Source organism: Poecilia mexicana, unplaced genomic scaffold (assembly GCF_051168715.1).
Source record: "Poecilia mexicana isolate PSO_F unplaced genomic scaffold, ASM5116871v1 scaffold_1, whole genome shotgun sequence".
Taxonomy (NCBI): domain Eukaryota; kingdom Metazoa; phylum Chordata; class Actinopteri; order Cyprinodontiformes; family Poeciliidae; genus Poecilia; species Poecilia mexicana.
The window spans coordinates 14,910,802-15,054,329 of record NW_028263370.1 but is presented as its reverse complement, the minus strand read 5'-3'; the positions used below and the strand labels follow the sequence as shown (position 1 = coordinate 15,054,329).

The window sequence follows — 143,528 nt, the reverse complement described above, 5'->3', positions numbered from 1 at the left end:
TGTTCTTGCTGATGAAAATACACTAACACATGTGATTCATACACACCCAACACACACTCTATATCATCTTTTCCTTTTTTTTTTTTAAGCGGGTAAATCTGCATGACCATCTTTATGTTTTGGATCTACGATATTTTACAGAGCTCTTCTCTACATACAGACTGCTTTTCTTCAATCAGTAAAAGATTGCATGTTTACTTTATTGTTTAGTTACAAGCAAAATAAAAAAAAGAGTTTGTAATCCCAATTTTAAAAAAATATAATAGAAAATATGGCCCAATGGCAAAAACGTTGGACATCAGAGTGATAGAGCAAAATAATTTGGTGGATAAATGTGACATGGAATAAAGACTGTACATTGATTTTCAAGGTTTTATCAATAAAAATCTGAAAATCTGTACACGCCACCCATGAATCAACACTTTGAAGAGCCTTTTAGCTGCTGGCTTTGCTATCCTTGCAGTTAGAGATGTTAAATGTTTGCCAGTTGTTCTTTGCAGAACGTGGACTTTGATTTTGAAGTCTTGCCACAAAGTATTGATCAGAGTTAGAGCAGAACTTTGACTAGGCCATTCTAACACATGATTATGCTTTGATCTGAACCATTTCAAAGCTGTGGTTGTATGTTTAGGGTCACTGCACTGCTAGAAGGTGAACCTCAACTCTAGTCTCAAGTGATATGCAGCCTCCACTAGGTTTTGTTCCAGGGCTGCACTACACTATAATTCTCCCCCCATAATGTTTAAAGGAGATGATTTGTTCAAGGTTTCACATGTAGACCAAGAACTTCAATGCTGAACTAAGAGCAAAAGCAAAAGGGGATGATTAAAACTCCAGTAGCTCTGATTTTTCAAGTTACCACTCTGAAAAAACCCCACACACATTAATTTTTTTTAGATACCAATTTGTGTCATTCTATCAAATAAAACCCCAATAAAATATATATAAAAAATTTGGTTGACATTTCAATAGGCGAGCATACTACAAAACACAACATGGCTTCATAGAATCTGACATCATGAAAGTTTCATGAGAGAGACAATGTCTCCAGAGCTCATCACACAGGTCCCAGAAAATGGCGGCAGAGTCACATGAGACGCATTTTTATTGGCAGCAATAGCCTAGGAGCTGGAATTTCCCAAGCATGAAGCACTGACCTCAAGTGTTGTCTTCGCACAGACCCTCAGAGGAAATGACATTTATGAATTACAGTGTTTTTCAGAAGTCAAGAATATACACAGCCAACCCGAAGCACGAGAAACGCTGTGGCGTTTACTGATTAATTCTTTTTTTTTTTTTAAGGCAGCTGGGCCAAGTATGTCAGTTCTGACTTACAAATTCAAAGTCTTTCTAATGAGTTCGTCATCTCTTGGAACAAATGCTGCCATTCAGTTGAAGCCAAAAGTGCCTATTGACATGGGAGTGAATACTTTCCAGCAATTATGCATCAGTTTAATGCAGAATGTGACCCAGCATGTGAATATTTGACCGCTGTGCATGCTTATCTGCATCTCTCTCCAACTCTCTTCCTCTCCCTTTCTTTGTATCAGCCTGTTTTTCCCTCTTGTCTCTCATCAGATTTCAGGAATTTCCCCCAGAGATCTGTGCAACTATTGAGGTCAACGCTAAAGGATGTTCTCACTTTTCCATTTGCCTCTGTACCTCCAGCACCTGATCAGAAAAAAACAAAACACCTCTATCAAAATGTTGTGGTGAAATGAATTGACCAATCGTAGAATAACTCCAAGTGAACCAGTATTTCTATCTCATGACAGAGCGTGCACCTGAGGCTGACTGTTTGACCCACTAGGATCCGTGACCTCCCATCCTGATCATGAGACTCTGTCTTCCCCATCGTCTCCCCACTCTCCCCCAGGAGCCAGGAAGCAGACTCTTGTGACACAGCAGTCTGCGGAGCCATGGAGAGGCCCATTAGTGCAGTCACATGGCAGGTTAGCACAGTTACTGATGCAACCATGTGAGCTCTATTTTCTAACAAGCAACAGCTGCCCCGAGGTTCATGATAGTTTCACTCGAGACGGGAAACTGTTGCTTGTGCACAAGCAGAGTCAACATTTGGACAACATGTCAGTCGCAGGTAAAATAGTCATAACTTGAAACTTTTTGATTTTACCACAGCAGAGCATTGTGTATAATGATGCATTCTATTTCTATGCCGGAATTTTTAGAAATTACCACTTTGAAATGCAACAAGACCATTTCCTGAAGCTTGCAACTCAGACTTCACAAAGTCAGATTTCTCCTCCAAGAAGGCCCAAGTTCAATAATCAACATGGCTGCACACATAAAACTCTGAAATTTGCAGGTTTAAGCCGTTTTACACACAGCTCAGACAGTGTGTACCACAATAAGCCAGCAGTAGGCAAAGAGCTGTACACCGTCTAATTATAAACATCTTCCTCTTGTGTTTGAAGCCTTAAAATGGGGAGAAATACACCAATACAAATTACAAATCTTATTGGTTTTGCAAAATGCAAAGAAGGAATTCTATTTGCCTCTAAGCTGATTTTTCCAAGTTCCCAATTTGGAATTATATGACTTGGAAATTTAACAGTTTTCAAGTCAGGTTCAAATTCCAAAAATATATATTCTGATTAGGCTTGTATGTCTTATCAAAACGTTTTGAAAATAACAGCCTCTAAGTATTTCTTTTTAAAGCCAGCATTTATGGATTAAAATTGTTTTTGTTCTGATGTCATATTCTAATCTTAAATGTCATGTTTCCAGTTACAAGCCAGGAATCATCATAATTAACAGACAACACCGGACTGTAGATCATCTATATATTTTCTTTGTGAATCGAGTTACTGAGTAAATTAACGTTTCAGTAATATCCAAACTTATTGAACATGACTTAGCTGAATTACAATTAGTAAATGACTGGTTTGCTGACTTGCAGATGCTATACTTATGTTCTCCTCAGAAGTCAGATTTCCCAAGTCCACAAATGAAACGCCCCGGCCAAATAGGATCTCTAACGTGAAAAGTCAGCGACTGTCGAACCACCCTGCTTACAACTTGGCTTCCTGACATATAAAATGCTGAGGAAGTTGCAGGGAAAAAAAAAAAAAAAAAACTATTGTGCTGCATAATATTTATGAACATGTCCCTTTTGTGTTTTAGCCTATAGTTTTGAGAGGAACGCGTGAACTCGCGCAATGTTTGTATGACGTCATCCAAGTACTTACTTCCGAGACAAATTGATCGCCTCGTTAAAACACCTGTCAGAGGGGTAAAAATGTCTGAGTGATACGCATCAAGTACAAAAGTATAAAAATCATAAATTTGTTTAAAATAAGCTATCTGCTAAATGTACAGGAGGCCTTTAATTTAAAAAAAGGTATAAATTAATGCAATATGGTCACTTTACACGGAATTATTTGAGTTTTGAAATATTGGAAATATTGGAAAATTTAAGACATAAAATACCTGTTTATGTCAAGGTAGTTTTGCCAAATGTGTAATTGCTAAAAAAACAAAAAAAAAAACAACAACAGACATTGTCATATGAAATTTAAAAATCCAGACTTCTCATATGAAAGATAATTTTGACTATAAATATTCTTTTTTTTTTTTTTTTTTCTTTTTTTTAACATCTGAAAGTGAGCTGATTACAAATCATGCGTCAAGCCATAAAGGCGTTTCAAGGCACTCCGGTTACTCAGCATTGATTATCACATATCAATCAATAATTTTGTTGACAATTTGCAAACATGATTTAGCTGCAAAGCTTTATAATGTTGTCGTCCTTGATAAAAATCTTTGATTTGGATTGTTTGTTCTTAAGTAATTCAAAATATTATATTGCAAAAATCAATATGAAATCTGAAATTAAAGTTGAGATTTTGTTTCAGCTTTATCCACTAAGCCCAACGCATCTCGTTATTACGCATTAAAAAAAATCGGACATTTTTAGAGCTTTTCTGTCACTATTTTCGGCACGACGAAAACACTTTGATTAATAATAATAATAAAAAAAAACTACTCAAGGGAAATTCAGAAGTGAAAATCTCTTGAAAGCAAGTTAATAAAATATCTAAAGTTCTTACGCAAATAATCAACTTAATAGTCATTTAAAAATATATGAATGCATTGATAATTGTTGAAGCAGTACTTAAATACATTTAAATCGAATCTTGAAATTCTAAATTATGAGCTTTGTTAAAGAGATTATTCGTTCATGACATTCTCTCAAATGAAACGGGTTCAAACTGACAGAGTCCCTGGAGGCGAATGGCGCATCCAGGAGCATGAACCAAACAGACCCCATCAAACCGCAGCCCTCAACAATCTGCAAACACACAGAAAAAAAAAACAACAACAACAAAACGAATATATACTAACCGTTTCCCGTAGAAACAACCTGAACGAAAATAAGCAAAACTAAAAGCACAACTCACTCCACAAGCCTGAGAGGCCTCACGCAGAATCTCTGTGCCGCTGAAATTTAGCCGGCGGGGTGCAGCAAGCAAGCAAGGTGTTTTTCCCCCCCACACACACTCCCACACCTCCCCTCCACCAGCATCTTCCTCAATCCCGAGCACCACCATCAGCACCTCCGAGGCCCAAATCCAGATGGGCGCACATTAGGAGCGGGAATAGTGTCGCAGCGGGAGAGGTCCTTGCGTCCCCGTCTGCCGCCGACTATTTTCTCTGTGTGCGCCACTTGTGTCTTGGACATAAGGGGAGAAAGACGCACACATCGCTCTCTGTTATCATTTTTTTTCCATGTTTGCAGCACAAAACTGCTTTTTGTTCCCCCCATTTTTTTCATTTACGAGGGTTAATGGATAGAGGCTTGGGCGTTTGATCACATGGCTACAATTCACCTGAGATGGAGACAAAGAGAGCAAAGAGAAGGAGCAGGGAGAGAGAGGGAGAAAACTGAGAGCCGGGCTACACATAAGAAGCAATCGGACACACAGGGGTCATTGTTGCTGTCGTTTGGTGACTCTCTGTGTGTGTGCGTGTCTATGCGTGTGTGTGTGTCTGTGTGCGTCTTTTATACGCTCATCAGACGGTGCTTCCCATCAGGCCACACTTTAACGGTTTAAACAGCGTGCAAAATGGGCCATCATATGCGGACACGCAGCAGCGAAGAGAACGGTGCAATTGCTGAACTTACAATGAGTCTTAAAATGAAAACATTACGGAACATACTATCCATATGTCAAAGTCAGATTTGTTTTTGTTTTTGCTTTGTTTTGTTTTTTAAACTTTTCTTGTTGCTGCTTCCACATCTTCATCCAAAAGGGAGATTGATCGAAATCTCCCTAGCAGAGGAGGGAACGTTTTTTCTTCTTTGTATTATAAAAAAAAATGCAGATGAACGTTTAAAAATCAACAACATAACAGAATGTCTAATATCAGTTTTTGACAGGCTTGATGTACTTAATGTACGGGACATTCTTCACAAATAGCGTCAAATTTAGGTGCTATAATCACTGTATCAAAACGGGTTTTATCAGAGTAAAGAGGAACCCAATCAGAAATCCACTGGACACTTTTCTGGATTACTGTTTGCAGAAACACACACACACACAAATAAATAAATAAATAAAAAAAATTACAAATAATAAAGTTCTCTCTTCTCTTTGCAGTTCACCATTATGCCCCACTTTCATTTGAATTCACTGCTCTCCAATAAACACATCGTTTACTGTTGGAATGTGAAACAGTGTGAAAAAGGTGATAATTTGGCAAGGTGCTGTAAAATTCATTGAGACTGCATAGAAGATGTAATGTAACTTTTGATGTTGTTTTCGAGTTTCAGTAATGAGCTGTTTACTGACTTAAAGTTCACCTGAAATTTAGAGTGGAGTTTTGCAGAGCAAAGTGCACCATTAACTATTTTATTTAGGGGCATCAGAGTGACTTTGTGGACTTACATTTGTGAATACATGTTTCCTTTCCCTTCACATTATGAAGTTTGTGGTTATGATTTGAAAAAATGTAAAAAAGAAAGTTTTTGATTCAATGAAAAGATGTTCAGTGAGGTCGAAGACCCACTTGTAAACAAAAAAGATGGTTTACACTATTTTTTTTAATCAGAATTTTAACGTTAAAGAGCAATCTAGAATGAGTTTACCTTGGGGATCATTTAAAAAAATACATTAAATACAAACTACATGACAGTTTTAGAAACAATAAAACAACCAAGAATTTAAACACTAATAATGGCGTGTCAGAGGCTTATAATGAACTTTATTTATCATTTGTTACGCATAAATAAAGTGTTGGGCGCCGCTCTGTTTTTGTTTCTCTAGATTTTATTTATGAGTATTGAATTAAACAAGGTTTTGTACAAATGAACGCCATACTATATGCACCAAACAAACAAACAAACAAAAAAAGGAGAAAGGAAGCGAATTTGGGTTTTCCACTCATTTCATCAAAATGTGTTTGACTTGTTTGTATTTTAGGGTTTTCAAATAAAGGGGTGTAGATATAAATGCAGGTCACACTTTTTAAATGTTTATTTGTAAAAGTAAATTGAAAACTGTGTAGCCTTTCTTGGGTTTTCCAAGTCAGTGTGTCAGACTTGGGGGACATTTTATTCAGAGATATCACTAACTGGACTAAATACAAATGCACATCAAACTTTTGTGATTTCTATTTGCTAACTGAAAATGGAAAGTGTATCCTTTGAGATTTCCAGATGCATGCGGGGAAATTTGGAAACTAATTTCGCGGTATCAAAATGTGTTTCACTGGATTTAAGGGAAAGAGTGAAGGTCGGCTCAAAATTTTTACAACCGTGTGGACTTCTTCAGCATTTCCTATAATCGATGTGGCAGATTTGGGAGCTATGTTCATTGTACCAAGTACTACAATTGGCCCACTACATTTTTCATTTCACGATTGATATATTTTTTTTTTTATGTTTTATTTTTTTCTGGAAATGACTGAGCCATAACTCTCCCCGCGATTGCTTATTTGTTTGAACCATGTTAACACGTCCAACAAAGATGGCCTTCTCCTGCCTCTAAATGGACGCACTGTACACTCATCTAAACTACTCCAAGGTAAAAAATCTCACCTCTCCTCTGCTGCAAATCCAACAGTGATGGGCACTGAGCTCTGATACGCGTTTCGGTCCACTTAGTCAACATCTACGTGGCTGAAGAACCAATCAGAGCGCAGCACTGTGCCCCGAGGGGCGGGGATTAGCCGTGTTCTGGAATGCTGTCTCTTTGGGAATGTTTTCCAGTTTCAATCACTTTTTTTTCCTCCCAGTCCTTCTCACAAGGCGCTCTTTAAGCTCCGCTGTTGCCACACAGAGCAGCCATTCATCGGCTCCGCAGTCAGCCACACACACCACCACTGGACATCTAAATTGGTAGGTTATGTAATTTTATAATGCAACATTTCGGACATAAATGATATCGATATTTATGTGTAACGTACAATAGTCATTTACACTGGAACGGATTTGGCATTAATTTGTATTTAGCATAAAATTGTATTAGACATTTTGGATTATCTTTGGAAATGTTACATTTCACCTGTTATAATTGCCTGAAGTAAACAGCAAGTTTTTGGTTCATAGAAATTTTAGCTTTTATAACATTTATTGTCAGATTTTTAATCGAGTTAAACTTTCCTCTCTTTTTTGTTTCATTTTAGCTGCTATTTAAAAAAAAAGTAAAACATAAAAAAGGACCGGACATCGAGAAAGGATATTTGGACTCATAATTATGACTTTTCCCAAGAAGAGTCAGAACTAATCATTAATTGGTGACACTATAAACTTTTTAACAGGTCAATATCTAGTAAAAGAGATTGTTTTTTTTATTTATTTAAAACATACTACTGCATTAAAAGTGCTTTGTCAGTGTAATAAGCAAACAAATAATAATAATAATATAAGAAGAAATATAGAAACTATGTCGGGAGAGGAGCACAGCCTGTCAGAGTCAGAGCTGAGTCCCGTGGGGTCAGACGACGGCCACTCGCTGTCACCGAGTCAGCCCGGAGCGCCACACGGCCCGGACTCCCCCCTGAGCGGCCCGCCGCAGCAGCTCACCGCGCTCTGCGTGGCGGATGCGGGCAGCGAGGACGGAGGCAGAGCGAGGGCCAAGTCGGAGGAGGAGGACGATCGCTTCCCGATCGGGATCAGGGAGGCGGTCAGTCAGGTTTTGGACGGATACGACTGGACGCTCGTGCCAATGCCGGTACGCGTGAACAACGGGAACAAGGCGAAGCCCCACGTGAAGAGGCCCATGAACGCGTTTATGGTGTGGGCGCAAGCCGCGAGGAGGAAGCTGGCAGACCAGTACCCCCACCTACACAACGCAGAGCTCAGCAAGACCCTGGGCAAGCTGTGGAGGTTCGTATGAGCGGAGGAGCAGGGCAAGCCCTGCATGTCATCCATGTCTTTCGGGATGTAATGCAAAGGGATGATGATGTGCTTACACTTGAGACGCTGCACGCGAGCTGCATTTCTTTTGAGTCACAAATAATAAAGAGGCATTCACATTTTGAGTTGTTTCATTTTACATTTGTAGAAGTTGTACTTAAGCGGTCTCAAGAAACGTATAGGATTTAATCTGTCCTCGTTTTTCTCGCCCCCAGACTGCTAAACGAGAGCGACAAGAGGCCATTCATCGAGGAGGCAGAGAGGCTGAGAAAACAGCACAAAAAGGACTACCCAGACTACAAGTACCAGCCCCGGAGACGCAAAAATGGCAAACTGACCCCAGCCAGTGAGTCCGACAGCCAGGGGGAAGGGGAGGCCAGCCACTCCCAGTCCCATTACAAGACCCTACACCTGGATCACAATGGTGGGGCTGGGTCTCCCCTGGGTGACCTGCACCACCACCACCACCACCACCATCACCATCATCCCACAGGTGTGTAGATCCTGTATCCTGGCGCACAAAGCCAAGATATGTATCAAAATTTAAAAAGATATATTTTAAAGCTAGTCCTCCCAAATTATGGACATTGATGGATATGTCTTTGATAACAATGTAGGGCCAAGTAAAAATATATAATTAAACTTTATAGCACATAAATCATGTTCTAATTTAGTCTCAACTTAAACCCTAACCATAAACCTTTAACCCTGACACAAGGTTTGTTTAGAAATATGATTCACCTCAATTATCTTTCATATGTATTTAGACCTTAATTGATGTCTTTATGTAGACTTCTCTTTACACTTCACTTTCAGATACATTTTCACTTTGCTTAGATGGAAGTCGCCTCAACCAAATGAACCCTCAATTCTTTCCAATTTCACGCACCTACACAAGCTATTGCTTAAAAAAAAACATATATTGCAAAAATACATGAAAACAACAACAAAGCCAAAGTTCACCTGACAATGCTGGTCTCTCTTCTTTGTATCTAGGTCAGGGTCACAGCCCACCCACACCCCCCACCACCCCAAAGACAGAGCTTCAGTCTGGGAAACTGTCAGATGCCAAAAGGGAGGGCGGAACAGGAGCGGGCGGAGGATCTGGGGGTTCCAGGAGCACCCTCGGAGTTGGAGCTGAGGGGGCGTCTGGTGGTCCTTCATCGTCGAGCACCAAACCCCACATTGACTTCGGCACCATGGATATTGGCGAGATCAGTCATGAGGTGATGTCCAACATCGAGCCGTTTGATGTCAACGAGTTCGACCAGTACCTCCCTCCAAATGGTCACCCACAGAGTGGCGCCGGGGCCCCCTCGGCCGGCTCCTCCGCCTCGTCCTACGCTTACGCCCTGGCTGCAGCCAGCGGGCACTCGGCTTGGCTTTCGAAACAGCAGCAGCAGCCTCAGGCCTCTCCTTCGTCCTCGGATCCATCGAAGGCCCCCATCAAAAGCGAGTCTGCGTCCGCTAGCCACTATGCAGAGGCTTCATCCTCCCCCTCCTCAGGTACCCACGTCACCTACACCCCGCTCAGCCTCCCCCACTATGGCTCCGCTTTCCCTTCGCTGGCCTCCAGGGCCCAGTTTGAGTACGGAGACCACCAAGCCCCCGGGGCATACTACGCCCACTCCAGCCAGGCCCCAGGGCTGTATTCAGCATTCTCCTACATGGGCCCTACACAGAGGCCTCTGTACACTACCATAGGAGACCCCTCCAGCGTGGCGCCCTCTCACAGCCCCACACACTGGGAGCAGCCTGTTTACACCACACTCACAAGACCTTGAGGCAGAGCAGCTGAGCAGTGGGAAATATGGGAAGTGTGTGAGTGAATCTCTTGTATCTGTCTGCAAACATGTGGGTGTATGAATTGTATGTGTGTATCTGTGCCATATTAGTGGTTTTTACCATGTTTTTTTCTGCTTTGTTTTGTTTCTTTTAGTCACCACGATAAAAAGTGTCCACATGAGCTAACACAAAACAGAGACTCATGCAGAATGAAATGCGAATCATGGGCCCACAGCCAATCAAAAACACATCAATGTTAACAAGCGTGTGCCATCCTATTTTATTTTTTACTTTGTCATGTACAGCACTTGTATATACGTTACAAGAAGTAGAGCGAGAGCTGGGATTGGACCAGTGTTGGATTAAAGATTGACTCTGATCACACTAGGAGGTGAAAGGCTTTTAGACTGACATAATCTAATTTTATTAACCAAACTAAACGATTATTTGGTGTTTTTGTGTTCATGCAAGTAGTACATTTATTTTCATCACTGGTGTAACTATCTTCACTGATCGGCACCACTGCTATGGAGAAAAAAAAAAAAGAAGAAGCACGTTCTGTTTCATTTCAGATGTAAGATTGTTTTTTCATGGCCAAAAATGGACAGCTGAAACTTTTGTTGTTGTTGTTTTTATTCTGTAGATAGCTCAGTCTATATTTCTTCCTTTGAATCTATTTTGCTGAACTAAATAAGTGTGTATAATGGGGAAAAAAATAGGAAAAAGACAGGGAAAGAGAGCTCTTAAAGATGTAGTATTTTAATGTGTGACTCCTTGGAGATTTACCTCAGTTCTGTTTGCTTTGTGGCGATCACCTGAATTCCTGAAGAAAACAACAAAAAAAAAACAAAAACAAACGTAAAACATTTTGTTGAGTTTTAAATGACCAACACTTTGATGATTTATCCACCACCTGCGTTAAGATCTAGAGGTCTTAACCAAATCTTTTGGGGTAACAGGCCAGCTCTGGGTATTACTTTAGGATTAGAATCACATGGACAAGGCTCTACATGTCGGCCAAAATTGTGCCTTCACCTTCAGTTTACACCTTTGCAGCCCTCTCCCGCTTTATCAACCTGAATAACGGTCATTACCACAAGTTTGCCTTTATTACTTGACTCAAATGTTTTATACTGACCCTTTTGGCATGTAGTTGTCTTTTTATTATGTGAGTAATAATGCGTTGTGTGTCACATCTTTGCTTCTTTCATTTTGTATAATTCTGGTTAGTTTTGTAAAGTGTTTGGTATACACTCACTCGAGTATTTTTGCTTCCTTACAAAAAAGCAATGTTGAAATATTATTGTCATCTATTAAATCGATTTATTTATAAAAAAAAAGAAAAAAAAAGAGCTGTGTGTGAGACTTATTCTGTGCAATAAGTATGTGAAGGGTGAAAAAGTAAATAAATAACATGGTGCTGACGCGTTAACTGTAACAACAACACAATCAGAGCCCCACCAACCTAAGCTGTTTACTGTGTTTGTGTGTGTGGTGTGAGGCTAAAATTGACTACTAATTCCCCACGTTTAATCGGCTGGGGACTGCGTGTCACTGAGGGGCACAAAGGGAGCCTTTCAGTCGCCAAGAGGGACGCAGAGAGAGAGAGAGAAGGAGGGAGTGTGCAAGGAGCCAGAGGCAAAGCCAATTTCAGCTCAGGAACCGGTGCACACTTGGACTTTTGTGCATGGCTTTTCCTCTCACGCTGGCCCGTCCTCTCCACCTGAGGCTCCCTCCCTGCTTCCATGTTCAGCTGCAGTTTAAACTCATTAGAAGGGCATCCAAAATTCAAATGTCAAGTTCACTGCTGGGACTATGTTTCAGAACACAGTCTTAGTAAGCACGGTTCTATACTTAAAAAGTTTTGGACGTAGAGTATAGAATTGCAGTTCTAAAATAATAATAGCACTTAAGCTTTTCCACAATTTGTGGTGCAACACAGCGTAGTGCAAAAAAAAAAATATATATATGAAAGGATACTGAAAGATGGTTTTCAAAGAAAATGTGAAAAGAGTTAAATTGATTTGATTTCAGTTCCCAACTATTTGTAGAAACTGCTGTTGTTGCAGTTATAGCTACAGCTTTTTGCAGAACGTATAGTTTAGCATATTTAAACTAGCATTCCCATCTTATCATATTTGAAAAAGAGCTCAGTTACATTGGATGGAGTGCATCTGTTTTAGAGACACAGATTTTCGATTGTATTTCTGTTTGGACTTTGATTAGACCATTCTAGCATGACATGCTAAAAGCTAAATTGTTCTACTGTACCTCTGGGTGTATGTTCAGGCTTGTCACGCTCCAAGAAAGATGACCCTTCAGAACAGTCTCATCATTTGCAGACTCTAACGGGTTTTCTTCCAGGATTGCCCTGCACTGATTTGTCTTCATTTTCTTTTCCTGTTTTTGTTTTTTAAAGCTTTTACTATTTTTCGTTTTCTTTGTATTGTATTGTATTTTGTTGTGTTGACAGGTTCCCACCTGAGCTGTGGCTTTCTGCAGTTCTTCCAGTCCCAACACCACCCCGGTCCCTTCAACTCATGCTCTCCTTGTCATTTTGAGCAAAAAGAGAAAATTCAAAATTGAGTAAAAATAATCTCTAAATTGTGTCATTTCCCATATAAAAAGAGAAGAGACAGCTTTAGAAAAATCAAAATCAAAATAAAGGTGGTCAATTTGAACAAACAAACAAACAGAAGCTCCCAAACCTTCCAAGTAAAAACGCAAATTACTTTAACCTGAAAAAATGTAAAATTTTTACAATTTTTTCTCAAGTTACCAAATAAATGTAACCAGTTACTATACTCACGGCTCGCTTCATGTTTGAAGAACGATGTTTTGAACCTAGGATGAGTGCGAGTCCACCTCCAGTCCAGGTGGTGGCAGTAATTTGCCCGAAAATTCAAAATAGGAGCGGCAAAGCTGCGGTGGAAGTGAAGAGGAGAGCAACACAGCCACCGTCTGAACAGGTCATGTTGCCTATTTTCTTTTTGACTTATTTTATCCACAAATATTGTATCCACAGTCCTCTTGGAAAACCTCGTTTTTGTCTCTACAGCATGTAGCACTGAGCTAACCTTAGAGTAATCCCTTCGTGGTAATATTTGAAACTGCAGTATGGCGTTCATCAGGTTTCATCAGATTTGAAAGCCATTGTAAACGTTTTCATTTAACGATTGGGTCCTTTCAGTCAGCAGCAATGGACCTGAAGCAGTTTGAAGCGGACAACTCTGGCAGCTTCAGGCTGGCCTCTCGGATTCCCGATGTGTGCAGGACGGAGGACTGCTGCCTGGGAGTGGATGAGGCAGGCAGAGGTCCTGTACTCGGTGCGTTATCATTTCATCATTTATCTGCTTATTTGTATTGGGACAAGGGTTAAGTATTAGCACATGTCTAACATAAAAGCATTCAAAACTAGAGACAGTTTAAAGTAACTGTCCCTAGTTGGACTTTTGGGTTAACAGGCATGTAGGATATTATTAATGGGTTAAAAATAGAAATATGAGACCGAGTAACACTGATTCGTGACATCCTCTGTACCTTGTAGTTTTCCTCTAAATTACTTAATTATGCACCAGGGTGTTAAGTTTCCGGGGGAAACAATAAATGCATAACTTAGTTAAACCATTTTCTTGTGAAATAGCATCCTTACCAACTACATGTGAAAGTGTATTGTCAGCAAACATCTAGAAACCTGCACCAAGACATAAGGAAAATATGGTTTTCTGTCTCTTATGACAAGGTATTGTTCATGGCTTACAAAATATGAATAAAGCCAGTCTGGACATATTTTGGAGAAATTGACATAAAATAACATCTGGATAGTATGGTATAAAGGTCTAGACACACTTTTTAAATTCAGAAACTACAGAATGAACTACTTCACTCTGATCCTAATTATATACAAGTATATAATTTCTTTGAATACTTACAATGTTCTTTTTCTGATTCAGGACCGATGGTTTATGGGATTTGTTTTTGTCCTGTTTCAAAAAAGGAGGAGCTGAAGGATCTGAAAGTAGCAGGTAATCCTCCTTTTTTCCCCTCGGAAGAATCGTCCTTGTTTAAACTGAGTTTATCTGCCATATTTTCTCAGACACACACACACACACACACATACACACTGTTCTTTAAAAAAAACTCAATCTGAAGCATTTCATCTTTTAATAACATGTTTCTCTGTCTTTGGTTAGATTCAAAGACGCTAAATGAGGCTGAAAGAGAGAATCTGTTCCAAAAACTGGATGAAGCACAAAGCTACGTAGGCTGGGCTTTGCAGATTCTTTCACCCAACATGATCTCCACCAGCATGTTGCAGAGGTAGGGCACATTGAGCTCCTCTATGTGCCAGCCTGTGATTGTAATTACCGTATACACACACACACACACACACACACACACAATAACATTGTTTTTAATTTTGGTTCAAGGACAAAATACAACCTGAATGCCCTGTCACATGATACAGCCATTGGTCTGATCCAGTACGCCTTGGACAGTGGAGTACAGCTTAAGGAGGTTTGTAAACCTTACACCAAACAGTTTCATTTCTTTAACCTAGTTCTGAATATCTGCAGAGCACCTGCAGCTTGATGCTTCATTATATGCCATTTCCCCTTTTCTGTTTTTCCCTTTTCGCTCCATATCACCTCCTCTCTGTGCTGTCCTGTATCTCCGATGCTTCTCAGGTGTTCGTGGACACAGTCGGACCAGCAGAGAAGTATGAGGAGAAGCTGTCCCAGCGGTTCCCTGGCATCCAGGTGACTGTGAGGCCTAAAGCCGACTCCCTCTTTCCTGTTGTCAGCGCGGCCAGCATCTGTGCAAAGGTCAGTCAGCCAACAGGCATTGCTGTTCATTTTTTGTTGATCATGTCTCGTCCTATTTCTAGAGTTTGTTTGACCTGATTTACATCCAGAACATTTCTGAAGATAATGCTGAAATCATCATGCTTCCTTTGAAATTTAAATCTCTCCCGGGTAGAAATGTTATTTTATATTTGTATAATACAAGTGTTGTCTAAATGATGAAACCTTTCCCAATCCATTTTAAGACATGCAATTTCCTTTGCTGCTTCATCACAGGGATGTTTTTATTGTTGCCTCACATTGACCTCCTTTTGAAGGTTTCGCTTTCGCTACTTTCCTCTTTTCCTTCTCGTCCGGCAGCTGCTTTACTGTTTTTTTATGTCTGTGCATGAAGATACTCCATGTTCACCAGCATCAATGTTTTTGTTGTTTGGTAAGATACAGGAAAAACTGCACTACTAATCACACACGGCAGGTCACTGTCACCCATTCCAGGCATGTTGCAAAGACCTGGTGGTGTAAATTTGAGTACAATTCCCTGACTAATGAATTCATGGGTTTCACTTTCAGAAATGATTGACAACAGTTATTGATCTCTCTGAGATTCTGAGCTGTACTTTTACAGTCATGTTTTCTTGCTTTATTTTCACAGTGAAAGTTCTGGTTGTGGTTTTCAGGTTGCCAGAGATCGCGTTGTGAAAGGCTGGAACTTTGCAGAAGACCTGGGGGAGATAGATGCAGATTATGGCTCAGGATATCCCAATGGTAACAGCATTCGACGTGTCGAAGTGCTTTCGCACATATTTTCACATATTCTCAGTGTGCTGCAGAGATTTAGAGATTTGTCTCTAAACCAAGGCCAAAGTAGGAAAACGATGTCAAATAATTTCTTCTGTTGCTAGACCCCAAAACTAAAGAGTGGCTGCTGAAGTACCTGGACCCTGTGTTTGGTTACCCTCAGTTTGTCAGATTCAGCTGGAGCACGGCTCAGACTCTCATGGACAGCAAGGCGGTGCCTGTACACTGGTGAGGAGCCCGAGGACTTTTTCCAGGCATAAAAAAAAATTGTTTGAAGACAAAAATAAATCTTAAACCTCAAATCCTTTGATTTACAGATCACACTTTAGGTCTGTGAAAATCCTTTGACATCAGGAGACAAGCTCTAACCACTTAATCAAAAAAAAACAAAAAACAAAACCCTCTTTAATCTGTGTACTTAGGGATGATGATGAAGAGGATGGGGAGAAGGCGGCGCAGCGGCAGAACAACCGTTCCATGTTGTCTTACTTCAGTGCATCAGCAGAAGGCGACAGAGCTCAGCAGACACACCGTTTCTTCTCGGAGAGGAGGCTGAAGAGTTTAAAGTCACTCTGAAGAGGCATCAGAACATGTGACTCATCCTGGACATTAGAGGCTCATTTGGAGAATATTCTCCTGCAGCACAAACCACTAAGATGTTCACAGAGTGTGAAAAGTCATCATTAGTTGATTTATTCGTGATCTAAACTGCAATCTTTGATATTATTTTTAGTAAATAAAATAATGTGTTAAACATGCTTTCTCCAGATTCTTGTTCAAAACGATTCACTGAGCACCTGGCCACAATATATTTTATGTAAAAACTTAGATTTGGAGCCCTGTAGTGGTTAAGTTTCAAGCAAAACACTGTTTACACCAACAAAAGATAATTACATAGCTCTTTTTTTTTTTAGCCAATCAGGTTACTCAAAGTGTGTTACATCACAATCTCATCTGTGTTCGCATTTACCCATCCAAACATATTCACTCATTCAGTATGTTTAGTGTGTGCCCAGGAGTCTATCATGGTCGTAGAGATCAAATGTTATGCATAACGTACATAATTCGACATTGAGTAACTTTAACTGTCTTAAATGGGTGGATGAACCAAATATCCAGGTTCATCCACCCATTTAATCAATGGATCAATTAAAAAGCAAACAAGTAAAAGATAAATACCAAGTGTTTTTCCTAACATGTTCCCTTTTAAGATTTTAATATGTCAAAAATTTAGCACTAAGAAAAAAAAATACTCTTGAATCAGTTATTAGCCCAAATGACCCATGGGTAGCATTTTGGACACTTCTGATTTAATAATATTATTGCAATTGAAATGTTGAACAAAAAAAAAAAAATCAGTGAAATATTTTCCTGCTACCATGTAGTTTCATTAAGGAGTAACAGAAATATAACCAGCCACCATTAGGGGGAGCTCTGTGCCCTGCTTTGTGAGGTTAAAATTTGCTGTTCTGTAGTTTGAGAACAGCTTTGATGAGAGTGTGATTCTACAAAACGATTAAAGTCACATATTAAAAGTCCACTCAAGAGGATTTTCTGTTAATAAAATCTATAAAGTCCACCTGAAAGTGTATAAGATTATTCAGATTCAAACAGACTAAAGATGTATTACATGCCATCTTTCTTTCTGTAGGCCACACATTCTAACATTTGCACCTTTCACCTTTCTGCACACTCTGAGCAGAGCCATCTTTTTTTTTTCTTTCTAGTTTTACATGTTGTTTTCATCAGCATGACAACAAATTTGAGGTAACATTTTGAAGAGGCTTCTTGATATTACTGCATTTTTTTTCCACCTTTCTGAAATCAGCACCAGTTCAACAAAACACACATTGGTGGAAGCCAGAGGAGTCTCAAAGTCGTCCACCAGGGGGTCTCACATCCTTCTGGTTCCTCAGACTATTCGTTAAGATGCCTCATGCTAAACATACAACCACACTTTATGGTACAAGGACACGAGAAAGCTGACCACAAGAGCCAGATAATATTGCTTTGCAAAGAACTCTTAACTCGTGGTAGCTATTGAAGGCATACATTCATCAGTCCAGGTGTTTTAGCTTCCATGAGGTTTTTGTCTCGACTCCTGGATCCTCTTCCCACAGTTCATAGCTAAGGTGGAGACAGCAAAAGAAGACAGGATCACAATCGAAGTCCCCACAAAGTGAGACGAGGCTCCTCTGGGTGCCGCTCGCATGGCTCTCCTGGGCAAGGCCTCTCTGTTGAAGGCTGCGCTGGCGTTCAGCGTCTGAGCTGCGGGATCCATGTTGACAGATTGCGGTTGGGTGGAAGAAAGCTGAAGTTGAGGCGAGGAGCTCAGGGCGTGCTGCAGCCTCACCAGGAAGAGTCTGGATCTCTGTGTACTCACCTGCCTGTTTCAGGTCTGAATAGCACACGTATAATCCGGCATCTACCTCAAACCGTTTTTGTGCATCCTTTTATAACCTTCTGAGGCTGCTCCTCTTATTATTTTAAGCCAGGCTTCCTGCAACGTCAATGGGATCGGAAATAGTTAACCCAATAGCCTACAGTGGGCTAAGCTGGTTATATATCTCAGCTTAGGAGTGAGTAATGTAATACTATTAGATCATCCTGCCATTGTTCCAAAGCAAATGGACTTTTTCTGAATGTTGACATTCGCAAACTTTCCACTTTTAATATAAATGAACAATTTTTTTAACCAAAGACTCTCAACTCCAGGTGCAACATTGCGGTCAGTGAGAGTCGAGAATCACTGAGTTGATTCTCGGCCCTGGGTGCCATGAAAACATAAAAAAAAAAAAAAAACAGGTGAAGGTCGAATTGAGGATGAAAATGTTTTGTTTTTAAATGTTGTCAAATAACATGAAAACTTTTAAATATTGACAGTGTGATTTTGGCAGTTTGTGCCCCCACTGAGATTTCAAATGCTAAATGTGGACAAATACCATCAAGCTACTCATTTCTGAATTAGCTACACTTGTCGCAGACGTTTAAGCTTTACTATTTATAGGGAATGACTGATGTGGTTTGACATCTGAGCACTTGTTAAAAGTTACTGAGTTACCAGCTAGGAATAAGCTTTCATCTACATCGCAGATAAGGTTCAGTTCAACTAAAACCACAAGTTTTCTTGTAGCATAATTGGAGCCCCAGAGTCACCCAGGTTACATGGGTTCAGGAAGGGTTTATTCTAATCCAGTAAACTGTTACAGATAGTTCCACTTTCTTTTTAAGACTCCCGTACGATGGGGCTAATGGGATTAAACTTGTTCTTTTCCAACACGGGCTTTTAATCAATGAACGAAATCCGGAATCAGAGTGGTTGCTCCAGACAAATAAGCTTTTTTTTTTTTTTTTTAATAAATAAACAACAACAACAAAACCATTTACATAAACAATCATGATGAGTAGTTGTATTTAAAATGATGAAAAAAGCTCATACAGTATTATTTTCTCTTAGAAGTAATATACGGAAAAGTGCATAGATAAATATACATACGCATACACTCACATATGCACATACAACCACAGACATTGCACTCAGAGAAGTACTGCGCATCAACAGAAAACTATCAACTCTATGGTAGGTGTGTTAATACACACACCTTTGAAAAGTAGCTTTGCAAATTAAACATTGAAGGACTTTGATTCATAACACAAAAGTTACACTGTTTTTTTTTATATCAGAAAAGAGATGATCAAATAGCGCCTAGTTCACCAGAGAACAGCAGAGTATTTCCAAAATACATCTGAAAATACTATTTTTGATAAACTATTTTTTACCAAAAATAGTTTGATTAAACAGTCTTTGCCATCTTAATAAAGGCATTGGATGCAAAGTGTTTTATAAAAGCCACTGTCTGCACGAGTGACCTTTTGAAGATTCTTCATTAAACTGCGGAGCGGGCCTCTCTGCATTTACATTGGCCTCATCCAGTCTAAAGATTTAATGACAATTCAGCACGTAACTCACCGCTTCAGTTTTAATTAATACTCATTACACAGTGATGAAGGGTTTGCTGAGTGTCGCATACGGTAGCATCCATGAAAGCTTGTAAACCGTTGATAAGCATTTTGAATGCAGCCATATTTCAAGGAGCCTTAATGTTTGAGGAGCCTGAATATTCTTCACCACAAATATTCTTCCTGGACCAGAGTTCAGGTCATCTTTAGTGGTATCCAATGCTTTTGTAGTGCAGTAACGTCAGTGGTAACTGCAGCAAAGTTTCTTCTTTCTGTCAGAACATTGGTTTTAGAGACGGTGAGCATCTGGTCTTAGTGGCACAAGAGCAGTGGGTGATTTTCCAAATCGTACCATTTCCTTACTATGAGCAGAGCCATTATAGCATTTGAGAAGCAATTAAATTTTTCAAAGAACCACATCTTCATTGCTATTTGTGTTACTTCTATGTCATCTGTATCACTTTTGATTGTGCAAAATTATTCATACCTATGGAATTTTCCCATAATTTATTACATTAAAAAACAAACTAGGATTTCATGGAAGAAGTGTGTGATCAGCAAATGATAGGAAAATTTTATATATGCTTGTTCTTTCCAAAATAGCTCAAGGGGCTCGAACACTTTTGGAAATAACTCTAAGCTCCACCTTTGCAACAGAGCTAACTGGATGCACTTTAATAAAACTAAATATTTTATTAAAAATATGCAGTTTAGATTAGCTTGAATATTTAAACTGAACAGTTCAAAACAACACTTGCTACTTTATTTTTTTTACAAATGAAACGTTAGTGAGGTTATCAACACGGGATTCAGTCATTGTGGATTGTATTGCTACTAAACCAGTGAAATAATGTCGATCTCAAGATGGCGCCAGAGGAAAACTAAACTGATTCAGGGAATGCCAAGTATTCAAATCCAATATCTGCATCATTGAGACATAAAATATAAATATTAGAATATTTCACAGTGCAAAAGAACCAGTGGGACGCCTGACAGATTGGATCATTCATATTTTAGACCTGTGATCTGGACGTCCCACTGATTTAAAACTTGTCTCTTTGAATACATTTAATGAAGTATATATTAAAAAGCCTTTAAAACATAGAATGTATTTTTTAAAAATTTCCTTCAGTTTTTCATAGGAATATGCTTTAAAAAGCAAATATCGCCAGAACCAAAGCCCCTCACCGGACTGGAAACTTTTTCGGAAGATGCTTTGACGGGTATCACATTGTCCTGTTCCAATTTCCATATGAAGCAAAACAAGCAGACACTGTGTAACCGTATATGCAGTTCTCTTTAACTTCCTCAAGTGTTGGGATGACTAACGCTCAAGACTGCTGAGCTTATGGTGTTTTATTTAGAAAAGCTTTTAGCACAGCTGCAGTCTGTGACCCACTTCCAGACAGACAGGGTTGGAAATGAGAAGGGGGAAGCTTACAGAGCCACCTCACGGGAGTGGATGTGCACAAAAAGCAAATGTTAAGGAGGCAAGAAAAAAAAAAAACTACTGCTATCTAGATAAACAGGAAAGAAGAAAATATGACAGACAGTAGAAAGTACAATCCTTCAAATATGTGTGTTGGGCACCACAGTGTTGGATTTTCAAACACTGGTTTCTGTGCACTATAGGTGGAAGACACGAGTATTAGAAATGCACTGTTTCACCTGTGCTTCACCTCATATTCAGATTACGTGCTAAGTGCAAACTGACATCAGCAGAAGATTAATATGGCATGAATGTGACAACTCTTACCAGCCCAGGTCGTTAAAGCTCCTACATGTAACCTTTCCATTTGGGTTTTATATTTTTGGCCGTTTCCTTTATATGTTTCAAACATTATCCAGTGTGTTTCTTTCATCATCACACTTCACTTATAGAACGCCTTGTATTCCATTTGTAAATCCATAATGCATGGTGATCATGTTATAATAATAATGATAATAATGTAACTTAATACAATGGACAAACTGTGGTCCACGTTGGTAAAGTGGCTGTTGTGCTCAGCGTATCTCCAAACGTGAGAACTGATGGTTGTCATCATGTGTGGCTTTGTACCTGCTAATTAGTTGTAGCGCCATCTGTTACATAAGTATACAGCATGTAACTGTTGGCAGATTCCAGTCTGTGTTAAAACTTAAATTACAATTTTAGCGCGAACGTTTCTGTAAAGCGACACATCCAGATCGTGTTCGTGTTTGAAAACAGCGAGAATCTGGCAGCAGGACTTGAATAGACTTTAATAATTTTGATTAGACTATACATATGCCGTGACCAAATTTGCTTTACAGAAGTTATCTACACAGAGATGAGTCATTTGTATAAGTGCAGCAGGAAATATGTGTATGCTAACTAGCAACAGTCACTGCTACCTCATTAGCAACAAAGCAGGCAGAAAATATCAAAGGGCATGTAATTCTCTTTTTTCCCTTTCACCATGTTCTGTTCATGCTGGTTGATCATGATAGGTTCATTTTTATATGTGAAGAAATGCATTTAAAAAAAAGCATGAGAAAAACGGAGCTTCAGATAACGGAGAATGTGATTATTTAAATAGTGAATTGTCTAGAGGAAAGAGGAAAGTCTGGAGACAGATCAGTAACTCGGAGGTCTAACAAAATAACAAAGTCACTTCAAGCCAATGCTACATACCAGTGCACATGTGGTGGTTGGATGGGAAGTCAAAATGCTGAATTCACAGAGCTCAAACACTGAGGAAAAAAACAAGCCACTGATCTAAATATTTGAAGAAAACATGGCAAGATTAAAGTTTGGAAAGAGCAGTTTTTTTTTTATGTCATGAAAGCCACAGGTATTTTTTTCACCTGAAAACATTTATACTTGTAAATAACATTTGTAGACGCCTTGATGGTCTGACTGCTGTCTGACTGAGAGCTTCATAACTTGAAGCAGGACAAAAAGTGTTACTATTTGTCACTATTTTGGGGGAGTGAGGAGGAGTTCACCCTCTTTTATAAAACTCCTCCACAATTTCTGGACAAGCAGTCACCCTCATTCCAATAAGGAATTGATTACCAATAAGCAGACATACGACAGTTTGATGTTTTCCAGTTAGAAATGTGTTTTATGTTTTTTGTTAGTAAAAACAATCGGTTTTCTGTTAACATTTACAAGCATTCCCACACTGTTGTGTCATCAATATTTGGCATCCGCTCTCCATCTTAGAGAGCCATGGCTCCAGAGACTCTTTATGAGTAGAAAAAAGCACCAACTCGTTATTTCTTTGAAAATGACTCATCCCCTTTGCAACTGTTAAAAAGGCAGGTTATGATATTTAGGTATTATGATATTTGCCCTTTAATAATAACATGTCTTTTAAAAATGTGCCTGCATTGCCGATGTTAATTTATTATTTTTTTTTATCATGGTATGAACATCAACATGAGATCCCGTCTGTCCAGTAAACATGCAAAATGACTAACCAACAGGTTCCAGTGCCTGCAGCCCCACACGCACCATGGTGGTGATTACAAACACGGCATGATTCAATCAGAGCCTCTTGATTTCTGACATAAGTGCCTAACTACCTAACCAAATAGAAAGTTGTAGTTGTGATGCTCTCCTTTCACATAATTTTGAAGGCTCATTGATCCGAGTCCCACAGACTTGTATTTCTGGAGAAATGTTAAGCAACAGAGATTTTCAAAGTGCTTTACATCACAAAGTCATAGAACACATGGCGAACGATTGAAGCATTACATTTACACATCAGATTGTTGATTAATGCTTCGTTGATTCTAAACTGAAGGGTTTTTAGTCTAGATTTACAGGCACTCGGTGTATCCTAAATATTAGGATAAGCTACTTACTCGAAGGACACGTTTCATGGCACAGAGGTGAATGGTTTAATCAATTAGTTCAGAGACTCTAAAGTGAGGGGTGATCATTTTATTACCGCCAAAGCTGGTTGAAAAGGAATCTGAAAGTCAGAGCAGAATCAGGGAAAATTAGAGCGAAATCATTAATAATGACTAATCAGTCATGCAGTTCACAACAAGTATTAAATCATTTAACTTATTTCACTAAATAACCTTGGCTTTGTGTTTTAAATATTTCATGTAATGAAACAAGATCCTTGATAAACTGCAGACTTCAAACTGTAACTTCGCAAAACGCCCTGGAATGCGGAGAAATAAATGAAAGGTTTCTGGACGGCATGCACAAAGGCAGCACTTAGGTTTCCTCTGAAGCAATAGGATGTTGGGTCGTTATGATTGCAAATCCATATGAACTTGCATTAACGGTGGTTAATGTGGCTAAGAGACTCTTCTCTCTTGACTTATGTATGTGCATCACAGAGCGCGTAGACAGACAGACCACGCATATCTGAATGCAGAAAGAGGCTCTCGCTGTCTGTGAGGAGATTTGAGCTGACGAAGCTCTCGTGAGGGAGGCTCACCAGGACGGGAAATGGGATCGTACAAGCAACGGGGGCAGATTTAAAAAGCCAGCCGTGCCACACCGAGCATCAGGCTGCAGAGAGCTGACCTTGTTACCTCCCACAGGGCATTCTCTGAAAAAAGGGGTGACATCATTTTTGAGAGCTCTTGAGCGGTGTAAGAGAAGGTTTGTTTTTTTTGCTCATCAAAAACTCTGGCGTGTGCACGCACTGCGCTGCCACCACTTCCCCCTCCTCCGCTCCCCAAATCTCTCAGCACGTAATGAACAAAAATATGCAAAATTCATGCGCTCTCATTCATTATTTACTCTGAAAAAGGGGGAAAAAAAAGAAGCACAGCTTAATGTGGTAGAGGAGCTAGGCAGTGCTGCTAACTAGGCTGTCTTTCAAAATATTAATGATCAAATGCGGACATGTTGTTAATCAGTTTTGTTCTTGGAGCATTTTTTTTTCTGTTGTTCGCTGGAAGACATAAAAGTACAAATTAGAAAATCATTGAACATTTATTTTCAATAAAAAGTTAATTCATCATTCATTTTTTTAAAGCATTTGTTTCTTTTAATTTTGAGGAATATGACTCACAGTCAATGGAAACTCAAAGTTCTGTTTCTTAGATAATTGCAATGTTGCATAACACCAGTGGATTTTAAATGTCAGCCTACCGAAAAATACAGCTCCGTGAAAAAAAATGAAGAGTCCACTGCACTGAATCCCACACTGAGAGGGACTGAAGCTTCCAGCTTCATGTTCCCAGTGAGACATACCCTCACCATCCTTTAAAAAGGTCCCCTTTGACCAACACTTTGCATTTTCATGTATCTTATTTCATTTTGAAAATGCTTAAATGTGTAAAATTCTTCAGTCCGTCACTGTGTTCATTGGGATGGACTTTACTCATGCAGATGCTTGAGTGCGGTTCCCGTGACATGCAAACTATCGTTTCTGCTTTGCCGTCCATTATTGACAATATCGATATTGTAGACTCGGCAGGGTCATACAGGCCTGGAGATACAAAAATATCTGTGTCTGTAACCTGTAAGCTTGAGAGTTTTCCTTCTGGTGAAGTTTTCCTAGTCAAGCAGACATGCTGAGACATGTTGGACTGGCAAGAGAAGTGTGAGAAGCCTGAAAATGCTTTGTACCGGTGAATGTCATATGTCGGGCGGCAGGTGTGCATGTTAAAAAATGCATAATGCTGGGTGCCACTGTATGCAACCAGGTTATGCTGACAGTTGATTCAACTTCTGAGCTTAAAAATAACTTCATACAGTCAGCAGGGGGCATCGAGGAAAACTGCTGGGGGAGGTTCAAGCTTAATTTCAATGAAGAGAAGAGCTCAGAAAGAGCCTCATTGTATGTCGCAAACAGTCATGTTTAACTTCTTGACACACTTCACTTGGTTTACCTGCAACATCAGGCTTGTGCACAATGTAGCCTGTTATCACCTGCTCATTACCTTCATTATTTTCTGTACCTTTTGCTGCAATTCCCTCCTCGCTGGTCTACCAAAGAAATCAATTGTGAACCTGCAGTGAGTTCAGAATACTGCTGCCTCTACTGCACAAAAAAAGAGAAAGCACATTACTGCAACACTCAAGTCCCTCCACTCACTTCCTGTAGCTTTTAAAATTGATTTTAAGATTTTATTACTTGTTTTTAAATGTACTTTGCAATCCATTTTTGTTAAATCTAAGCAGGCGGTAATCTTTTGGCCATAACCAAGTATCAAATTAGGAGGAAAGATGTCCGCTTTTGGCTACTTTGCATGTTCTGTAATGCTCTGCTAGAGACTGTTTTGTTACTTTAAAAAGACAAAAAAAGTCTCATAAGACTCACATTTTTATCATTTCCATTAATTGGATTATATTTTAATTGTGGTTACATGTATTGGATCTGTACAGCACTTAACTGTTTACATTTGCTGATTACACTTTATTACAATAGAACTTCATTAGGGCTATTGTTGTTTTCTATTTTTGTCTTTATTTGTCTCTGCAAAGTATTTTGAAAACACTGATAGTGACAAGGTACTATACAAATAAAACTGTGTTTCCCTTGTGTTTTTTGTTTTTGTTATAATTATTTTCATTAATAAGAATGTACTACTAGTATGGGAACGGGACATACTACTACCTTGCAACAAGAGGGTCCTCGGTTAGAATCTCAGTCTGCTTACCTACCTAATAATCCAGGATCAAACCCATACTTCAGTCCTGTTGTCTGGATCAATCCATACTTAGCACAGGGCTCGTTTAGCAAAATTACTAAAACTGGGTTGTACAGCATTGCTATTTATTACAAGCAAAATGCGACCTACATTTCAATATGAATTTGATGCATATGGAAATAAAATGGGCTGTTACAGTATTTCTGTCTAAATCATAGGTGCTCCTCTGTTGTAAACTCATCATACCCCCGCCGAACCGCCTCATCGTCACAACCAGAATGAGAGCCAGCAATCTGTACCTCTTCAGCCTGCCACGGTCTGGTTGACAGCCTCTGGTTGCTGAGGGGTTAAACGTCGTGTGATTGTAGGAAGTGGGTGGTATTGGAGCCGAGGATGGAGCGATGTATGTGTGGCAAACTGAGATCCCTTTGAACCGAAGACGCGGCGGTACATCGGAGGAGAGCAACCCGGACTGAACGCACCGCTCAGCGGATGACAAGAAAATCCGCGTCCCGGGGAAGTAAAACGAGAACCGATCGTCCTGTTTCCACCGCTGCTGTTTGAATCCTGCCGTATGGACGCTGCACACTGGCTGCAGATTGTGTTTGACCGTGCCGTTGTTAGTGCTTAGGTGCTCTAACATTGTGTGGATGTGTCATACTATCAAGGCTCCTGGTTAAATGTGCGACAAGCGTGAACTCTAAATAAATGCAACGAGCAAATAGACGAATCTGGACGTGGTTCGACGCTTTAAGAGGACTTCGGGTGTCAGGTGTTTTGTAGGTGAGAGGATCACTGAGATACAAGATCCCCCCCCCCCCATTGCTGACAGATGACAGAAGCAGAATTCAATGTCCAACAAACAGATGCTAAGGAATTGTTTTTGTCTTGGATCGTTGCCTGGAAGTGAGGACCTCTGCAAACTTGTTTGTTCTATCTAATCTGTGGTGTGATAACCTTCGGTCTGACCGTCTGGGTTCCTGGCAGAGACTCGTCTCTATCACTCAGCTGGACTTCAGTTCATCCCTCTGATCCCTCCATGCAGCCTCCCCACCAAAGAGCAGCCCTGACAGTGGTTCTTGTCTGACAGCATGGATTGTCTGCTGGGGTGGAACACAGGGGCCACACTATATCATGAACCTTGTTCATAGGTGGTTGTCTTTTTGACTGTAAACCAACCCCTCGTCTATGTTTAGAGTTTCTATTTATAACAACAAACATGACGTTACAGCTTTAGTATATTTTGTTTTCACCCGAAAATTGGTGTGGGCCCTCAGCGAAGTGTGCAGCTGTGATGGTATATCGTGAACCGTGCTGGTCGGCTGGAAGCAACGCGAGACTTGGAACTCTATATTAAGTCCGATATTAAGAACTCAAAACAAGGAGACCCGCCACAGGTGTAACCCGGGCACGCGCCATGGATGATTCTGGTATCATCAGAAGACGAAGATTGCAGGTGAGGAGTTTTTTTTTTTTTTTTTTTTTTTTAACTCTTTATTAATTTCTCAGAAATTACAGTTTTATTAGTATGATTGTCAGGTCTTATTGTATTTCCTGTATATTCTTTTAGAATGATACACAAACACCGACTTGCTAATGTAACAACGATGTTGTTTTATTGCCTGAAAAAAAAAAGCTAAGGTGTTTACTTTGGTGGGAAATGGAAGCTGTATAAAACTGATACTGTGATAGATTCCAAAGTTGGTGTTAAGGTACCTTTCAATTCCTGTTTTCTCATGTGGAGCGGCACTCCTCTGCTGCTACAGCCTGCTAGCTTCAATGTATGATATTTTTGACTTGAAAAATAATACTATGCATACCTTGTTAGACATTAGAGAGTATTTGCAATTATATTGTTAAGCAGTCTTTCATACCGTACAATTTTAGGAACATATAATTATGATCACAACAAAACCAGTGACATATGGGGAGGTTCTTGACTGGTGAAGCACCAGCTATTCTATACTTAGATTTATAATGCAAAACCCAAAATAGACGCCCATTAAAATGTGAATTTAATTGCAACGTTTAATTGTTTTTAAAAGCTTTCAGTGATGCTTTCCATATTGTTCAACAATACAATACTAAAACAAAAGAATATTCAATATATTTTTATCAGTCTGTGACACACTGATCATCACTATCTCATCTCACTCGTCTGTCTCATTGTGTAAATCCAACAATTTTGACCTTAAGAATGTCAAAATCGTACAGAAAACAAATTGATTTTCTCTTACCATTGTCAGTGATTGCCTCACTTGCCTCCCCTGACTAAACACCACTGAACCCAGCAGCTGTGATATTTTGTAGTCACTTTAAAACTTAAACTAATGAAACGAAACAATTGTTGATGAAGAATATTTCTATACCTAATTGTTTCAGGTGTGAAATGCAACCACAGGACGTTTTGTAGAAACACAATATACCAAACGCATTACTCATTATACCCATGAGTAATGCGTTTAGTTGGTCCTTATGTTTTTTTTTAACCACATAAACTTAAATTCTGTCCTTTTGTTATGCACAGTTATGCCAATTGTATCTGCTTTCTCATATTTGAAAGGGACACCAAGTCAAAATATATGACGTTATAAAGACTTTCTCTGAATTACCATACTGTACAATTTTATTTCTACCAAACCCTGTTAGCATGTTGCCCAGATTTAACTAAATAAATACAGAACTCATTGTGAAAAGTTGTTGGCTTGAAAATGTTGCTTAATTCTTTTTAAAAATCTCAGTTAACTGTATACACAGAGAGCTGTATTTTATTAATCCCCTTCTTTGTTGACTGAGATCATATGGTGAAAAGGGCTACCGTATAAGATAAATATTAAAATCTTTTAGAAGCTGTAGACAAGTGGCATCAACTGCTATTAGGTGTCATCGCTGAAAATGAGTCTTTTACACCACTGTGTGGAGTAGTAACAGGATTTTTCTTTGTAGATTAATTATAATCCAGACACACTGGAGGATTTTCAAGCACGAGTGGCTTTTTTAAGATCACACTGAAGCATTTAAATCAGATTTAAGTTAAGACATAGGCCTCTCCTAGACATTTTGAGCATTTACAGATGAACTTGCTGGTGTGCTTGGGATCATTGTCCTGCTGCTATTCCTAAGTGGGCTTGAACTATTTGATGGCTTGGCATTCTCCTCCAGGACTTTCTGGTGGAGAGCAAAAGTCATAGTTCCATAAATCACAGAAAGTAAGATCCTGTCGAGCCCAAAGCTATCATTCTGTGACAGTGTTTAACCTATGACAGTCTTTTCCTGAAATGCTACTAGTATGCCTGAAGTGAAGGAATGGACAGCTTCCAAGACGTTTCAGTTTTGTCAGTCCACATAGTGTTTTCCTCCAAGTTTTGGAGATCATCAATCATCTCAGACCCTAAAAAAACTCCACAGTTAAAGCCTAAAAGCCAATATCATGGTCAGTATAAATGCAGGGGTCATACACAGGAAAGCTAATGTCGGTATACTTAATGAGAAAATCAGGCCAGAATCTGTGATCAGGAATCAGAGCAAGAGGTTCGAGTTCAGACATCAGAAAGGCTGTAGAGATCCGGTAAGGCAAGACAGGAATGAAAGTGAAATTGGTGGGAAACTTGGAACGGCACAAGAGGGAGGAAAGATTTCTACTGGCACCAGGCTGTAGATAACCTGGCAGGGAGGCAGAGACTGAGGAGAGGTTAAATAGTGCATACAGGTGATACAGGGAGACAATTAGGCATGGCTCAGGTGAGATGAATAAGGCTGATTAGAGAGAGAGACTTGGCAGGAACAACATGCTGATGTGGAAACAAAAATAAAGCATCGGGATGACATTGGACTAAAGTGAATATTTTACAGGCAGGAAAGAGATTGCCATGATAACCTTTAGTGAATATACTGATTTGACTGTATTACTGTTTTTTTCTCTCCAAATATGTAAACCAAAAGTGTAAACATTATCTAACAACTTAGATTTAGAGACAAAAATGACAATTAGTCCTGATGCAAAAAAGAAAAAAAAATATTGAATCCAAATGCCTAAGTAGAAGGCAACTGGACTTCCTTTGCTTCTTAAAGTGCCTTTAAAAAGTATTCATCCACTTTTATTGCTTTCAGAAATGAATCATGATCAGCAAAATGTGGCTTTTTTGCATTTCTTTTTAACAAAAAATACTTTAATGTCAAAGGGAAAACTGATTTCTACAAAACAATGACAATTAAATAAAAATATTTAACGTAAAATAAGCGACTGCCTTAATGTTCACCCCATTGGAGTCTGGATTTAGCAGATTGGCTGCAGTCACTGCACAGAGTCTGTGAGGATGGACCATTGTGTCTGCATAAAGCAAAAACTTTTATTACATATTTTATAGGCAAAATATGAAGCAAAATCACACATTTTTAGCTTAAACTCGCAATATATGCCTTTGCTTAAATAAAGAACTATAAATGGTAATTGCTGATCTGAGAATAATACTTTTTTTAAATTGAGATCTTGTTTAAATGTTAGACATTTCGTTATGCATTTAATTTGTTCAACCTAATTTTGCTTCTTTTTGAACACCTACAGTACATTGGTCACTGATAATTCAGGTACATTTGGCAGAAAACACTGTAGAAGTGATTCACCTGCAGTTCAATAGCAAGTTAGAAAAACATTCATTCTGAGATAGGTGTCTAATGTTGAAGAAGGAGATTTTAGGTTTTAATATTATAGGAAAATTCTCTGGCTCTATGTTCCTCTTACGGATCCCAGGTTCTCCTGGCGGGCCGAAGTGAAACCACACAGAAAACAACAATGAGTGTTGACGTCAGAATTACAGAGTTTAATCCAATAGAAGACAACGTATGAAATTACAACAGAAACTGCAGAACAGAGACATACATTCATTTACCTGAGACAAATGGAAAAGAAGAAAGAAAAGAAAAGAAAGAAAAGTAAAGACGTGCAAAGACGTCTTTGGAGAATTGCAAGAGCAAATCTGATTTGTTACTCTTGTGTAGAAAGTTTTATAGTAAAGGCGTATTCTTGTCTTTTAATTTATTCAAATAAGGTGTATCTTTCCTCATCCAACCAGGAGCTGTCTCTGACCCTCTCTAAAGTTAGAAACTCCCTGCAATTTGTTTCCAAGATCAAAGGCCATTTGTCCCCTTTGTCTAAACAAAGTGGAAGCAGAGACTCTCCTCTACTGGCCTGGACTCCTGCTGTTTTAAGGCTTTACACAGATCAATGTTAAAACTGGAACTTCTCCTGATTGTTTCCCACACAGACAAAGGGCAGTTCAAAAATATCGTAGCAAACAATCTGCTGTAACTACAGGTAAAATAAAGGTCAATAGGGCAGACTAAGTTATTAATCTGAAAACTATAATTAGGCTATTGCAATAAAGACATGTTAAGTTTTAAAACTAGTATATTTTAAATTTATTTTCTTAACACTATATATAAGAATATATATGTATATATGTATATATATATATTTATATATATATATATATATATATATATATATATATATATATATATATATATATATATATATATATATATATATATGTATAAATCCACAGTGTTGAAGTGTTATTCTGGATACATCACCCGAGTTACCAGTTTGTGCATTTGTACCTCAGCCATTACCAGAATCCAGAGTTTCCAGTGTGAATGGACAATATTCGTGTCTCTGTGCACATATGAAATTGACTCCCACCCCAAGTCTGCGCTCTCCATTTTCACTGAAGTGATCAATATCCATACTCACGCAGAGAAGGTCTAAATGCTGAGGATGTGGTGCTGTTGTCAGGCCCATTAGCAAGACTTAATGGTGGCCTAAGAGCCTTGTGTGCCCTCAGGGAGGAAGAGCAACCACCAGCAGCAGCAGGACAAGCTGAAAGGCTTGAGGGTAGTGGGATGGGTGGGGGCAGCATGGACTGGAAGAAGAAGGCAGCAGCTGTGTGCTATAAGAGAGGCTGTTTAAACGGCTGGTTTGTCTGAGTCTGGAGGAGGTAATAAGTTACTCCTTTACGTTTGCATGGTGCAGGCTAGACTCATGACAATCATTTCAATGCACTTCCTTTAGGAGGATACTAAACAGATGAAGCATGGCTACTGTCTGCTGTTTGTCTCTGACTCCTTCATTCAGTTAATATTTAAAGTACTTTGTCCCAAGATTTTCACCTCAACTTTTTCTGCAGACATTATAATCATAAAAGGGGAGGAGCTAAAGTGTAATTTTAGTTACAAAATGACAAAAAATGATAAATTAGAGGAAATGGTGATGAATGGATGGACCACAGCCAGCTTCTATCCTTGGCCTTTGGTAAAAGTATAGCGGTCTCTCAGGCTTTCTGTTGTTAATTTTATCTAAAGATTATATTTTTTTTTTACACAACCAAAAACATCAAACTCATCAACATCCTACCAGGATCATTTCTAATGTAGCAACTTATTGAGATTTTTTTTTAGAAAGAAAAAAAAAACAGTTTCCAAATGTTCTCAAACCAGATTTGGGCTACACTGTTCAGATGTTACGGTCCTGCCTAATCAGTAAAAAAAAAAAAAAAAAAACTTAATATACAATGTACCTTTGATTTAAACTGTTAATTTGTTACAGCTTAAATAACACCGTATTGCAAAGTGATGTAGCTTAGAAAACAAAAGTGTTTTTTTTTATCTTTGAGAAATAGCTCAGAGATTTCAGCATGCAAGATATAGATCACACATTTTTATCTTTATCTTGATTGTGAACATGAGAATGGTTTAATAAAAACAAGAGTGCTGCCCAACTCTCCTTTTATCACAAAGTAATCTGATCTGCAACCAACCTGGTTGGATGTGAGATAAGGCCTCAGGGTAATAATTTAGTTTGTAATGAAGCCTGTAAAAATAGAAAGTAGTTCAGCTTAAAAGATGATCAGCGCTGTGATCTGCAGCATCAATTGGTGCATTTTTATTTGACTGTAACTGTATGACTGTGTCTGAGTGATGCAAGTCGATTTCATCTCAAGCAAAACAGCTTTGTGCAACTGTAGGTGTTTGTGGACTACTTATGCTTAACCCATATGCTCTTTTACTCACGCTGACAAAGAAAAGCATGTCTCATCCCTCTGTGAGGTAGGAGTATATAGTGCTCTATTTACACACACTTGGAAGCATAATTTGTCCAATATTTTTGTTCTGGGCAGTGTGCCCATTTCCAATATGCTAAGCACAGGGGATAAGAGTGTGATCACTGTGAGGACCCAGTTCTCTGTGCCAAGTCCTGTCACTCACTGCTTTGTTTTGTCTCAACATGTCCTTCTGATGTCAGTGTTAATCAGAAAAACTTTGGCTTTGAACTTAGAGAGCTAAGCCTGGGGAAAAAACCCCCCAAAACATTAGATCCAGGTTGTGTTTTATGAAAACTTCTTGGTCTGAGAAAACAAAATAAGTTATTTACAATCTAATCACTAAAATAGATAAAAATAGAAAGATTCAAGTATTACAGTTTTAAGATCCATGTGAAACAAATATGTGACTTGAGATTTTGGATGGCACAACTCTAAATTTAAAGGCTTGTAAAAAAAAAAGAAAAAAGAAAAAAACATTAAACCAAGGAATACACTGTGCCTTGCAGCCTGCTGTTAGTTTGGCAGTAAAAGCAGAGCAGACGCCTTGTAATTTATCCAGAACATTTGCCCCGCATAGTAACATTTTTATGCCTTTGCTTGCTGTCTGTCCTTTGTTTCCCCTCTATAGTTAAATGGCACACACAGAACACCTGCTTTCAGTTGCAAGGGCTTATATGTCAGGATATGTTAGAAATGATCAGGACCCTCATTAGCTGCATGTCCATTGCAAATGTGTGGAAAATGTCCAGAAAACACAATTTTGTAATTGTGGTGTTTCCATTAATTAAGAAACGCAATTAAAATCACACGTGAATAAGTTTGTTCTTGCAGTAAGTAATTAAAAAACATGCTGCGCTGTTATTCTTCAGCTACTTCCTGTCTCCTTCTTTGTGATTTGTGCCAGTGGCAACATCTGGTTGTCGATCACGTGACTCATAATGCAATGTTTCTATTGCTGTACAAACCAACTGAGATGCGACCTCATCCTAGCGCCAAAACCTTTTCTTGAAAAACTAAAGCTTTTATTTTAATTGGCATTTGACGTTTATTTTCAAAATGTCAAATTGTGTAATTATATGGTCGATGGAAGTGCAGCTACTCTTAAAGACTCTCAGAAAGCTATTATCTTAGCTTCTTCTTCTAGGAACTGTAATTAGTTGTTACTCGGAACAAAGTTAGACACACACAAAAACAAGAACGCCCCAGTTAATAAATTATCAATAAATTGAAGTAACCTTTTTGATACAATTATAGGGTCCCACCACTACATTTCCATCAGATCGAAGTCTGGACCTTCGCTGAGCTATTGCGACATTTTGAGTGTTTACCTTTTCAGTCATTTTGTTGGAAAATTACTGCTGTATTGTGCATGTTGATGATCCAGTTCACTACTTATTTATTAGTTATTAGTCATTTCTTGATTATTTTGGTTTACATGCAAGTTTGTGATGGGCTTTGCCCCTCCAGGAACTGGACAATTTGCCATAATTACTCTACTTCAATGCATCTTACGAACATTTAACCCAAAAAGTTTGTGATATTAATCTTATCCGCACAGCATGACAAGTCCACCTTCCTTAGAATTGCTTAAAATAAATAAATGCAGACAATTTGAAGTAGCCTAGTTAAAAGTTGGACTTAAATAAGATTCAGATGCTGTGGCATCACTTTAAAGAGGTTATTTGGTTACTCTAAATTGTGATTAAATTAAATTAAATCTGGAAGAAGAGTGAGTCGTTACTAGTTATTGCCAACACTTGATTGCAGTTGTTGTTCCCAAAGATGGTGCATCCAGTTATTAAGTTTACAGAGCAATAACTCTTGGATAGCTTTTCCCTTTAATAAAATGAAATCATAATTTGGAAACCTTTTGTTAGCCTCCTTATAAAGAAGTTGTGGTCTGATAAAAGTAGGCACACTGAGTAATGTCTGATGTCACTTTTCCATGCCCTAATTATAAGAGGATGCTGCTGTAGAAATCTTTATCTTGCATCATTCAAAGTGCTGCAAAAACCAGTGCCAATGAATATTGGTGGGTTTTCAATATGTCAATACGTTGACCTTCTCCCTAGGTCAACATATTCCTAGTGAGTAGGAATATGTTGACCTCCATCTCTGGCACGAAATTGTTTATACAGTTATATGACAAGAGAATCTGTCACATCTGCCATTGTGTCCAAAGTCATGAATACTAATAGTGGATTTTATTATGAACCGTTTGGAGGTCTAGATGTAACCATCTGGTTGTAACTGATCATTTTCTTTCACTCTTCTAGAATATATATACACATTCTGGATTCAAGGATCTGGAGTACGAGTAAAGGAATAATGCTCAAAACTTTAATGCGTTATTGTTATTACTTGAATTCTGACAGATAGAAATGATGCGTGTGCCATGGCAACAGCGCACACGATGTCTGTGGATTGGACAGACTTTGAGAGGGAGCAGGTGTTGGCGGCTTTATCCATTAGCCAGGCATATCACCCCATATCCAAACACACACACACGCGCATGCACACGCAGGCACACACACACACATGCACACGGACAAGACTCCTATGGGGCTCTCTCTGAGTCACCCTGGCCAAGCTTACTTCCTCTTGATGATGTAGTGTATTAGCATCCCAGAAAGAGCTCACCATAACAGATGATCTCACTCTCATTGAAAAAAGAAAAAGGTTGATGTGCTCTTCTAAAAATGTTATGATGCAACTCTAAGTGGTTTTTAATCTAACATTTTGAATTTAATTAACTGAATGTCAGCTAGAGGAGACTGCGTATTTTCCACACCCAAATTTTTATTTTTATTTTAGTTTTTTAGAAATAAAAAAGAAAAGAAAAAAAAGACCAACAAAAACCAGAACAAAATTATGAAGTGAAAGTAAAGTGATTCATGGTTATAGTTTTTTAAGAAATGAAAAATGGACAAACTTTAGCATCCTTTTTCAGGTCTCCTGAGTCAATACTTTGTAAAAGCACCATGTATTGCAGTTGCAGTTGTCTCTACCAGCTGTGCACATCTACAGATACATTTTCCCCATTTTTCCATGCAAAATACCACGACCTCAGTCAGATAAGGTGCAAACAGCAATTTCAAGTCTTGCCACAGATGTCCAGCTTGTTTTAGTGCTGGACTTTGACTGAGCCAATCTGAAATCAAAATATGCTTCATCTGTTTTGATCATATTTTCACCTGTTTTTCATTTTTATTTTTGTGGCCTTTTTATGCTTTGTCACTTGCTTTTATTTTGTATCACAGTCATGCCTTTGTGTCTTTCTCTGTCATTTGAGTGAAAGCAAAATCCATAAACATTAACATCTTTTTTGTTGTTGTTGTAAAGCCATTAAGCAGTATGAAATGTCTTGACAAGTAAAGTATGGCAGGCTGGCAATAGAAATTGAGTCATCTGGTCTTATATAAACTGAATGTTCAATGGTTTTAAGTTACAAACAGATGGACAACAAGCAGTGTACAGATTCATTGCAGCAGAACCTAATCACATCAGGGTCGTTGCTGTTGTTTCCCAATGTCATAAATATAGCAGCAACAATTTTTCTATTGACTTTGGCTCCACTCAACCTGCTGGTTCCTGAAGCTTTGAAGTCTCAGAGCACTTAGGACGGATCGGTTTTCAAACAGCCTTTCAGCCACCCCAGACATGAATGGAGATGTTTCAAAACAACATCAGAATGGAGTTAAACTCAAATTAATCTAAACACTAAATTGCATCCAGTGATTTCAATTCTGCACTCTTGGAAAGTATTCACAATAATGCATTACTTCTTTGATCTCAAATGTTAATTTGTATAATTGTTTAAAGACTTTATTGTTGATTTATTTGGGTAAAGATGGTCTGTTACTGTCACTTGCTTTTATGGGTGACATGCCAGGGGACATACCAAGACAGCAGAATTAGACCTTTTGAATATTATCTTGTATGACTATTGTTATTGGATTCCTTGCTCTGTTATTAGCTGTTTAAAGTATTGTTCTTGCTTGCATTTTGTAAAGAGAACAACAAAATGTATAAAGACAAAGGATAGAGTCATATTTTTGGCACTTTTTATTGCAAAGAGAAACAGGAAAGTAAAAATAGAAATAGGCTTTACTTGCACCATCTGTGCTTAGGACTCAAACTTGATTGAGCTGCAATGGGGTCTTTTGTTTACAACAAAAATATTGTCAAAAATAATGTGCCAAAGGAAAAAATAAATAAATAGCTTTAAAAAGTATCTGAAAGTGCCATATAAAGTCAAACTACTTTCCTTATTGCATCTAACTATAGCCAGGATTTAGAAATTGTACCTTGTGTAACACAGATGTAAAATTTCCTAAGCTGGTGTAAAGTGATCATAGTCAAACATGTTTTTGTTTTTGTTTGCCATCACTTCAGAAATATAAGGACAACTACTATATTCCTCCTGCAATCTGAAGACACTGCCATCTATTTAATCCTATCTGAAATTTATCTAACATGGGTTATCTGTTTTCTCTCCCTCTACCCTCTTTCTCTCTTTCTCCTGATTTGTCTTCCTCGCCAGAAGGATTTACCTCTGCCCCGAAAAAGTAGCAGGTAAGATCAACTTTCCTCTTCTTTGAGTTTGGCTGTGTAAAGTACATGGACGCTTTTAAAGTTTGTAAGATACATAAGGCATCTTCAAACAGTTTTTTTTTTTTTTTTTTTGGTGTTGGCTAAATATTTCTGAGTTTGTGTTCCTGAGTTTCCTTTATAACAAAGGAAACTGAAAATTGTCACACAACTATTCATTACTGTGCTTTAGCTGTTGCTATAAATATATTCTTACTACTTACAGCATATCTCTAATTTCAAAATGTGAAGAAGCTGTGTGAGGTGTTAAGACAGAATGTGCTAATGTTGAGCCATGTCTCCTCAGCAGAATGGACATTTCCTGCTGTGTTTGCTTTTTCTTGCAGCATGCAACGTCACACTATTTATGAAGGAGAAAGGACAGAATTAATTGAGTTGATGTTTTGAGTTTTTAAAAATCCGGTCCCTTTTTTTCTGACTTGTGATGAAAAGCTTAATAGCCAAAGGGAGTTGATCGGTAGTAGCAAAGAAAACATGACAGTTTGTAAGAATCTTTAGAATTTGGACTTGACTAAATAATGTGCATGACTTTCTTTCTTTTTTGGGTTGATGAATTGCTCTTGCCAGTATACTTGCATGCATTAATATTTCAGTGTTTTTGTTATAGTCAGTATTTCTGATATTCATAAGATTGTGTCTTTTTTCAGTGTACATCAGGTGAGTTCCATTTGTCAGATTGATCCAGTTTTAAGCTTGTTTTGAAGAGAACTGTTTCAACTGACTGCAAGTGTCAGTGGAGACGGTTCTATTTTGGGTGGCCTGACAAGGAGTCATTTAAACAAGATAATCTGGCTAGAATTGGAAAATCCATCAAACATAAACCTGACATAAAGTGATCCTTGTAGAAGAAACTGTTACAGTCTCTTTTTGAATTTCTCTTGCTATTTCCTAGTAAATTTTGATTTAATTGGATAAAAGTTTCTTACATCAAACCAACTTCCACATTCCATGCGAATGACTTGGACCTGTAATAGTCTATCATAGTTGTTGGACAACATGAATGTAATATTTTATCACAATATTTTGTGATATTTATTGTAAAAATGTGAAGATGAAAAAAAAAACTATTTACAACTTCTTTTCAGTCTCTTTTTGGTAACTATGACTACAAACAGAAATACTGCTTTTAAAAACACTCCCATTTATATTTACTGATGTTCTCATGGACACCAATAGAGAAAATAGCAATATATATATTTTGTGGATTTACTGCATCTTGTCCCTTTGTTCTATTTACATAAAAACTTTACAAGTTTTCTTCCTAAAAATTGCAATCTGTAATAATTTAACCTTGTGTAGTTGCACTCATTCACAGAATAGTGAAGTATGCATCATGTCCCCATCATCCATCATCAGTCAAAAAATAATCACGTTTACACTAAAGATTCAACAAAAAAGATAAAACAATTTATCTTTCAATCTTGGGCTGCACAGTGGTGCAGTTGGGAGCTCTGTTGCCTTGCAGCAAGAAGGTTCTGGGTTTGATTCCTGGCCCGGGGTCTTTCTGCATGGAGTTTGTATGAGTGGGTTCTCTCTGGCTTCCTGCCACAGTCCAAAAACATGACTGTCAGGTTAATTGGCCTCTCTAATTTGTCCTTAGGTGTGAGTGTGTGTGTGTGATTGGTTGTTTGTCCTGTGTGTCTCTGTGTTGCCCTGCGACAGACTGGCGACCTGTCCAGGGTGAACCCCGCCTCTTGCCCGGAACGATAGCTGGAGATAGGCACCAGCAACCCTCCTGACCCCTCTAAGGGACAAGGGTGTAAAGAAAATGCATGAATGGATCTTTTGATCTTTTTTGGTTGGTGATAGGCCAGTAAAACCATCGAAAGCAACAACTCTCCCAATTTTGAGTCTGAAAATGCTTAAGTCAATCGCATGTTTCCTATTGGTTCTTTTTTTAGTTCAACAATTCATCAGATGAATGTGTGGGACCTTTCCATTAATTTTCATCTAATGGAAATTTAACTATAAAATCCTTAAAAATCCCCTCAAGGAAAATTGTAAATCTGTATTAGCTAAATCCTGACTGCTGCATCTCCAGATGATTCCTTTGTGCTTCCCATTTTCAAACATTTGGCTTTTATTGAGTAGAAAGCAGAGAAGCTGAGCTACAAATGAAGACAAATAGCTTTTTTTTTTTTCAGAGATCAGACTCTCTCCTGCTTTGTAATAGGAAGTCATGGTCAAGTGGGGTTATTGTACTCTGCCTGCCTTGTCTTTCAACTTCAGCATGTTTCAGCTTTGTGTGAGGCCTTTCACTTGGAGAGCTTCTCTGCCGCCCAATCTGTTGCACCAGTGAACTGTGCGATGAACAGTCAGCCGCGGGAGAGCTCTGCTTTCACCCCAATGGCCTTTCTGGATGAGGGTGGATCAGAGGGTTCAAGAAGAGAGGGGAATACAGCAGTGTTCATAGTGACCATGTGTGTTTTTTTTTTTTTAAAGATTTTCCTGGTGTCAAAGAAATCACATTGATCAATATCTGTCAGCGAATAACAGAGAGGTTGTGTTAGTTTAGAGTAATTCCTTGACTCAAGAGAGGGAAGAAGTCTCTTAGTTGTGATTTTAACCTTTTGTCCTAGGTTCTCCTTTCAAGTGTCAACATTAAATCCGGTTATTGACATTCTGCAGCAGCTTTACAGTACATGTCCAATGTTTGTCTGAGAAAAATGGACAAATCTGGCTTCAATTAACACATTCATTCATTAAGTGATTAACATCAAAGCTTTGCAATCTGTTTGTATGTATAATTTAGAAGGGAGTGTGATTAATTAGTTGAATGTAGTATTTAAGGAAGAAATCGTTTGTATTTGACAGCTGCAGCAGATAAACTGGGAAGTATTTGTTAAAAAGAAAAACAAGCTAGTTTTTAGTCTCTGTCCATGGTGCTGAAATACCATCTATTCTTTAAAAATAAATAAATAAATAAAAAAGCATCTATGAAATAGGCTTTTTCTCCCCCAATTCCTTTAATTGTGAGACTGTTAAGCCTTTTTTCAGCTGAAGCAGCAGTCTCTTCCTTAATTTAAATCACTAATTTGTTTTTACTGCTGCTCCTGCTGGCCAAGTTTGAGCTCACAAACAAAGACTGACCCGGTTTCACACACGCTCACATTATTAACTTCAAAGGAGATAAGATAACAAAATGCGCAAATATATGTGTATATATGTGATGGTTTGAAACAAATACAGTGCAAATGTGTGTATTTTTATTTGACAGAAAATCAGGAAATAGAGTCTCTGCTTGGCTTACTTCCAAACATCTATGTACCAGGACTATCTCAGTACATACATCTTCTGTCTGTATGTAGCTGTAACTATGAAAAAAAAATGTTTTATTGACTGTTTCCCGTGTTTACATTTACAGACAACAGTCTGTCTAAATTGGTGACTGATCAGGGATCTCAAGATGCATTAGGCAAAGAGTAACAGGCTTAAAAACTTCATGTTCTACTCTCAAAATCCTCCTGTATTATTGAAATAACCAGTGAGTCAGAAGGTAGTTTGCATAGGCAGCTGACAATCCTACAATGAGCTCGTAAGGAAAATTTTCCACATCAAATTCCAGTTGCATGTTCTTGTTGATGTTTAGCTTAAATAATTTTTATTGTTTTAATAGTTGATAATTGAAAACAATTTTTTTCTTCCCAGCATCTTTTAGCTATTCACTGCTCTCTGAAGCACAGCATTGAGTTCCTCTGAGGTGAACAAGCAAGCGCAACTGGAAACTAAAATGGTGCTGTCTCTTTAAAAACGGAAGCCAAACTAGCATCGCTGTGCAAAACTGCCCCATCAGTGTAATAAAATAAACGTGTGTACGGATACATGCTGAATTTGTCGCTCACAGTTTGGTCGCCTCCGCGTGTGCGCATGCTGGTGCGTGAAACTCATGTGTGTGCTCCTAATTGCAGTCAGTGGACAGGAGTGTGTGTGCGCGTTTTGTCTGTGACCTGTGACCTTTTGTGGTGGAGTGGCAGATGTCACAGCCAGACATGAGGGAGACTATAGAGCCGGAAGTTCACAATCAGCTGCTCCCCCAGCCCCCTCCTCTACGTGGTGCTGCTCCTGCTGTTGTATTTTTCTCATTAAGTCCTGCTATGGGTCAAGTTTTGTGTTGTGAGTTTAACTGTTATGGAAAAAGACAGCCAGGACAACAAATACGAGATTTAATGTTTCAGAAAAGCATTGACGCTCAGGCACACTAGTCCCATCTTCTATATGATATCATGATCCTCATCACCGTCTCTGACCTCCCACTGTGCTACAGTGATATCACCCCTTCCCTCCCTCCGCCCTCCTCTTCTCTCCCATGTATATTTCATCCATCCGGACTCCCACATTAGAGACGGCATCCATTATTGAATTACTCCCTTCAGCACTACTGTGCAACTGTCACCCGGCGTCAGCTTTAACATTTGGTGGATTGGTTTCAAAGGGACAGAGGGAATATGTGCACACATACAGCAGAGTGACATCTCTCTCGGCCGGACACTGAAGAGGGACTCCGGGGTTTACAGACAATACCTGGATTCATGCAGGGTGCCAACTTGCTTCTTAGAAAAATTTTAACTATGTTTGTGTGAAACTGTGCACTGTTTTTAGCTGCTGGTGTATTTCTATTAGCGCTGTCAGTCGATTAAAAAGTGTAATCAGATTAATCACTAGCGCTGTGAATAATCACAGTTATTCACCGCACTTAACTTTGCATAGTGTGTCATAAAGTACATTTTGCCACTGAGCACACCAGTGTGACTCTCCTCGCTCTTTTTTTGCATCTCTATATTGTTGAGGGCAATACAAAACCATGTAATTTGCTGCTGCAATCTAGGTAACGCGTTAAAGTTTTTAGATTAATCGCATGCTTTAACATGTTAACGTGACAGCCCTAATTTCTAAGATTATAAATTGCTGTCTTGATATTCTACCAGCTGCTCCTTATTGTAGGACTGAAAATAAACTTAGTGGAGTTCATGCTTTTGCTGCTCTCAAGTTTAGACGGGTGTCTTCTTGTAAATCTCTTCTGAAAACACATTGTTTACCCTGGGATTAGACACCAGGTGAGATGTTTTTAAGAGATTCTTATGTAGATTTTTTAAAATATTATCTTTTATTATGAGGTTGTTTACTTGTATATTGTGTGTTATATTGAGGTTTTTGTTCATAACTTATTCAACCATTGAGCACTTTGGTCCTGTGCTGTTTGTTTCATGTGCTTCATAAATAAAGTTGGGTTGGCTGGAGTAAATACAAACTGGAGTTTTCAACTGATGATTTAATTTATTATGAGGAAAGACACACACGACCTTGGGTGCTTTATATACTTTGTGGTTCTTTTGTGATAGCTTTGAGTAATTTTAGTAGTGTGTTTTAGTCTACTTCATGTTGCCAGGTAGCCTTCATTGAAATTACTTATTCATTTGACTGGTCCAGCAGAGGGATGTTTACGATTATCTACGCAGTATTTTTAAGCTCTGTGTTTGTTTTGTCTTTACCAATTTGGGCCAACTTTGCTGAAATAAAAAGGGAACTACCATTTGTGTTTACTCATTTAAGGTCACCATGATCAGATTTCAGAATATGTTTATTGACTTGAAAATTTTGCGCTTAACAAAAAGCAAAAGGCAAAAATCTGTAAGGGGACAAACAGTTTTTCACAGCACAGTAGGTCATTATAGAAAATATCTGAGAACAGATCTCGAAGCACCTACGAATTACTTATGGAAGATGAGCCCATTTTTAAAAAAATAAATGTTAGTCATGTAGAAGTAATTGGCATGTTTGTGACTTTTTTGAACTGGAGATGAACACATTTGATGCTTATGCAGTAATAAAGAGCAGTCAAGGGAATGACTCAGAACAATAACATCCCCCTGCTTATAGTAATTAAGTAACATGCCACTCAGTAAACTGCTTGACTCATTTGTGTACTTTTTAAAAGAAATGTCTGCAGATGTTCTGTGCTTCAGTTATCTGCTTCCATTTTGCTTTTTAATAAGAACTGCATCATTTGTGTCACTCCACAGACTGCTGATTAAATACTGTGACTGCCAGTGATGAAAAAGCAGTTAATTATTGGTAGCAAAAAAATTATAATCCCATTCCACTGAAATTAGTTTTGTTTTTCTCCCTGTATCCCATATGTCTATGTTATTCTCTTCAGACTTATCCATGGCTTATTTACGTTTAACCATGAAGTATTGTTAGACTGATCCTATATTATCATTAGTGTGATATTGCTGACAGATGTAGCGTTGCATAACAATAGTATTGTGAAGAGGTTGATGTAGGTGACACGGTAAACTAAAGGTCAGCAAAACTGAGAACCAGTTTTCTTCAATTACTGTCACATTGTGTTATACATTGTTGGCATATTGAAAAATATGTTTTTCACATTTAGAGGGACATGAATTTCTGACATGTCTGAATTATTTGTCTGGCTTTTGAGGCACTTTATTCAGAATTTTGTGTGTCTGCAGGGATGAGCGATGTAAAATTTAGTTCCTGCTGTACCAGCCATCACTGTCTCTTTTGATTTGTTTTCATATTCAGGGTCAACTGAGGACGTGAGGGTTAAAGTGTGAAATTAGTGTGCAACTGAGTGGGAAGGCAATGCTAAAGCTTAATTGCTTTGTCTTATTATGCCAATGCAAAACAACAGTATAACAGAGGTATTAAGATATTCTGTCTATAAAATAATATGAAATATAAACACCCTTATTTCTTACTGTCTATTTCATTTTAGAATTAAATGTGTAACAAATCTCATCACACAAGATGTCCCCATATTAAAAAGTCATCATATTTCAACTAGATAGCGCTATATCAGTTTAAGCTGTAACTGTGAGCCTTGATATGACAGTAAGTGCTTCACTCTTGACATCGTGTATTTTTGAGTCATTGCCCTGCTGCGTTGACAGTCAGCTGTCAGCTGCATAAACATCAAAGAAGATCCCACCACTTTTAAACACATTTTTAGAAGTATATTTGCTGAAAAGAAGCAAAAAAGTTAAAAGTCACGTGAGTTCATCAGCATTAATTATGCTGATACGCTCAACAGTCAGAGTCTTTTATGCCACTAATACTATATTAGTCAGTTTCCTTTTTACTTCTCTCACTGGTTTTCCTTCAAATTCACACATTTCTCCAATATCTTACTGACATACTTCTGTTCTGATGACGATGATGATGAGAGCAAACACATGCTCTCTCACTCCCTCTCTTTTTGTGTGCCCAACTCCCCCCTTTGTCACTGTGCACTTCCTGGTTTGGCACGATACCCTTGAGATCAGCCCCTCAGTCCTCTCTCCTTTAGAGAGAGATGCTCGGCAGCCCGCTCTCTCTGTCTGCCTCTGCTCTCCTTGTTTAAATTCTAATCTGCTTGCAGCTGTAACACAGATGACACCTCAGAGTCTTTTTTCACTTTTTGGACGGACCCCTGAAGAAATACTCATTTGTGCAAAGTCTGTGGGAGCATTAAGGGACAGTTTGAGGCTGTGTTTGTGTGTGTAAGTGGCCAAGGGAAGATGTCATGCCAGCGTGGAGCGTAATTGCTGCTTCTTGACTGCCTCTTTCTGTGTGTGTGTGTGTGTGTTTATTTCTGTAAAAGCAATTGTGGCAGTGCTGCTCTCATGTTTATCTGCCAACACATCATTCTGCTGCGAGAAAAATGTTTCGACGAACAAAAAGGTAAACGGCAACGATCTGTCAATGTGCATTCTTTGTGACCGTTGTGGTGCCCTGCTGTTGTAGCTGTTTGTTGAGGTTGTGTTTTTCCATGATGTTTCCGTAGTCACTGCCAGCTCTCATGCTGTCTCACAGTTGTCCCCTGTCTCCATTTAGCTTCAGCAATATGCCATGTGCTTATGTGTGTGTGTCTTTTTGTCCTTATGTGTTTATCAGCTGTATTCATTTTGCACACAGCATTGTGCAAAATACAACGGCATGCCCTTTAGGGTAACTGAAGTACAGTGTTTGGTTTCAAAACCTATGTATTTTCTCTGTGTGTTGCTCTGATATGCAAATGCAGTGAACATGTGACATATAAATTTATATTCATGTTGAGCTACATTGTAGTAACGCTGAAGCATTTTATTTCAGTTTATGATTTGTGCACTTGTCTCTCTTTATGCACGCATAATGTGTTTGTACTTGGTTGGTAGCCTGTGTGTCAGAGATAGAAATATGGAGAGAAAGCATTATTTTCAGTGTCCAGGGAGTGCTTGCAGAGAGCCAACAGCGGGCAGTGCTCGAGTGCTGTCTTCCTGGCTCAATTCCCCTATCCTCCATTCCTCTTCATCCCTCCTAACACACATGCACACACACGCACACACACATATTGCTGTTGCCTGAATTTTGTCCCCCTAACATTATCCCTTTCTCTACTGTCGTTCTCTCCTCTCCTTTATGGACCATCTGCACAGGGTCCCTGCTGCTAGCTTTCTCCCCTTCTGATCTCAGGGGGATTAGTGTTAGTCTTCACTATTATTTCCATCATGCGTGCACTGAGCAACAGGATGCCCAGATGTATAAGGGAGAAGAGCTCACTTAGCTCTGGCTTAAGTGTTTGTGAGACATTACAGCTGACTTTTGTTCTAATTGATGCAGTAGATTTAACCAAATGGGGGATTGATCCTATTAGGCTGTGGACCTAGGCCTTTGACAGTAAAAACAACAAAACATATATATACATACACTCAAAAATATATCTATAAAAATAAAATCAGATTATTTTAAGTGATCTCTTTGTTTTCCGGAGCTGTATATAAGTGTGTGTGCAATTTATTTTTATTAAGAACTAATATTGTAGTGATGCTATTGACTATCTCTGTTTCAATGACTTGGAAATATACACTGGTTGCAGTAAATATTGTAATACTCCAGAATCACTTTCCTACTCATGTAGTGCTCTAGTATAAGCCAAGCTGACACAGCATTTAGGAACATGTCAGAATTATTCATAGTTAATAGTAAAAACTCAATAATTTCATGTTGCACTATGCAGACTCTCAGTTTGCACTGATGAAGATTCACTCACCTCTGCATGCTGAGTAGTTGGAGCACCTTCAGCTGACTCCACCGCTATCTTAATTTGGTTGATGCTTAATTCTTAGGCCATTGAATGTTTATACACTGATTCTGAGCTAACTAAAACAATTAAATCATGTAGTGTGTGTGTATTCCAAAATACACAGAGAAAATGGGGCAGTTTCAAAAGTGACACACAGACTTCAAAGATGGGACCTGATATTATATAAAACGCTCTTCATTTCCTCCTCTTTGGATCCATCTAACCTGTCTTATTTAATCGGCCCACAAACATGGTGTGATAAAACAGAATGTGCCAGCAGCTTAAGCTGAAAGATACTCTTACCTGAGCCAGAGTTTTTCAAAATCAAAAATACCACTGTGCTTCAAGGAAGAATGTGCTTGTTTTCCACTCAGCCACTTCAAAGCTTCCATTAAACAAATTGATGCTTTTTTTTTTTTTTTTTTAATTAACAACATCCATGTTGCCATTGCTGGACTGGAGTTGATTCATGTATCTTGTGGTCTGCACAGCTACGATAGACAGTTTTGTCTTTGGCACTGTGTGTCTGAAAAATGAATGCAACTAGAAAATATTCTAAGAACACTATTGATGATATTTTCTGTGGGTTTCTGCTTGGGGGGGACTTGTTAATTATATTTAGAACAAAGTCAGTATCACATCTTGTTACATAATTTTACTGATATTTTAAAACAAAGAGGAAATGATTTGAGTTTGTAAAATGTTTTTAGCATCGACTGTTAAGAGATTGGCACAGCGAGCACTATTATATATAAACAGCAGCGTGTGTGTGAAATCTCTCTTGATCTCTGCCTCTAACAGGCTGCCAGTGTTTTCAAATCCAGCAGTTTGCCTGATAGCCAGAGGTTGAGACAGACATATTTCTGTACTCTTCTAGGTTCAGTATTTTTTTTTTTATCAACTGACCCTCTGTTGCAGCTTGCATAATACATTTCTGGACATGTAGAGAACATAATTTCCTTTTACATCCTTGAGGTTCCTTGATAAAACTTGGCTAAAGTCTTCCTCCAGTTGTGGGATGTTGTTGTTACCATGATTTGTTCGAGCTTAACTTGGTGAGTTCACTGATGAGAAAAAGATCGATTCTTGACTTTCTGACTGGCACATGACAGATCAGGCTTGATCAGGCTTAAAATTGGACGATTCCAGTCTACAGTCAGCTTCTCTGTGCACCTCTTACTCAGTATTACATTTCTTGTAAAGATTAGGAGTAGTGTACAATAAATGTTACCTGTGAAGCTAAAACCAGCAAATACTTAATTTTGTTTTTCATTTTGCATTTTCAGCCATTGTAAATCACTTCTGTTTTAAATTTGCTCAATCATTGTTACTTTAATTTGTAATTTACAGAAAAAATAGATTTGCAGGAATTTATAATCTTTAAATCTGTGCAATTATTTCTTTCACTAAGTAGAAAGCACAACTTTAAGTACAAAAAACCATAAGGTCATGTAGAAGATGGATTTAAAAGGTCTGGAAAGGTCCAAAATCTTGTTCTAAGTACACATATTTTCCAGGTTTTCTGATTATGTTTCACAAATAGCTGTTGAAAACCAGATCTAAATTTACACGCAAGGATTGTTTAACGATTGGGCTCATAACAAAGCATTGGAGGAGCATTTGGTTGCCTATCCCTGGTTTGCTTTATAAATAAAACATCTTTGATCCCTACTTTCTCTTTGTTCATTTTTTAATTATCTCACATTTTGTCCTTCTATCCTTTCTCCCTTTGCTTTGTGTTGCATCTGTCCATCTGTGTATTTTTGGCTGGCTGCAGCAATTAAGAGGATAATGCTTTTCATCCACTCCAAACGGTCTGAGCTAAAGACACTGAAAATATGAGTAAGAGCGGGAACATTAAGCAGTAGACGGAGACCGTGGCAGAGCTGCAGGAAGAGGAGAGTGGAGCTGGATGAAAGGAAGAGCCCGAAGTAGTGCCTCAGCCTACATTTAGGAGAAGCCCACCGGGGTTAACTGAGCCCTTGACGATAGATTCTTAAGTCCATTTCTGCTTGTTTCTTGTTTGTTTTTACCACTTCTTGTGGGTCTCTGTTGGATTGTTGTTTTGGATTTTGAAAGCATGAAAGAAAGAGATAAACAAAACATCTAAAGCTTAAATACTTTCCTATAAGTAGCTTAGTTGCCAAGAAGGTCATCTCACTCACGCTCAGTGCAAATAATAATGATTTGCACATCTACATTTATGTTCATCCACGATGCAGAGTAGATTACGATCAAAGCAGAAGATATCTCACATGCGGGTTGTGTTGTACAGGTAACAGGTGACATCTGGCTAAATATATAGCACTTTCTAGAGGTGATAGGGCTGGACAATAAATCAATAACGATATCGCAAAAGGCACATGATCACTATCAATAGATAACACATTAGAATATTCAATAATTTCACTAAACTCCGAACCAGAACCGCACAGCATTCTGGGGGATGCTGTGAGGCAGAGGAAAGGCTTTATCTGGCCTGCTCAACATCTCGTGGCCAGCTAAAAAATATTGGTGGCATCAACTAACTCACTCACTCTTTGGTTACCTAGCAACAACCTGTTGCTGGGTAACTTGCACAGCATTTTCGGCTTGGAGCAACCAAGTTTGCAAGTATTTCAGATATTTGAGCATAGTCATGTTCATTGATCAGAATATTTGGAATCTGGATAACTGATTTTGGTCAGGGAAAATCACGTACAAACTTTCTGGTTACCAGCCAGTTTGTTGGTACGTGTGATTTACTTTACTTTTCAAACACTGTGATATAGATGTGGTCTCTGCAGCTGGCAATTTTGCACATTATAAGCTTCCATAAAACCATCATCATAATGATAGCTCTGATACAACAGTGAGAGGTTCAGTCATGCACTTCAGCTTTGCTACAATGAGGCACATACTCAGTAGCTTTTAGATGGCTCTGAGACAAATATGCTCTGATTTTCTTTTTTTTCATACATGATGCTGAAAATAATAATAGTGCCTTCTTGCTGCAGCAGATGACTGTTTGAGATACAGTTAAATGTTCATCCATTTGTTTCTACTGTATAAGAGCTGTGGGGTAAATTCTCAGCACCAAACATAGAAACACTCTCCATGTTTTTTGTCCCTGTTTGTACCATGACAGGACCATCTGTCACTGACTGATGTTATGGCTCGCTTAAACCAAAACGCATGCTGGCTGCAGTTTATTGCTATGGGATACTATATTTGTCATATGTAATCTGTATTTATATGACAACCTGTACAGGGGCTGCAACAAAATTGCATTCACTCTTTTGTCTTCTTTGTACTCATAATATTGGTTGAATGTAATTTTTATTGGGACTTGGTTATGTATTTATAAAGGCTGCTGTCAAATGATTTGTCTCAGTTCCACTAAACTATTTGTTTTGAGAATACTTTTCAAAGAATAAATTATTTTAGCATATTTTAGGAGGACCGAACTGCAGCTTCAAAAAAATAGATTCAAAGAAATGCAAACCTTTCTAAAGGTCGACTTAGTCCACATGCTTCTGACTTTCCACAGGTTATTGACTACATTGAAGCTTTATTTAGCATTAAGGCTAATTTTTAGCATCAGAACGCTGGGTCCAAACCGACGGGCACACTTTGGCATGCCCCTCAAAATTACTGCAGGAATTTTCTAGTTTGTCATTACTATGCTGTTGCTGAAAATTGAGATAATTTCTATGATTATAATTAACGCTAATTTTAGAAAACTTTCCGGCATATTCTCACTGTTCTCCATGAGCTTTAGCATTGAAGGCAGTAAGGAAATACATTGGATCTGGACATTAAGGGAAGTTAAAGTCCACTTTACTGGCCAAATTTGCAAAGTGGGACTGCATGAAACTTTAAATTGCATATTCTAATATCCTGCATGCAGTGCAATGGAGATATTCCACACACCATTTTTGTAATAACAAACATTTTTTTATTATATTATTTATAGTGTCATTAGTAGTAGTAGCAAGTTCAGAGGACAGCTCTAACTTGGTGCTCTTTGGTGATGGAAATATCCCATATGAGATGCTGCATTTAATAGACAACAAAAAACCTCATGGTAATCATAAAGACTGGTACAGCATAGCATAATCACAGGAATCAAAATGACAGGAAAAGACATTGTCCTAGTAGCAGCTAAAATACTCATCTTTAGCTATTTAGGTTCACATTCCTGAAAACTTTGCTTTCATTCATGACACTAGAATAAACAAAAGGGTGCTTTTCAGTACTGGAGTATAAACCATGTCCCAAAACTGTACTAAAAAATGCCCCAAGATCTGTTGGTAGTTATATTTGTCAAACATAAAGCAAAGCCACAAGTGATATCAGGGTCAGGGGAGGGTAAATCAAGACAAAAATGAAAGATGAACTTTGAAGTGACCAGCTATTTGAAGAGCTACGGCACACAGTTCCCATCTCTGTCAAACTGTATAACTCACCGTCCTGTCACTATCACTTCCTCGGTCTCATCCATCGGTATTCTAACTGGTTGCTGCTGATGGAATCACTGAAGCGACTGCACAGCGTACCGCTATCTGCCATTAATCTGACGTGCTTCTGGCTTCTGCATCCCATCTGGGATCATATTGCTTGGTACATAACCCTTCTGTCTAAAATGAGCAGCACACATGGTTGCTTTTTTTTTTTTTTTTGCTACTGACAGGTCAGTAAAATCTTATCTCTTCACCTGCACAACATGCACACAGGACAGAAAGCTGTGACAGGCCAATAAAACTCCTAGAAGGTTGTCGCTTGTACAGATTTCACCATCCGATAAACATCACAAAGTTGAAAGAGAAATTAATCATAATGGAAATCTATCAAGCACATTTTTAAACTTATGTTTCTGTGTGAGTTTGTGTATCTGCAGGAAATTTCGGAAGCGTTCATCCTGCTTCTGCTTCGTTTTTCAATTTCAATTCAGCACACTGTAACATTTCTCGAGTTCTTGTGGTGCCTTGGGAAATAAGCCATATTGTCTATGTCATAAACTGTCACTGGACGAAAAACAGCAGCTGCCCTCGTAGTAGATGTTCCTTTTTAGATGACATCGGAAACAAAACTGTATACTCTTGTTACTATCAGATGTTATGAGAAATGATAACCACAAACAATGTCCTTATGTTGAGAGTATTGAGATTACTTAAGTCCAGTTAATCTTGGAAACAGAGCATGCTGTCTGTAAAGATGATGCACAATTTGAAGGGTTTTGTTGCTGCTGTAATGTTTGCTTGAAACCATAAGCATCACACTGAATATTCGTTTATACCCACCCTCCTGCTTTTGTCTTTATTTTAGATGGGGGTTTTTCAGAGCCTTGGAGCCTTAGCCACAGTCACAACATTTTTGCTTTCTTTTAGAAATGCTGCAAGAGTCAAGCTGGATGCAAATAAGGTCTTTTCACTGTGGGACGCTTTCATTTTCTCTGTAAGGTTACTGCCACGGATCACTTCCTGCAAATGAGGACACTTTGTGGATAAAATGAAATGTCATTATTGCGGTGATTCAGGTGCACTTCCCGGCTCTTTACGTACAGTCACTGCAGAGAGCTTTCACGGCCCAGAAACACACATACTCACAGAAAACAACAAAATAAAACACAAGACAGACAGTGTCATGCAAACACTCAGGAAATCGAAAGATGAAAGACTGAAATGGAGGAAGGATCCTGTTGCATCTATGTGACGGGGGAAGATTTTAGATTTGCAGAGGACATTTGACAAGAAGTCACAGACAAAAAGTTGACATTTTGATGTTTGTTGTTCCCTTCTGGGTTAAATCTGTGCCTAAACTGTGCTGTGCTGATGCTTCTCATTAGATACCGTGTTAAGAGTTCTTATTTTATCACCGTACCCAATCACATGAATGAGTGGTTTTACTAATTTGGAGAAATTAAAAGTTTTACTTTTTTTCTTTTTTTTTACAAGAAAATGTTGAACTGAGCTCAGTCCTCCCTGACATCATCTGTTTGAAAGTGAACAAATGGTTTTAATTGAGAAACTTTTCAAATAAACTTTAAGTTGTTTATGCAGAAAAGACTCACAAAATTGGCTTGTAAAAGGAAGAGGATGGTGACTGCTGTTTCTTCCTGTCTCTGTGGGTATCCACTCACATTTCAGGCTGTGGCGCACATACACAACGTATCCGTCTCTGCAGAACTGTTATTGGTAATGCATGCCTTTCCCCTTTCTTTAAAAGTGACTATACCTCCATTCTCTCCAATAACCTAAAGACTCATGCAACATCTAAAGTGCGCCTAGTCGATGCAGGAATGGTGAGAGCGTTTCCATGTACAGCAGAGACAGAGGGAGAGAAATCACAACTTAATAAAATCACATCTAACTGTAGAGTTAAATACAGCCAAATTAAAACAGCACACGTTAATTTATGTGGCTTAAGAAACAGGATCCGGTTTTAATTCGGGAAACACCCCTTTCCAGCCGTTTTAACAAGGCCTGACTATAAAAAAAAATACTTTTAATGAGTAAACTTGTGTGCTGTTGTAATTCTGTGGCAGTTTTGTTGTTTGCCAACTAAAACAGGACATTATGTTAATGAGGGCAGCTCTTTAAGAGTTTTGTCCTAATAAAATACAGTTTATGTGAGAAAAGAGAATGGGGAAAAGGTTACAGAGATGTGTGTAAGCTGGCAAAGTCCAGGTTGAAATTGCTAAATTATAATATGCTAACTGATGCATGACTACATGACAAACAGTTCATGCTGGGACTGTAGAGATTAATTCAGTTTTAAAGGTGTGAAATGAACTTGCAACTAGCTCTCAATGATTTATTGTTATTGAAAGCAACATTTATTTGGCCCCTCTTTGTTATAAATAGTGTTACTCATCCCCACTGCTGACTAAGTTTCTTTTAATTGCAAAGGTGTAGTGAAGTGTTTTTTTTAAGTGCTGTAATTTAGCTCAGGTTGACGCCACTCTTCCCTTCACCAGTGTGAAAACTTTGCATCTGAAGATTAGGGTTGTCACAATACTGAAATGTCAAAGTTAATACTGGCACTAAGAAAAAAAACTCAATACCGTTTCTGCAACATTAATTGAAATGCCCAGAGCAAAAATCAGATTTATTTTAACTTCCCTAATTCTGACAAAATCGGAAAGTAGGGGAGAATTAAATCCTTCTTTAGAAAAAAAAAAGTAATTTTAGCATCACTTCCCTGTTTGGCAAGTCAGTAGAGAAGATAACACTTCACAGTATAAATGTTAATATCCTTCTTGTAAATATGAGCCTTTGATTTAGACATGCAATTATTTTATTTCACAATAGTTACTTATCTTTAGTGTGCCGCTGTGTGCTTCTGTTTTTCTCTTAGTTTGCTGTTGGGACAAATATATTTTTATACTGAGAGGCAAATAAAGCCCACCAGCCTTACTCAAAATAGAATAGAATAGAGTTTATTATCATTTGCACAGAATCATTAAGCACATTGAAATTCATGTGTGTTTCTCCAACTTAAGGATAAAAAATGTTTATGAGATATAAAAAAAATAAATCTTAAGATAAAACGGACACGTCGAAAACAAACATTTAAGAAAAAGCATCAAGCGTTTGTGTAAGTAAATAGTAATTGATGTTGCACATTAAAATGATCTGATTGCAGTTCAAATGCTTCACATTTATCACATTTTGTGTTGCAGTAATGAATAATTCCTGCCATCTTTAATGTCACGTGCCACTAATTTAACAGTCGCTGTGAAATAAACGTCCTGTGTAATTACTTTGTATTATTTGTATGACTTTGGCTTTTTATTGTTACAAAAACGATGCAGTGGGTGTTACTCTGTCATCTTTGTTCTTTCTTTCTTTAACAGAATAACACCAGATCTTCTATTTTTGTCCCTCTGTGCCAACGAGCTTAGCAACAGGAGGGCCATGTGAATAACACCTGCAACAACCTTTCACATCAACATGGCAATGTTGTTCTTCACCTCATCTCAGCTTATCTTTATTTATCTCTCCTATCATTTTTGTCTCGGCTTGGCCCATTTTCTTAGATCTGCTGCTTGTCAGCGTCACTCAGTCATCCTCTCAATCTTCATTTAAACGCCTAAAGCCTGTTAAATCTGCCCACATGGCTTGATTTGGACCCTGTCCCAAATTTGGGATCAGTCCCAGTCCCAGAGGATGTTTTGGACTGTGGCAGTAAGAGCAGTGGATGTTGAGTAATTGGATGCACAAACAGGAACCAACCTAACTGAGCGGGGAAGCTTTTTTTTAAAGAGACAGCTTTTTTTCCCCATTCAGTTTTATCCCATTGCACACGCTGCAAAACATGCACTCACCTTTAAGAGGGCCTGATGTAACCTAATGTGTCCTGCCTGCCCCTGTGAGTCAGCACTCAGTGCAGAAGACGACACCACTGACTGACAGACAACATGCACACACACATACACACTCGGAGAGTTAATAACCTTCAGGGTAAAACCTATTAAATATGCACAGACGCTAGATCACATCATTCACAAGCTAACGTGTGCAGGCAGATGGAGGTTCAGCCGTGATCTCTCACACAAACAGATAGGAAAACTCACATTTTTTTCTTCACTTGCTCTATTTACATGCACTACTCGCTGTGACAATTCTCTGTAACTGTGGGCTCTTAATGTTTTCTTTGAATGATTTTTGTTTTCAGGGAGGAGTAGGCTTGCAGCAAATAACATCAATAACTTCGACGTCAGTAAGAGGTCAAGAGCTGGACACATAAGTTAGACTTTTTTGTGGATTTTCAGTCTATAGAGATTCAAGCTCAAATATATACATACACTTAATATGTGAAATGTCTCTTAGCAAGTTGCAGAAAAGCTCCACTCCTGTCATATTGATTAATAAGGTTCCAAATTAATTCTGGCTGAAGATGCTGTTTTGCTTCTTAGCAGATTTTAAGCATACAGCATGCAATTTCAATAGAGTTTAGGTCACAGCCAATACAAAAGCACCACATTAGCTATATTTGTCCGTTCTAAAACCGTGGGCAGGATCATTAGAAGTGCGACGAGCCAGAGAGCTAGCCTACTTACTGCTCATGTACAAAGCTGAAATGGCGAGCTGGAAGACCAATGATTGCAGAACACGTCTTCACAGGTCCTACCCTGTTGATGAAAATCGAGAAAGATAAAACACTTTTGATGAATGAGTAGTAGAATGTCGGCAAGATCTTGGTGAGTTTAGCTATCTAAGACGATGCATCCTCCGGTGACACTTCTTCAGGATTCCCTCAGTGTTAGAGGAGAACCTTGTTATCAGAGATGGTACCTAAATACTTAATCCCTCTACTATCTCAACCGGAGAACTGTGAACCACAGTGGTGACAGCCAATGCCAGTTCCCTGGAGAAAATACTGAAGAAATGTGAATTTAATTATTTTAGCACAAGCTTTTTTTTTTTTGGGGGGGGGGGGGGGGGGTTCCAACTCCCAAAAAACAGGATTGTAAGTTTACAGAGACGTTGATGGCCCAATTGCCAGTCGTAGGCCTGCGGGGGGATAATTGCTCGTCAAAGCTTCTGCTTGAGTCATTACTGCGGTTTTAACCTCAGAGCATCTCGCAGCATGCCGACTGGAGCAACCAGTGGCACTACAGTCTGTCATTAGTGACACACAGGCAGAGGTCACGTGTGTGTCAGTCTGACAGTTTTACTAAGCCGTGTTGCCTGTAAATAAATGCTGAAGATTTCTGTACTTGGAAGTTATTGTACAAGTTTCAGAGGCATCTGGGTAGGATTGTCTTTGATGACTTTGTGTGGCCATGCTGTTGAACACCATAAGATGCAAACAGGTGAAAGTTAAAAATCAGTTTTTTTGAATACAGTCTGATTCAAACAGTTGGACTGTTATCTGTTCAAAATTCAAGGGGTGAAAATACTGTAGTGATGCTCTCTGTATGTATACACTATAAATGTGTTGTGCTGCTACCCACTCCATGTCTTGTGTCTCTTTGCCCTGTCAAGGATTCTGGTAATGTTTTGATGAGAAAACCTAGATGCACAAACCTTCTGATTCCTGCAAAAACACACAGAAAATCGCTTACTTGCTTTGCACCTTGTGATTGACTGACACGTTCACTTGTATCAACAGACCCCCCACGCGACACACTCGACACTTCCAGACCGAGTGAATCACCCTCCTCCTGAACGACACCATCACAGATCGAGTCTACGTTATGGATTAGGCAGTGGATTATGATGGATTAGAAATCTGGCATTCACAAAAACCAGTGTAGGCTTTCACTGCAGGGTGACGTCATTCCGTTTGGCTTTGCAGGCTGTCGATCGGGGCTCACTCAGCCTCATGCCCTCCTTCATTACTTTGTTTGTTTGACTCGTCTGCTTCTCACTGTTAGCTTTGGTGAAAACAGTTGCATTTGTCACCGTTTGCTTTTTATAAGTGTGACTCTGCATGTGTTACTATGGCAACGCCGTACATTCCTCCTTACGCGTTTTCCCTTCTGGCTGCTTTTCATCTTTCTTCTTTTTTTTTTTTTGGTTCATCAGCTCTAGATGGAGGAGAGTCGTGCTGAATGAACCCAATTAGGGTTATAAATTTCTATTAGTGGAGGGTCGCTGTTTTTTTTATTTTTTATTAAAGCTTCAGTTATTTTTTTCAATTTAAAATGAATAATGCATAAGTGATTGACTTAATGGTATCTCGGAGGCTGTTTTTGTGTGTGACACAGAGACACACGCACGTTTAGATTTATGGTTTAATGACGGCAGTGTACCACTTTCTAACTTCCCACTCAGACACAAGCACACGTGCCATCTTAGCCAGACTGAAAGAGGATGAGCAGTCTGCTGTGGACAGGTCTGTGAGAGAGTGATTTATAGCCGTATAGACACAAACACACAGGAACACACTTACTCAAACACCTCCAATAGCACTTACTCATCTCGTTCTCATTCAAGTTTAGCATTCAGTTTAGTTTAATCTGCCGACAGACACCTACAGCCACTGTAATCTCTACAGACTACTTCTGCTGATGACGGATAAACGCTTTTCTCTTACATATCTTCTCTAAAGACTCCAGGTTCAGATTCACCTAAACCACTGTGTCACTTTTGTTTTATGTTCAGTATGTTCATGAATTTTGTGACAATTTGTGAAGCTCTCTTTCTAAGATGTGTTCTGCGTACATTTTTACTGAAAGAAACAAAATCAATTAGATTTTTTTTGTAAACAGACTCTGGCCTACACAAGAACTATATGACCAAACATGTTTTCTCCTCATACATGCTTCTCTTTAAACAAATCAAAATTAAGTTGTAGTTTGACCTTTACTGGCAGCAAGAATAAAGAGCAGTCCTTCTGTTTAGCCTTTGTTACAGTACAAATGCTTTGGGCAAGATGCCCTTTTCCAGAACTCATTTAAGATAACAATGTTGTAGAGCAAAAGGACTTTTCTCTTTATGGGAAGATTAGATGGCTTTGCCCTCAGGAGCCTTCATTGTGTTTCTGTCTTTAATAGTCTCGTCAGTTCTGAGCTCTTTACTCGGGACTTACAGAGGAACAATGTTCTTGACTTCACACGTTTCAATTATTTATCATTCGACGAGCTCTGAACAGGATGAGAGCAAAGCTGGATGTGGCGCTCTGTGAAAGAACAAGCTGAGAACAGAAAGAGCGACCAGCCATCGGAAGAAGTTTGGATTATTTATGGCAATTAAAATTAATTTAATGAGAGTTTACAGTGACAAGCCTCAGATTGATGTGCCATCTGGGTAAGATGCAGGTTGATGATTAACCTTAAAATGTATTTAAAAAATAAACTGGTGGTAAATATCAGGAAGCCTGGTTCAGCTGTAATACATGATGAATCATGAATCAAAAGCCGGGAATATGATCTGGTGTCAAGCTGGTGCAGTGTGCTTGTTTGCTTAAGTGACTCAGCTTCTGAATAAGGATGAGCAGGTGGATTATCAGCACTGGAGACGAAATAAATAAGCTGGTGATTTCAGGCAGGTGTAGGAGCAGAACATCAATGGTCGACACAAATGAGATAAGCATGTGCAGTTGGTGTCTCTTCACTGGATCTTTTGTTTTCCCCTCTTCCCCATTGCTTTACTTGTCTTTTCTTACTGAAAAGACAAGTAAATCTAGAGTGAGGGATGCTGTTAAGTCTCCTGCAGCCCTCTCTGTTCAAAGCCTAATGCATTTCCCTTAAATATTTCAATGTATTCCTCTTCTGTTCTGCAAGGCTGAGTACAAGCTCTCCGTCAGCTGGCGCCCACATAGGCAGACTGCCACCAGGAAAATCCTTCTACTGGCTTGATGTCTCAGAATGCCAGAGAAAATAGCTGGAGAGTGACATCAGAAGGGAGAGAGATAAGGCAGGCAGGCAGGGTTTTGGAGCGATGCAAGACGATAGATCCAGGCTTCTCGCATTATTTAAAGTGCATTAAATAATCGCCTTGTTCTCTGTGGCTATTTGTTCAGATTTCTCTTTGTGTTCTGCTATTTACAGTACTTCCTATGCAGATGCGAGAAGGTTTGGTGGCTGATGCAATGAGAAGCCAACTTGTTTTCTCTTTCTTCTTCTTTCTTTTCAGCGGTTCTGCTTTGCAACATCTGATATTGCTGAAGCACACACAGCCACAAAGAGTAGTAAGCAAAAATCCCAGTCAGTACATGACAATAACACCTGTATCATTCACTTCCCACTTTATGAGCTGTTGTGTGAAACAATAACTCCCGTGTTTCTGTGTGTGCCCCCTTGTCAGACTCTCCGATGGCACATCGAGCCTTGCTGCACCAACATGTGAAGCCTTAGTGCTTCATTAATTTCAGTTTTTCATTACGGTGAACTCCCGTATTTCCCCCCCCCCCTCCCTCTCTTTCCTTCACCACTCCTTCCATTAAATTCCTTGGCAGCAGCTGTCAAGGGGGTGAACCTTAAGGAAGTGAAATGTTTTCTTGCTTTGTCGCTCCTTACAGAATAAGCAGATGTGAAATGCAGACACAAAGATGTGCTTCAATATGTTTACACCTACATATAGTAGGATTTTACTAAACATCCTATCAGAACAACCAATAAGGACATATCCAAGAGCAGATGGCATTGATCTGAATGTCTCAGGGTTATCGGTGGAGCAACTTCTCAGCAGCTGATTTATGGAGGAAAGACAAATACTTACTGGCTCTTTCTTCTGTTTCCAGTTGCAGAACCAGTAACCGGAAGAGCCTCATCCTGACCAGTACTTCCCCCACCCTGCCGAGGCCGCACTCTCCGTTACCCGGACACATAGGTCAGTAAGACGTATACCTGCCTGCCAATATAGAAAGGTAATCTCATGTATTCTAAATGTCGACATATACAGGGGAAAAACCCCCTCAGCACATTCTTACCTCGAATGTCCCTCCATTCATCTAACAGTGCATGGATTTTTCCTAATACTTGTTCATTTTCCAGATATAATAAGGATTGTTTTCACCATCTGGCTAATATACATTAAGAAGAATTAGATTTTTTATGTGCTTAGTTTTGTCCACACTCGTTATATTCATTTTGTAAAATTATGTTCATTTATATTTTTGTGTGTTTGAATATCTTTAAAGTATGAGTCTGTGATAAGAATTTAACTCATTTAAAGCACAAAGAGTGTTTAAATATATAGACAAAATTATGCCAGAAAAATTATGGCAACACAAAGGATGTAATTTCAGTGTAGCTTTCTTAGAAAATGTGTCCATATATTAGTCAGAGTATGTTATACAGATCTATATTTGAGCCTACATGTGTAATTTTGAACCTGTGTGCAGAATATATTCACCAAATATTAAGCCAATATACCTAATTATTTGTATTATTTAAATAAAATGTATTGAAGTAATTTATTAACAACTTCAAAAAATAAAAAAGACAAATATTTAAATTGCTGTAATTTTTATTATAAAATGTTTGGTGAGAATTTTCCTCCTGCAATTTTAGAAAGTATAGATAAAATTGGACGTACAAAACAATCTGTATGTTTACACTTTAAAGATCTTTGCAGTTTCAGGAAAAACTCCTCATCATTTTATATCTAAACTGGTCCAATTGTTTCTGTATTTACATTGCAAGAGTGGTGTCATGCACTCCAAAAGTCTTCACAGTTTTTCTACTGGGTGCCTTATCTTAGATAGAACATTCCAGCACCTGTAGTAACTTCTCCATGTCTTTGATATGCATGCAGGAAGCGGTTATGCAAATTCTTGTTGAAAAATGCATGGACTTCTGTGGAAAAGATGTCGTCTTGAAGGCAGCATATGTTGCTCTAAAACTTCTGCTGTACTTGCTGGCATTAAGGCTGCCATCATAGAAGTGGAAATTAGCTTTGCCAGGGGCAACCGATACGAACCCATGCTGTTACAGAGCCTGGCTTTGAGACCAATTTTTCAAAGTAGTCAAGATCTCCCCTTATTGTCTTAGATCTAAAGCACAGGTCATTCTTTCACCATCTGAACTAATCTCTAACGTACAGCTCAGAATTCAATTATTTTGTATTCCTAGAATTCAATTATTTTGTATTCCTAGAATCAATTTATTATATATTATGTAGAGAGAAACATTTTTCTTTAAATATTTTTATAATTTTTGTTAAGTAATTGAAAATCCCCTGACCTTCTTTGCTACTCGAATCAAAATTCTAATTGCTTATAGAGTTGGAGCACAGACATCACCTTGCATTGCATTCTGGGATTTTTGGGGTCTTACTGTCAGATCTGCTAAATAGTTGTCTACTGGATGGTGAAAGAGTGACGCAGTAGACAAAGACAAAGAGAAACGGAAAGGAGTATAAAGAAACATGGTTTTATTTATAACAGAAAGCCTTACAGAGAAGCAGCAATTTCTTTTTACTCCATAGTTTTTTGTAGATGTTTCGTTGAGAAGCTCTCCGCAAAGTGAAGAATTAGCTATTATTTTCTGCTCACATAAATCTTACATTTTATCTGATGTTGAAGTTTGAATCTGTCTTAGTCCTACACAGTATTCAATCTCCAACATGTGTTATTGTGATACAATGTTAAATAAAATGCCAAAGGATTAAAATGTTACTCTTAATAAATGCTAAGATTTAAAGATGATTAATAATTAACATTGAGTCTTTTATTGAATGTTTTTGTAATAATTCAGGTCTAAGGACAAACAGTACAGGTTTGGATTCCTAACCTACTGTGACTCGGGATTAGATGTGACCTAGATTTTGATGATTAGATAGGAAAATGTCTTTTTCCGTCATTAGAGACGTGAGACTTGACTTGGACTTGGAGAAAAAGACTCTGAACCACAACAGTTAAAAGCAAAACCAAAAAAAAAAAAAAAAACACAGTGTGTGTATATCTTTGACAACTTTGTTTAGTGTTGCATTCGTATTTCCCTACAACTGCTTCCCTGCTTCACCATCACTTTACCTTAGCAGATGAAACGCAGAAACATTTCCTGTAGGTGTTTAAAAAGTGCAAGCTAGATCATAGTTGTCTCAAAGACAAAAAAGTGTAATGTCCTGCTTTATCCTGCCAACTGACCTGTGTTCCTCTGTTCTCTCCACCGGCGTTTCATCAGGAAGCAGTCCACTGGACAGCCCTCGCAACTTCTCACCAAGCGGACCTGCCCACTTCTCGTTTGCCTCATCTCGAAGGTTGGCTTTGCCTTTTATCATCTGTCGCTACACCTGTGCTTTACAAAAACACAACAAGGCATTGCAGTTGAATTGTTCTTTGGATCACTTTTGCACACACGACGTCTATCACAGATCTATACGTCTTTGTCCTGGCCTGCTCCCTCTACGCCTGTGTGACAGTGTCTTGACAGCAGGCTGACACAGTTTGAATCGGGCGACGAGCCAGGACTGTGCCCCTCATTACTCACTCAGAGGAGGCGTCAGACTCTGTGATGATTGGAGAAAGCCTCGAAGGAGAAGAACCAAAGAATCCTACGTGTAATTGGATTGGGAGGAAGTGAAGGTGGCGGATTTGCTCTTGTTTAACCGCCAGTTGTGTTTTGCCGTGAAAATAAAATAGAAACATAAGGTTACAAAAGAACTCATCCCCCCTCTTGGTGTCTAACAAGAATCCTCTTTTCTCACTCTGGTTTTTCTGTCTTTTGTCAGGGCTGATGGGCGTAGATGGTCTTTGGCATCTCTGCCTTCCTCAGGATATGGCACCAATACACCCAGCTCAACGGTAGGCTCAACAAGAAGTTAATACAGTTTTTTTTTCATTTAACTTACAAGAAAGACAATTTTCTAATCCGTTAAACTATCTATGTCCACTTTTTGACTTTGTGATGCAAAAAAGTAAAGCAAACTCGTTTTGACCTGAGGTTCAGACTCTCCTGTGTTCACATTTTCCTGTCTATAAGGTGTAGCCAAGTTGTCTGACAAAAAGCATTCAGTAAAAGCAAAAGCAGCTTTTACTTCCCTTGAGTTTGTTGTCTTATTGTTGCAGCAGAAACCTCACTTTATCCCCTCTCAAATCGAGATCCTTCTGACTAAGTGTGCCTTTGTAACAGGAAACTTGTCTATCAAAAAGCAGCGCAGGATTTCTCTTCCCTCTGCACAGTGTGAAAATGAAAACTCACTGGGATCGCATGCTTTCATCTCCATGTGTGTCAGAGAAGCTCGGGAAGAAAACTGACATGAAAGCGCGAGAGATCTGGGTTTCTTCCACACTAATCTTTCTACCTAACTCCAAAAATCCTTATTTTAGGAGCTCTCTTATTTCTGAGTAAAAAGTTTTGCATCATTCTCATACATATATTTGTTCTATTCAAAGAATTCATTTGCATATATTTTAAAGATATAAGCATGATCTCTATGGATGAATCCATGTTCTGAAGATACATGGTTTCGTTGTTTTGCTTTAAAATGATTACATGCCGCAGTTGCAGCTGAATGCCGTGGATACACAAACATGTTCGCTCGAGCGTTCTTTGACTTTGTGTTCTCTTCAGTGAGTCTTAGGTGATTTTCTTCTCAAAGCTTTTGACTCGCAAGAACATGCAACGCATGTAAAGCAGAGCTAAAAATATCTAATCAGTTGCTAAGATATGATCGACCTGGCTTAGCTGCAACTCATATCTTAGCGTTTCAGGGGAAAAAAAGAAGTGCAGCAGAGGTAATTGAAAGGAAATGTAACCAATCGTTGTGTTTGCAAGTGGTTTCTCTTTTCATCTCTAAATCTCCAGAGAGGCAGCGAAAGATGATAAAAGGAGCCAACTGAGACAAAATGAAAGAGAGGGAGTTAGAGATTAAATATGATTTCAGGCAAACAGGGAGACTAAAACAGCGTTCGGCTCAGTCTGAATTCAAGATGTTCGAAACATAAGAGGCTTCTGTGAGAGACGAACACTGCCAAGGCACATTTCTTTTTTTTTTTTCTTTTTTTTAATTGTCCATTTAGGAAATGGACTGTAATGCGAGGGAAGCTCAGGTGGATGTGTCAACTCACAGTACACTCGCAGTGCGTTTATTTATATCCTGGAGAAAATCACCTCCTCTTCATCCTTTCTGCTTATTCCTCCTAATTTCTGCACTGCAACAACAAGGTAATTCACTCCACTGACTCTTTTTGTTGAAGCTGAAGATATCTGCTCTGTCTCTCCAAATTCTTTGTACCTCCAAAACACCTCTCCAGCCTTTCCACCCCGTCATTACTGCTCTGCTGGTTCTGACATGGGCCATTACTCGCTTGATTAGCTACAGTGGGACACTTGCATACTAACCAGAAACGACGAGAGGAGAACTCTTGTGTTTAAAAGGGAGTTTTGCTTTGAAAACATTATGTATATATAAAAGAAGGGCTGCTGTAAATCTATGCAACATTCCAAATCACAATTGTCATCGCAATCTCTAAGGACTGTTATACTACCAATTACTGCAGCCTATGTATTTAGTTTTGTAAAGCTTTGATTGATCAGTGAACAGTCAGAGGTTTTCCCAGGATGATCTAGAGCAGGGGTGGGCAACTCCAGGCCTCGAGGGCCGGCGGTCTCCTGCAACTTTTAGCTGTGTCTCAACTTCAACACACCTGAGTCAAATAATGAGGTCGCTAGCAGGACTCTGGAGAACCTGACTGCAGTTAGGAGGTGACTCAGCTGTTGGATTCAAGTGTGTTGGATCAGGGGAACATCTAAGAGTTGCAGGACACCGGCCCTCGAGGACCAGGATTGCCCACCCCTGATCTAGAGTCAGGCGCAGGCAGATCTATTGATCTGAATTGGCTCTGAGCTGGAGTCCAGTACATCTTGCAGATATTTGCTTGTTTTTGACCTTGAGCATTTTCAACTATAAACAGTCCCTTGCAAAAGCATCTGGTTGAGCTTTTCCATGTTCTTTGACATCACAAAAAGAACCTTTATGTATTTTATTGTGACTTCGTGTGGCACACAAACACAAATCAGTGCTTGGATAAAGATGTGCTTGGAGTTACTGTCTGGTACAAAATGAATCTTCCCACTAGTTGCAAATACTTTGCAGCTTCTAACAAGTTTTATTATTGACTTTTATTCAGCTCTGTCCGTCTTTCCTGTTTCTGCTGAAGAAAAGTATCTAAACAGCATGATTCTGCCACCTTGGGGGTCAGTGAAGTTGTGCCACAAACTTCTTAGATTTAACTGCGGTGTAAAATCTCGTTGGGGTGTGAATACTTTTGCAATTCCTTGGATTACTCCAGTGAAGCAGAGTGCGCTGTCCTGTTGGGCTGCAGCAGCTGCCATCCTGCAGGGCTGTTGAAACGGAAATCGTTTCGTGGTAAATCAGTTCTTAGCTGGGTGCGGTGACATAGAGGCATCTATATTAACTCCAAATCCAAAGATTTTCCTGCAGAAAGTTGCTTCATGCCATCGTGATTTTTTTCCCCCTCATTTTACTGCTTTAAATTGTGTCAGTGTGAATCTGCATGTATCCAAAATCAATAAAACCTCATCGAAATGCTACAAAGTCTAGAAATTGACTGCTAGGTGATCCAACTGTGCTCCTCGTGTAGAAAGTCATTGTAGATTGACTGAATAGAAATGCTCACAGAAACTCTTTGAAATACGAGATCGATACTAAACATATCTTTTCTATATTGATCGTTATATTAAATTAATTTTCTATGAAATTATCTATGTGTCCAAGAACGTCCTAATTAATGTAGTCCTGTCAGCTCTTCTCTGAACTGAGCATCAACTGGATTTTTGTAGCAGAAATGCTTGTGACCAACGCTAGCCTGACGGGAGATGTGTTCATTAAGCCTCACATTGATCCAGGCCATTTTCCACTCCTGTGCAGAAAAAAAGTCTTTTGTTTGAGCCCAAACAGCGTTACCTTCACCTCCCAGTGCTATCAAACACTTAAAGCAGCAAGTCAACTTCTACTTTAAGTTACATTTTTGAGGGGCTGAGGTCTTTCTGATGTTTTCTTGGCTACTGAAGTTGGCTATGCTTCTACACAAACCCTTTCAGTGCTGTATTTTCTCCACCTCTCGTAGTTGCTTTTTTCTACTTAGTCGCTTCTTTCAATCAATTCTCTACACATCATGCTGTGCTTTCTTCTTTTCTTTTCTTCCCTTTTCTTTTCTTTTTGATGTGGTCTTTGTTATCTCTGGGTATCTATTTTTAAACTTTTGATGTTTTTCCTACAAAGCCTTTTAAAAAAATAAGTCAGAGAAAGAGCAGGTCACTTTAACCCCTCTCTTTTTTTTTTCCTTTCTTCTTTCTGTGTCTGATCCCTCTCCAGTCATCCAGTTCCTCTCAGGAGCGTCTGCACCAGCTGCCCTTTCAACCAACCATGGATGAGTTGCACTTCCTGTCCAAGCACTTTGGCAGCACAGAGAGCATCACAGACGATGACGGGGGGCGGCGTTCGCCACACGTGCGACCTCGCTCCAGAAGCCTCAGGTACGAGAGCTGCAGGGCAAAGGAAACATATCGAGACTGGAGTTGTCGCCGGTTCTAGATGGAAGGCCTCTGGTTCTCTAGACTCGCATCTCAGTTAGTTTTCATGGACAACCTACATCCCAGTGAAAGGCAGATAATCTTACTTAACAGATTATGGACATGCAGACTTCAGAAGCTTGCATCTGCCAAGTACTGACATATAATGATGTTATTTCTTACAAACAAAGGTGGAAGAAGATAGAAAAGCGTTTTCAAGTGCTTGCTTGCTTACATCCTAATGGAAAGATCTTATGCCAAGTGGTGGAGGTAGAACAGATGAAAACCAAGAAAACAAGTCTACATTTAAAATGCTGATTAATCTATCAGGGGTACAGAAGTCTATTTTATAAAGGGTAGGGTTCTTCTTAGAGCAATATTTGTGTTCATATCAATCAATATGTAGACAGTAGTTTGCTTCTTCTTATTTGGTCTTTTGTTTAACTTCTATTGATATTAAAATTAGTCTTCTCCCTTCACCATTAACTTCCACACCAAAGGGTGTTTTGGTTAGAGATAGGTGTGGTGCATTTTCTGATCAGATTGAATTTTGAGGTTTCAACCGGCTGGTTGGTCAGTTTGTGTCTATAGAAATCTAGTAGTATTAAACTACAGTGTTCCCCTGCTTCTCATTGCTGTGTGATGATTTTGTATTAAATCTGTTTCTGGCGGTTAATGGGGATTGTAATAAAAAACATTACAGAAGCGGAGTGCACTGAATTTCTGATGACTTTATTAACATAATGGACCAAAACAACATTCATAAGATGAAGTAGAGCAAAAAACAAAAGAAAATCTCTCTTAAAGTATAAGTTAGAAGATAGCATCTGTTAACTTCTTTTGTTTTGTTGTATTTTTGCCTGATTCCCTCAGTAAGAGCTGCTCCAGAATATTCAGTGGTGTGACAAAGTGTTTGCACCCTTCCTGATTTCATATTTTTATGCTGTTTTGTCACAGATAGGTGTTAATTTCTTTGGTTTTCTTTCTGATGTGTTGCTTTTGTGGATCTTTTGGTGTACTTCACTTCGTCTTCCAGGTCGTATTTAAAATGTCTTAATTGAGAACCGGTGTGGTAGTAATCAGGCTCATCGAGAGAGACACTGAACTCAGGTGTGCTAAGTCACTGCTAAGTTATATTTTTGAGGATTTCTTTTCTTCCTTAATAATAAACGTCTTAATTTAAAAACTGCATGTTGTTTACTTTGACTAATATTTAACTGTGTTTGATGTTCTAAAACACTTTAAGTGTGACAAACATGCAAAAAAAAGAAAATGAGGAAGGGGGTAAACACTTTTTCACACCACTGTATGTGTATATTACTCTCCTGCTGTCTGTGTTTGTCTCCTCAGCCCAGGGCGCTCTCCATCCTGCTATGACAATGAAATTGTGATGATGAACCATGTCTACAAGGAACGCTTCCCCAAGGTCAGGCTCACACAAACCTTACCCAAACACACACACACACACACACACACACGCACACGGATTCATTTAACACACAGCGCAATGGTCAAGCCTTACCTGCAGATAAAACATCTTCTTTTTTTTAACAGGAATAATGCCTTTCAAGAACACAGATACCAATTATTTTAGCAAGAAGCAACAGATTCCATCTTAAAAATCTTTCAAGAAAACACATTTAAGATTTTTTTTTTGTCTTAGGGATGGCATACAGTCACACTCATTCAGTAGGAAGTTGTGGGGTTACAGTAGAATAGTAGATAAAATGCAGAATAACAGACAACTCAGTATAAAACACCTTTTATCCATTTCAGGTGTTAAATGATCGGTTAATTTGTTTACATTATAAGCTTGACTTAGTTGAGAATGAGCTAATTTGACCTCAAGATGAAAAGTAGAATATCGTCTCACAGGCTGTGCTGATGTATTTCCAGTGCTACTGCACACAGCTGCTGCTGTTTATGTTGCCCACATGAGTCATTTATAACATTCAGCAACAAGCCGCCACTGCAGTGAGTTCTCTATCATCATTATCAAACAGCAGAAAGTGTGCAAGTGATTATTTTATAAAGCTCACAGTAAAGTGATTATTTGTTACAACGTTGACCAAAAAGAAAAGACAATCAGTAAAATCCTGCCAACAGGAAGCATAAAAAGAGCTCAGTTTATGTATACATTTAAATATATTTACTTCAGACTTTTAAATAAATGTGATATTCGTAATGACATACATTGTAGAAGCATCTAGGGAACGATGGGAAAAATGAGAAGCAGTTTCTGAATCCTGGGTTTAAACATTGTTGCCATTTTTATTGCAGCTGGATGAGACAGAATAATGCAATGCATGTTTACATAGTGAGCTTAAGATTAAAGTTCTTCACACTTCTTTGTTTCTCATCCCAGAAGCTTCTTAAGTTAGTCAGCTGTAGAAAATATTGCAGGTAATTATGTAAATCAGGTATGTTGAGGCATAGAAGGTCTAAAACATGCAGTGTTGAAAGCTTTGAGCACTAAACACTGCTTTCAATGGTAATTGCTTACCTTAAATTTGACAGTATTCAGGTTTGGTTTCTTCAGACTGAGTTCCAAACCCAATCAAGATTCTGTCCTAATTCATCTTGGAATATTATCTGTCCTGTAAATGCCACTAGATCTCACATTAGTGTCTCCTTTAAAGCTCAGTCAAATGCTTACGTTCTCATACCTTCACTGTTTATTTATAGAGAACCCTTGTGAATACTTACATTCAGCTGACCTCCACTGAAGTGCAGAGCACACTGCAAGAACAAAGAGAAGTATTGATATTTTCTGAGGACTTTTGTGAAAAGGGGATCCTAAGATGCTCAGTCAATCAAACTCTTTTGGTTGCTGTTCAAAAGCCTTTCACAGCTGAGGGAGCAGACAAGCTCGAGACATGCGTCCTTGTTTCTGTTTCCATCAGAGACTTGGACATGACTTCAGTTTGTACTTCAAACACAAGAGTACCTAGACTGGCAGAGGAACAGCCAATATTAAGATAATTTATGTTTCATGTGGTCATGATAAAAAGAAAGTCTTTTTACTAATTGTTTGATCATATGCTGAAGCTGCTATGAAAATATTCTGCTCTGAATCTGTACAAAAACGTAAAACATATTAAACAGTGTCATAATTACTGAAAGGAAATGAAGTCACAATGTGTATTTGTCTAAAAATGTCATTAGATATCCTTATTCAGTTGCTTGTAGACTCATATTTTTCAGCACAAACATGACTTCCTGCCTGACTTTAACTCTTACTTGTCTCTCGAATTTTGACTTGAACGTCTGTATTTCACATTGAGTTGTGAGGATTTGCTCATTAAAACGCACGCCGTGCAACAACTGTCATGGAATATACTTTAATAGAAGAATCTTCTACTTCTAAATCATTTACAGAAGTGTGCAGTCAAGGTTCTGTTGCTTTGTAGTCTAACTCATCACACATGTCCCCACGAAGGCCACAGCTCAGATGGAGGAGAGGTTGGCAGAGTTCGTCCAGAACTACTCTCCAGAGAACGTGCTGCCGCTGGCCGACGGGGTCCTCAGTTTCATCCACCACCAGGTCGCTGAGATGTCCAGAGACTGCCTGACCAAATCACACGAGGGGCTGATTACAAGCGTTTACTTCCGAGAGCTGCAGGAGAATCTGGAGAAGCTGTTGCACGATGTGAGTTACGCGTGAATCATGAAGATGGAGATAATTGTTGACTTCATACCTCACCTAACGTCACCCTGTCTTTCTTTGCCAGGCGTATGAGCGCTCAGAGAGTTCAGAGCTCACCTTTGTCACTGAGCTTGTCAAAAAGCTCTTCATCATCATATCTCGTCCTGCCAGGCTGCTGGAGTGTTTGGCAAGTTCCCTCTGACCATATATATGTTCCTTTTAATCAGTTTGGTTAGTTGGTAAGAAAAAAAAAGTGTTACGAATTTACAGGGATTTGTTAATGTTAAGATGAAAAAATAAAAATCATTAGTAATAATCAATGCTTCCTGTTATCTGCTGAAAGTGCTGCTCTTTTATTCCCTTGCAATAAACCCCTCAAGCAAACAGTGGAGAAACTGTTTAGTTTGAAATAGTTTCTTACATCTGCAAGAAATTTCAACCCTTGGTAAAACCGCCGGTTTAGATTTCCTGACAAATTTCAGTCACCTACCAATTCCCCCTAAGCATCTTTACGCTCACTCTGCATATCAGTTTCTTATTAGAATTACGTAAATTATAACAGTCCTAATAAGCTTTTTCCTGGGTAAAAGCACTAAACAGTTCATTAGCTGAACATCGTCACATGTTATCTGTAGCAATTCTTCAGTTGTGATACTCATTTTGCATTTTGAACTAGATTCCAGTGTTTATTTGTCGCTTTTCATTAAATAGCAGTATTTTCATCGTATGATATGTTGGGAACATATAAATGTGTTGTATTATGCGGTAGAGGTCAGGGTCTTGTTAAAACTGTGTCATTCGGTGTATCACAAACGCTCCTCATATATACTTAATCCTCCAGGATATATATTTTTTTTACTTATCTGCAAACTGTGAAGATATATGGAAATTGGAATATTCCTTCCTCCTGTACCTGGCTGTCCTCTCACAATCAAATCTGCCCTATTAGATGGACCCGTGTCCTTGGCATGCTGATGCATATTTCACCTGAAATTATCTAGGAATAACACCAGTTGTTGTGCGCATATAAGGTCTAACCACACCTGGATGCATATCTGCTCGCTGATTGATGGCCTCCACTGTTCATCAGCAAAGGGGCCTGGCTCCTAAACCCTGTGGCTCATCTTTCCGTTGTCAGGGCAACCGTCAGGAGAGGTCGATAGGGTCAGTCAGGATGTGGCGGGGACTTCAGATCCTCATGGCTCCGAGGTTGGAAAGGAGAATACTCGCACTGATAAAATGTTGTCCCTGGCTGTGGAGTTCATTTAGCATTCAGGTCAGTTACAAACTCTGATTTGTTGAAAATGTCACACAGTGAGTACGCTGCTAGCTGCCGGAATATTATCCCCCAGCAGAGGAAGTGATCAGAAAACCAGGTTAATTCCTTCTCCTCTGGACTGGAGGAGCAAAGATGAGAAAGTGTGGACGGAAATGATCCAACCTGCCGTCGGCTTTCCAATCAAAATGTTTTCCGTGCAACAAGAATGAAACTGAGTCCCACAAAAAAGGCGTTCCAGTTGAAAAAGGGAGGATTTTGACAAAAGGGAGCAATTTAAAGTGTACAGGAGTGTTAATGCTGATTGTGTTTTGTCATGTAGTAGAACGGTTATGTTTCCACAACTCTACTGCATTCTTTTAAATGAGCAAAAATATGACTTGTATGATGTTCTTCCATCCTTCCTCCTTGTGTACGTTTTCGTTCTTTCAGTTCTTACTGTTACTGGCACTTCCACAATATTTTAAACCTCTTCTAGAAATGTCTTCATCGCATTATAGCTTTAGTTTCTTATACTTAAAAATGAATGTGAACAACTGTAAACTCTGTAAAACCTAAAAATATGGGTTAGGGTTCTTGCTCTTAGGGTTGGTTCTTCAAATAATTGCTCAACTAGTTTCTGTCTTTCTGTCATGAATACATCTGTGTATTTACTGTTTATATTGATTTCTCTTCAACATTTATCCATCCAATGACAGGAGTTCAATCCAGAAGAGTTTTACCATCTACTGGAGGCTGCAGAGGATCACGCCAAAGAGGGACAACTAATGAAAGCTGACATCCCCAGATATATCATCAGTCAGCTGGGACTGACTCGAGATCCTTTAGAAGGTAAAAGAAAGAACAAATACTTTTCGTACAATGTTCTGCCTGAAGCAATGCACACAGAATTTTTATTTTTTATTTTTTTCAGTTTGGAGACAGGCTTTAATAGTTTCAATTTATTTCCTGAAGTTAAATCCAAGGATCAATGCCACTCTTTTAGGTGTTCAGCTTTATCCTGGAGATGAGCAAATAATTCACCATAAACACTTAAAATTGTTGGAAAGGTGAAGGAAATGCACCATGAAGCTCAACTCGCAGTAAAAAGCACCTGAGGGTGAAAAGTTCACTTGTTATCAGTGAGTGTACAGACCAAAATAAGAAAAGTGGTACATTTGGGGTGAGATAAAGGCAGATTATCTGTTTTAGTGATTTCTGCAGGGAGCAGCTCCATTCTGTATCATGCTGAATGTTTGATAGCCAGATTTCTTCATGTTTTATATCTGGGAACTGAGATGATCGTTTTAAATAGTTTAATTTTGTGTATAGAAAAAAGTTTTGCATCAGTATTTTGCTGAAAGATATGCTGACAGTCCAGTCTCCAGATCATTCATTTGAAATCTCCTGATGTTTCAACTCTGATGAACTTAAAAAGTAAAATATGCATTAACAAAATGCTTCATTTCATTTGAAGTGGTTGTTAGGGGAAATAACTGATAAAAACAGTTATTACCTAAAATTATATTTTTTCACCACTAAATAAATTTACTCAATTTAATGGTTGTATTGAAAAGGAAAATTCGGAATGAGATTGCAACAGTGTAGATAATTATGTTTTGAATAGGACTGTCTGTTTTAACAGTAACATTTTCTGGGTAATAGTGTGTAAACTTTGCTCTCTCTTACATTTCTGGTGAGTTAGTTTGAGCCCTCGCCACATTTGAGCCCTGTCCATTTCTGGTGAACTGCTCCTTTTGTAGCCCTTTAGGAGCTTTAATGGTTTAATGTGACAGAATAACTCACTAAGAAATAACCACATGGTTTTATTTCTGACTGGGTGAGATACTTTATTTTAGTTAATCTCTGTTAACAATGTGCCACTTGATGTCTTATCCTGCACAGCCCTTAGCACCTACATTGTCACGCACAAGCATGCATGCACACCCACATAGCCGCTTGCATGTTCTTACTTTCACACCATTGTTTCTTCTCTTGGTTTCTTAGCGACGAATGACAAGTCTTTCAGTCTGAAACAGAAAACTCACTAATTACGTGATTTTCTCCTCTGCGACTTTTATCTACAATCAATTTATTAACCACAGCGAAGCGTTGTCGGGGCTTTGGAAACTAAATTCTCATTCAATTATTTCTCTGCCACATCAAAACTGTGGCACAATCGGAGGATTTAGACAACTGACACACAGAAAATGAAGGAACGTTAACCGTTAGTTGGCAGCGCTGCCGATGAGGAGGGAGAATAAAACAAGTAGGAAGGAGAGCTGAAGAAAATAGCACCACTTAAAAGGAGGACATTTTGGTTGCCAAAACAAAGTGGGATGTATGTGGCTTCTTATCATTATAACACCGCTTTTGTTTGAAACAAACTTGTTTCTCTACAGAAATTGTGAGTCTTGACAGCTATGACAGTGAGGGTCCACACACTCCAGAGACGGATGACTCAGCAGAGGTGAGGAACTCACAAACAAACATCCACCCAACGCTCCTGTTTCATATCAGCAGTCACACACATTTCACATGAACGTCCCTACAGACTAGCATAAAAACTTGGACAGTCGGCTGTTGCAAAAGAAATTGCTTACGTTACTGTTTGAGTTGTGATTTCAAGTCGTTGGATGTTCCCAGGGAAAAGGCAAATCCATCAAGCCACCCTGTGAGGAAGACTTTCAGACCATCAAACTGATAAGCAATGGAGCTTATGGGTAAGTAAAGGATTTGTACCTCTTTGAGTCTGCACAGAAAGGACGTCACATCTGCTTAAGCTATATAAAGTCTTTAGGGGATAAAATCTGGAGAGTTTTTAAAAGCTTTAAAAAGCCAGTTTTTAAAGGTATAAAAACGAGATTAATAATCTTTTTGTTTACTTTTTAGAAGGAAAATTAATTCAACTGTTGGAGGGTGACATAAAAATGTTAATGAAAAAGCTGCCATAAGGCTACTTCAGGTGACTCCAAGCATTTCCTGTCGGATTTAGTTTAGTTTTGTGTTTAACATTTTTCTATTGAAGTCAGTCATTTGGTGATATGAATGGGTGAGTAAAGTTTTGCTTAGGTGAAGTTTTTAAACATAATATATGTTTTGAAATTGTGGAGAAAAAAATATGTAGCTTGATTTATTGGAAGATTATAACACATTGTTCTGGAAGATTTTAGGAGAACACAACCAGCGGTAGTTGGGAACTCATGCGACTATTTCAGTGTTTGTCTCTTGGCAGTCTTTGCTGACCTTTTTCTAGCTCATCTTTCCTTCTCTGACATACATTATGCAGTGATTTTTTTTGTGCCCTTCTGCTGCCTTCATAAAATGGTATCCATTTATCTGTAACTTCTGTACAAACTGTGACTTTTACATATCGGCAAATGTGAGGAAAAACCTACAGATGAACTTTTTAAAGGATTTGATTTTAATTAAGGCTGAATGTTGAAATTGAATCAAAAAAGTGTTTTAACAAAGTAAATGCACACATATATGCAACCGGCTTATTGCAGTGTTTCTTTTTCATTAAACTTCTCTAAGTTTATTTATTTTTTCTTTTTCAGCTTAACTGTTGAGTAATGCAAGATATCACTGTAAATGTTGAAAATGATTTATCGCTTCACTACAGCAGAAACTAGAGGATTCAATACGAGTGTATTCACTTTTTAGTTCCCATCTAAAGCTAAACATAATTGGGAATATTATCATTAGAGCATTTTTAAAAAAAAATCTATTTAAAATAGGATTTTAGAAAAAAGACAAAAAATATATACAAATCAGTTCCACATTTTAAATATTAAAATGTCAAATGTTTTGGTCAATCATCGATAATAGAACACTTTATAGTTAGGTAACAAAAATCCAGATGATCTATGCTTCTCAGCCCTGCTGAGTTTGTTATACTTCACATTCTGTTTAGCCAAAATGAAGAAAACTACTTTTAGATGGCTAAATATTTAATATATTTTAACAGCTGAAATGTCACAAGCCAATATTTCTCAAACTAAAAACAGAAACTCCTAAGATAAAAGGTTTTTCGGTATCCCAGTTCTTTCTGCTCCTAATTGTGTGGAGCTATGATATTCTACAGGTAGAAATAATAGTGTCTTTATTAAACCTAAAGTACCACTAAGTCTGTGGATTTGCATATTTTTAATTCAGTTATGTCTGTCAGTGTCTGAGTGATATGTGAGAGGAAACATTTTTGGCATGGCAATTTTTTTTTAATCTTGCCCTCCTTTGCTCTATCAATATTTAAAAGAGCAGGAAGTCAAAACCCATGGGATTTAGATTGGACACATTTTATTGGGTTCATGTCAGGCATCTGTTCGGGGAATTGCTTTTTCATTTATTTGAAAGTATGTTACATAATTTTAAATGGATTCAGGAAATAATATGCCCGTAGGGATTTAAACTAATGAATAACATATAGTGTCATTTTTATCTTGACCTGCACAAGCTGCTGCATGATAAAAGCTGCATCAGGTGGCTCAGGGAGCAAGAACAGCGCTGTCTCTGCAAAGCCTGCAGTAGACAGGAAACATATGTGTCATGGTTGAGGTAGGAAGGGATCCAAGTGCAGAGACGTAGTATAGCTGGTAAAACAGAAAACTTTAATAAAAAAATGAGAAATTGCAGAGAAAAAAAAGAGCAGAGACAGCAGGTCAAAGAGCGTAATGAACAAAAGAATCAAGAAACAAGCAATGAAAGACCAGGAGCTTAAATACTGAGGCAGGGATAGAAAATGACTGATTAACCAGCAAAACTGCAGGGAAACAGAGGAGGAAGACTAATTAATATAAAGTGAGTTGAACTAAGACTCAAAGGACCTATAAACCAAAATGGAAAGACCTGTCGATAATCTAAGAGAAATAAATTTAAATGCACAAAGAACAGAACAAAAATATAAACTATGAAACTCAGTAATGAACATGTTACTGTGTTCATTACTCTTGTTGAATAAGGGAAAACCTAAAGCACAAAAATAAACAAGCAAATTATTAAAAACACAAAACAAAAGCAAAACACTTTTGTTTTGTGGAAAGTTGCTTGTGTTGTATATTCTAAGTTTAAAAACTATTTTCTGTCTTCTCCTCTTCCCTTGTTCTCCGCTCCTCTTTGCAGTGCCGTCTACCTGGTGCGGCACAGGGAGACACGTCAGCGATTTGCCATGAAGAAGATCAACAAGCAGAATCTGATACTGAGGAACCAGATCCAGCAAGCATTTGTGGAGAGGGACATCCTCACCTTCGCAGAGAACCCCTTCGTTGTGTCCATGTTCTGTTCCTTCGAAACGCGCCGCCATCTCTGCATGGTCATGGAGTACGTGGAAGGTAACTGGATCAGAGCTGGTTTATGTCAGATACACAGTTTTTGTGGTTTACTTCTGAACTTCTGAACTCTCATTTATTAAAGCCAAATGTCGTCAACTGGACCAAATCCTTGATCTCCCTCACAAATCACTCCGGAAAACTTCAAACGGTCCAGAATCGGCTGCCTGTATCATTACTAAAGCCCCCTCATTTTCTCACATCACCCCAGTTTTGCAGCATCTTCACTGGCTTCTGGTCATGTTCAGAATCCAATTTAAAATACCGCTGAACACCTTCAAAGCCGTCCATAACATCTCCCCTCTTTATCTGTCCGATCTCCTGCGCATCACTGCTCTTTCACGCTCCCTTTGCTCTTCCTCTTCTATCCACCCCACTGTTTCCTCTGACTCTCTCAGCACCATGGGAACTCTGGAACTCTCTATCTGCAGATATTCTCAATATACTCTCTGTACTTTTAAATCATAACTCAAAACACATCTATTCAGGTTGGCCTTTTCATTGTGATCTCTTGTCAGTGTCTTGTTTTTTTTCTGTCTTTTGTCGTTTCTCTTTCTTGTGTATTTTTTTCTTGTAAATGTTCTTAGCTATCTTGTAAGGCTCTAACAAATAAAATGCTTATTGTTATCATTAAAAATACCATATAGATTCAGTCTTTTGGATTTGTGGATTGAGCCTAAACTGTTTTTCTGTAACAAAATGATAAAAGTCACTGTGGTTTAAAAAAGCTGCTTGTTTTTTCTCAGGAGGTGACTGTGCCACTTTGCTGAAGAACATCGGCGCTCTGCCTGTAGAGCTAGCGAGGATGTACTTTGCTGAAACCGTTTTGGCCTTGGAGTATCTGCATAATTATGGTATTGTTCACAGAGACCTGAAACCTGACAAGTGAGTTCTTCATACTGAAGTAATGACTTTCTTTAAATTTGTGTTTTCATGTCCTTCATGTTTTAAAGGTTATCCACCGGCTTTCAATAGCTGGCTGAGAAGTGAATTAAAGTTTAATGTCGATGTTTACATATAGGTGGCCATTGTGACTGATAATTTTAAAGACAACCCTTTAATTTTTTTTGTTACTTGGGGAAAAGCAGTAGCTAAAACCCAAAAGAAAAGTTGAAGCAGTGAACAGGGCAATATCCAAACATTTACATTTATAAAATTAATGGCACAACAGCAAGAAAGTTTATTTTCCATTTCTCAACAGCGTTAATGCCTTTCTCCTGTTTCCTTACAGTTTATTGATCACTTCCATGGGTCACATAAAGCTGACAGACTTTGGTTTGTCAAAGATGGGTCTAATGAGCCTCACCACCAACCTGTATGAAGGACACATCGAGAAAGACGCTCGGGAATTCCTTGACAAACAGGTACGATCAGAAAAACCCCTTATTTGAACATTTATTTAAAAGCTTCTCTCACACCGTTTCCTATCTTTCAACATATTTTTTCTACATGTGTTTCACATGAGCCTAAATATGAGGAACGTCAAGCCCTGTCTTATCTATGAAGATAATGTGTATTCCTTATAAAGTTGTCAAAATACTCAAATTTCAAACTTGATGCCGATCCTTAGAAAAATCCTTCATACTGAACACCATTTTTTAAAACCATGGCAATGTTTTTTTTTTTTTTACAAATCAAAGGGTACTTTGTAGATGAGAACAAAGTATGATTAATTACTATGTACAATACAACTGCAACATTTCTGCCAACAGTCAAGACAAAAAAATGAGCACACAGCAAGACCTGAATGTGGATGAATGTGGTGGAAAATAATGAGAACATCTGGTGCCACAAGCACATTATTCCCAAAAAGTGACACTTGCTCTATTATGTTGTAATTTCTTCAAACACTCAGCATGTCGACGTAAAACAAACACCACATCCAAGCCATACTAGAAATTGTGTTGAATTAAACTGACGGGAGTTAATGGGTCATTGTCACAAATTAGTATTTCAATACTTCAGTGGTTTTTATAAGTAGTATCTGAAATTACACTTGTGCGAACAGTCACTCTGTCTGCTTTGGGAAGGTTTTGCAGGACAAACCCAGTTTAAAGGAATCCAAACTTTTATTGTTTGTATGTAATATAATCTTTGTGTCATTGGAACTGAAATATTTTTTAAGGTATGTGTTTTGTTGCTTCTGCTATACTAAACTAGCATTAATGCACTGCACCTTCAAATTATTTTTGCTATTTTGTGCGTTTTTGTGTTTGTACCTTTAAAAAAAAAAAAACTATATAAAGTTATCCATGTGAAGCTCGGTATGTTGTCTGTCTCATGTTTACTGTGTTTTTTTTTGTTTTTTTGTTTTTTTGCCTGTATCCTTCAGATTGTGCAAAAGATGAGATGTCCAGATGTTGCTTAGCAATTTAAAACATATTTTATCCCTTCCAGTCATTCATGCAAACTTGCCAAGTCATCCTCCTAAAAGCAGTAAGCTCTTAAAACCTGCTACACAATGCCTCCTGTCGAGTTGCCGATACTGAATCATTTATGCTCTCCAGTTCCGTCACAAATCAATTTTGCAATCAAATTTATTTAGTCTGTAAATTAAACTGTAATCAGTTATTCAGGCTGCATGGATTCTACAGGCGCCTGTTAGTCTGCCAGTAATCATCTCATATTTGTGGCTAGCACAGACCACTAATTTGCTTTTTAAGTTTTTAATGGAGTCCCTTATTGAAGGGAAATGCCTCATTCAGTCGGCAGCAATGCTTGTCTTTATAAGACGGTGGGCACAAGTAGAAGCACTTACACCCTCACACAAGAGCATGCATTTATTACTCGGCAACAGATAGTCTAAAATTGCACATTGATGAATAGCGTATGCTAAGTATGGCTTCAGAGTGTAACCATGAACATTTAAACACATCACAAGTGACTCGCTGAATGTCAGAGGACACCATGGCACCATTTTAATCCAATAAAGTGTCCTTATTTTCATAACATTGTCATCAGGTCCCAAAAAAAAAAAAAAACTCCTCAATATATTTCAGTAGACGAGTCTTTTCCGGCTAGTCAGACACTGTTGTGGTCATGTATGGTTTTTCCACACGCTGACGCCTCAGTTTACTAAATGAGTAAATTGTTAAATCGCTAGTATGTCTTGTTTATTCAGACTTCAATTATCAAATCCAATAAACAACAACCCACAAGAGTCAATAGCAGAATGAGCTGTTTGGCATTGGCAGAGTGGTTTTGCCAAGCTTTTCCTGTGAACAACCCACACACTCAGCTCAGTTGCTAAACGCACCAGTGCATTCTCCTTACTAATGTGGCACCATTTAAAGGGAAACAAACAGACTTTCCAACGATATGTTATTGCCCAGAAGTATTGGTACAAAAAAGAAACAATAAACTAAACACAAATTTCCTTAGTTTTCATGCTAAGTTTACATGGATAATACAAGTGTTTTTGGTGGAAAAAAATAAGAAACTGCTGTTCCCAGAGGTAACATTAGTTATCTCCCATGGCCAGATTCTGCTTTTGTCTGCAGAACAGAGATGCATCTTTATTAAAAGCTGCTGGAATTGATTAAAATCCCGTTTACATAAAAAAAAGAAAAAAGAAAACAACAGGAAAACATTTTTATTTGTAAGCAAGCTCCAAACTTTTTAGATATAAATTAGGATTTTTTTTTTTTTGGTCATTTTTCCCTCCAGTGTCTGTTTTGAATGTTGCATTATTTTTTCCAGCTTCAGCTAAAATTGTGGACCACTAGAGATGTTTTTTTTTAACCCTGCCATTTGTGTAACAAGGTGTCCCTGGGTTAGATGCTGAACTATTATTCATGTTTCAGAATAATAATTCGCACTCCTGACATTGGAACATCTCTTTTGAAATGCAATGATTCATTTTTATCTGTTTGACTCCCCTTGACGAAGAAAACATTTCAAAGGTTTTATTGATCTTAATGGCATGGGAATAAAGGTATTTTAACAAGTTTCAAAAAGAGAGAACATCTGAGTTCTTTTGACATTAAGGTTTATGTCTATTCCAAAAAAATACATAAAACCATGTTTGCCTCCTTAAATATTTTTTCTTTATGCTTTATGTTTGTCAAAAAAATATGTGTCCCATCTTTTGTTGTATTGCCTTGGCTTTGGGATATGATGTGTTGCTTTTTTAGATCATTTAGCTGATATTATGATTTTTTTTTAAGGGATTCCTTGTCTTGCCAAAATAACACCCAAAAATATTGTTAGGACAGGAGTCACAGCTGAAATCGCGCTTTAACAAACTCTATGATTTCCTACTGGGCCCACTTTTGTCTCTTAATAAAAATAAATCATGACTAAGAAACTTCTTCTTGTGTTGACTCAGGTTCTCTTCGTCTGATATTCACATTTGTTTGATAATCTGAAACATTTAATTGTGACCGAAAAGCAAAAGAAGAAATCTGTTAGGTGTTAAGTTTTTTTTTTCCCACACTATAGAGCCTAATTTCAAAATCAGCACAGGATCCACCAAACCCTCCTACACAAAAAAATGTGTTTATTGGATAAATTACTTTCAGAGTGAGTCAGATGGAGTTTAATTCAGTTTAAAGTAACATTTGCTTACTGACTGATGCATCAACTTCTCAGGCACTTTTTCTATAAAGAAATGAATACAATTTATTTTGACTCTCACGTGATAAAAATAAATTGAATATATCCCAGCGTGTCATTAAGCCTTCATGTAGGAATTCCTCTTTTCAATTGGTTCTCAGTATTTATCTGTGTCATTGTGTTACTTTGTAGCCTGGAAACTGTTAATTGATGTCACACTGGTGTCTGGAAAGCTTCTCTAACAACAAAGCTCAGTGTTTCCCCACTGGCAGAGATTTCAGCAAACTTCCACAACCTTCACTTTGAGCTTGTTTGAAGTTTGGATGATCCAGCCTGGGCTTTAGAGCATTTCATGACATGCACAATAAGAGCTTACATTATTAAAAATCTTTCTATTACACTCTTGCTCCTTACACTCTCTCCATCACTTCCAGGTCTGTGGGACTCCTGAGTACATCGCTCCTGAGGTGATTCTCCGTCAAGGTTATGGGAAACCTGTGGATTGGTGGGCCATGGGCATCATCCTCTACGAGTTCTTGGTGGGATGTGTGCCTTTCTTTGGAGACACTCCTGAAGAGCTGTTTGGACAGGTCATCACTGGTGAGAAACCCAAATTCATTTGGTCTTCAAGTGCTTTATCAGGCTAACATTTTTAACCTTTGCTCTGTGTTTGCCGTCTGTTGTAGATGACATAGTTTGGCCAGATGGTGACGACGCTTTGCCTGCAGACGCTCAGGCCCTCATCTCTGCTCTGTTACAGACTAACCCTCTTTTAAGGCTGGGCACAGGTACAGCTTCATGCATTTACTGTGATATTGTGTCTGTCTGTATTTAGAGCCAAGTTACAAATTATATAGAATTAATTTTGTGTTGAATAACAATTATGAGCATTATGCATTTTTGATTTTTTTTTTTTTTTTTTTTTTAGAACACATAAAACCTAAATCTCTTAGTCTGTACAAATGTAACTTAAACTTAGCAAATGAAAAGCTGTTTGTAGGTGAAGCAGATGCCATTCATGGCCAATGGTTGTACACTTTTTCAAGAAAAAAAGTATTTTTTTAAAGAGTATGGGAAAGTATTTAATTTCATTTAAGCATTTTCAAAAATCTGGGTAAGTTTAAAAGGAAAACTTAGTATAAATAAATGTTTAAATATACAGACATTATTCTGCATACTGATAGGAAATCAGTATACAAAAATTGAAGATTAAACTTCATTGGTTTATACGGTACGGCAATGCTTACAGCTGCCTTTGAGATAGCCTCAGCCCTCAGCTTGTACTGCACAAATGTTTAATTTCAATAAATCAAACTTTTTTTTAGTTAGATTATTTTATTTATTGTTGTTGCAACAAGTACTCCTATTAAAGTAAGACTGTTTTTAATTGGGATTACTGCCTGAGAACCCTGTAATTGCCAAATAGGTAATCACTTTAAATTAATCCCTTACAATGTCTAACTGCTATTATGTTTTTAAATTATCAGTAAACCAGATAACATAGGATAAACTACAAATAAGAATGAACAAATCTAAATATTTTTGTCAGATTTTTGCCTATTACATTAGATTACTAGAAGACAGTCATTTGTTGCCTCTGTTTCGGCCTCCAGGTGGAGCATTTGAGGTGAAGCAGCACGCTTTTTTCTCTGCGCTGGACTGGAACAGTTTGTTGAGACAGAAAGCAGAATTTGTCCCCCACCTGGAGTCTGAGGAAGACACCAGCTACTTTGATAGTATGTGCACTTTGTGTCTCTGGATTAAAAACCCTAAAAACATGAGTAACTGCATTAGGGACAGGTTTAGGTTATGATCTGACACCATTAAAGTCACAGCTCCCTTGTCTCTCATTTTCCTGTTTTCCAGCCCGTTCAGATCGTTACCACCACATCAACACGTACGATGAGGATGACACCAATGACGATGAGCCTGTGGAGATCAGACAGTTCTCCTCTTGTTCTCCTCGCTTCAGTAAGGTACACCTCTTCCTTTTTCTTACCCTTTGTTGTGTTTCCATCTATGCTTTTTTTCTTCCCCTCTCTGTGTCAACACATCATACCTTCTTTGCACTTGAGATTACATGACAGGGGTTGATGAGGAAGGGGGGAAAAGTGGGTCAGACTGCACCAAGAGGCTCCACAAGGCTGAGCCTGGTTTCATACCTGGTGTTAATAAGGTCTGTGTGGACACTATGTATGCTGCTTTCACCGGTCTCCAATTTCTACTGAAGGTCCAAAAGATTTATGCACCTTTTCAATATATTTTCAAAGTGTCTGTGCTCCTTTTTACATTTTGTCATGTTACAACCCACAAACTGTAGTGAATTTTAGAAATTTTTGTGATAAACTAATAAAAAACAGTGTATAAATGTAAACCCTCCCGTAATTTTAGTGCAGTGCTAAGGAGGAGTGCGGCAAATGTCACGATCAGACAGAGGGGAACTGTGGGAGGTTGTCCCGTTAGACTGTCAGTTCCCAAAACCAAAAAGAAGAAAAAAACTCAGAAATCTTGTGCTGGTTCACCGTAAGTGTCCAGCCCAATGCAGATCAAAACATAAAATGGAATTAATATTGATCATGACATAATCAAGACCAAGGAACTCTGTAGACAGATAAAGTTGTGAAGAAAGTTAAAGCAAAGTTAGATCAGAAGATTTGAATATCTCATGAACTTTTCAGTTTATTCTCTGAAACAGGAAAGAATGCAACACAACTGTAAACAAACCAAAACACTTAAACTTGGTAGGTTTGCAGCTGTTTACAGATAATGGGCTGAATGTTTCCTAACAAACCTGTGAGGCCTTCGTTCCACACAGATGGGCTCTATTTACTTATTTGGCATCTCGTGAAGGAAATTGGTTACACTGGATTTTATTTACAAATAAATGCTCACCATTTTTTCATTGCAAAGAATGTTAGAGACCAGGAATGCTTTTGCTTCCTTTACAGCTATACTCTACTTTGTGGTAGTCTGTCACATAAAGCCCAGAGAAAATACATTGGAGTCTGTGGCTAAAACACAACAAAAAGGGAACAAATGTATTTATAACGTACTGTATGTGACTGTTAACATTGTTGTTTTTCCTTCTGAGAAGACAGCTGGGTCTTCAGCCATTGCTTGTTTCCATGGTGCACTCCTGCAGCTCGTCCCATTGTCCTCCCCCACAGACTGTTACTCTGCACATAATGAGAGCCTTACAAGCCATGACAAACAAAAAATGTGACCAAGATTAAACCCCAAGTTAAAATTGGTACTCTAATTATTTGCCACAGTTACATAGTGTAATCAGCTTTACAACATGGTGTGAAAGAAAACAGAACCACTGCTTGATGTATTCCACATAAACCTCTAATTACTAATCGTGGCCTAGCAGATGACAGGGGCAGTGAAACTCTTGGCAGAAATTTAGGCACTTGGCTTCATGCTGCTTGTAGCTAAAGGGTATGTCTGTTCATCAGTTGCTTAAAATATTTGAGTCACATTCTGTTTGTTTTTTCTTTACCAAAGTTTTCTAAACGACCTCAAAAGTCTGGGCAAAAACGGTCTCACTGTGTTTATTGAAGGATCAAGATGCAGTTTGGCTGGTGGGAACAAGCAGTTATTCAAATCCTAAGAAAAAAGCACAATGCAGAACTGATTTCAATAACCTAACTGAGGAGAATGAAAATATACAGATTTTGTATTATTTACCTTAATACATAAAGAAGGGGTAATCAACTGGGAAGCAGGGAGCAACTACTGGAAGCAAAGCAATTAGGAAGACAGAGACAAGGATAGACCTTGAAAAGACTTGTCAGTTTACAGCTTCTCAAAAGTATTCATTCCCCCGCAGATTGTGTCACACTGCAACCACAAACTACAATGTTTTTCATTGATCATAACTGATAGGCTACTACAAAGTAGTGCCTAATTTTGGAGTGGAGGGGAATGAAATGGGAATGAAAAGTCAAAACATTTCTCTGCCCAATTTACCTCATTTAGAGGTAAATCTGCTTTCCAGGAACTGCCAAGCACGTCCACACACCATTGTGTTGCCAGAGTTATATCTGCATTCAGAATGATGTACAATGTTAGTTTTCGGCCAAACAAAGCTGTCTGCATATGAGCCAAAAATTTAAAACAAAAAAATTGACTTGCTCATCTTCTTTCGCATATTTACTGTCTGCTGCACGGCTTGTAACAAACTGCAAACAATGCTTGTTTATGGATAACAGGGTGGATTATTTACGGTTTTATCAGGATTGTCTGGATTTATTTCTTGGTCTCAGAATGAACCCTCAGAACACATGCATTTTTATTTGTTCGGCTACGCATCACTTTGTGTTTGGCTTTTATATACAATCCTGATGCAACAAATCACCATTTGTGGTTGTAAAATGGCAAAGTGGGATACGGTTCATGGGATCTGAATATTTTTGTAAGGCACTGTTATTGCTTTGTTCAAGGTTAAACGTCATGAAGATGGAAAATAGTTTTCTTAGATATCTTGAATTGTCAAACACAAATGTGGTAAAAATCCTCCTCTGTTGAGAACTCTTTCTAATTAAAAGTGAATATTCTCCCTCTGTAATAAAACCTTCCACCATTATTCGTAATGCAACACAAGTGCTGACAGTTCTGTTTAACATGCAGGCGTATGTCTCTGCGACATTTATGTAGCCTGACAGCTAACGTAATCACTACACAGAAACACTGTATGGATCTTTGTTCCAACTCAGCAGTTACATTATTAACTTAAGACTCCCAACCTAAGGACTTACGAGTCATTTGTCTTTCCACAGGTGTACAGCAGCATGGAGCATCTTTCCCAGCTGGAGCAGAAAGCTACAACCTCTGTGTCCCGTCGAGAACACAGGAGCCCACGAGAGGACAAGGTGGCAAAAAGAGAGAGCCTGGGCAGCTTCGGCATGAGGGAGAAGAGCTGGAGGACTGGATCTCCTGAGATGTGAGTTGCTATCAGCTTCCTGTGAGGGTTTTTTTTATTGTAAATATATCTCAATACTTCAAGAAAACACTTTACTCTTCGTACATCAAAAATTTTGTTGCTGACTTCCACTTCTGAAAAGCTCTTATCTGCAGATATCTATTTTTGCCAATTCCCATTTACCTTTAATAATCCTTAATAGCTTGAACAGACTTTCTGCTTGCTTCATAAACTCAAAATGCAATTGTCTTATCATTAAAATGTTCATTGTAAAGTAAAAAAAAAAAAAAAAAGATTTTTCTCAGATTACCTAGCTACCTGTTTCTGCATCCCTGGGAATCTATAAATACAGTAAAAGAAGGAGCAAGGTCAGCCCATGTGTGAAAGAGAAGTTGGTGTTATGCAGATCTACAATTAAACAGGGCTTCACTGTCCTCACTTCCCTTTTCTCTCTACCCTTCCTCCTGTCCACCTGCTGTTGAACAAAGACCTGTAGTTCCACAAAAAAAAACTTTAAAACTTCCTTTAATGCATATTGTTTTTATGCTAAAACAAGTATATCTATACTAATTGTTTTGCCTCACCACCCTTGTGGTTGTGCAGGAAGCGGCTGTCTTGTTCTGAGTCTCTGTACATGGAAGGAGATGCGAGCCCTCCTCTTGGCGCCCGGCGACGCTTCTCAGCTTTGATGGACACCCATCGCTTTGCCTCACCCTTCGAAGGAGAGTCCGACTCCCTGACCCGTCAGAATCTCATGAAGTTCCGAGGAACGTCGCTGGATGGCACCACTGTCCCTTCGCCAAGCCTCCTGGAACACAGGCCCATTGTGAGGGATATAAATGGAGCAGGTTTGTTGGCAAAGCTTAGAAAGCACAAAGTCTGTAATGCCTGATTTGATACGGAGAAATGAACCATTATTTCTAATTTCAGCCGCAATCGTCCTGCAGTGTTCAAACCATTTGGATTTCTTGCAGACAAATCATCTAGACTTGGAGAGAGCGCCAGCGTAAGCTCAGCCATCGTGACATTATCCCCCGGTCCTGCCGCACCCAGCCGGGATGTGATCACTCCTCTGTATGACCCTCTGGGGCCCAGAGCCGCAAATGACCTGGTCCTCCGCCGGGCACGCCACCACCATTTATCTGGCGATGGAGAGAAACGGAACTCCAGACAAGCAAACAAGGTTATCAAGTCAGCGTCTGCCACAGCTCTGTCTGTTATCATCCCATCAGGTGAGAGGCTGAAGCGCTGCTACTCTCTGAAACGTCTGAAGTCTATTTCCTCTGACCTTACCTCCTCCTTGCCTGCAGTGGAGCAACACGGTGGCTTCTCTCCGCTGGCCAGCCCCATGTCGCCTCACTCTTTCTCCTCCAACCCCTCGTCACGTGACTCCTCACCCAGCAGAGACTTCTTTCCTGCAGTCAGTGTTCTGCGCTCCCCGATCACAATCCATCGCTCTGGAAAGAAATACGGCTTTACCCTAAGGGCTATCAGGGTCTACATTGGAGACAGTGACATCTACAGTGTCCATCACATGGTTTGGGTAAGAAAAATGTGGAAATGGCGTGAGTCATAGTTTTGTGGCATTTACTCTGCTGGAGTTAAACATTTACTAGCTTAAACTACTTTATTACTTTGACCGTTGAAGGTGATAATGGAAATTAATGGTCTCTTACAACAGATTGATAGCTGAAAAAATTAAATAAAAGTTGAACACAGAGGAAAACTAGTCTATCTTTTAACCTGCATCTTTATATATCAGGCATATTGTTAAAGTAGTGTACCCAGGGGTTCCAATTAGTGTGTTCCCACAATGACATGGATATACATCACCTTAACATAAACCATCTGGATCACTTTCAAATGTTGCAAAAGTGTTACAAAGCTTTGTTTTTCCCAATTTAAATCATGACTGGAGCTACTTTGTTTTCCTGAATGCGATTTTTTTGTGCATCGGCAGCATGTTGAAGATGGAGGCCCCGCTCAGGAAGCCGGTCTTTGTGCAGGTGACCTAATAACTCATGTCAATGGTGAGCCGGTCCACGGTTTGGTCCACACCGAAGTGGTAGAGCTCATCCTCAAGGTTGGCGTCAGTTACATTTTATCTTATCTATACGCTATGCTGGCGACTTTTAAGCGACAAAGCATTGGCTCCTTTTAAACATGTCAACATTGAATCACTGAAAGCTTTCTCAGCAGAACTCATTTAATTGCTCTGTGCAGAGTGGGAACAAGGTGACTGTGACAACCACGCCTTTTGAGAACACCTCCATTAAAGTGGGCCCTGCCCGCAAAGCCAGCTACAAGTGTAAGATGGCTCGACGAAACAAGAGGACGGCTGGGAAGGAAAGCCAGGACAGGTAGGAGCTACAGATGTCCTGCAGCTCACATTTAAAACTCAATACTTTAAATAAGCTACTAATTCCTTTACTGCTGAACAGAGGAGCAATGAAGGAATGGTGAGCTGCTTCACCATGAAGGTTTTGGTGTCATATTCCAGCTTTGTTTCGATAGAGTACTTTGTCAATACATGCCTTTCTTCAAAATTGTGGGTAGCTTTACAGTCAACATTTTCAGCAGTTTGCTATGAGTTAGTTTTACCATTGAATTCCTTTAACTAAAACTTGCCAGATGCTTAACAACATTTGTAATATACAATCCTGCTTCTTTAAGTCTTGTCTCTTTACTACGTGAGTTAAAAGTAGATCAAATTCAGTTTTTCTGCATTTTTAGTGTGTGGGGTGTTGATGACCTACTTCCTTTATTTAGTTAACCAGGGTTTATCTTGTCTGAGTTTTCCTCTTCACATTAGCTCTGTAAGGAAATGGCCCTTTATAGAATCTCAAACGACCTGGTTTGAAACATCAGGAGTCGTTTCCGTGCCAGTTAGTATGAGTATGTGTTAATTTAAGATCAACCCATTCATTTTGTGCACTTCAATTCTCTGTCAATCCTGCAGCAAGAAGCGCAACTCCTTGTTCCGTAAGATCACAAAGCAGTCCAATCTCCTCCACACCAGCCGCAGCCTGTCCTCTCTGAATCGCTCGTTATCCTCCAGTGAAAGTCTTCCTGGCTCCCCAACTCACAGCCTCTCTGCCCGGTCCCCAACTCAGGTCCACCGCTCAACCCCGGAGCCCTCCTACCTCGGTATGTTGCCATGTTTAGACAGTTATCCAGCAATTATCAGTGAGGTCGGCTTTCTTTGTGTAGCTGTTAACCTCTTCCTCTGGTGATTTCTTACGTCTCCCCATGTGTCCGCTGAACTCTTTAGGTGCTTCCTCCCAGAGCAGCTCTCCTGCCTCCAGCACTCCGAACTCACCCTCTCCCTCTCAGCACATGCGGCCCAGCTCCTTGCACGGCCTGTCCCCAAAACTTCACCGCCAGTATCGCTCTGCCCGTTGCAAGTCTGCTGGAAACATCCCGCTGTCCCCTCTGGCACACACACCCTCCCCGACTCAGTCTTCCCCTCCTGCGATGCCAGGCCACACAATAGGGAGTTCCAACACAACACAGTCGTTTCCTGCAAAGCTCCACTCCTCGCCGCCGGTGGTCCGGCCCAGGCCAAAGAGCGCAGAGCCCCCCCGGTCACCTCTTCTCAAGCGGGTGCAATCAGCAGAGAAGCTCGGCTCTCCTCTGACCCAGTCCAGTTCTACCGGAGGGCTTGGAGGTCCGTTGAGGAAACACAGCCTGGAGGTGCAGCACTCTGAGTACCGCAAAGATGCCTTCCTCTGTGAGCTGGGGCTCCAGAGCCTGCTGGAGACAGAAGGAGAAAATCTGCCTCCTAATGCGCCTCCGCTGCCCGTGTCCTCCACCACCCCAGAGACTGGTGTGCTGAAGCCTGTGAGGAGACTCGGGAGACAGGAGTCGCCGCTCAGCAGGGAGACTCTGCTGGCCGGAAGGGAGAGGGAAGAGAGAGAGCGAGAAAGAGGAAGGGACAGGGAGAAAGACAGAGAGGTAAACCAGGCAGGTCTGCCAGCGTCACAGACATCTTTGGCAAGGAAATCTCATGCAAGCGATTTTAACATGAACGCCAAACAAAGTGAAGAAGCCAGCAGACTCGTAACCCCTGCCTCTCCTATTAAAACTGCAAGCACACCCCCAACGCAGGTAGAAGCTAGAAACAGCAAAGATCTCCAGCTCAAGCAACAAGGAGGAAAACCCGAGCCAAAGCAAGATGGGGAGAACAAAAATCAGTCCTGTCTGCCAACTGCTGCCTTCAACAAGAGCTCATCTACTCCAGATAAATCCGGCGGAATCAACACAGCCGCGACAGGAGCCTCTTTGAGCATAAATAAGACTTTTAAATCATCAGGAATGGGGAACGGTCAACGGAAGTCTGACGGCAACAATTCAAGAACTGCTGAGCTCGGCTCCAAAAGCCCCAAACTGGCAGCTCGGGTCCTGGCTCCCGTGGTTCCCTCGCACGGGCAGCCGCTCTCTCTGGGCAAAGTGCGGCAGGGCTTGGGCCCTGTTAATTGTTACAGGGGAACTCTCGACTGGGAGGACAAATGTCGCCTGGAGGTAGTGGAGGAGCATTCCCCCTCTCCCTCCCCCTCCCCAACAGCTGTCACCCCCTCCCTCTGTGGACCTTCGTTGTGTAAGTCGCGGCCCGTCTCCCCCGGAGATAAGACGAGCTTTGTCAGCCAGCTCACCACCGTGGCCAAAAACGTCCTCGGACCAATCAAGCTAGGCTCTACGGAGGGGTCTAGGAATAAAGAGCAGCAGAGCAAGGCATCCGAGGAGAAGCTGGGACCTGCCGCCGGGAGGTCCGACACTCCTGCAGGAGCGCGAACGCTTCTGGGCGCTGCGGTGGTGACTCAAAGTCCTGGCAGTTCTCTGCTTGAAAAGTCAGCACCACCTGGGAACCTGCCAAAAATGTGACCCCCTGGATCATTACATCAGACTTTAGTAAAAAATAGTAAAAATAATAACGTCTTTTTGTTTTGGAGGGACAAAAAAAAAAAAAAAAAAAAAAAACAGAAGACAGGCACTTAAAGATGTACATTCCAGTTTCATAGTATATAAAGTCTTATTTATTGATTAAATCCTTGAATAAATCTAATGTAAAAGCAGTAAGAAAAAAATAGCTGTAAAGGTACATTAACTGTTGGTTTTCTATGATGCATAATTTATTAAGACACATAGTCATGTTAAGTGAAACACTTTATCAGATATATATGTGTGAGTCAATGTGAATGCATGTTATATTCTATATATGTACTGTATGTGCATAATAGGTACAAGAGGGTCAAAAAGTGCTTTACTGATCAAAACATGCTGAATACTGTGAATACCAAATTCTGTAACTCTTTTTCAACTAGAGAATTCAGAATTTTTTTTTTACTGCTGTTCAAAATGGAAGAGTGAATAAGTCAAGTTGTAATATTTGCATTAAGCAGCACAGCATCGGTTTGGCTTCTCTATAAAAGCATCAACATGATTAGGCATGTTTACTCATCATGCAGCAGTTTACTTTCTCTGAGCGGTTAGACGAATCCACAGCAACCCTCTCTGTCAGTGGATGCTACATTAGGACCTGTCTAACTCTCAGTCTGTCAGAGGATTGTCTCCGAGTGTGTGTTTATCCTCCTCCTATGGTTCCTATCAACTCTTGAAGGCTGCAGAGGAGAAAAGGAGCGACTGAACTTGGGCTCAGTGCTTATCTCGTCCTTGCAGGAAGGCCACACCGGCCTTTCTTCTCCCTCCGCCTCCCAGTGCTGCAATGGGCAGGAGCACAAACACCCAAAAACATTTGCATTGCCACAGGAGACAGCTCTGTCAGCAGCTGATTTCGATACTTTTTAATCCATACTCCTTTTGTGGTCTGCAAAACAGGACACAAGTGTGCTTGGTAGAGTGATTTGGAAAGGTTCAAACACGTGTATGTGTGTGTTATGTTCATTAAAGTAACATGACAGAAAACAGCCTGGAAATTTGTAGTTAGGATCCAGGGATACTGACTTATCGCACTCACACTGCCCAGATTGATTTTACTGTAGGAGCATAAAACAGAGTAGAATATATATATATATATATATATATATATATATATATATATATATATATATATATATAATATATGTCATCAGCACATATATACTAAACTCAAGAGTTTTCAGCCAGTCAGTTACTGATGTAGCTTAAAATAATTTGCTGAAGAGCTCTGTGGCTAAAATAGAGGTTGTTCGTATAGACCTAAAAATATCTTGAATCAATTTAAAAATGTTCCTGTGTTAAAATCAAACGGGATATTTAATGTAACACGTTGATAAAGACTGTTACCTACGTCAAAGCTCAGATAATATTTCGCAGGACAAAATTTATCTGACAGTGACAGCAACCGTATTCATATCCATTGAACACATTTTGTTGTGTTAAAAGAACCTTATTGTATTTTTTTTCTTTGAATGGATGGAATGTGATAGACCAACACAAACTAAAAAATATTTAGACATTATAAAAAAATTACATGGTTTTTAACATATTTTAAATCAGTAAATTATGTTATTTATATCCATCTCCAATGAGTCTATAGTTTGCAGAGCTGCTTGTTGCTCCAATTACAGCTGCATGTCTTTTGGGGATATGTCTCACCCAGCTTTGCACATCTACAGTGTGTATTTTAGCTTCGTTTTAGTTTCATAATAACAAACTGACAAACTGGGTGGAGATCATTTGAAACAAAATTTTTCAGTGCAGCAACATATTTCAGTTGGGTTTTATGTCTGGACTTTGGCTAGACCATCCTATGAAATGAATACGCTTGGAACACTCAGCATCCAAGAGCAGAGAACGGCTGGAAGACACACCAGACAAGGTACCACCGGACAGCGGTGCGTGGCAAACCTGCAACAACTCCCAGGCCAAAGAGGCACAGGTAGAGATGTAGGAAACCAAACCCGTCAACACAGCTATTTGTTCACTAATGCTCTCTTTGACTCTTCAAGGCAGTTTGTTGCATCAGAATAGGAATGCACAGCACACTTTTTAGATTGTTACTGGTAAAAGTGTGAATGTGTCATTTTCCTTCCAACTCACAATTCTTTACGAGTTTGTGTTGGTCTGTCCCAATGGTCCCAATCCCAATATCATGTAGCTTATAAATCTAACATTGCAAAATGTGCATAACTTCAAAGGATATAACTACTTTTGCAATGCACTGTATTTTTTCAGTTTTTTTCCTTATATGTAAGCATCTTAACCTATTTTAAGCACATACCTATCCATTGTATGTAAATGTATGCAATTTGTCTTTGATTTATTTTGATTAACTTATGCAAAAATGCAACATAAAGTTAGCCAAGAGCAGCATATCAATTTGTCAGTAAGACAGTGTTTAAAAAGCTGAAATATATGTTTGAATTTGTACTTGAACTATAATTTTTTTAGGACTTGGTTGGAAACTGATTTTATTGAATTAGACTCTCTTACTGTCCAATTTGAGATTAAGTCTACAGAAAGCTACAGCAAAGTGAAAACCTGATTCCTCTTAAATGCAGTGGTATCACCTCTATTGTTCACATGAAAGCATACATTATGTAGTAGATGCTTTGGAGTCCAAGGGATTTTTTTACATTCATGTAGTTCTCTACTGCCCTCTACTGGTTCCTAGTGACGACTGTTTAACATGTTTAATATTCTAACAAACCTGAGATTGATGATTTATTGGGGGATGTTACAAACCATAGTGTTATAAATATGCATTCATGTTTCTGAACTATTACCTGAACACTTGGAACAAAAATTATTTTCCCTGGTGTTCTACTTGTGATTGTTAATTTTATATCTGGATTCCATTTTTGAATATATTGTATGCATAATTCTGACAGGAAAGACTACTTCTTATATCTTAATGTAACAATGAAAATGTCACAAATAATTAATGTGATAAAGAAATAATCTTTTTTTTTTCATATTTAGGCCTTAGCCCAATCAGTTGAGTCAAAAAATACCCTTTTTTTTTTAGTATTTTTTGATTGACGGCGAGAACATCATCCAAGCACTTTATTTGACAGAAGAATATCTTTGTTTTTGACGTTGCTTCAAAGTTACCAGATGCTAACAGATATAGATGGTAAAAATGATCACAGTAATCCAACTATAAACATTCCACTCCTCTCTGTTCACTCTGTGTATTCAGTTGTTCCACTGGGGTATTTTTGTTTGTGATAGATGCAGACACCTGAAGTGCAGTATGTGGAATAAAGTGAAGAAATTTGTTCTCAAACTTTACTCTCTTGTCGATTGCTCTTTTCTCATTTATGTTTTAGATTGAAAATACTTTATCAATCTTCTGATTAGCTAACTTCTGTTTATAGCATCAGCTGGCAATCATGACTTGTAAGACCATTTACAGGTACATCTCAGTCATTTAAATAGTATCATTTCAGTTGAAATCGAAAAGGGATAAATCATAAATTATTAAGATGTTTTCCGACATGTTGAGATTTTTGTTAAGTTGGTATTTCTGTTCATTTAGATTACTGTGGTTTACAGATAATAAAATTCAATTTCCCAGAATACTATATAAATAAGACTATATTTTTAAATGACTTTTTATATTATGTGTCATGCTGGGTCCTATGGTGAGGAAAGCTTCTTACTTGATAGTTGTTGAAAAGACAAATTAGTAACACATTCCACAGGAAGAGTAAGAAAGAATTGGTTATTGCTAAAAAGGCTGCTTTCTGCAGCATGCTTCATCCAAACATATATGGAGAGCTGAGTGGTTGAAAAAAGTTTGGTAGATTGGATTGTGAGTCAGTCTAATCAAGGTAAAATAACAAATACCTAAACAGTCTAGTGTCATAGTGTTTAACTGATCAGCCAACTGGCCTACAAGGAGAATGTGAAGACCACAGTGGTGCCTGTGGTCATCGGGGCCCTCGGGGCAGTCACCCCCAAACTGGAGCAGTGGCTCAAACAGATCCCAGGAACAACATCAGACATCTCAGTCCAGAAAGGTGCAGTTCTAGGCACAGCCAAGATACTGCGCAGAACCCTCAAGCTCCCAGGCCTCTGGTAGAGGACCTGAGCTCAGAGGATGAAAAGAGACCACCTGTGGAGGGTGAGAAGGGAATATATATATATATATATATATATATATATATTCCCTGGAATATATATATATATTCCCTGGAATATATATATATATATATATATATATATATATAGGAATATATAGGAATATATATATATATATATATATATATATATATATATATATATATATATATATATATATATATATATATATATATATATATATATATATATATATATATATATATATATATTCCCTGGAATATATATTCCAAAAAATATTACAAGAAAATTACACTTACACACACACACACACACACACACACATATATATATATATATATGTGTGTGTGTGTGTGTGTGTGTGTGTGTGTGTGTGTGTAAGTGTAATTTTCAGTTCAATTCACAATTATGTACGACTCTGCTTTTGACATTGCATAAAATGCCACTAAAATAGATTCAAATGTGTGGCTCAGACAAATGTGGATAAGTCCAAGGGGGTGTGAATAATTTCTAAAGGCACTGTACTGAGGGTCACTTCTGAGATAACCGTTAAAAGTTGTTTCGTGATATTCTTATCTTAAATAAACTAAAAACTAAATAAATAAACTTATTGAAATTACATTTTTATGGAGCATATTTTGCATTTGCACATAGCAGGAAATGTGTTCGTTAGATATTTTTATTTTTAGTTCCGGTCACAAAGTAAAACGTAGTCAATATCACCCAATGAAGGTTTGCCGTTTACTAATACGAGCTAAACGGCGAATCAGCGTTCTCGCAACGGTTATTTCAACCAATCACGTGGCAGCAGGAACGGATAACAGGAAGTAAATACAATGACAGCTAGAGGGAGACCCTAAAGCAGGAGCTGTACAGTGGGGCGGACAGTATTACTCTGGTTTAAACTAAACAAATTAACCTGGGTGCCTTAAGGAGAAACATCTTCTGCACTGACATCTGATGTAGTGTGTTGGGATATAATGGCGTTTGTTGTTGTGTGCTCATAAATGTTACCGAGCGAACGCCGGGTCTAGCGCTAAAGTTAGCTTATTTAGGCAGCTAGTTTTAGTGACGGGACCGAAGAAGGCAACGATATGAGTGAATGTGCGACCAGACACCGGCCTGCTTAACCAGGAACTGAGACAGGTAAGTAGGCCCTCAACTGAGGGAACTTTAACTCTACATAAAGCCTGGTGTTAGGTCCGTTTTGTTGGACCCAATGTCGTAAGACGTTACTACAGCTTAATTACTCAAAAGCTGTTGGACATAGTCACAAAAGCATGTTCTTGCTGTTATGACACATTATTTTTGGTGTAGACTGTAACCCCCCCCAAAAAAAAAACAAAAAAAAACAACAGATGGATGACAAATGACCGTGATCAGATGACTTTTCTGTAGCACTGAAAAAAAAGCCTGACATACCGGTTGTCAAATGGGAATCACATGACGTCTGTGCTTCTTTTTTATTTTCCAGCATTGTAACTGTGTGTTCCTTATTGAAACTACTACTCATCAGTTTCAGGGCGTGGTGAGAAAATCCTTCAGTGTTTAAGGCTTTAGGATGATTGTTAGTTTAATTTTATCAAGTTTACGGTCACTGTCTGGCTTTTTTTTTTGTGTGTTTTTTTTTTGTTGCTATTTTAGAATAGTGTTATTAAATGATGTGCAATTTCAATTATAGTAGTTAACTACTTGTATAAATTTCCCAAGGAAAGAGTCAAAAATATTTTGTCAGATCACTCACAGTGTCCAATGGCAAATTATAAGTGTGTTATTGAGACTTTCAGAAGATGTGTGTGTCGAAAATGTCAACAACAAGTCCTGGTTATAACATCAACTTAACATTGGCAACGCTCTGATACCTTATGCTCCCTGTAATCTCAATTAATGCTATTTCATTTATAAGAATTACATTAAAAAGATGTTGCTGTTTTCAAAAAGATTATACAGTTTTTGTCATGATCTGGCTTAATACTGTTAAACCACACAGGTTCATATTGAATTATTACCATATTTATATTAAACACTAAAAGAAAAAGAATCAAATATCAAGTTTGTTGCAAAACACCATTTGACACTACAAATAATTGAGCATTTTAGCTAGAGATTATGATTATAAAGTACGCTTAAAATCATGGCATGATTCAGCTTAAGATGTGAAATAGTTTTGAACCGTCTGTTAAAAAACAACAGACTTATTATTAAAGAGCCATACCAAGATAGGACAGTATATTAATTTAGTGTCCCTTATTTTTTTCAATTCAGTTCAACGTTGCAATGAGGAGCATCAGCATCCGTCTTTGAGGGCTCAGAGACATGAACTCGGTTTCCCCCAGCGCAGTGCAGTACGTAGGGGTAGTGATGCAGGATGAGCAGGTGGCGAGCCGGAGGCCGCCGTCCCTGGAGCGGCAGGGCAGCTTTGGATTCAGAGTGCCTCAAGCTTCAGATGCAAGCAGAGATGCAGCCAGAGAGCCTGATGAGATGGACAAAGTCAAGGCCAAACTGATGTCGGCATGGAACAATGTCAAATATGGTGTGTAATTACATCTATGCAGAGGCTTCAAAGCTGAAATCACGAGAATGAGTTTTCTGAGCCAGCACCCTTCACCTGTTTTCTCTGCAATTCGCAGGTTGGACTATTAAAACTAAAACCTCTTTCAACAAAATATCTCCTGTCACAATCCTGGGACACTCTTATCTACTCAACAATGAAGGTATTTGTTCCTTCTTTCCTGTGTGATAACTACATCCTCTGACTCAGATGTGCTTCTTTTTTTTTTGCTCAATAGATTGTGTAACTCTGGAAAGTGAAACTTGAAGAAGAACAGGAATTCTGTGATTTTTGTGATGTGGGAATGTGTTAACAAAGCTAATGAAAATACCGTTCCTTTACGAAGGTTGTAAAATCTACATTTTATTAGCTATTTTTACACCTTTTTTTTTCACTTTTCTCTTACGTTCTCAGATGAGGTGGAGCGGTTCCGTCGGGATTTTGTGTCCAGAATATGGCTGACCTACCGGAGGGAGTTTCCCCCGCTGGAAGGCTCTACCTGGACAACAGACTGTGGCTGGGGCTGCATGCTGCGCAGCGGACAGATGCTGCTGGCACAGGGGCTTGTGGTCCACCTGATGCCCAGAGGTTTGTGCACTTAAACTTTAGTAATCATTCGTGAAGTGTTTATCTCTTGACTTTTGACAATTTCCTGACAAACTCTTGCACTTGCACTCAGCCCTGCATCTGCATTTACAACTTACCAAAGTGTATGTAAATGAACCACACCACCAGCCAGTCGCAGACAGATATCTTTTTTATGCAATATTCCTCGCAAGTCATTGTTTGGTTGAAAAACAACCAATCACAACCAGCAAAAATAAATAAAAAAGGAACATACATCTCCACTATTCCTTTAGATGGTAGAAACTACAACATTGGAGGAGTTTCATTGGGAGTTTTATCAGATCTGTCTCAATCTTTTGATTTTTTTTTTTATATATTAATCTTCAAATGTGAGGTTGATGGAGAAGACACTATTTTTGAAGAATTTTTAGTCTTGTACTGCTTCAATCATACATGATCTTGTTTTTAATGTTGGCTTTATTGCATCCTGCTGACACATCATTCCTAGTTAAACTTTGCATTCACAACATAACTGCTCAGTTTTTGGGTTGATTGCATGTTGTGCTCATATCTTTGTAATATAATTACAGCCCTGAGAAAGTATATTTATAATAGCATATTTTCAACCGAATTAGTTTAAGCAATACGTTCTGTACCTTTTAGATTTAAAAACCAGTATTCTATTGATCAACCAGACTTTGCTACATTACTATTTTTAAGCTTTTTTTTTTTTTTTTTTTTTGGTAATTTGTAGATTGGACTTGGCCAGACGCTCAGCAGCTAACTGATGTGGACTTTGAGGTGTTCCGACCTCGTTCCCCAGTTCGGGCTGGAGGTGTCCCTATCCCTTCTTTCGGTTCTTTGCGAGGATCCGGCAGCCCAGAGAAAATCCCAGCTGGCAGTCAGGCGCCCAGATGCTGCCAGAGAAAGAGACCTCAATCTGCAAGGGACCGGCAGGCGGAGCCCATCCACTCCAAGCTAATCACCTGGTTTGGAGACCAGCCTCCAGCACCTTTTGGTGTTCACCAGCTGGTGGAAATAGGCAAAAGTTCAGGAAAGAAGGCTGGCGACTGGTACGGCCCATCGATAGTGGCGCATATTCTTCGGTAAGTGCTCTACTTTTGGATCAATGCTGTTTTTAATCGTTCTGAAGTCGTTTAGATGGTTTGAGATGCTGAGTGATTAAGTCTTTTCCCTCTGTTTGCAGGAAAGCCGTGGCCAAAACCTCTGTGGCACAAAGCCTAGCAGTATATGTTGCTCAGGATTGCACAGGTAAGAATTAGAGCTAAGTGTTAGCATTTTTTTTTCTTTTTCTGCTCACAGTGATGTATTTCTCCTCTTATTTTAATCCCATGATGTGATTTTGTATCCTAGTATACAAAGAGGATGTGGTGCATCTCTGCGATCTGTCACTAAGTCAGAGCCCTGCTGGTCCTTCCGACCAAGCCTGGAAGTCTGTCATCATACTGGTCCCTGTCCGGCTCGGAGGAGAGGCCCTTAACCCGTCTTACATTGAGTGTGTCAAGGTCTGCATTTTCTGATTAACCAACTTCTTGTTCAATCATGTCTTACTAAAATATCCTGCCTTATACTGAAAGCACTTTTGTTAAATTTCAGAATATCCTGAAGCTGGATTGTTGTATTGGAATAATTGGAGGGAAACCGAAGCACTCACTCTACTTCATTGGCTTCCAAGGTGAAAACCATCTGCTTCGTCTTGTTTGGTTTGAGTAATCAGAGAAATGAGAATAAATCCTACAAAGCTGAAATGCAGCAAATGTTTTTTTTTCTCTCTAAATAAAATAATTTAAGTCAGATTACATTTTTCTTTTTGTGTCATGCAGATGAGCAGCTTCTCTATCTGGACCCACACTTCTGTCAGCCGGTTGTCGATGTCGCTCAAGCAGACTTCTCACTGGAGGTCTGTTATCACGTCTGCACGTGTCAGTGCACCTCGCTCTCAATATCACAAGATTTATCTAACGTAGTGGAATTCAACAATCATGTTGACTTTTTCTTGTGTGACCCCGTCTCTGTGTATCACTCTGCAGTCGTTCCACTGCAGCTCCCCTAAAAAGATGCCCTTCAGCCGGATGGATCCCAGCTGCACCATCGGCTTCTATGCCAAGAACAAGAAGGACTTTGAATCTCTATGTGCTGCTGTCAGCATGGTGAGACTTTAAAACGCCCGGCTCAGTTTTTACTAACACCAAAAACCAGATACATACTCTTTTTTTTTTTTTAAACCCTTTTTAAATTCAGATGCATGAATTACCATGAAATACTTCATTAGCAAATGGTTTGAATTGACAAGTTGCAGCAGGGAGAATGTAAAAACCTTTGACTTTTGTCTTAAGATGCACATGAAAAATCCTTTTCTGTTTGAAAAAGAGTAGGAAGAAGTGAAGCCCTTATTTAATCCTACCACTTATCTCAGTTTTTTTTATAAAAACAAAAGAACAACCAATTTAATTTATGTTTGTTTTGTCTGGTATTTTAGTGCAGATATAGCAAAAAAAAAAAAAATTGGACTATTAGGTAGAGGTTTGGGTTTAGCATTTTTTTTTTATTATTGTTTAAAAAAACTTAATTGGCATTTCTTTCCACTTCACCTTTATGTACTTCTTATGTTTACTTTTTAAATTTTACAGGAACATGTCAGCGCCAGATTTACTAAATTAAGCATTAGTTTCACACTCATTACAGATGTAAACAAGCGTTTATAATGCGAATCTGCATATTTTTTGTATGTGACATTCTGCTCTCCAGAGCATATCCCTTTCTAATGTTGCTTTTTGTAGACTTTTTGGAGTTTATTTTCACCATTGTCATCTGTCCAGGCTCTGTCCTCATCCAAGGAGAAATACCCCATCTTCACCTTCGTTGAGGGGCTGGGGCAGGACTATGGACTTGAGGGTGACAGCAGCAACCACAGTGGGCCTTCCGCCCACATCTTGCCTCCAGACACACTGAGCAGGAGTGACAACAGAAGAAGCAGTGAGGAGTTTGTCTTCCTGTGAACCGCTGAGGAACATGACCTCCCACATTCCACCACTAGGTGGCAGAAGACTTATTCTGACTTGGTTCCAGTGGATACAGCTCCTTGTTTCAAAGATATTCCTACATGAATCGGTTGATTGATCTGCTTTCTTGACTGGAGGAAGTTGATTTTCAGATCTCTCTCTTGACTTCTTAACTGGAAAGGACTGATTATGTTTTCCCTTCATAAAGTAAAAAAAAAAAAAATCTAAAACTCCAATACTCAAGGTTACAGCTTCCCATTGTTATTCCTGGGTAATATATCACCTGCTGTACACATTTTTCTTTTCAAAAAAGTTTCATCCTCTTTCGAGTTTATTTATAAGACTTATGACTGTGTGTGTGTGTGTGTGTGTGTGTGTGTGTGAGAGAGTGAGTGCAAGATTTGTGTAAATTATTTGTCTTTAATTGTCCTGCTATATTTAGATGTGAGTGCTGTTGTGCCTCCCAGAGGTTTTGGACTCTTGCAAGAGTTTATTGAACATCTTCAGTGAAACTTTTGTATCTCTGAGAAAGCCACAGCCCAGAACCTTTCCTAATCATTTGCCATCAGGAATATAAAACTCTCCCATAAATCTGCTGTTACATTTCTATTGCTGCTAGAAATGGGTATTTATTTTTACTAAATGGCCAAGCCTTGACAAACATTTTTTTAAAACGTGATCTGGATACATTTTCAAAGTAAAACTCAAAGCAGCTCTGCTTAATCAACAAAGTCGAGGTTTTATTGTGCTAATGTGTCACATGACCATGCTGAGTTGAGTTTCTGGTCCCATGGCCTGTTCTTTAACATGACAGCACTTACTGGACATTGCACTACTACAGTTAGCTAGTTTGCTGTCCAGATTAAATACAAACACTGGAACACTATCCTCATTGTGTGACATCTTTTTGTATCATTTAAGATCTTTTGTTTTATCTTTACCTACTTTCCAGAAAATGCCACCTGTCTTTTACACTCAATGCCCAAATTTTAGTTTTATTACGATAGTTTATTTCAGCATATTCTTACATTCTCCCCTTTTAGTATCCTTCGTTTTTTCCAGGTGTCCTATTCTTTTGTCCTTTTTTTTCTTTTTTCCTTACCGTTTCTGGATCTTATTTAAAGGGATAGTATAATATGTTTTCCAGCCACATAGAATCACTTTACAGCACAATAAGTTACTTTATATTGTTATAAAGCTGCTGTATATGTCAGATATGACTCCATGATTTAATTCCTTAAAGTTGGGTCTCTTTTAGAAAATCTTGCTCCTTTCAGCACTTCACCTCAAGAAAGTCTTCACAACATCCCTCTTCTACTAACCCTTTAACAATGATTTTACCAGCATTGCTCTGAGAACTGGCTTGTGTAATGAGGCAGAAGCTTGTGGTTCTTTCCACTAAATTCTACATACAAATAGATAATTATGACAATGTGGATTATTTATTTATTTTTTTGGTGTATTGCAGATTTGTTAAAAATATAAAAATTAGTCACACTATCTCTTTTGGAAACGTGGTGGCAGTATTATGTGGTAAGGATGCTTTTCTTCAGCATGGACACAAAAACTGGACAGAGTTGATACATGACAATCCTGGGATAAAACCTGGGACTGCCACAGATAGCAAAACAAAAATCCTAAACATAAATCTGGTTTAAATGAATAGTTTTCTTCTTCAAACATAATGCATTTGAGAAAGACTGGAAATGTGATGCTTACAGATGGTCTCATTGCAACTAAGCTACTTGGGAAAGAAACATGGGGGACATTTCTCAAGAAAGCTGAAACCACAACTAAATAATTAAAATGAAAAAGCAAGCCACACGTTTCAGATTTTTATTTAAAAAAAAAAACATTTGAAAACTAAGTAGAATTTATGTTGCACAATGTGCATTATTTTGTGCTGGCCTGCTTCATAAAATCCCAGAAAACAGAAGGCTGTAGTTGCAAGGTGACAAAATATGAAGAACTTCAAGGCGCATTAATATCTTGCAGCTACTGTATGTGAAATCCCACCGCAAGAAGAATCGTTTAATCACCAAAGGCTATGAATGCATTCTTGAAGGAGCAGCTATCTGTTGGTGTAGTTTTGCTTGGGAGTTCAGACTGCTTCCCCCCTTAGTTATCATGATGGTTAAGTTGACTGTAAGCAGATTCAATTCCGTATTGTTCTGTCTTGATGCGCTGCTATCGCTGCGCACGCATGCGCCCTGCTGCACGGCCGTGACTAGACATTCGGTCATAGGAGCGGTGGAGGGGGGCGCTCGAGCCACGTCGGTGAAACAAATCAACGCTTGAAGGCGGATTACAAAAGAGGCTGAGGAGACTAATTGCGACAACCGCAGCTTCTTCTTTTCTTTCCCACAAATATCAGGTCGGGAGCGCAGAGATTCGGCCCAGCCTGCCTGTCCTGTTGATGCCGGTAGGTCAGTCAGCACAAGCACAGTCCGCCATTCCCCCTTTTTTTTATGTTTAACTAGACACCTTTCCATGGGCTGATTGAGGAAATTCTCAGCAGCAGGGGCTCGTGTGCATAATTTACTGTATTTCCCCACGCTCGGATCAAGTTCAGCGCTAGAGCCGGCAGTTGTAATTGCATATGCAGGCATCGGGCGGTTTGGTGCAGCGCAGCAGGAGAAAATCTACATCTGACATTGGTTTGGAAAATTTCTCTTTTTTCTGCAATTGACTTATTCTAAATATTATATTATTAAACAGAGATGCGCAGGTGGTTTGGACAATTCAGCTCCAGTGTCTCTGCATCTGTAAGACATATCAAATAGGCCTAATGACTTTTGCATATTAAATGGCCACTTTTGCAAAGGTTTTCTTCCTCTTTTTGCTCCCTTTCTCCCAGGAGATCCAGGGCGATGTCAACACCTGATCCTCCCATGGGGGGTACCCCCCGTCCCGGTCCATCACCCGGTCCTGGCCCCTCCCCCAATGCTATGCTGGGCCCCAGCCCGGGTCCTTCCCCTGGCTCCTCTCACAGCATGATGGGGCCCAGCCCCGGTCCTCCTTCCTCTGGACACTCCCAGCCAGTACCCTCCGGATATGGCCCCGAAAATATGCACCCTTTGCACAAAGTAAGGACAAAATACACCCAGGGGTTCCACTTCAACCCTTCATTACTTCAAACAATTTAGCTCCAAAGATTGTAGATACACTGTTATTTTAAAAACAATTGTTTGGAAGCAGGATCTTTTTTTTTTTTAATGTACAAAATGTGTGTATTTGTGCATGAAAACAACAATCTATTTACAATAAGTGACGATACAACTGTGCAAACAACAGATATGTGTAGATACATGCAGAAATGTTATTTAAAATGAAACATCGCAAATACCAGTAAGGGATGTCAAAATTTATTGAGTATGTTGGGAGCATCTGCTGGACTGAAGGATCTATTATTACGATCCTTTGTACACCTGGGATGCAGCAGTCTGCCACTCAACAAGCTCTCCGGTTCAGCAGCAGTTTCATGGATGGAGCGGGAGACATTGTCTAACAGTGATGCCATCTTAACCAGTAGCTTATCTGCCCTCTTGACCTGCACCGGGTCAAGGGGGCGTCCTGGCACAGATCTGGCCTTCACTAAGAGACAACATTATAGAAGATGTGCAAGTCTTTCATGCATCTGTGTCATCCAAAATAGTTTCATCTGATGACCTCCTTTACCAGGCCAGCTGTCCGAAGTAACCTGTTTTAAAGTGTTGGTCAGATGTTTTTGTTTTATTTTTTTTATTGACTACAAGTAACGTGTAGCTGCCTGTACATTACTTTTCCTTCTTTGTGTTGTTCTTCATCAAATTAGCAAATTAGCTGTGTGTTTTATTTTTGAGAAGCCATTGTGCAGTAACCTGTCCAAGCCTGTCTCTACCAGCTTTATGTGTCAAGAGACTAACATTTTGCCCATTCTTTTTGCAAGTTTAGTCTGAATGCAGAGGAACATCAAGGCTGACCACAGATTCACAATTAAGTCTTTACTTTGAGTAGGCAGTTCTAGCACACCATTGTGCTTCTATGTAAAACATCCAGTTTTAGCTCTGGCTGTAGGATCACTGTCTCTTTGAAAAGATGAACATCCTTCTATTTCTTGCAAGTTTTCTTCAGAATCTTCCACGAAGCTTTATGCTTCCACCACCATTTCAGATCGTTCTTATTGTGTTCTACGTTGCTCACTGTTCTGTTTTGATTTCTCCGCACAGCCCATGGAGGGCATGCATGAGAAGAGCTTGTGTGATGACAGTCGCTTCAGTCAGATGAAGGGGCTTTCGATGAGACAGGGCGGGCACAGTGGCATGGGCCCTCCACCCAGCCCTCTGGACCAACACTCACAAGGTAAATTAGCAACAAAGCTGTCTGAAGCAATGTCTTTCCGTCTAGCGTTGAGTAAGAAGACTAGTGGTGCGCTGCTTATTGCTTGTTACAACATGTGTGAGGCATTGTCTCGAACAGTCTTTTTTTTATGTCTGCCTCTAAATAGAAATCATCATGATTTCACAATTCAGTCTAGCTAAAACAATAAAAGCATGTTTAATCACATCATGGCTATGTAATAATTCCTCCTGTCATGAATACATCCAGGTTTACTACTAGACAGCTGCTCTTGGGTTTAACTCAGGGAGTCTGTCTGAGAAAGCTTTTGAAATAACAGTTGGGCAGGATTTAATGAGGATTGGGTAATGATTCATTATTTTGGAACGGGAAATTGTTTTGACATTTAGGAATGTGCAGATCACTGATATTCTAATATTCCAGCAAGAAAACTAGTACCATCCCAGCCAGCAGTTGGTTTGAACATTTGTGAACAGATTGGTTGGGTTTTTGACCTGCTTCTTTTAGGAAACTCACTGAGTAATCTGTTTCTCTTTGCCTTTCTATTTGGGCCTTCCAGGTTACCACTCTCCACTTGGTGGCTCTGACCACTCCAGCCCTGTCGCTTCAAATGGCCCCCCATCCGGTCCTCTTATGCCATCGACCTCCTCCTCATCGTCTTCTGCAGGTTCTGGTTCTGCTTCAGCCTCTCTTGATGGCCCCAATGTAGACCAACATTCCTTGGGGCCTAATAACCGGTCCGGACCTCCGGGCAATTCTGGACCTGGCCCTAGCCCTGGGCCTAGCCTTGGCTCCAGCGTTCCCAGCCTCGGTTCTGGCCTTGATGGTAGTGGCCCTGGAGGTCCTGGTGGGCCAACTCCCTTTAACCAAAACCAGCTCCACCAACTCAGAGCCCAGATCATGGCGTATAAGATGCTCGCCCGCGGACAGCCCCTGCCGGATCATCTCCAAATGGCTGTTCAAGGAAAGAGGCCGATGCCAGGGATGCAGCAGCAGCAGCAGCCCATGTCCAGTCTGGTTTCTGGAGCGAGTGCAGGACCAGGAGGTGGTCCACAAGGACCAGGATCAGGGCCTGGACCTATGGGCTCAAGCTACAGCCGGCCTCATGGTGAGTCTGCTTATACAGAGTACTCTTTGACTTATTTTATTTGTTTTGTGGCAAGATTTGTGTATCTTTCTGAATCTCTGGAAAAGGTGCACAAAACTACCAAGCTTTTGCATATGTTTTCTCCTAATTCAAAATAATTTTGCTAAAATGCAGTAACTGAACTAGGGATGGTCTGTGTTTTTCCATAACACAGGCATGATGGGTCCCAACATGCCTCCCCCTGGTCCTTCAGGCACCCCAGTTGGCATGCAAGGACCGAATCCCAACGGACCCTCCAAGTCATGGCCTGAAGGTTAACGGTTGTTCTGTCAGACTGCAAAACGTTTGGAGCCCCGTTACTGAATGTTTATCTTATTTACAGTACTGGTAGGAAAATATAGCACTTCCCCCCCAACAGTCCTCCTCATTGTAGTCATTGTTTATAAACAGTATAAAATATTGAAGTTGTCTTTAACAGTAATTCCTCTGACAGTTTTCCTTTCCACTGTATCATTTTAGTAATTTATTTTTTCTTAATCTGCTCAGTACTGACCTATGAATCACTACAAAGAGTTCTAAGTTAAGAAATAAACCAGCGCAAACAGTAAACTCAGCAAAACAACCAGTTCTAAATTATATCTTTAAAACATGAAATGTCAAATTTAACATAGTATGACATACAAAGTGTTTTTGCTAGACTTCCTACGTGCTCAGCAGTAAAGTGTTAAGATTTTACTTTTTTTATGTTTGCTGTTATTACAGAGGCGGGGCTTTAAGTTCTCCTTCCTTTGCTCATTTCTCTTTCCTTCAGGCCCCATGGTGAACGCAGCGGCCCCCTCCAACACACCCCAAAAACTGATCCCCCCTCAGCCCACAGGCAGGCCTTCTCCTGCTCCTCCATCGGTTCCCCCGGCTGCTTCCCCTGTGATGCCCCCACAGACCCAGTCCCCTGGTCAGCCTGCTCAGCCTCCTCCCATGATGCCTTACCACGCCAAGCAGAACCGCATTACCCCCATCCAGAAACCCTGCGGTCTCGACCCCGTGGAGATTCTGCAAGAGAGGGAGTACAGGTACATTAGGCTCAATTAGGGATCCATCTTCTATTATCACAAGTACTTTTTTTTAAATCTCATGGACAGTTTTCTTACACGCTAATGTTAGCATTTTTACTTTTGATATGACTCATTGATAACTGATTTTATATTAATGCGGTTCAACTTGTTTTCTGGCAAAACTTACAGAATTAGGTGTTGTAACTTTATAACTTTTGGTATTGCGTTTGAGCTGCTTTCTGTGCAGATCTCTCATAAATGAACAAATCTGCTTGTCTGAGCAAAGCAGATTTTTATTATAAATATCACTGTACACAATGAGATACTCTCAGATTGTTAAGGTGAACCCAGTTTCAACAGATCTACAAAATGTTGGGTAACACTTTATTTGAAGGGGGTCGAATAAGACTGACATGACACCGTCATAAACATGACATAACACCTGTCATGAACATGAATAAGCCTTCATGAATATTTATGACTGTTGTCATAAAGCGTCATTCGGTAAATTATGACACTTTTAATACAAAGTTGACTTTATTCACAATGTCTTTGTTATGACAACTTGACATTAACCAAGAAATCATTACTGATATAAATTTGTTCTAAAAGTATTACTGATTGCACTTTAAAAATTAGGTAACTTTATGTTATTAAAGGTAAAGTTTAAACAGTGATGATTTCTTGGTTAATGCCAAGTTGTCATAACAAAGACATTTTGAATAATGTCAACTTTGTATTAAAAGTGTCATAATTTACCGAATGACGCTTTATGACAACAGTCATAAATATTCATGAAAGCTTATTTGTGTTCATGACAGGTGTTATGTCATGTTTATGACGGTGTCATGTCAGTCTTATTCAACCCCCTTCAAATAAAGTGTTACCAAATGTTGTGCATGGTCTATCATATGGTTGTGTTAGTTATGTACAAAAGTAGAGCATTATTTATAATAAAAACACAAAGTACACCAACAGCAGGCATCAGAAGTTGAGTTTAATTAGTGACTGTGATGGTAACGCCTGGGATCGAATCTGAACATCCCTAAACGAACACAACGATGAATATCCAAGAACCTGACAGCATGTCATTTGCGTTTTCAGGTTACAGGCTCGTATTGCTCATCGCATTGCTGAATTGGAGAACCTGCCTGGTTCTTTGGCTGGTGATTTACGTACCAAAGCTACAATAGAGCTCAAAGCTCTTCGTTTGCTGAACTTCCAGAGACAGGTGGGAACTGAAACATCTTCACCTTCAGGTGTAAAGATGACATTCGTTTCCTTCACTGTGGATCACAGTTGTGTGTTTTTTTTGTGCGTCTGAGGTGAGTTTATGCTTGCTGTCCGTAGCTGCGTCAAGAAGTAGTGGTGTGCATGCGACGCGACACGGCTCTCGAGACGGCCCTGGACGCCAAAGCCTACAAGCGGAGCAAGCGCCAGTCTCTGCGGGAGGCCCGCATCACGGAGAAACTGGAGAAACAGCAAAAGATTGAGCAAGAGCGCAAACGCAGACAAAAACATCAGGTAAAAGAGAAACAGGAAGCCACACGTGAAATGATTCTAATAGCTCCTTTAATGCTTTGGGTTTTTGTTTGTCTACGCCAGGAGTACCTCAACAGCATTCTCCAGCATGCCAAAGACTTCAAGGAGTATCACCGCTCGGTCACGGGAAAGATTCAGAAGCTGACCAAAGCCGTGTCCACCTACCACGCCAACACTGAGCGTGAGCAGAAGAAGGAGAATGAGCGCATTGAGAAAGAACGGATGAGGAGGCTTATGGTAAGAAGTGACAGCCGTATCACTACGCTATACAGACGTACAAATGACCAAAGGCAGGGGCGTCAAACTCATTTCTGTTCTGAGCCACATTAAGATTATGAATATGCTCGAAGAGCCAGTTGTGGCAAAATATATTGATAAAACGACCCGTTAAAGTGTTAAAATACAAATAAGTAGGTGTCCCTGCGTACGATGAGTTTTTTTTTTTACATTGAACTTTTTTTCATATTAATGTAAATTGGCAGAATGCAGATAAAAACTGCTTTATTGTGATGGATAAAATATTTAGACACACAAATTCTTGGTCTCCAGCTCAACTCTTATCTGGAACCCAGAAATGTGAGCATACAACCCCAGCATTGGCTTCTCTGCAATGGCTGCCAGTTTTCTGATCGGATTGATTTTAAAATGATTTAAAATGGGGCCAAGTCATAAATAACTTGGCCCCAGCTTATCTCCAGGATCTTCTTTACGACCATCCCGTTCCAGAACACTTTGATCAAATAATAAATGCTCCTACGTATTCCCAGAACCAGACTTAAGAGCAGAGGAGTTTGCCCTTCATAGTCTGGAAAAACTTCAGATCGCTCCTGAAAGCTCAGTTTTATTCTTTGGCATTTACACAATGCCTGACATTTTAATTCACCTGTCCAATCTGATTAATTTATTGTGTTTTATTCCCATATCTTTTATTCCAATGTGTTTATTTTACTGGTGGTTTTATGATTACTGTGCAGCAGTTTGGTGCAGTTAGTAGCTGTTTTAACGTGCTTTTTAAATAAAATTGACATTGACAACTGTTTTTCTCGAAAGCTCTATCCATGTGTGTCTCTTTAGAGTCTAGAGAGCTACTTAAAAAGTTATGATGGGCTGGATTTAGTCTCCAGGCCTTTTTTATGTCATCTGAGTCATTTAGAATAACTCTATACCTAATCCCAGTGCAATGATACAATAAAGTCAGCAAGAAAAACTCACATTAACTCAGTAAACCGACATGGGAATGAACGACTGTTGAACATCTAAAGAAAAAGTCATTCTTGTGTTTTATCAACACTGTCATGAATCCAGTAAAACGTTACGTCAGGACGCTGTCCCTCAAGACAGCTCTGTGTACGAGCTGCATACAGACCCTCCCATTTCCACCTGTTTTGTTTTCTCAGGCTGAAGATGAAGAGGGCTACCGTAAACTGATTGACCAGAAGAAGGATAAGCGCCTGGCCTACTTGCTGCAGCAAACTGACGAGTATGTCGCCAACCTCACTGAGCTGGTACGAGCCCACAAAGCTGCGCAGGCCCTCAAGGAGAAGAAAAAGAAGAAAAAGAAAAAGAAGAAGGTAAAAAGACGTTTCTAGAAAGTTTGATCTACTAAGTAACCTATGTGGAGCTGCTGCTGAGTATTTGAAACATTTTGCTAATAGTTGCATGTCATTGTTTCATGACTTACTGTGTCCGCTTGTGCTGCAGTTAGAGAACGCAGAGGGCCAGACTCCTGCTCTTGGGCCGGATGGAGAGGTGAGGCGAAGGGAGATACAGACCTCTGTAATGACGTCTTTTCAATAAAAATTAATGATAAATAGTAGATTTGAGAGTGTATTTCTGTACCATATTTTACTCTTTATACCGACATTAAAAAAAAAAAAAAAAAACTTGCCTGTGCAAGAGGAATCTGAGATTAAGCGTATGTCCTCTTGCAGCCCCTGGACGAAACGAGCCAGATGAGTGACCTGCCTGTAAAGGTCATCCATGTGGACAGCGGCAATATCTTGACGGGTGTGGATGCTCCAAAGGCTGGACAGTTGGAAACATGGCTGGAGATGAACCCTGGGTGAGAACAAATACATGGAGAAAGACCATTTAGTCACGAGACTAAATGTTCTCTCTCTAACTAAATGGGCAAAAGAGGCAAACTGCTCGCTAACTTTTCTCATTTTTATTACATGTTTGTTGCATTATCATAATAGCTGTCTGTTTTTTATTTATTTATACAAATATTTATTTGTATTTTATTTAAGTTTCACTATAAAAAAAACCCAAGGGAATATGATTTCACATTACCTAATATGACAACTTTATACAATTTAACTCAAATCTTCTTTGTTTAGTGAGCTCTTGTGTTTTCTGGTAACGCAAAGAACCTTTTCAGTAGATTTAATTTTGGCAATTGTCTGTGCGTGTTTAGTTACGAGGTCGCTCCCCGCTCAGACAGTGAAGACAGTGAGGAAGAGGAAGAAGAAGAAGTGGGTTGCTTCTCTATGCTTGTTATGATATTGTAGCTGTAGTTACCGCATGCCATCACTGTTCCAATGTGAAGGAAAGTAACGTCCAGCTGAAAAATGTTGTGGTAGGAAGAAGAAGAGGAGCCTCAACCTTCAGCAGCTCCAGTGGAAGAAAAGAAGAAGATTACAGACCCGGACAGCGAAGACGTGTCAGAAGTGGATGTCCGACATATCATTGAGTGAGTTTATTTGCTTTGATCGTGTGTTGGACACGTTTCAGTTGATAGTTTTTGAAGCGAAGCTAACTATGTGTTACGTACAGAAATGCTAAGCAGGATGTGGACGACGAGTACAGCGGTGCAGCGTTCGCTCGAGGACTCCAGTCGTATTATTCTGTGGCCCATGCCGTCACAGAGAAGGTGGACAAACAGTCTACTTTACTGATAAATGGACAGCTTAAACAATATCAGGTAAACACTAAAACCTAAAAATGCAAGTTTCAGTGAATGTTATGCTGAAGCTATAGTTATTTAATGGGATGTTAAGACATCTCTCACAGCAAAGTGGATATCTGATGTTCTGCTCAGTGATAGATATATTAGGAGTTTTGCAGAATATCTCCATGTTTTTAAAGACATATCTGACTCAGCTACAGTTTTTAATAAAATGTCTCTCCTGATGTCTTTTATCTGAAAAATACTTTCAGAAATCTTAGGCTGATATCAACTTGTTCTTCCTCTGGTTTCATGTGACTTGCTTCTAACATATTTTATTGTAGGTCACGACCCATGATTAAAAAAAAAAAAAAAAAAAAAAAATATATATATATATATATATATATATATATATATATATATATATATATATATATATATATAATATAATTGCAAAATTCTTGCAATTATTTGACTGGTCTTAAGATTTTGATCAGGAGTCTATTACCATGTTTGTCTTTCAGATTAAAGGTCTGGAATGGTTAGTTTCTCTTTACAATAATAATCTGAATGGGATCCTGGCTGATGAGATGGGTTTGGGAAAAACCATCCAGACGATTGCTCTTATCACCTACCTCATGGAGCACAAGCGGCTCAACGGACCCTACCTCATCATTGTACCCCTCTCGTGAGTTAATCCATCTTTGCAAGATAAGACATTTACATAAACTGCAGTTTAACGTTATGTTGCTAAAATAAATCTGAGGTGAATCTGTTTGGCAGAACTTTGTCCAACTGGGTGTACGAGTTTGACAAGTGGGCCCCATCGGTCGTTAAAGTGTCCTACAAAGTGAGTTTTTACTTGCATCCGCATTCAGCATGTGTGTAACCTTTTGCACACGTTTGTAGAGATTATGTGTGTGTTGTAGGGGTCTCCTGCTGCTAGAAGAGCCTTTGTGCCCCAGCTGCGAAGCGGCAAGTTTAATGTTTTACTCACCACTTACGAGTACATCATCAAGGACAAACAAGTGCTGGCCAAGGTAAGAGTCGTTGGAAAGACGAACACAGACACAAGGATGTGCACAAAACAAGCACAAGCAGACATAATGCAACTCCCACCATTTACATATGCCTTCGATAAGACACTCCATGAAGCTGTTTATACTGTTTATGCTCAATTGAATAATCTTTTGACTTCCCAAACCCACTGAAAGGTGTTGAGTCCAATCTGACCTCCCGCTCTGCTGCGTCTCAGTTCTCTCTCCTAGGTTCTGCCGCACATTGACACAGCCTGTCCCCACTGTCCTCTGTGACCGTCATGCCGCCATGCATTCATGTTGTCTTACAGGGTTCCAGAATGGGCTGACAGGTGGGTCAGGCCAGAGTTCTGGTTCAGGACTCAGGCAGCTCTCAAATCATGAGGACAAAGTGGACAGGAAGTCGTCCTTTAAAGCACTTTCTGTTTTCAGATGATTTGGATCAGTACAATAAGCAAGAAAACAGTCTTAAAAAGCTGAAGCACTGGTGAAATATGCTCTCGCTCTCCCGTCCCCCAGATCCGATGGAAGTACATGATTGTGGACGAAGGCCACCGCATGAAGAACCACCACTGCAAGCTGACCCAGGTCCTAAACACCCACTACCTGGCTCCAAGGCGAGTGCTGCTGACCGGGACACCGTTGCAGAACAAACTGCCTGAACTGTGGGCGCTCCTCAACTTCCTGTTGCCCACCATTTTCAAGAGCTGCAGCACATTCGAGCAGTGGTTCAACGCCCCGTTTGCAATGACTGGAGAGAAGGTGTGCACTCCACGTAGAAGTATTCTAAAGTAGATGTTTGCAAAGGTTTATTAGAGTTTATATTTTTGATCAAAACCTCTCCTTTTTAAGGTGGATCTTAATGAAGAGGAGACAATCTTGATTATTCGTCGCCTGCACAAAGTGCTGCGCCCCTTCCTGTTGCGAAGGTTAAAGAAAGAAGTGGAGGCTCAGCTTCCAGAAAAGGCAAGGGCTTCTTCCCTCAGCACGTACAAGACAGAAACTCCAGATATATATGAGGAGAAGTGTGTCTCACAGCGATAGCAATCTATCCAATTATTACTTTTTCTGGTCCAATTTTTTTTGTTGTTTTCGGCTTTCATTTACCTGGAAAACACAAGAGGAACGTATGACTTGTACAACCTTTTCCTCCTCGTACCCTCAGGTGGAATATGTCATCAAGTGCGACATGTCGGCTCTTCAGAGGGTCCTGTACCGGCACATGCAGGCCAAAGGGGTCCTGCTCACTGATGGATCCGAGAAAGACAAGAAGGTAAAGGCATAAAGCAATAAACATTAATGGCTTCAGTTGCCTTCATATCTTGTTATGGGGGTGGAGGTAAAGTTTTACCATAATTTGGTGTCTCTGTGTTTCTAGGGACAGTTTGAATCTCTGAGATGTAACAAAGATCACACGGTGTGTGCATTGAATGTTATTTATCTCTCTGTTATGTCTCTAATTCAGGGTAAAGGAGGCACAAAAACTCTGATGAACACCATCATGCAGCTGAGGAAGATCTGCAATCATCCATACATGTTCCAGCAAATTGAGGTAAAACTGAGATAAATTAACCCTGCACACCTGTCAATCATATGACAAACATCAACTTAAACGATAAATGACAAGGTATATCTTGTTTGTGTTTTAAGGAATCTTTCTCTGAGCATTTAGGATTCTCTGGTGGAATAGTCCAGGGGTGAGAAAGTGCTTCTTATTATGCAAAAACACAAACGTTTTCCTCTGTAACTGCATTGCCCTGTTTGTCAGTCCTGACCTTTATCGAGCTTCAGGGAAGTTTGAGGTGCTGGATCGGATCCTGCCAAAGCTGAGGGCCACAAACCACAAAGTGCTGCTCTTCTGCCAGATGACCTCACTCATGACCATCATGGAGGATTACTTCGCCTACCGCAGCTTCAAGTATCTGCGTCTGGACGGTACGGCGTCTTTTCAGATGACTTTGCATGCACGTTTCAAATGCTCATGTCCCACCTCCAACAAAACTTTTTAAAAATCTCTCTGTCATAACAAAGTATTCATTGTGGAAAATGAAACCTGAACATTTAAGCAGGGCTGTCTCTACCGAATCTGCCACTCACTTCTACTTCTTTGATCTGATGAGCTGAGAGGTGATTTTTAGGCAAAATCCCTTAAAATTTCTTCTGTGCTGCATCCTACAACAGATACTACTTATTAGCTCAGCTAAGACTGACATCAAGTAGCAAAGTAATGCATAATTGCAAAGTGGAAAGAATTTTAATATTTTTGCAAATAAAAATCTTGAAACTCTGTGGTGCATTTGTGTTCAACCTCTGAAGATTCGAATTCCTAAAAAAATAATAATAATTAAAAAAAACATAAAAAAACAAGTAGCATTTTTCTTCCACCTCCCAGTGGAAGAAATTTGACCTAGCAAATAAAATTATAATTAAACATCTAGAAGTTTGTGGTTGGAATGTGACTAAGCAAGGCAAATGTTTTGCAAAAGTCTCCTTTAAATCATTTTACTGTGAATTCTGGGCCATATCTTAGTGTGCAGGAGGAAGATGAAGATAGAGGTCAATACCTTTTCCTGGTAGGCTACTGTCCTTTTTTGCTAAGTTGCCACGTTACAAGCACTGGGAAAAGCATTGCAGTACGTATTTGTGGAAGTTACAGGTATCCATTTTATTAAAAGTAAAAAATAAAAAATGCTTCAAGTATCCTTTACAAACATTCCTAAAAAGACATAAAGTTATTTCTTAAGAGACACTGTTTAATTAAACACAAAATTTAAATGAACTCCTATAATAACTTACAAACATCACAGAAAGCAGAAAGACGTGAGGGAAAAGAAACAACCTTTCTTGACTTGTAGATAAGAGCGACTTATATATCAACATTTTTGTTTTCTTTTTGAAGTTAGTAGGTGCGGCTTATATTCGGGTGCGCTCAACAGTCCAGAAATTACAGCATATTTCTCCTCTTCTTTACATATCAGGCACAACAAAGGCTGAAGACCGAGGAATGTTGTTGAAGACATTTAATGACCCGGAGTCAGAGTACTTTATCTTTCTGCTGAGCACCAGAGCCGGAGGTCTCGGCCTCAACCTGCAGTCTGCAGACACTGTGATTATTTTTGACTCTGATTGGAACCCACATCAGGTGTGTAAACCTACAACCAATGATCAAACATCAAAGGAAAAAAAAAAATCACATCGTGTTTTCATCATTTGTTTAGCACTTATTTTCCAATTTTTTTTGCAGGAAAATGACAAATTAGGGAATATATGATGTTTCTCTGCAGGACTTGCAGGCTCAAGACAGAGCCCATCGCATTGGCCAGCAGAACGAGGTGCGAGTGCTGCGCCTCTGCACCGTCAACAGCGTGGAAGAGAAAATTCTGGCAGCCGCCAAGTATAAATTGAATGTCGACCAGAAAGTCATCCAGGCCGGCATGTTCGATCAGAAATCCTCCAGCCACGAGCGCCGGGCCTTCTTGCAGGCCATCCTGGAGCACGAGGAGCAAGACGAGGTCTGGGGTCAAGAGCTCGTGAATGTGTGTGCCTGCACCGGCAACACCTCATTTACACCCCCGAGCTGCTGCTGCTGCTCTTTTGCCAACGTGTGTCTGCTGCTTTCAGGAGGAGGACGAGGTGCCGGACGATGAGACCGTCAACCAAATGATTGCCAGGAGCGAGGAGGAGTTTGAGCAGTTCATGGTCAGTCTCTGAGTAACAATCAGAACTTTGACGCCGAGTCAGGAAATCTTTAACCAGGACAGTCTTGTCTCCCCCCCCCTCCCCCCCCCACAGCGCATGGACCTGGACAGGCGTCGCGAGGATGCTCGTAATCCTCGGCGAAAACCTCGTCTGATGGAAGAGGACGAGCTTCCCACCTGGATCATGAAGGACGATGCTGAAGTGGAGCGTCTGACCTGCGAGGAGGAGGAGGAAAAAATGTTTGGGCGAGGTTCCCGACAGCGCAAGGAGGTGGACTACAGCGACTCACTGACAGAGAAACAGTGGCTCAAGGTGGTTTTCTGAAAGACTCCCACAAAGTTTACAGAGAATATGTATGTGTCAGTGCCTTTTTAGTGATGTTAAAACAGATATATTAAACCAGCAATATATATATTTTTTCTATTCAGGCAATTGAGGAAGGCACACTTGAAGAGATGGAGGAAGAAGTGCGTCACAAAAAGACAACCCGAAAGAGGAAGAGGGACCGTGATCTGGATCTCCCAGGACCTTCGTCTTCCTCTGGGAGCCGGGGACGCGGCGACAGGGACGATGATGGGAAGAGGCAAAGGAAGAGGGGAAGACCGCCGGCTGAGAAACTCTCCCCGAATCCTCCGGGCCTCACAAAGAAAATGAGGAAAATAGTGGATGCTGTCATCAAATATAAAGACAGGTGAGGGAAATGAGCCCAAAAGGGAGATTTGTTTTTTTCAACATGTCACTTCTAGCATCTCCTTACCAATGTCTTTTTAACATGCTAATTTTTGTGACTGTTGGCCTGCTTATGAGTAAAATTGTTGCAAAGTCAAAAATGTTCTGCGTCAAAGCTGCATCTATTTCCTCCAAAAATCCAAATCGTCATCCAAACATGTGGAAACATTAACTGTTTTCTGAATTAACTGCGTGAAATGACGTCCTGCATACAGAGTGGATGCTCCTCTGTTAATGTAACCGCTGTTTCTCTTAAATGTTCTTGTAATGCAAATAAGTTTAATAGAGGATGAAGGCCGGTTTGTTTTACTTATGATCTCCTGCAGCACCAGCGGGCGTCAGCTCAGCGAGGTTTTCATCCAGCTGCCGTCTCGAAAGGAGCTGCCCGAGTACTACGAGCTGATCCGCAAGCCCGTGGACTTCAGGAAGATCAAGGTAGGACGATCCTTCTAAAATACGAGAGAACAACGACTGATCCCTTAATCGTGATTCAGGTGATGTGGCTTTCCTGTAGGAGAGGATTCGAAGCCACCGCTACCGCAGTCTGGGTGACCTGGAGAGAGACGTCATGCTGCTCTTCCAAAACGCTCAGACCTTCAACCTGGAGGGTTCCCTGGTGAGACCCCGGCACGCTTCTTTGTGCGTGACATCGTTCACGCCGTTATGATAGCAATGTTTTGTTTTTTGATAGATATACGAAGACTCCATCGTGCTGCAGTCGGTGTTCACCAGCTTGAGGCAGAAGATCGAGAAGGAAGAGGAAAGCGAGGGAGAGGAGAGCGATGAGGAGGAGGAGGAGCAGGAGGACGGATCGGAGTCAGAATGTGAGCACCTCTGTGCAAACGAAGCAAAGACTTTCACTTTATTTTATTCTATTTACTATCTATTTAGTGTATTCAATTATTTATTGACATTGTTTGACTTCTAGAGAAAAGGGTATTCATACCCACTGGACTGTTTCAAAGGCTGCACTTGCCAAACACACACTTCAGTGTATTAGGAGTGGATTTTGCGTGAAATCCAAAGTAGTGCATAATTGTGAAGTTTTTATTATTTTTTGCCAAATTAGAATCTGAAAAGTGTGGCATGTATTTATATTTGATGTTACTTTGATACCCGTAAATAAAAACTTCACCAAAGTCCTGAATAGAGTCCTGGGGACGTGAGCGCTCTGTCTGAATGTTCTGCTCATTCCTTCGTTTATTTCTGCTCCAAACACCACCTCTGTGTTTTGTACACAGCTCGCTCAGTCAAAGTGAAAATCCGCCTGAGTCGGAAGGACAAAGGTGGAGATCGAGGAAAGGGCCGCAGCAGGCGAACAGGACGCACCCGGGCAAAACCGGTCGTCAGTGACGACGACTCAGAGGATGAACAGGAGGAGGTAACTACGGCTGTGTGCAGCCACGCACTGCAGCACAACAAGGGAGGTTAAAACACTTTCAGAAAACTGAGTATTTAAAGTAAAAGGGAAGTTATGAAGAGACAAAAGATGACGTGTAGATATGGGTTTTAAGTTGTAACTTTTCACATACAACCTGCTCTTCTTTTAATGCGACAGTTAGTTTGGAGAATAAACCAGACCGAAATAACCTGCTTGTCCGTTTCCCAGGAGCGCTCAGCCAGCGGCACTGATGAAGAGGCTTGAACTATACCAGGAGCTTAAAGAGAGGGAGGCACCAATGGATTTTCCAACAAGTCAAAAAACACATAACCATATAAAGAAGCCACAGTCAGCTCCATCCACCCTCAGTCAAACGACACATGAAAGATAGGGAAATAGACGAGGTTTGAGATAAGAATAGTTTCTGAGCTGAAAACGCCTGAAAATAAATGAATCTGTTATCGCAGTTGCAGAATATGACTAAGAAATTAGGGAAAATGCACTCAGCTCAAATCTTCCCATATCTGCAATCAGGGTCGTAGTGAAAAAGTTTAAAACAGCAGTGACCAAGAAGGCTGGATGAGGACCGGTGTTTATGTTGCTAAGAGACGGATGTTAGAGGAGGGAGTGAAAAATGGTCCCAACTCAGAGGTAGAAAACTGCAGGTTGGAAAATTGCAACTGCAATAAGAGATATTATATATTATATTACATTTCTTTAAATCAGTCACTGTCTGCGTGGCTGAGGCTAAACACAGTTTGCAGGGGGGCTTAATGTAATGCTGATATTTTAGACAGATTCTATAAAGTTCCTCACAATCATCAAGCAGGATAACCACGTCCAAACGGTGGATTTTTGGCAAAAAGTTTGAAGTTTAGAAGCTGCTGTTTCCCTCGACAGAAGGATGCAGCCGCCAGCCCGGTTCATCATGTGACGCCCAGTGAGTTGAGTAAAACATGATTGAGAAAGCAAACATGGTGCCAACTGCACAAAGCAGTGCGGTGGTAGAGGAAGTGATGTGCAACTGCTAAAATTTATTATAAGCTATAAAAAAAAACTGACATCATGTTTTTGTTTTTTGCTTTTTTATCCTAAGGATATTGTGGTCTGGTATTATCTTTATCATGCTAGCAGGATGTGGTCTTAATTGTTTTGATGTTTTTTGTTTGTTTGTTTTATGGTTGTCATCCTTTACTTGTAGGTATTTCTGACCTTAATTATAGGAATATTTAAATATGGAGCATATTTAATACAAATTAAAAAAAAACTGAAACATTAATTTATTTTACTTCTAATTTTTGTAATTGATATCATGTGATTGTGCACACTTCTAATGTTAATTCAACAATAGTTATTGAGTTTTTGCTGCTCTTCCACAAACACAGTTCTTTTTCTTTATTGCTCACTGCAGACTGAGATTCTTGCTGTCCATCTTTTATTTATTGGGGTAAATACAGCATCGTCATTCTGTGATATGGAGAATGTTCATAATTGATTTGTTAAGCTTTTAAAGCAGAATTGAAAAGTCTAGTTAAAATTATGTTTACCCAGATCATAAAAGATTGTTGAAGTGTTAGATTTTTCTTTTTCCTCAAACCAATATTTAAGGTTTTCCGATTTTGCTTTTTTTTTTTGAAGAATTTCTAAAAAAGAAAAAAAAAAAAAAAAAAAAACGACTTCCACACTTCCATGAGGAATTAAACCTGTTGAGGATTGGAGTAAAATCAAGTCAACAACAATGAATGTAAACAGAAAATGAGTGCAGATAAAACGAGCGCATCTTAACAACCCAGCCTGGAGAACATAAGCAAGCCTGTCCCTTGAATCAGTCTTCAGCCGTGTGTTTGGCCCCTGTGTTTGGCCCCTCCGGAGCCACCGGGATCAGCAGATTGTGTGTAAATCAGGTGTTTGTCGCCGTCGGATTTGGAGAGCGAAGCTGCTGTGGGCGCGATGTGTTCGACAAACCCACCAGGGTTATTAGACTGAGGCTTAATGGAGCTGAGGTTACAGCATAAAAACAACCCAGCTGCTGCTTCACTGATACCTATTAATGGTAGACTTGAATAATTTTTAGTTTGTATGAGTACTGTAGCTTTAATTGTTTCTTCTTCTTCAGTTGTTACGTAGTGATTTTAGGATTTCAGAGCTGTTTGGGGGGAGGGTTTGCACTTTTTTTTTTCTCTTTTCAAGACAAAGGACCAGGGGGACAGTGGCTCCTCTCTGCTTGTGACTGCCTCATTGGAGGCTGTATGGTGTTGGATATACTGTGAAAACTATTTATAGAGTATAATGTCAGTGCACGTATGTACAGCTTGCAACTCATGTACTGTAACTTTTTCCTCATCCTCGTAGGTAACCAGTGTGAACCAAAGCATCACTGTTTCCTCCACTGAGTTAACATGTGTCTGTGCTGTGCTGTATCGCTGTTGCTCATCCTTATATAAAACAATAAACTGTTGACATTGTGCGATGGTGTGCTGTTGTTAAAATGCCCATTTTTCAGCTCAACTTATAGTTTTAGGTGCATAACATGTAATGATCCTGTTTCTCCGCTGGGAGGAGTTCTTACATAGACACATAGAGCAGCTAAGTTCAAGCCTCTGCATCTTTGGTTTCTTCTTCTTCTTTTTTTTTGAATATTTTATACTACAGGGAGGGATAAACTAAGCTTCCTTAGAGAACGTTTACTACGACCTCCCTCCCTTCTTAGTCTCACTTCTCAGTCAGATTTCACACAAAAAAATTCCCACAAATAAAAAAATAAAAAAATAAAATTTCGGCAGTTCACTTTAATGAAGTGAAAGTCAACAGTTTTTATATTTGTGGATATACAGTAGGTCTGCTGAGCAGGGGATCTAACATTTTAATTGCAACCACAGACCTCAGTTTCCTGGTTTCTAGGAAATTATACTCCCAGCCTCTTCACTCCACGTTATGCTGAGGATGACTAGTTCTCCAAATGTTTTTTTTCTTTCACTGGAACTACAAAGCACAACACTTTGCAAAAGCATTAATACTCTTTCACCCTTTGTTAACATTTTGTCAAGTTAAAACCATAATTTTGATGTGATTTTTTGTTTTGTTTTGTTTGATACAACACAAGCTGCATAAATGTGAAGTGAAAGAATTTTTTTTTTTTTTTTACCAATTAAAATTTTTAATTTGTGCCATACTATTTGTACTAAGTCAATACACAGTTTGCTGCTGGTTTGCACTGACTTGCCAGTTTGGTTGGAGCATGTGTGCACATGTTATTTGCCATCCTTGCACCATGTTCTCAATTAGTTTAAAGTAAAAACTTTGACAAGACCCTGCTAACACTTCGATCATATTCCTAAACTTTTCAGCATTTGACCCCACAACATAGAAGTGAAAGAGATTCATAATCCCAGCTATTGTTTTATTTTATTAGCTCCATCCATCTTTCCATTAACTCTGACCTGGTTCACAGGAGAAAAGCATCACCACAGCATGATGCTGCCATTACCAGGATTCACAGTTTTCCACCAGACATGGAGTGTTGAATGTTAGTCAAAAAGTAACCAGACTAGAGAATCTTCTTCCATTTTTGTTGGGTTCTTTATGTGGTTTGTGGTACACAGCAAACACAACTTATGATTGTCTTTTAATAGTGCCTTTCTGTCTTCGTAATTCTTCTAGAAAAGTTGAATTTGTGGGATGAATGCCTGATTCAAAGCCTCATTATGCTTATCGTTTCAGAACCTTACCCTGGTTCTTTAACAAACCTTTGAGACTCTCACAACAGCTGAATTTATTCTGATATTAAATCACACAGAAGCGGACTCTAGTCAGTAATCAGGAGACTTTTGAAGGCAATTGGTTGCCTCCTATTTAGGGGTATCACAGTAAAAAAGTATTTTAACTTAGTTTATTCACCTTAATTCTTTCATTATTTATTTTTTTTATTTATTGTACTTCAACGAATCGTCAGTCCTGCTTAGCTGCTTTATAAAAGGGATGCAAGTCCAAACCGTCATTTATTAGTCCTTGTGTTTGCTCACATTTTTATGACTATGTGACATTTACAATATTCAGCCTGCCCCTGTTAGAATTACCTTGTGAGGAAAAACACCAATGACAAGGATATAACCATTGCGAGAACAATGAGCTGAGTTCCCCATGCCAGCTTCATTATTAGCTCTATACTTCTGCGTTTGATAGATACAGGCTTTTCTTTAATACATTATCTTTTAAAGGAAGTTATTTTAAGGTAGTAGATATAATTTACAGTTTTATTACTTTCTTTTAGTGCATTATGATGTGCACATCTTTAAAAAAGCAAACAATTATTTTAAAGCTAGCACCATGGAAGTAGTGAGATGTGTATCCGTGTGTGCTCATAGCTCCGATATGTTGTTACTCATGTACCATTACTGATACTGTCAGTATCGCTATCATCAAAACTGTCCTGACGGCCTGGATGTTTTTAAATGTGTCTGTTCAGATATTTTTAAGCCGAGACGCAACAAGATTTACAGATGACTGGGCACAAGGCGTACGTAACACCGGGTCTTTACTCATTATCAAAACATGCACTCAGACGAGCCGTTGACAACACTTTGTTCCTGTTGGACTTCCGTTTGAGCTTCCTTTTTTATGTGGAGAATGTAAACAGTGTGGATTTACAAGCATCACATTCTATTAGCGAGGAACCAATCCATTTCTTTTGTTGCATAGCGCAAACATTGCCATCGAAGTATCCAAGTGAACAGTTTGGAGCAAGAAGCTCTACTTCTGTCCCTCAAAATTTACAAATATACAGTTATTTGTGCACAAGATGAATTAGTAGGAATATACAAAACCAAACTTGTGATGTTTATTATTATTTAAAAGATTTTATGTGGCCCCCACTCCAAATTTAACCTGGTTTAGGGCCTAAAAACAGCCTTGGAGAGGATTTGTTTGCTATGCAAAAACACCAAAACTAGCAACACAAATGTAGATTTTCATCAAATGACTGATGAGACATTAACATCAAAGCAGAAATCCAAATCCTAACGCAATTTGGAGAACTTATGTTTTTCCATCTTCTTTTTGCTTTCTAGATGTTTTTTTTTAATAAGTTTTAGTAAATGTGTAAATGCAAATTGTAAGTTTGCATTTTGGGGGTAAATTACTTCCAGTAAAAAACCATCACACATACAAACCAAAGCAACATTTCAGCCTGAGAGAAACATAAGAGTGTATTTAGCTGTGTTAAAAAAAAAATCTTGGACCACTAAATCCTTCTTGCTTTTCTTAAAATAACACATTTTACAGTATTTGTTTCAGTGATTTCTTGAAAGGTGTCAGGCGAATGGCCCATGGTTATTGTGTGTCTTACTTTAGTAATTCAGCTTTAGGCGACTGTCTAGGTGCCCACTCCACTGTGGTAGTGGATATCTCTTAGTAAGAACTGAATACACAATTAAACACCGTCTTTCAACTGTACGAAAATCATATAAGAAAATATGCATTATGGGAATTTTTGCAGAGGTGGAACTCGGTATAAAAAGCTTCCGAATTGCTTTGTCTAACGCAGTCCTACAAGCCGACAGTGTGAAACTGCACCATTCATGTTGTAGCTACAGTGTGTCTGAGTCTGCAGCGGGTGGAGCAAAGAATGCAACCCAGCAGCAATTCTGACATTTATGGAAAACCTCAAGATGCTCATTCCTGGGCAACATTTGAATAAGGTCCACTCACCACACACCTATGTCTTTTATTTTTTTTCCGACTCATTTGGTGAATTATGAAAGGGGCGCCTCCCCAGGGTGCCTGTCAGAAAAAGGAAAACCTGATTTAAAAAAAAAACAACTTATATTCTTAATAATAACAGCAGTTCTCTTAGTGAGACCACAAAGGATTATGAGTCATGAAACATAGTTCAAACATTGAATCACATTGAATCACAGTGAGAAAAGCTGTGACAATAAACATTAAAGAAGGGAGCAGACTCAAGCTGAGCTTGGGCTCAGATTCACACTCAAATAAGTGAAACCTCCCAGCAACTCGGCTGGAAGGAAGCTGCATAATATTTGATTTGACTTTAATTTAAGTAGAAACATTCAAATGAATAGGTGCCTAAATAAACAGATAAAGCAGCTTAAATGTCATTTTACCAAACTGAAGTGGAAAAAAAACAACCCAGATCTGCTTTAATTTGTTGCATGAACTAGACCTAACAGATGTAAAACATGATTAATTTGTGTACAGTGTCAATGCTCTAATCAAAAAGCAAATAGAGACATTTGCAAAACAAAATATCCCCTTTTCCACTGATGCAAAATACATCGTAGAGCACAGCACAAAAAGAGGTGCAGTTACTGGTGTGGAAGGGAGATGCCTTAGCTTCAGATAACATCCTATCTTTTTCTGGAAGCTGAATAATTTGGGAAAGCATGTGCAATATGTTACAGTCTTCTTCTGCTCTTTATTCTAATCTAGCTCCAGAGAAACTCACAGAAAGCCCAGTGACTGGCCTTCCTCTGCATGGTGTTAATATACTATTAAAACAGATTGTCCTATAGCTTTTAGATTAAGCCAGAAGGAAAATGGTAAAAGTCACAGATTACATGATGCAGTTTTCCATAGATAAATGGCACAAATAAGTTTTGTATATAAAATGGGGAGAACTTTTACCAGAGGGGCATAATGATGCAATTGTAGGTAAAGCACTTTAAACATTTATGCCTGGTGTTGATTAAAAATTACATAATTCATTTTCAATTTGACTTTTTTTGTAAGATAATTGTCTTCATTAACTTAGATATTCTGGCTTTTATTGACATTAATCTATGACTTCCTGCTTTCTGAGTCATAAATGTAACAGACTGAATTCTCTTAGGCACTTTTCAAAATAGGAAAAAACAAGAAAACTACATGAAACCCATGTCTTTGTGAATTTTTCTTCATAAGTCAGGAAATAGCAACAAAAACAAATATCTATTCAGCTAAATGTGCTCATATTTACAGTCAGATCTGTGACAAACTAGGCTGGAAGAGGAGCCATATTTATCTTGCCATCTTCCTGCTGTAAGCAGGATTGGAAATTAAATTAATCTATAAATTTCATTCTTAGAGAAGTCTCCAGAACAATCATTAGATACAAATACAATCACTAATACCGGTCCTTCACACACTTTTTACAAATTTAAATATAATTTATGCTCTTATTACACATTGTTTTGCTGTAGTGGACTGATATCCTGTATTGTAAATAGTCTGTTGTCTTTTTAATGCTCACATCACGCCCACAATATCCTACTCAGTTGTGCCTCTTTTACATGTGAGAATATTTCCATTTTAATAGCTTCACAGTATTTCTTATTTTAAAGGCTTGTACATTATAATTATTGTTACTCTTATTTTTTTATATATATTTTTTTCCAACATTTTGACTGAACCAATATGTCTCATGATATATTTGTGGCACACATTAGTGTGTGTGCTATATATATATTGCTCAACTGCACTAATACTGTACTAATTTAACTGTAAAGACACACGCGCACACACTATACAGATTTTATAGGGAAAAAACAAACTAACAAACAAACAAACAGATGATGACAAGAGATAGTGATGCAGCAACATTGTGGCTCCTCCCATTGTCCCATCACGCCTAATTTCTAACATCACCCCACTGTTCTAAGCCCCGCCCGCCTGTCAGCTACTTAAAACATGCCGAGATGCGACACTGACCACTGAGGATTTTACCGGTACAGAACCCCAGCTGTCCACTCTTTGACCCAGACTCTTGAACCGGCAGAACCCACCTCGGATCTCGTCTCCATCTCCAACCTGCGCTGTCTAAGCTGACTTTTCATTCTGTTGAGGGACAAATAAGGACAGGACATGACCGGGGCGTGGAAGGGACTGTCTACATGTTGGTGTCTGCTGATGCTGATTCACTGTCTGGCTCAAACAGGTAAGACGTTTTATCCAAAATAAAGGAAGATCACTGTCTAAATGAGTGCGGGTTGTTATACTGAGTCATGTCGATGCCGTTTAAATAACCCCATTATAATGCCAATAAAATGCGGTTTAATTCTGCTTGTTTCACTTTAAAACGGATGTAATTAAATTAACACTTGTTTGACACCCTAGTTTTTCTCGTCTTGAAATCTCTAACTGAAATTTACTTTCAATTTTAGCTCTTAACTGTGATGGATTTCCTGTTGAAAACCTGGATGATAAAGTTTTGAGATAATAACCTCGATGAGGTTTGCGTTTGAATGAAACGTACGCACAGCGCTGTGATTGGCTGCTTCTGCCATCAGTGCACGTTGCATCCAGTCAGGTTCACGGATTTGGGTTTTTTTTTCTTTTCCGGTGGGCGGGACAAATTTTAGACGGTTGTCAAGGAAGGAAGTCGCTAGAAAAGTGTTCACCTCTTGCTGCCGACAATTTCCTATGACATCGACTTTCACAACATGCAGCTTCTAATGCGTGATTTTCTTTTTATTCAGGAGGGAATATTTTGTTAGAATGACTCTGCAAAAATAACAGTATGTATGTGAACGTACAGATAGTTTTAAATACAGATTATTGTTTACAGATAGTCAAAAATATGTAGCGAGAGACTAGAAACTGTTACTATATGTACAGATATTAGATGCAGTTGATGATTAGGTGATTTAACTATTTACATTTTCCAGTTTGTTTTTTTCTTCTAAGATTTGTCAACTAAAAATGCAAAGGTAAAAGTAAAACAACCTTTCAGGATCCTGAATCCATTATATAATGCTGAAAGGGAATGTTGCCTATGATTAGCTAAAGGTATATAAAATCAAAAGTAAACTATGTGAAAGGAGAGAACGGTCCTTAACTGTGTGCAGTTGATTCATTTAACCAGCAGATATCCACCCACAAATCTCTGCTCTCTTCAAAGAATTTTCCTAAATCTATATTTTTTCTGTTTTGCTGCCTTTATTTCCAGTCATCAGATTTTCCAGATGGTCTCCCCCCACCTTCCCTCTCTGTCCCTCTCTGTCTCTCTCTGTGTGTGTGTGTGTGTGTGGGGGGGGGGGGGTATAGAGAGCAATAAATATAAATCTGGCTCTGGTTTATTTAATGTAGCGTCACTTTCTGTTGATCGTGCTTCTAAAATAAGTCACTCTTTCCAGGCTGAGGCCAACATAACTTTACTTTCATCCACATATGAACCAGATGAATTGTTAATCCAGGTTAATTGTTAAACTGTTAACCATAATGTTAGTTGCCTAAAGCTAGATCTGTACAACCTAAACATCCAGAGAGCCACAGTTGCTCATTTTCCCTTATTGGGCTCTGACTGGTGACTGGAAGAATACATAGAGAAAATCTGATATATTATTTTTTTTATTCATTAAATGCATCAGTCTAAACATGTATCAACCTTGTACTCTTGTAATTTCTTTTTCGGAAACCCAGAATTAGGGTGAGTGAAACCCATAACCCAGCCCCGATCCACTAAGTTAACTCAGACCTGGGTGGATCCATATTTGATCCAGAACTAGTCAGCAGCTTGGTTTCATCCTGTTTGGTTTCAAACAGGATCAGTAACTTGTCGCCTAGTGACTCCTGTAAAGTCTCAACAGTCAAAGCTCATCTTTATGACTTACCCAATGTGATGTATGCACCTGCTGGTTATTAATTGCTGAGCACATGTTTGACCACATAAAAGCACCTCTTTGTGTAGGTTCTCACTGTGCACATATCACAAGGATTTACCACTAAATAACAGGACTGCCTTATGCTCTAATAAGGGAACGTTGTTGAGCCGTAACGTCCCAACAACTTGTCAAACCACTCTGCCGGTTTCTGCCGTCAAACAGGTCTCACCTTAAGTGTCTTTCTGAGCTCAAGGTTGATTGTAGTGGCTTTTTGCGGAAATGCCTCCTTATATGGCATGTAGTGAGGTGTGGTAGTTGCATAGTTAAGCACGGATTGCATTTGTTTTTCTGCAGAAGCAAATGGAGTACTTTCTTTGCAGCATCCTAGCTGTGGTTTGTGATTCCAAATCCAACTTTTGATTGGTGTTTTTCCGTTGTGCAAATGAACCGGTCAGTCAGTGAGCATTGACTACTACTCTGCTATTCTCAGTTCTGCTATGCTCAACAACATGCATTATGTCACTGTCAGAAGTAGCAATTAACTACAATGTAATGACCAAGCTTCTCTTTGAGAACTTTTGAATTAGAAAGAGTTAACGATGGTTAATGGGATGATTAACGGTGGAAAACCGAAGTGTAGTCTGGAGTGGTTCCTATTTCCTCCTAACCTCAGAGATGAGGTCAGGATTCTGGAGCTGGGATGTGAAGTCAAATGTGACCCACTTGTAGTTCTGTTTTTTTCTGGCGTATTATAAAGTTGATTCCTAAAAAGGCAAAGAGAGTGGAAGGCGTTGTACTTTTTTGCACAGAAGAAGTTTATGTCAGAAACTTTCTTCTTGTGCAATCTTCCCGGATTCCCTGCCATGTGTGTCCATTAGTGTGTGTGCTTTACTGGTTCCTGAAATGAGTAATCAGAGGGAGGGAAAATTCTCGTAAATGTTACTACATCAGATTCCTCCCAATCGAAGCATTAAGGTGACACTGTAAAATAATTTCTTGTAGGAAGCTGTTTAACCAGTTTTCTTTCATCACTCTATGATGCTAGCAGCTGGACAGACTACCTGCTCTCTGTAGAGTTGCATGTTGTTGTGAGGAATGCCATCCTGGGGCCAATCAGCAACTGGTGGTGTGATGGTTCAACTCCTCCCATGGTATTGTCTTAAAGGGACAGTCTGACAATGGGCCCAGCCTCCAGGTGACTGAGGACAAAAAAAAAAGGCAGTGCAAACAGTGATGGAGGATGATGAGAGAGGCCCTTGTATGTTCCACCTGTGCTCTTCTGATGCTTTGGCTGCTGCTGTAACCAGCTGCTGATAAGGCCTTTGAGCTGGAAATAAAACACTTTCAGTGTGACGGCATAAACTTTTAAAGTTTAACCCGGTCAGTGAGTCTACTGCTACCACATCCTTGTTAAAAAATAACTCTGCTTCCGTACTGGTGATAAAGTTAGGGGGTTGTTCTCACACCTTGGTACACGTATACAGTGGACTAGAATAAATGTTTTCATTAATCACTGACAATATAAATATGAAGAAATTTAAAGTAATATTCTCTGAATGTCAAAAAGGCAAAAAGATAAATAGTTTAAAATGATGCTTGCTTTATTAGAAATCCACATGGAATCTATGGCAAGAGAAGATCTCCAACACTGTGGTCCCTTTCATAAAAAGCTTCCTGATATCTGCCCAGTTGTGAGAGTTTCCAAAGATATCGTGTATAATCAGCCCTAAGTGGAGAAAAGCAATCCATAAGATAATCTCAGTGGGAAAAAAAAATGAGGGAAACAACAGAGACTTTACCAACTGACTTGGTCTGCTAATCACAAATTAAAAATATCTCAAAATGTCTTGAATTTAATCCTTAGAAATGTGCAGAACCTGCATCTAGGAATGACATCAAATGCAAATGAACTAAGTTATGGTTCAAAAATGAAAGACCAGTGGGATCTGCTAATTGATGTACTCCATATACTAACCAATACAAGCCAACAAATAATGTTCTCTGAAGGAAATTATATATTCATGAGTCAAAGACTTAATAACACCAAGCAGCTATTTCAAAGTTTCACAAGCCAGGCAGCCATTTTGGATGTTGAAGTCGGAGTTGATGAGAAACCTTTGACTTCCTCACTCAGAATTGTGACTTTGAGACTGTTCTAGTAATTTTTCAAACTTTAAACATGGAAATTTAGACTTCCGAGTATAAAGAACCTTATAATTATATACTTGGATGCTGGTTTCGTCAAACAGTTAGTGTTACTCCATATCTTGCCTAACCATGAGTCAAATGTTAATATAATTTTGTAATCTCCTCTGGGTTAAGCAACAAACAAAAGGTGTGGTTTTCACACTGTTCCTTATCTGAACTCCAGGAACCTTCAATTGGAACTGGTCTCATTGTATACAATTTTGGGTCAAACATTAACTCTAATAGGGTATGAGCTGTGTTGACACACGCAGCTCACGCTGCTGCAAGAGCCTTTTATCCGGGAGATGCAAGCTGAGCTGGAATTGCTGATAACATTCACAGAGTCTGTAAATGTTGGTATGTTCTGGTGTGACATTACCTTCGCTTGTCATCTGCAGATGCAGCCTTCACATGCAGCTCCACTCAGTTTAAGTGCGGAAACGGGAGATGCATCACCCGCAGGTGGATCTGTGATGGAAACGACGATTGTGGCGATGGGAGTGATGAACTAGCAGCTGTCTGTTGTATGTTAGTTTTTCTTTCTCATGAGTATTTTTATTTGACCTAAACAAATAAAAAAAGATGCATTATTTGTGTCCACATACAGAAATTTCAACCTTTATTCTTGATTCCCTCCTCAGCGGCAAAAACGTGCATGGAGTCCCAGTTCAACTGCGGGGCGCCTTTGAACCAGTGCATACCAAAGAGCTGGCATTGTGACGGCAAAGCCGACTGTGACAACGGCGCCGATGAGAGAAACTGCAGTAAGTATCCCACCAGTGCAGACTTCCTACAAGAAATGATTTTATCTGGTCGGTTGCTGGAAATTCATCCAACAAAAAGCAGCCCAGTCAATAACAGGTTAATAATTAAAAGACTGAGAGATTATTTGAAGTGGAGCAAAACAAAAATGTAATTCACACTGAGGGAAGTACGTTATCCATTAAACTATATATGATTATTTCTATGTTCACTTGAAATAAAATGTCGCTTTTTAAAGATTAACGTGCTTAAACTGTTGTACTGGCTATAGGGTAAAATGTGTTTTGTAAGTGTAGGTTTACCATGAAGAAATGTGTATATACGTTCACTGTAATTCTAATATCTACCCATAACACAAACTATGAACTGTTTGAAATTCTGAGCATGTCATCACATTAACTTATTCTCCTTCCCCTTGCTTTCAACACAGCTACAAAAGAATGCAAGACCGATGAGTTTAGATGCACCAATGGTCAGTGCATATCCAAGGCTTACGTTTGTGACAAAGACCGGGACTGCTCTGATGGCTCAGACGAGGTGAACTGTCCCAAGCCCACCTGCCACCCTCGGTCCTTCCAGTGCAACAATTCAATTTGCGTGCCAATGCTGTGGAAATGTGACGGAGACAGGGACTGTCTGGACGGGTCTGACGAGTGGCCGGAGAACTGCGAGGGGAGGCAGACGTTGAAGAAGCCGTCGCGATGTGGCGCCCATGATTTTGAGTGCACAAACGGTGAATGTATTCATAGGGCTTGGAGGTGTGATGGAAGTCCCGACTGCTCAGACCAGTCAGATGAATTCAACTGCAGTAAGTCGGTTCTCTTGGAGTTTGACTTAATCCCTCTTACCATTGTTGTCCAATCTTCTAAGCAGTTTGCACAATTTTCCAGGTCAGCCCAGTTGTCACGATGGTCAATTCCAGTGTGGGAACGGTGTCTGTATCAGTGAAGCCCTGAAGTGTAACTCGGCAAACGACTGTGGGGACAACAGTGATGAAGCTGGCTGTCAAACAGGTGGGCCTCTCATTCAAGAGTACTTTTACGAGGCGACATCTTTGCATACGGAAGCAGAGGTTTTCATGTCCTAAGGTGTTTTTCTCTACAGTTTCTCAAGTTCCTGTTCTGTTTCCACAGATAATGTGTGTGAAGGTCCAACCAACTTCAAGTGTGGCAGTGGGGAGTGCATCAGCATGGACAAAGTATGTGACTCAAACAGAGACTGCAACGACCAGTCTGACGAACCTCTTGAGTGTGGTAAGCTACCTTCTGGATAAACATCCTCTACAGTTTTAATATAGGCAAACTGGCAATACAGCAGCATTACCAACCAACTGGCATGAGGAAATACCTGACATGTTTTATATTTATTTGTCTCCACAGGCAAAAACGAGTGTTCAACAGGAAGTAACAGTTGTTCTCATCAATGCAATGACCTGAAGATCGGCTACAACTGCTCCTGCCCTGCTGGATACAGACTGAAGAGTGACAATCGAACATGTGAAGGTACAAAAAGTGTGTTTTTTAAGGTCCAGTGTGCAAAAAGCCACCAAACTGACGGAGTCATAGATTAAACTGGGAAATGACAGAGATCCTCTTTAGTGTATGACTTGTCCTCAGTATGCTAATCTCTTGAACCTGTGTTCATCCATCTGCAGACATCGATGAATGTGAGGTGCCAGACACCTGCAGTCAGATCTGCATCAACCTGCCTGGAAGCTACAAGTGTGACTGCAATGACGGCTATCAAATTAATCCAGTGAGCAAAACATGCAAAGCTGAATCAGGTAGCCAGATTGTGCTCCTCAACAATACTTTCCCTCTCAATAGCCCTGTCTGAAAGCTAAAACCGACTCTCTTGTGTTTTCTGCAGGGACAGTGGCCACGCTGTTCTTCACCACAAAGCACGAGGTCAGGGAGCTCACAGTGGACCGCAGTGAGTATACCAGGCTGATCCCAGAGCTGAAAAACGCTGTGGCTCTGGATCTTGACATGCCGAACAAGAAGATCTTCTGGTCGGACCTCTCTCAGAAGAAAATCTTTAGGTGAGCCTGACGGATTTTAATTATTTGTCTCACACATTTTAAATTAATCATCTCTCTCTAAGTCCATGCTGTTGTCTCCTTCCCCACAGCTCAAACATTGACATGGCCAACAACTCTGCTAATCACAACGTTGTGATTGAAAACGGGATTGAAGCCCCAGAAGGCCTTGTTGTGGATTGGATCCATGGCAACATCTACTGGACTGACAGCACCTTGAAGACCATCTCTGTGGCAACTACAGAAGGCAACAAAAGGAAGACTCTCATCAATGAGAGACTTGGGAGGCCTAGAGCCATCACAATTGACCCAGAAAATAAGTGAGGAAAAATGTCCTTTGAATGATTTGGTTATTTTAAAAATTCAAGCTTATTTTGCTAATTTTTCTGTGTCCTCCTCAGCTTTATGTACTGGACTGACTGGGGAGATGAGCCTAAGATTGAGAAGTGTGGACTCAACGGAGACGGTCGTGTTGCCTTGGTGACAGATAACATCGAATGGCCCAATGGCATCACCCTTGGTAAACAGAGCTCTATGGAAATCGGAGTTGAAACAAAGCATGTCATTTCCCTGTCTAATGAGCCACATTTGTGCCTTTCGCTCTAAACAGACATGGTAAACCAGCGTCTGTACTGGGTGGATGCCAAGCTGCATGCTATCTTCAGTGTTGATGTTAATGGAGGGACCAGACACACGGTCATAGCTGGAGAAGAAAACATCCATCATCCCTTCTCACTGACTGTCTTTGAGGTCAGTGACAACACCTGTTATTCCTCAGTTAAATCACAGCTTACTGAACATTGTATGATGCATGTAGTCAGTTGATTAAATGTTTTTATTTCTTCTAAAACAGGAGAAAGTTTTTTGGACAGACTCCTTCCATGGCACAGTTTCCAGTGCTAACCGCCTAACAGGAAATTACATCAATGAGTTGGTGACTGATCTCCAAAATCCAGAGGGCCTTGTTCTTTACCACAGCCTGAAGCAGCCAATCAGTAAGCATTCATCTCAACATTTACATGCAAACATAAAACATTAGCGACAAAGAGAAATCCTTTTTTTTTTTAAAATCTTCCAACCATACCAAACCTAATCGCTACCACTAACAGTCTTGTTACTATGGAAGGGAAACTAAAATGTAGCTATTTTAAGTAAGGTGTTCAAAAAAGCACAACAACAGGAAGGGCTGCAACAACCATTTGAACTTAAGTTATTTTCAACAGAGCAAAGTTCATTAAGGCTGCTAGAGCAAAGGCAGAGACTTTGGCAGATGGAGGTCATTTACTCCCTTTGCCCTTTCTTACTTTTGATTTGGTTGTTTCTTGCCCAACTTATTAGGAAAAGGAAGCATTTGCCCCATATCTATTCATAGCCCTGAGGGATGCTTTGTCAAACTGTCAAATAGGTCATTTGATTCTGAGCTAATTTTAATAGGCAACAGGAAAGTTGAACTCTACACCAAAAGTCATCCTTTATCCTGTTGAGCTTCCAACCTCCGTCTGCTATTAAGCATTCTGGATTTAAATCCAAGCATTTCGGTTAGAATGAACATTTTCTAGTTAAATGCATATCAGCAATCCTGATTGAGTTAATTGTTAAACAATGTTAATGACAGCTTAACATGTCAGCTATGTCATCATTTATTTTAAGATAAATTGTAAAATCTTGCTTTAGTCCAAGTGCTCACACACACAATGTGACACCCTTGCTGCTCCTTTAAGTATAATTCTTTCATGAAAGATCTGGATTTGTAGTTTCAAATCATCTCAAAAGTAGGAAGTGAGAAGTCGTCTCCAAATCAAGTTCATTTGTGAAACATATCTTAAATTGATGTCGTTACAATGCTTTCTTTTAGGCATAAACTGGTGCAGAGAAGGCAACAGCATAAATGGAGGTTGTGAGCACCTGTGCCTTCCTGCTCCTCTGTTTAACGAGAGCTCTCCTAAATACACCTGCGCCTGTCCAGACAACATGGTGATGGCCGCCGACATGAAGAAATGTGTGGCAGGTATGTTTCTTCTGCACAAATATTCACAAACCTTTAGATCCATCCTCCGGTGCCGAGAGTTAACTCTTATTCTCTGATGTCTTGTATGTGCTCAGTTGCACCTCCTGCCAGGACTGACCCACCTGTCATGTCCAAGACAACCACCACTAAACCAGCTACACGTGGCACCACCACTACCTCATCTGTCCAGCCCACACAGACCACAGAGAAACCTGCTGGAACTGCTCAAGGTAAAGCAAAATGTGAAGATAAACAAGAAACACGCAATTTGTTACCAAAACTTGCAAAAACAATTTTTAATTTCTTTTTTCTTGGTCAACACACGTTTGTTAAATTCTTAGATTTTTCTTTTTGACAGCAATGGAAATAATAAACTACTGATTCTTTAAATTATTTTTGACATATTACATACGGTTTTAAATATGTAATAAAAGAAAAAAAAAAACGCTATTAAAAGGTATATGTTAAAAAAAAGAACTGTATTCTTGCTTTCTTCTTTAGGCTTCCAAAAAGCCGTGATGCCCGAGGAAGCTCCTGCGTCTCATTCTGTTGCTCTCTACGTTTTTCTACCACTCGGTACGTTCCACCTTTTATCCGATCCATCATTAAACTTAAACATTTAATCTTGGCAGTCTTTTTTTTTTTGTTTTTTTTTTTGTGATATGATGTGACATGGATGTACTTTCCTCCTTTCTTCTGCAGCGATCATAGCGGCACTGGTGTGTGGAGCAGTGTTGTTTTGGAGAAACTGGCACAGGAAGAACACCAACACCATCCACTTCGCCAATCCCGTGTACCAGAAAACCACTGAGGACGAGGTGCACATCTGCAGGAACGGCTCTGACGGCTTCGTCTATCCCGAGGTAGCCCGGCATTGTTCTCTGTTAACGGCTTCCTTTGCGTGGCTTCGAAACTTTACAAGCGAATCTAAATAATCCTTTACCTACTTGTTTTTTTGCAGAGGCAAATTGTGAGCATGGACGACATGGAAATTGCATGATCTGAAGAACTTTACCTGAAGATTTTTTTATTTTTTTCTTCTGGGGAAACAAGACCTGCTTCTTCACAAGCCCTCCCTTTTTCCAGTGACCTACTTTTGTCGTTTGTTCTCGACCTCAGCACTGTGCCGTACAAGCCTGCAAAAGAGCTTCTCTCAACTCTAGTATGGCAAACGAAAGCACGGGTACAAACAGTCACACTTTTTTTTCTAAGTAAAAGAGCAACACGCAGTATCAGAAGACGATGCTAATCTGGGAGCTTTGACTCTTTTGATGCTGCTTGAACATACTTAGTAACACAAAATCACGTCAAAATTTTAAAAAATCTCGTCATCTTGCCCCTTCACCATTTCATACTTGCGCTTTCTTAACCCTTGGGTTAAATTGGTTTGGTCAGTTTGATTTGTGGCATTTAATTGAAGTCAACTAGTGTTAAGAGCTAAATTAAGCAATAACTGGAAAAATGCCAAGAAACACTGATGCCTAGTTGAATATGTAAGAAATAGCGGGATTATGGGTACAAAACAGGACAAAATGAGAATGTGTGGGTTTGAAATTGGCTGTAAGAACTGGGGAAGGGGCAAATTGACCCAAAGCCTACTGAAACCTACATTTTGCATTTATTGTATTTATTTCATAACAAATGTTTTCACTGCAATGCATGTCCGACTCTAAAGTCGTTAACTGTAAAGTCTTAGCGGTTAATTTGTGCCTTGTAACGACACTCCACTAGTTGGGAGAAACGTATCTGACGCCTTACTGATCTCTCTGCCTTCCACACCGTGGCCTTTTCTCACTCGGGAACCAGGGTCGTGCATTTTATTTGGCTCCCATGTCAGACAGCCTTTTGTTGTGATCTGTAATATTCATCGGCAACACTTTTACGTTGCTGCTTACTTTGTTTTGTCCAATCACCAAATACGCTGCGGCCGTTTGGAGCCACAGGTGGTTTACATTTTGAAATGAAGAAGCTGCTGAGTCATTCTGACATCAACCAAAGTGAAGAAAATGTTCTTTTTTGTTGTTGTTGTTAATAAGTAATTGTAGCTAACTACCTTTTGCAACATTGTAAATAGTTGTAAATATGTTTTTGTAAAAATGTCCATTTACTCACATTTGTAAATAGAATGAAGAAGTACGTGTTTTATTTATTTATGGTTTGTTTGACATTGTTCCCAGCTGGCTGTAATGAATATCTCTAAATGGTGAAGTCCGACCTGAACACTGTGCAGCTATTATTCAACTGATGTCAGTGAAAGCTTTGAATGGTTGTTTGGTTTTGCATACAAGGCGGCTCACCAGGGTTCGTGCTTTACTTTCCACCAGAGAGCAACTATTTATGGTGTCGTAGCAAGAATGAAGAGACCTTCTGTTCCTCTTTCCCCCTGCATGTTGTCTCTCTCTCATGACTCAGATTATTTATTGTGCTTCATGTGTTCTGTTACTCTGATGGCCTGATCGTATCGTGGGATTAATGCTGCATTCGAGTCCCCCTGGGAAGTGTCATTACTCTGATCTGGGAAAGGCTACACCAGACTTGGGTTGAAGTCGGCAAGCAAAGATGCATATACTGATTTAATTCATTTTAACTAACCTCATTCCGTGCACTGAAACACTACAGAAGATCCTTACAAAAATGTTATTCCTGAAACTTTTAGTATATTTTACAAGCACAGACTCAAGTGAAATCTCAATTTCGGAGCTGGTTGCAGACTTCCGGCCTTTTAAGTCTGGACCCAGGGAGCCTCAAATGCAGCATAGAATATTTTTCAATTCATTTGCAATAAGAAAGGTTGGTTTTACTTGATGTTTTTTTTTCTGTGCAGAAAAGAAAACATCAAGTTTTACATGTTGAAGTTTGTAAGGTTGATGCACAGCTGATGGCTTGTTCCCATCACCTTGTTCAATTTTGTTTGAAATAAAAGAGCCTGAATGTTTATCAGTCTGTTTTCTAAGTTCATTTAGAGCCATGGAAATGACTTATATCAACGCAGGATAATTCACTACAGATCGGGGAGTGTCTCCCATCTGCGTTGTCATTCCAGGCATTCTGATTGTGAAGTGTGTTAAGTCTGTCCTAATAGTATCAGTCTATTGCTTTAATTAATAGGACTAGCTGATTAACAGTCAGGAATGGGTCATCCTTCCCAGGCAAAGCTAATTATTTTAACATTAAGCTTAATAGAAGTCTACAAAGAGCTTAAACTTAGATTGCCTGTAATCGCTGCCAGTATGCTCCCATTTACAAAAATCCCTTTAACGTGAGCTGGTAGGTTGGTTTTACTTTTTTTTTTTTTCCCTCTTGTATTTTCAAACAGCAGAACTGCTATCACTGGAAGGGGATTTTTATTCTCTCTGGCCAAAATAAACAAATAGTATCAGGTCATATAATAGTTCCACCTGCTGTCAGTAGTGTACAGTATTACACTGAAAAATGTAGTCAAACTTTATCTAAGTACATCCATTTAGGGGAAAAGGAAATTCCATGATTAAAATTTATTACAAAAATACCATAATCTGTTGTCAGTAACACAATGTTACTCTAACATTTCACAAGGTTGGAGCACAGAGAGAGAGATGTTTGCACAATCACTCCACAAGGTTAATTTTCACTTCTAAGTTGATGTGGTTATCTTTTGCACAGTTATTCTGTGAATCACAATGACAAGCTTTTGTAGTTCCCAGTAAAGTCCATCTGATTAATATTTAAAATGTCATGGTGTGTCAGTTGGTGATCCCTAAAACCTGTAGGTTTATAGACAACTTTTAATTTGTCTGTTGTTTTTTTTTAGGCACACCACCATGAAAGATTTCAGTATGAAGCATCAGTTTTGTCAGAGAGGTCAGAAATGTACCGGCATCAGGAAAAACCTGCTCCCTAATTCAATAAACCTCCTGCATAATTAATGTCTGATGGTGGTTAGCAGTAACAGCCATGCTCTAAGTGGTCTGAAAGCAGTGGCTGAAGAAGAAAACAGTTTAGCATCAGTTCATTTGCAATAAGAAAGATATTTGAGGACTTTGGAGAACTACTAAATCTGGAATAATTACAAAAAGGGATTTAAATTATTGCTCCCTTCCGGTTTGAAGGTAAAGTATTTTTGTGCTAGAAGTCATTCTGTTATGAAATATACTTTGATTAAATTTTGAAATTCAGAATTCACATTATTAGAGATACAAAAGAGAATGCAGAGGAAGGACATTGATGCTGCATTAAGTTACTTTAGTGAGTTCATCTACTGTTTTTTGCCATGTGGCAGTTTATGGGCAATGTGGCTCACTACCCAGGGTGCATTTCTTTCATAGGGTGGCACAAGCAAGTTATATAGTCAATTCACAAAATGTGTCATCTCAAGACACTTTACCAAAAATTATTTTAATCCTGTCACACCTACATTCCAATTGATCTTAGTTGTCAAATGATGCATTAAGTTACACATAAACTTTTGAAGTTAACAAATGAAATAACAGAAAATTGAAGAGTAGCAGAAGAAGAAAGCATGAGCATGATGAAAAATTGTCAGCCTGTCCTCCAGGCAGTAGCCTGTAACTATCTACAGAGATATTTATGCTATCTCTAATAGCATAACTAGATAACCTAATGAGGCTTGAGAGAGTCAGAGTCAAGGACTGTATTCCTCCTCTCCTGGATTGGGCTGTACACTCCCTCTGTTTATAGCTGTAAGCTTTATCCAAAAGAAAAGTCTGAAAAGCAGACAGCACTCTGTGGATAAAGAAGAGTCATGCTAGCTGTAGGTTGGAGCAAATTTCGTAAAACTTATTTGCATGTCAAATTGTTGTAGGTTTAGGAATACGCATGGTAAGATAATGGATGGATGGATGGAAAATGTTGTAGGTGGGCGTCCTGCTGCGTTATGCCCAGTATCAGCTCAATATGAACATAACGCCTTTAACTCAACTGAATAATGATGCTGGCATCTGATCCAAAGCTTTCAATTGGTTGCCCAACTCATTTCCTATTTCAGTGTTTTGAAATGAATCTAAATAACATTTAATCATCTCTAGTTCAGTGTCTAAAATAATAGGATTAATGAACAAAGACCATGAGACCAGTGTAATATATAGACTTGGCTGGACTGAATTTGTTGCAGTGAATGCAATTAGAATTTGTGAAATCTTTACTTAAGTAATGAAAACATAAAAAATAACAATTCCTAGGTTTCTTCAAGAAAATTTTACGTGGAGAGTGGGGTGGAAGTAGCGGTTTCTTGAGGACGCCATTAATGCACGAGTCATTAGTAGCTGTGACATTCAAATGAAAAGAGCTCTTCACCTACAAAGTTGACAGCAGTGTTTAAACAAAAGACATTGGTGAAAAACGTGCTCGGGTTTGTCTTCAAGGACAGGCTTCGTTTGGGGACATGTTGAGCCATCTGGAAAGCTATGGAATGCTGTCTGTCCAAAACCGGTTCAACATTCCTGCACGGAAAAACTCCACGCCCATCACATCTGATTATGTTTAAATATAATTCACAGTTTCACGCACCTTGTGTTTTGTTAATAGGTATTTCATTAAAGATTAAAGTAGAATGGGAGATTTAAAGCTGACTTGCCCATCAGTGGCAGCGCCCAGGAGGATAAAGAAACCTATCAGGGAGCCTGAGGTGACAAATGACACCTGTTGCTTGGAGGCTGTAATCTGCATCCTCTCCTGATTATTTACACACAGGATTGTTGGGTTTCTCATTGGTCAGGTGGCGAAAGCAGGGTGGAGCCGCATCTCACACCACTGATTCGTAGGCAAAAGGGGAGTGTCCTCAAAAATTAACAGCAGGAGGAGGCAGGATGGATGATGGAGAACCGATACTCCATTGTTAAACATCCAAATATGTAACAAAAAGCCCTGATGAGAAGTAACAATGATCCCATGTTTGGACTTATCAGGACAGCCTGAGATCTCAGCAGGTGGGTGACTGCTGCAAGAGAACAGCATGTGCAACTGATAGGTTTTGTCAAAAGAAAAAAAAACTGCTTAATTTAATACCCTGTGAACTAAAGATTGAGGCTATTTTATCTGTGAAGGACACAAAGCTCATGAGAACCTTCACGGGAAATCCTCCCAAAACAATCTGTTATCAAGACATGTTTAATTTCTCTGAATTCTTTTTCACTCACACAGAAGTCATTGGACATAGTTTCTTCCTTTCACACTTGTGCCTGTACAACATTATAATGATTCCCGTTTACTCTGGGTTCTGTTAAAGGCTTTGTAGAGATGCTAAGAAGAATCTCCACATTCGGCATTCAGCATTGTTGACGATAGTATGTTACTGGAGCGACTGAAAAACTAACTTTCTGGAATAACACCTGACTGGTTTGAATCTTACTTCACAGAGATGGACCTCTTTGTGCAAATAAGTAATTGTTAGAAACATTTGTATTAAGGAGCCATTCAAAGCCTAATCAAATCAGAGACAGATACTCACAAATGTTCATTTCAAGGATTTTTACTTGATCAAGAAGTACTATGAGTTGCAGAGTGTAGGTCATTGGACTTCTAACTAACAAAGAAAATTATCTTGCTTATTTAAACTTGTCTATGACATTTGCACAGACATAAGGTGGGTGTGTGTGGCTGCAAAAACACACAAAAACAATGGTTCCTCATCTTGCAGACAGTCACTGTCTCATAAACAGGAAATGAACTTATGAACCTAGTTTTTCTAAACACAATAAATGCTGAGATGTGTAAGTTTCACTTCAACCATCAATGTATCATGTTATTCTTCTTTGATAAACTTTGCTTACATACCATTTTGCAACCAGGCTATGTCTGAAAATATAAAGTCAAAAGGACATAATGAGGAATAAACAACAAGAATATAATGGTAGACCAAACATAATCTCAGTAAAATAAAAACAAAGCTGAAGTAATTATTTTTGGACCTGAAGAGGAATGATCAGGACGCAGCATGCAGTTTCAGTTATTACAGTCGGATTATAAACTACTAATCCAGCCCAAAGTCTGGGTGAAGTGATGAACTCAGACCCAAACATCCAGAGACACATAAAGACAATTACAAAGTCGGCCTTCTGTCACCTGAAGAATGCACCTAATTACATTAAAAATTTGTTGCTGTTGCATCAACCTTCCAGACTGCTCAGGTCTTCTGTTTTAAGCTTACAGTGCATCCCCAGAGTCAGAACCAAACATGGAGAGGTAGAATTCAGTTTTATGCTCCTCTAATCTGGAACAAACTTCCAGAGAACTGTAAAAATTCTGCATTGACTCATCAACAGGAGAACAGTTCAAACCCCAACAGCAGACATG

The 143,528-nt window shown here is 39.3% G+C and overlaps 6 protein-coding genes across 7 annotated transcripts; all 6 read left to right on the top strand.

The window, feature by feature from the left end:
• Positions 1 to 6,079: 6,079 nt before the first annotated feature.
• LOC106920767 (transcription factor Sox-10-like) lies at positions 6,080 to 11,018 on the top strand. The gene is made up of 4 exons (XM_014991985.2): positions 6,080 to 7,360; positions 7,648 to 8,350; positions 8,596 to 8,873; positions 9,377 to 11,018. The coding sequence occupies exons 2-4, from the start codon at positions 7,908 to 7,910 to the stop codon at positions 10,162 to 10,164; spliced, it is 1,509 nt and encodes a 502-aa protein (XP_014847471.1). The 5' UTR covers positions 6,080 to 7,360; positions 7,648 to 7,907; the 3' UTR covers positions 10,165 to 11,018.
• Positions 11,019 to 13,032: 2,014 nt separating this feature from the next.
• On the top strand, positions 13,033 to 16,524 carry rnaseh2a (ribonuclease H2, subunit A). Its single transcript, XM_014991986.2, has 9 exons — positions 13,033 to 13,134; positions 13,356 to 13,491; positions 14,119 to 14,190; positions 14,359 to 14,485; positions 14,596 to 14,683; positions 14,854 to 14,991; positions 15,648 to 15,735; positions 15,873 to 15,996; positions 16,191 to 16,524. Exons 2-9 carry the CDS (start codon positions 13,365 to 13,367, stop codon positions 16,342 to 16,344), a joined length of 918 nt encoding a protein of 305 aa, XP_014847472.2. The 5' UTR covers positions 13,033 to 13,134; positions 13,356 to 13,364; the 3' UTR covers positions 16,345 to 16,524.
• A 45,540-nt stretch (positions 16,525 to 62,064) lies between these two features.
• On the top strand, positions 62,065 to 92,631 carry LOC106914588 (microtubule-associated serine/threonine-protein kinase 1-like). Its single transcript, XM_088005188.1, has 24 exons — positions 62,065 to 62,726; positions 63,198 to 63,281; positions 66,806 to 66,967; positions 68,354 to 68,429; positions 70,443 to 70,652; positions 70,735 to 70,836; positions 72,624 to 72,756; positions 74,307 to 74,374; positions 74,551 to 74,627; positions 77,026 to 77,234; positions 77,978 to 78,116; positions 78,463 to 78,595; positions 82,220 to 82,385; positions 82,472 to 82,573; positions 83,399 to 83,521; positions 83,652 to 83,761; positions 86,567 to 86,730; positions 87,313 to 87,557; positions 87,684 to 87,941; positions 88,020 to 88,252; positions 88,670 to 88,792; positions 88,933 to 89,069; positions 89,669 to 89,856; positions 89,981 to 92,631. Exons 1-24 carry the CDS (start codon positions 62,587 to 62,589, stop codon positions 91,588 to 91,590), a joined length of 4,992 nt encoding a protein of 1,663 aa, XP_087861314.1. The 5' UTR covers positions 62,065 to 62,586; the 3' UTR covers positions 91,591 to 92,631.
• Positions 92,632 to 96,580: 3,949 nt separating this feature from the next.
• Positions 96,581 to 102,781, top strand: atg4da (autophagy related 4D, cysteine peptidase a). Its single transcript, XM_014981494.2, has 11 exons — positions 96,581 to 96,900; positions 98,020 to 98,287; positions 98,385 to 98,468; positions 98,720 to 98,893; positions 99,627 to 99,978; positions 100,080 to 100,144; positions 100,247 to 100,398; positions 100,490 to 100,568; positions 100,717 to 100,793; positions 100,924 to 101,043; positions 101,713 to 102,781. Exons 2-11 carry the CDS (start codon positions 98,071 to 98,073, stop codon positions 101,890 to 101,892), a joined length of 1,500 nt encoding a protein of 499 aa, XP_014836980.1. The 5' UTR covers positions 96,581 to 96,900; positions 98,020 to 98,070; the 3' UTR covers positions 101,893 to 102,781.
• A 1,373-nt stretch (positions 102,782 to 104,154) lies between these two features.
• smarca4b (SWI/SNF related BAF chromatin remodeling complex subunit ATPase 4b) lies at positions 104,155 to 122,114 on the top strand. Of its 2 annotated transcripts, none has more exons than XM_088005177.1 (33): positions 104,155 to 104,981; positions 106,104 to 106,236; positions 106,793 to 107,341; positions 107,535 to 107,633; positions 108,132 to 108,390; positions 109,477 to 109,603; positions 109,723 to 109,896; positions 109,978 to 110,151; positions 111,312 to 111,485; positions 111,616 to 111,663; positions 111,846 to 111,976; positions 112,331 to 112,388; positions 112,497 to 112,606; positions 112,690 to 112,837; positions 113,326 to 113,489; positions 113,585 to 113,651; positions 113,731 to 113,841; positions 114,358 to 114,600; positions 114,691 to 114,804; positions 115,004 to 115,111; positions 115,304 to 115,390; positions 115,489 to 115,535; positions 115,607 to 115,773; positions 116,817 to 116,980; positions 117,123 to 117,350; positions 117,460 to 117,537; positions 117,631 to 117,849; positions 117,966 to 118,228; positions 118,593 to 118,701; positions 118,781 to 118,882; positions 118,958 to 119,090; positions 119,508 to 119,647; positions 119,876 to 122,114. In XM_088005177.1, exons 1-33 carry the CDS (start codon positions 104,766 to 104,768, stop codon positions 119,909 to 119,911), a joined length of 4,980 nt encoding a protein of 1,659 aa, XP_087861303.1. In that variant the 5' UTR covers positions 104,155 to 104,765; the 3' UTR covers positions 119,912 to 122,114. The 2 variants fall into 2 exon arrangements, with proteins under 2 accessions (XP_087861303.1, XP_087861299.1); XM_088005173.1 differs by having other exon boundaries at positions 117,123 to 117,374.
• Positions 122,115 to 127,334: 5,220 nt separating this feature from the next.
• ldlrb (low density lipoprotein receptor b) lies at positions 127,335 to 139,173 on the top strand. The gene is made up of 18 exons (XM_014981526.2): positions 127,335 to 127,577; positions 131,829 to 131,954; positions 132,072 to 132,194; positions 132,623 to 133,000; positions 133,083 to 133,205; positions 133,326 to 133,445; positions 133,572 to 133,694; positions 133,847 to 133,975; positions 134,062 to 134,233; positions 134,323 to 134,550; positions 134,632 to 134,750; positions 134,841 to 134,980; positions 135,084 to 135,225; positions 136,086 to 136,238; positions 136,334 to 136,468; positions 136,740 to 136,814; positions 136,941 to 137,101; positions 137,200 to 139,173. The coding sequence occupies exons 1-18, from the start codon at positions 127,505 to 127,507 to the stop codon at positions 137,236 to 137,238; spliced, it is 2,559 nt and encodes an 852-aa protein (XP_014837012.2). The 5' UTR covers positions 127,335 to 127,504; the 3' UTR covers positions 137,239 to 139,173.
• Positions 139,174 to 143,528: the final 4,355 nt, after the last annotated feature.

What these genes read in the sequence shown, in the direction of transcription:
- LOC106920767 (XM_014991985.2), top strand. Translation starts at nt 7,908, where the DNA reads ATGTCGGGAGAGGAGCACAGCCTGTCAGAGTCAGAGCTGAGTCCCGTG. An exon ending in ACCCTGGGCAAGCTGTGGAG is followed by an intron (nt 8,351 to 8,595) that starts GTTCGTATGAGC and finishes TCTCGCCCCCAG; the next exon opens with ACTGCTAAACGAGAGCGACA. An exon ending in CCATCACCATCATCCCACAG is followed by an intron (nt 8,874 to 9,376) that starts GTGTGTAGATCC and finishes CTTTGTATCTAG; the next exon opens with GTCAGGGTCACAGCCCACCC.
- smarca4b (XM_088005173.1), top strand. Translation starts at nt 104,766, where the DNA reads ATGTCAACACCTGATCCTCCCATGGGGGGTACCCCCCGTCCCGGTCCA. An exon ending in CTCCAAGTCATGGCCTGAAG is followed by an intron (nt 107,634 to 108,131) that starts GTTAACGGTTGT and finishes TCTTTCCTTCAG; the next exon opens with GCCCCATGGTGAACGCAGCG. An exon ending in CTCATCATTGTACCCCTCTC is followed by an intron (nt 113,490 to 113,584) that starts GTGAGTTAATCC and finishes TCTGTTTGGCAG; the next exon opens with AACTTTGTCCAACTGGGTGT.
- rnaseh2a (XM_014991986.2), top strand. Translation starts at nt 13,365, where the DNA reads ATGGACCTGAAGCAGTTTGAAGCGGACAACTCTGGCAGCTTCAGGCTG. An exon ending in AGGCAGAGGTCCTGTACTCG is followed by an intron (nt 13,492 to 14,118) that starts GTGCGTTATCAT and finishes TTTCTGATTCAG; the next exon opens with GACCGATGGTTTATGGGATT. An exon ending in CGGCCAGCATCTGTGCAAAG is followed by an intron (nt 14,992 to 15,647) that starts GTCAGTCAGCCA and finishes TGTGGTTTTCAG; the next exon opens with GTTGCCAGAGATCGCGTTGT.
- ldlrb (XM_014981526.2), top strand. Translation starts at nt 127,505, where the DNA reads ATGACCGGGGCGTGGAAGGGACTGTCTACATGTTGGTGTCTGCTGATG. An exon ending in TCTCACTGACTGTCTTTGAG is followed by an intron (nt 134,981 to 135,083) that starts GTCAGTGACAAC and finishes CTTCTAAAACAG; the next exon opens with GAGAAAGTTTTTTGGACAGA. An exon ending in CTACGTTTTTCTACCACTCG is followed by an intron (nt 136,815 to 136,940) that starts GTACGTTCCACC and finishes TTTCTTCTGCAG; the next exon opens with CGATCATAGCGGCACTGGTG.
- atg4da (XM_014981494.2), top strand. Translation starts at nt 98,071, where the DNA reads ATGAACTCGGTTTCCCCCAGCGCAGTGCAGTACGTAGGGGTAGTGATG. An exon ending in GGTCCACCTGATGCCCAGAG is followed by an intron (nt 98,894 to 99,626) that starts GTTTGTGCACTT and finishes GGTAATTTGTAG; the next exon opens with ATTGGACTTGGCCAGACGCT. An exon ending in AAGCAGACTTCTCACTGGAG is followed by an intron (nt 100,794 to 100,923) that starts GTCTGTTATCAC and finishes ATCACTCTGCAG; the next exon opens with TCGTTCCACTGCAGCTCCCC.
- LOC106914588 (XM_088005188.1), top strand. Translation starts at nt 62,587, where the DNA reads ATGTCCTGCTTTATCCTGCCAACTGACCTGTGTTCCTCTGTTCTCTCC. An exon ending in TGGAGAAGCTGTTGCACGAT is followed by an intron (nt 70,653 to 70,734) that starts GTGAGTTACGCG and finishes TTTCTTTGCCAG; the next exon opens with GCGTATGAGCGCTCAGAGAG. An exon ending in GGGAATTCCTTGACAAACAG is followed by an intron (nt 78,596 to 82,219) that starts GTACGATCAGAA and finishes CATCACTTCCAG; the next exon opens with GTCTGTGGGACTCCTGAGTA.